This window comes from Oenanthe melanoleuca, chromosome 3 (genome assembly GCF_029582105.1).
Source record: "Oenanthe melanoleuca isolate GR-GAL-2019-014 chromosome 3, OMel1.0, whole genome shotgun sequence".
Taxonomy (NCBI): Eukaryota; Metazoa; Chordata; class Aves; order Passeriformes; family Muscicapidae; genus Oenanthe; species Oenanthe melanoleuca.
In genome coordinates, this window is record NC_079336.1 from 56324984 (window position 1) to 56469162 (window position 144179).

Sequence of the window (144179 nt, forward strand, 5' to 3'; positions counted from 1 at the left end):
TGACTGGAATATATGAAGACAAAACTCTGAATTTTTTTATGCACAGCATGATAGACATAAAATTTCTGTAAACAATCCTGAAGAAAAATACTCCTTTTATTAACTGCATCTCTGTTGGGAGGAGGGAATTAAGTTCCTCCCTCCCCCTCTATTTTGCCTATATAATTAGAAAAATTCACTTAGGATAATTTCAACAAAATGTATTACAACCCTTCCTTTTAGTATTAGCACTAGAATTTAATTACTCTATCCTGCAGCAGGGATTGGTTAATCTCTCACAGTGTTTCAGAGTTTCTTGAGTTTCTTGATGCTAATAAGTTGCTTTCTTCAGGCTGTATATGTAAAAATTCTGATTATTTTGTACAGTCTGAATGACTGAGGTCTGGACATTGAAAATACCAATCATGGTGTATTTTTATTTAGATGTCATGTTTATTAACTCTTAAGCCGGTTCAGACAGCCCAAAATGTCTTTCTGTGAATAACCCACTTGTCATCCCTTTCTATCTCAAACACAAATCTATCAGGTGGCAAGAATTCAGGTGGAGAATGTTCTGGGTGCATCTTGGTGAATGCAACTTCACTGGTGGTTTATTCTTTGCCTTTAATGATTCTAGGGCTTAGAGGGGGCAAGAAGGGTAGAAATGGAAGATATTTTCTTGTTGTTAACTTATTGCCTATGAGAAAAGACTGAAAGTAGTTGTTGGCCAGTCTGACTTTCTCAGGAGTAAAGATAATGAAGAGATATTATTACTCTTCTTTTGAGCATTACTGTATTTTATATTCACATGACTCTGGTGTTTGGTCCTGACCAACTATTCCCTGAGCAGAACCTAAAACAAGTTATAAGTCTTTTACCTCTGAACAAAAGGTGCTTTGAGGCAACCATTTAGAGTCCCAGAACTGGCTGAACTGTTGGCTGGAAAAAGGTACAGCATTCTGTGCATTATTTTCACTCTGAACTAGCTCTGACTGTGTACTCAACAAATTACCCAGTCATATTCTGTTAATATTTTCCAAGAAGCCATTTGGTAGTTCCATTTCTGGGGACTTTCATTCCAGTTTTCAGAAAAAAATCAGTTGTTACCTGTTCTAGGAACTATTTGCTCTACCATGTGCCAACTTCCTAAAATAAAGACTTCTCATCCTAACCATGTGTTTCTTTTGCTTTTCTGTGCTTTGAAAACATTCCAATATCGTTAATCACAACTTAGTGGATCTCAATAAAGATACAACTTCTCTATGATACAGTACCTATCTATAATGAAGGATAAAAATAAATAAAAAAATTATGTCGGTTTTTTATTGTGGCACCAGGAACACCATCTAAAAGACTAAATATTTATTTTTAACGGAAGAAAATAATGGAATAAATCTGGGAGAAATATAGGTAAAATAGAATAGTTTGGAGGTCTGGGAACAGTTTGAGGTGAAGGACAGTTGCAAGGCTAGGCCACCTTCAAGGTGAAAAACAAAATATCTACTGATTTCCATCACTCCAAATTTTGTCCAATGCCTCTCATACTTTCACTATTAGTGTCAAAAAAAATTCTCTGCAATGCTGTCTGTAGCCCAATACAAAGAGGTAAGAAGATCCACTCTTAGGTTTCTCTTAAAAGTGTAAACCTTTGTCTCCTTGTGCAGCACATGGATCCCATCTTGGTGGCTTTCCTTTAGACTTGCTCTAGTATGAGGAAGGCCAAACCAGATACAAGGTTCCAGACTGAGCTGTACAGATACTGGATGGAACAGACTAATATCTTCCCTTGAGCTGCTGCCTAAAATTTCTTTAATATGTCCAATATGAAGCTAATGTTCTTATTGCAAGGCTACACTTCTGACTCATCCTTAGCTTCAGTATCTTAGGTGCTTTTCTGCAGAATTGTTTTCTGTTTGATAAATGCCCAGCCTGTTCTGCTACAGGGGATTTTTCTGTCCCAGGTGCCTTTTCTGAATAGCAGACCTCCCTTATGGCATATCAAACTCTACCTCTAAGTTAGTATTGCTTTCCAAGGATGCATTCCAGCTTGTCTGTGTGTACTTTTGTGCTTTTTTGTGTGTGGGAATGAATATCAGCACCCACACAACAAGACTGATGTAGTCAATCAGTGTCTCAGGTAATAACTGTATTATAGCCACCAATGAATTTTTTTTGGAAGAGTCACTTGGAATGCTTGACCTCATCTTCATGTTCTGTCACCTACTTCAAAACTCCTCAGATTTGTGGATGGTCTCTCTGACTGCTTGCTCCAAGAGCTCCAATTGGCTTGCCTTCTGCAGAAAAAGAAAAAAAAAAAAAAAAAAAAGAAGTAAGATCTCTGAAGAGGCATCAAAAGCAAGGAACGTGACTTCTGGAAAACCAAAAGACTGACAGCAGATAACACCAGATAAAGCTGTTACTTCAGTAAATTGACAGCATCTCCCTACATCTCTGAACTGAGTAATTAGACTTAGAAAATTTTTCTACATATCATGTCTTATGTTGAAGGTTCAGATTTTTTTTTTTTTTTTAACATTTTACAGACCTGTATTAGATGTTATTTTATTGAGTGCTCTGATTGTCTGGGTATAGGCCTTGCTACATAAATGACCTCTTAAGGACTTTGATATTGCACTGTTTTGGTCTGATCTCCCTGAAACCTGATGTCTGGCTGTCAATGCTGTATTTATAGGAGAGACAGGGGCTTGTTGCTGCTCCCTAGTTACTGTCTGCTTTCTGTAACCAGAGAGACTATAATGGAGGAAATATTCCCTGTGCTGCTTCAGTTATTTGCATTCAGGGACACAGACAGTTCAGAGGAAAGTGTATCTGAAGCTGTGCCTCTGTGATTCAAACTGTGTCTGATCACTGTAAAACTATTAAAATTCAATTTCAACAGGTTCAACAGTGTGAAATCACACCATTTCTTAATAGTTTAAATATTTATCAGAGCACTCTGAAATGCACTGCTAAGACTCACTCTGAGAGACACCTCAGGATGCTTGCTGACATCTGATATTGTTGTTCAGGACCCCAGTGTTCACAGTGCCCCACAAAACACCTTAAATGAGAAGGAGCACGTAGCTCATGTGGTTGAGTAAACTTTGCTAAGGATGTGCTCTGAGCAAATGTCACTCCTCTGAGCATGAGGGCCTCTGGGTTAGTCAGGTAATTGAGAGACATTATCACTAGGCAAGATTTCAAAATAAGAGAAGACATCTATTTTATTCTGTCTATGCATTGGAAGCCAACCCAGTAAAACGCTGCCAAATTTATGGTTCTCTTTGTGCCACAGTTTGGTACTATAGGTGGATGTTTGCCTGTCAAAGAGTGCAACTGAAGAGAGCCATGTCTCCTGCTTTCTCAGTTTGGTCTTACATAAAATGAAAATAGAACCTACAAGGGCAGGGTAGGGGGTTTCAACTCTCCTTCTAGTTCATTACACATCTATTTTATCTGTAAACAGTAGCTCCTTTTTTTGGTCCAAATACTTGATTCAGTTGATATAAAACTCTTTTATTTCTTCAGAATTGGGGTTTGTTTTCAATTTAAGAGACTTATCAGCGCTGAACACAAAGTAATGAGATTTCTGGAAACCTAGGAATTGCCTTGCAGTTAGCTGGAGGCTTAAAAAGAATAAAAAGAGGAAGAAAAGTGAAGAAATTTTAGAGGGAATTAGCCCCATGGTTGCTTTTTTACCTTTTGCTCCACTGCATGTGGTCCATTTTGTGTGATGAGCCTGCAGAAAGGGCACAGGTGGCTGGGAATGGGGCTGCAGTTGCAGCGTGGGTGTAATCAGAACTCATCACACTAACAAAGAGCCATGCCAAATGCCTCTCCAATAAGACTTAATGGCTGTGTATCTACATGGCTGACCACCCTGATGAGTGGAACAATCATATAATTGGGCTGTTTTATGAAGTGGAGGGATATATTGTCTCAGTGAATTCCTGAACCATCAAATACCATTTACTAGCCTCTCATCCCCAAGAGCTTCCTTTAGTCACTTCAAAAGTAGTCTCCTACTTTTAAGCTTCCTTTTGGTGCTCTCTACTGTTGTAACAAACCCAGCTGGAACATGAATGCCTGCCCTTCAAGGTCAACCTCCATCCTGTTTATGAGGATGAACACTGTCTTTCTTGTTTTCATTAAACATTGTTCTTTCCCCCATCTTTCAGCACTCGATTTTTCTGTGATTCACAGTTCCCCACTGCAAAGGAGTCGAGAGTGGAAATAAGGACCTGAGAAAAAAACCTTACAGTTACCCTAGAAGTCATGAAAAGTAAAGTGAAAGTATTGTGTTCTTGGATTGTAAGGAATAATCATACTAGCAGGATGAAGAGAAGGATTTGTATGAAATTCCTGCAGATATGTCATTATTAGTGATACAAAGTTACCAGAACAGGAATCATTATTGTAATGAGTCATTTACTCAAATCATTTTACCATTTTCCACTTGGAAAGCTGTGGCTGGTTTAGTTCCAAAAAATGAAAAGTTAGGAACAAGAAACATAAATCAGAGCAATGAAAAAAAAAAAAAAGAGAAGCTAGAAAATAGAGATTCTGGTAAGGATTCTGGGTTCATAAAAGATAAGCCACTTAAGCTTCATATTAAAAAAAAAAAAAAAAAAAAAAAAAGAAAAATTATTCTTTCCTACAAAAACAGTAAAGTTTTGATCAAAAGTATGTGTGACTTCTGTTTGGTGTGCTGATGAGATTAATTCTGCAATGATGCATTCAACATGGTTGCCCACATTTTTAAAAGAACATTGAAAAGAAGAGTGGAAGAAATAACTTTAAAAAATTGTTACATAGAATATAAATGAGTTTTATTTAGATTGTCAAAGAGAAGACTAATGAGATACAATTAGAGTTTGTTTCTTTCTTCACAGGGAGAAATTATAATGTCCTTAAAGGCAGTTCATTCTGGCAAAGAACATATAGTTGGAGTTTGAAGCCAAATGAATTTGAATAGAAATAAAAGTTGTCAGTTCAAAAGATGGATTCTCCATCTTCATGAATAGCTGTCTGTGAAAAAAAGCTTTTCTACAATATGTCCTTTCTATTTTATTATCCATTTCAACCTCTTTTTCCCAGGTAATAGTTAGTAATCCTAGCATAACACTGACTTTTATTTTTTCTTTTAATATATTTGTGTATTTTCAAAGGAGGAATTCTTAGCCTTACCATAGGATTTATGATGCCCAGAATGCAGCAACTGGATGGTTGCTGCATGAAAATATGTATACTGTCAATTATCTTTAAACATTTTGGGAAACACTGGAGGGTGAAATGTTGTATAAGTTTATTGATCCTGTCCATTTGTATTTTCCAAGAGAGCCTGCAACAGGTTTTAAATCATACTTGGAAAATGGTTCTGGAGACCTCAGCCATGACTTTCCCGTTATAGACTTCTCCATTCCAAATTTATTAGCCACTGACTGTCGGGAGCTGGGAGTTAAAAGGATTCACAGGAAAATGGACATGCTCTTGCACAAAAGTATAGACTTCTCCAATTTCACCCAGCAGGAGTTAAACCAATGTAACTAACCCATGGGAGATGGTCTGTTCATTCTATCCAACATCCAAAAGATTTTCTCACATTGCTGGCTCCCTCACAGTTAAGGTGAATTGGTCCCACCACTCTGACATCATCTGTCTGTCCCAGGATTCCTAGCTGGGATAGTCCCAATAACAAGGACTTTAAGAAATCCTTGATTATATTCACTTTCTCAGATGAATATATATCCAGAATGGCTATATTCAGTTCACCAGAGACAGTATCTGACAGCTGCTGCTGCAGCCATGCAATGAAATCTGCAGTTTCTGTATGCTCTACAGTGCCTTTGTTAAGTCAAAAGGGTCTCTGCACATCAGGCTACATTGGTCCCATACAAATGAGCAAGACTTGAAGCAAAGTATATGTGTGTGAACACCTCAAGGAAAGTGGTCTCTGTCAGTGACACACCAGCAAAGAGCTTCCCTGAAGTATTCATACCTCTGCACTCAGGTGCAAATGGTGCAATACCCACAGTAGGTATGAACTGTGGCACAAACCCCTTTTATTTTATAATTAGACAGCAATAAATCAAATTTTCTTTGTGTTTGTGCCTGATCTGGGTGCCATATTCCAGGGGCCTCTTTCAGCCTCTTTCACCTTCTTTTAGCCTACATTCTTTGGAAATGTACAAAGTGTTTCAAAAGACAGCAGTGATGTTCATTCCCTATCCACATTCCTTTACAGCCTTTATATGATGACTCAATTATTCTCAGTGAGGACAAGACAGCAACAAATGCTGGATAGAGTAAACCTGAGCTGAATTTTAGCATGTGATACTCCCCAGCTTCTCTTAGAGACAGCTTCCCTCGTAGCAGTGTGAGATTGAGCCACCCTCAGTTTTAGACCCCATAGAACAATAGAGTAGTTAGGATTGTAAATGGCTTTAAATATCTCCTAGTTCCAACCCCCTGACACAGTCAGACAACCTTCCACTATATCAGATTGCTCAAAGCCCCATCCAGCCTAGCCTTGAATACTTCCAGGGATGGGGCATTCACAAGTTCTCTGTGAATGTTCTCAGGGCAGGCTGTTCCAGTGCTTCACCACCCTCACTGCAAAGAATTTCTTCCCAATTTTTATCTAAATCTACCTCTTTTTTAAGTTTAAAGCCATTGCTCCATGTCATATCACTACATGCCCTTGCAAAAAGTCCTATAAAAAGTGTCTCTCCAGCTCTCTTGTAGCTCTATTTAGGTACTGGAAGGTCTCACTGAAGCTTTCTGTTCTCCAGGCTGAGCAATCCCAGCTCTCTCAGCCTATCTTCCTAGGAAGTGTGCTTCAGCCCTTGGATCTTCTTTGTGGCTCTGTGCTGTACTCACTCCAAGGGACTCAAATGTACAAGCTCACAAGTTAAGTGCTACCACTTAAGTGATCCTGCATTTGGCAACTGAGGTGTCCTTGTCATACTCCAAAAGCACAAGGCTTTCTGGATGAAGCAATATCTTCTGTTGCATGAGGTAAAATGAACTGGGAAAAGAGGTAATCATTTGAGAACTCAAGACTGTAATTTTTGGGATTTGTCTGCTTTTTGTTTTATTGACTTAATAAACTGTAATGGACTGATATCCTTAACTCATCAATAGTGCAATGTTCTGCACTGTAAACTGCCTGTAAACACAGGCCTGAGGTAACTGAACCAAGTTCTTCTATTGTTCTCTGTTATAAGTGAAATTAAAATTGAAGACCATATTCCCCAAACATTTACTTCTAATTTCTTCTGTGAAACTGGAATGAGATATAAAGACTGCTTAGGTGATTTTGTGCTATGACTCGATTCTTTCTTAATCTTGTGAGTAGATAAATAATTTTCTTCATTATTAATTTTTAATTCCAAAATGCTGTGGCAGAAGCAGCTACCTTCAAATGGAAAATGTGTTTTAATTCTTATTTGTTTTAAAGAAGACTTTTATTCTTTAGATACTATTCTGTCATATCAGACATTTGGTTATAGTCTGTGGCTGGGCTAGATTAAGTGTTGTGTCTTAAAAGTATTTGAAATACTGAGAATTATTTATACTTTAAAGTTTAGTCCAATATCAGAATGGTTTTGAATGCTGTACCCATTTCTGAGAAGCTCTGCATTGTTCTGAGAATTTAGTAAAAGTGTCAATGCTGCTTTTATGTGGTAGGAGAGAGAGAAGTTCTAGAGGTTACAAAAATCCACAGCTATTCTGACAAACACATGTACAATAGTCTAGCTTTTAAGAGGCAAATATTTTCTTCCTGCGCTACCTTTTGCAAAATGAATTAATGCCAAATTATTCAATTATATTCATAATAACAACTATATTTGCTATTTTTAAAATAAAATTCTGAAGCAAACAAAAAGATGAGGGATTTTTTTTGTCTTTGACTTCAGTTTAATTTTTTTCTTCCCTTGCCTGAATGCCTGCTGACCATTGTGCCTGGAAGAATACTGGGTAACTGCAAAGACATTGATAGACATCCATGTGCAGTCAATTATGTCCCTTTTTTCTATATATCTTTTCTGTAATGATGCTTTTTTGAGGATTCTGAATGATTAATTCTACCTGTCTGGCATAAAAATGAAATGTTCTCAGAAAACTATGTTTTGAATTACATGTCCATTTTTTAACAGCAATATATTTTATTTTCATCCAAAGAATAGAAACAAATATGTCACCTAATATATGAATTTCTCTGATTAGATTTCATAGATAAAGTTTGAACACATCCAGTAAATTCCTGATGTATTCTTACAGAAGTAGGATTATGTATTAAACTTAAGACCTAATAATAAATGAAGATAATTGAATAAATTACAATTTTCTGAGGACTCAGCTGATTTCTGTGTCTATGGACTGGTTTGGAATCTCAAATATTTAATACTTCTCTTTGAAATGTATAAAATTATGATATTATTGAGGAGATGGCTTTTATCTCTGCCTCACAGTAAGAGAATGTATATTCCACTTTTCTTGAATGGGTTCTTAGAAAAATAATTGCCATCATTAATTGATCTTTCAATTTTTTTTTTAGCAGTGTCCTAGTTTTTAAGTAGGGTTTTATGTTCCTTTTTATCTTTTGATCCTGCCTTTGACAGAAATGGTCCAAATATTCATAGTAAAATGCTTATTTGCATAAAATAAAAGCTTACTAGTAGTTTCAGTGCTGTCAGAGAAAGAGAAAATTAAAATAACAGTTTTTTAGCAATTGAGTGAGGAAAGGATTCATTAACCAAGAGAAGAGTCAGATGTAAAAGAGACAGAAACAGCCCACTGATTTATTTTCAATTAAAAATTCTTGCTCTTTCCAGCATATCTGACTTTATGCGTAACCATACAAAACCAGGAAATTATACAGAAATTGCAAGTGAAATTTAGTATCAAGATCACAACTATTTCAAATTTTTTACCTCTAGAGAGTTCTTACATCTAGAATAATGTATGTCAATTGCACCTAATATCTTCTGGAAAATGCTGTCTAGCAAGGAGAGAGTCTTAAATGCAGCTTGATTTTCCAGAAGTTTCATGGATTGTCAAACTGAATCATGAATAATTCTGCTTTCCTGAATGGGCTGTTCTGCTCAAAGGAACTGCATACATGTCTTTGTTTCTTAGTTCTTCACTCTGGTTTTCCTACAACCCAGCTGTAGTCACTTAAGTAAAGCATTTGAGAGAGACAAATAGCTCATGAAAAGTCTGGGTTGCCCACCCTGCTGCCTCTTCTCAAGTATTTCTCTGTTGTTTTACAGAACTTGTGTTAGGGCCTAAATTCAGAAGATGAGAATTCAAACTTTGCTATTTTTTTTATTCCTTAGTTGTTTGGGGTGTTTTTGCCAATAAATTATTTTCAATCATAAAATAATGTTGTAAGATCAGGAGTGTAAACTATAATCTTTATGTAGTTAACACTTTGAAGACTCACAGTAGTAGTATTGGTCTGTAAAGCATTATTTATATACATGTTAAACTGAGTGTATTTTCAGTAATATATCATATTTAGTGGCACCAATGAAAATAGTGTATTGATCGTGTATATTGTCAAGAAAATATGATGTTTGTCCCCAAGATTTTTCTTTAAATTAGGTTTTAAATGAGTTTATTTTTGTTGAAAGGTAGTTTGGAGAATAAATTTTCATTTTAATTATAACACTAAAGGCAAATTCTCTTTCTTTTAAGGGCAAAAATCTATAATACTGTAGTTTAAATAGAGAGTTATATTTTTAGGCCTCCAGGACTTTAAAAAGATACATTTACATTCTTTTCATAATATTTCCAAATGCCATTTTTAAAACTACTGCATCTTGAAATTTAAACAGGATTCATTTATTACCATTTATGATAAGGAAGGTTATCTACTGAAAAAAAATGAGAGTGATCATGTACTTAGCAAAATGTATTTCATACTGATAAAAAGAGAATTGAATCTTAGTATTTCAAGGAAGTATTAAGCAATATTTATATTCCATTCCATTTTACTACACTTCAGTTTCACTAGCTGCATTAACATAATGCCTAATACATTGCATCAACTACATCAAAACTGATAATGTGCATGTCCAATGTAATTTTAAACACTAAAATTTCTCACTTATTTTTTAGATGGCTCTAGACATCAGTTTGGGCAGCTGATTTGTTATTCAAATATCATCTTTCATAGATGGACATGTTTTGATGACATGTGATAATGTCAGAGAAGCTGAAGTATTGATATTTGAATCCTCACACACACAGTTTTCAAATATCCTTTAGCAAGATAGTTGTCTGAATCCCAAACTAGGATTTGAAGACAGACACTTTAGTTTAGAATATGTACATTAAAGCTTATATTTTTGTAATTTCAGGTCCAAAAAAAGAGTAGATAAATCTGAATTTTCTGCTATAGGCACCTTTAGATGGTTACTTATTAAAAGTACAGTGACTTATTATCATTGTAAAAAAATGCCAGGTCCTTGTTGATTATTTCAAATAATTTTGGGACTGAATACTCTTGTCTAAGGACCTCTAAAACTTAGTGTGATGAACAAGTTTTGGGGATTTCTGTACACAAAATATTGTGTTAGTCAGAGTTAGCATTACTTTTCTGTTTGAACTACACAGGACAAGAAAGTTACCATCAGCTTACTTCTTTACAGTTTCTTTATGAAAGAGTTGAATCTCAGACTGAAAGCTCTTTTTATGCAGGTAGTTTACCTGAGCTTTAAATTCTGAGCTTTGAGTTTGAAGAAGAGCACAGGTTTCTTTTAAAATCAGTCTCTGTTGGTCTTGTATCACCCTCTTAACTGCAGCCTTCCACTGCCTTTCTGTATCACATTAAATGAAGTAATCAGTACCCATCTCATCACAAGTACTTTACTGTAATGGAAAGGATTTTTTCTTCTCTACATTTACTTAAAAAGTTCCTGACTCTTCCCAGCTCCCAGCAATTTCAGATGGAACATGTTTAACTCAGCTGAGCCTTAAATAATATTTATGGATAATATATCAAAATGTTGCTGGAATATAGTCATTTCCAAGGGCCTGAACATTTGTTGGAAAATTTTCATTCTATTAATCAAAACCTTCAGTTTTTTTGCAACTTGATGCTATGTATAAAATGTTGCCTAAATCAGTCCAAGCAACTAGTTGCATTGTTTACTTCGCAGATTTCTACAGCTACTTAAACAGCAGTGCTACTTGATTGTGTTTCACTTACCCTAATCAAAAGGGTTCAAAGGGGTTAAAAAACATTCAGCTGATTGCTTAAGCTGGATTCTATAGAGTAAGGTTCAAAATAATTTTGTAATGCTCACCTCATTTGCATTGCAGATAATGTAATTCTGATTATGGAAGGAAAGAAGTTTTGCCATCATTTTGGGTATAAAATATACTGTGACTCCACCTCTTTTTGTAGTGGTAGCCATGTTAACATGTGTCATTCACATTATCCTGGTTTAAACATATGTTCCAGTTAAGGCAGCTATCATTTATAGATTTCAACAAATTCTTTAGAATAAATCTTTCTAAGAGTTTTGGATAGCTCACTGTCCAATCTAGGTAATAATTTCCTGCAGTTGACATGATGTAGTTGACTGTTTCATTGCTATTCTTTAATTCTTTGGTAACTGGCAGAATATAGCATAGCAGAGAATATAATGATTATGCTGTTGCATTTTGCAATAGCATCAAACAGAACATTATGGTACTTATCCAGTATTGACAAATTAAACTGAACATATGATATTGCTGAAAAATGCTGTCACAGCTTCTCTTTTAGCAAGTTACTCAGCAAGCAGATTTGTTTTTCTGAAACAAATTTTTCCTTAAGAAACAAAAGCAAATGTGAAATGAATACATAAATGTTTTGTTTACATAAAACAAAATATAAATGTTTTGTCTCGCTAAATGTTTTTTATTTCTTATAGAGAATTTAGTCAAAGTGGCTGGGACCTTTACAGAGAAAGGATGATATTTGCAGATATATTTATCTCAGGAGAGCAGAATAGCAGCCCTGAGTTTTACATGGGACAGGCATCCTTGTTGGGGCTTGAAAGTAGAGGGGATAGAATAACAATGACACCACTCTCCCAAACACAAAATGAGTTGCAACCCTTCCCTCACATCTGCACACATTGATGTCTGAGTTTCTCACACATCAGCCTTTCATACCCTGCTTTCTTTGTGGTACATGACTAGAACACTTTTTGTTGCATGTGGGCTGCTCCTACAACGTGGATAAAGTAAATATATCACTCAAAGATCAGCCTCCAGATCTCCACTGATGAGTTTCTCCCAGACTTATTGAAAAGTCACCTCCCCTGCTCTCTCAGGTTCTTTTCACTGCTTTAAGTGACCTTAACTAGGCAGGTGGCTGTTCCATGCCACACTAGTTCCCATTCCATCAGCAACCTCTGTTTCTGACATGTCATTATGCTTCAGATTGATGATAAACAGCATAGAAAAAGCTGATCTACAGGAACTGTGAAAAATTAATTGCTTTTACCTTGCTGTTTTTGCTGCCACTGTAGCTCCCAGTTGAATCACAAGTATTCACGCACACAGGTCTGAAAATGATCTTGTTCATATCCTGCAAGATTGCTCATTACTCAGAGCACATTTTACCTTACCTTGGCTACTCAAACCCTTTTTGAGTGTGCTGTTAGTGGCAAAATCTGCCACTTGAGATAATGAGCCCCTCAGGGAAAAACATCTGATAGTGTTTACTGTCAAAGAACTCAAATAGATTGAGCCTATTTCTTACCTCAAAGCACAAAGGTGAAGTGATGACATTTTACTCAGGAAATGCTTCTCTCCATCAACTTGCTGCAGCTATAATCAAACACTTAAAAATCCTGTCAACAAAGTGCAAATCCAACATTCAGAGTAACATAAGGACATGTAGATAAACTTCTATTTTAGCACAAAGCAATACAGATCTGTAACTATTACAAAGCAAGGGAGGAGATCATTTTATTGCTAACCACAGTCCCACCCACAAATCATTCTAATACTGATTGACATTGCAGACAATTTCTTTGACAATATTCTAATATTACACATGCTCTTTTTTGTTATAAAAGTAAGTGCTGCTTCATATTCCCTTTGTCTCAAGCTACATGCTCATATGAATTATTGCCTCAAAATCTGACTACAAAATTTATCAAAATATTGGAATCCTTCAGGCCAGAAGGAATCTCTGGGAAAAATCCAATCTCCAAAGACAGGGCAAGGCCATGTTAAAAATTAGAAATATTTCCAAATTACTGTTGGAAACTGGACATGATGTTTGCCTTTTCTCAGTCTTAATAACTCTTCTCTGGTTTAAATGACCTTTTGAAGAAAAAATTGCAAACAACAAGCTTCCAGTGACATTGATCAAATTCAACACAGATGCTGTTTGTTCCACACCTTTTCTTCAATGTTCTCTAACTGATCCTTATTTATTGTTGGTAGTGAATACTCACCATGGCTAGTTTGGTATTTAAAGATCTCTACACATAATCTTCTTTGCCCAGACATGAGCATCCACATGCTTCTGCAGAGATTTCTTTGTGTCAGATATCAAAGCAGTGCTTCAAGACAGAGAAATGTGCATAAAAATTGACCTTTTCTCACCATATGTGGGGTCTTCTAATAATCTTCAAAAATCATTTGTCATATGTAACATAATTCATGGACTCTTACTTTGTGGCCAATATACTGTATTTTGAAAATAAGGGAACCAAGTGCAGAATTGTAACACTTTCTCATTTGTAGATTAAAATTGCTAAATGAGACAATTTGCAATGTTTCACACAATTTTTAGTGGTTCCCAGAGATACTGTCTTTAGCTTAATACTTTTCAGATTTAAGAATATGTTATTTAAATGATGTTTTGTTTCCTCTATTGGGTTATTTGCAACTGAAGAAAGGTAATAGAGTCAAGAAAGTGGCATAGTATAAGCTGAATGGAAACCACAAAAATTTTCTCTGTGAAAATAGAAGAAACTAGAAGTGTTTGAAAGCTCTGATTACAATTTTCAACTGAAATTTTTGACAGTGTTGGGCTGAACTCTATAGCCACTTCTATTGGCATAGAAGAGATAGCTCACAGCAACAAACAACATGTTGAGATGTTACACAAACATAAATAAATATAGTACTGCTATTAACTTTCCAGTGTTTTAGGGGTTTTTCCTATACTGCCATATGTTTAATCAGAATTAATTTCATTTATTATATGTAAAGCTACAGTATTCATTATATGTAGGATTATATTTAGAATCTGTAATAAGTTTCAGTTCAGTTGCAATAAGTTTCTCAATTCTTTCTTCAAACAGAACAAACTGACTTTTGTAATCCATGAAACAAATATTTGAGCTGGAAATATTAAAAAAAAAAATTCCCCTAGAGGAAAACCAAACTTATTGTTTCCTTCTAAATGAATTTAATTTCACAATAGAAAGAGATGGTTCATAGTTATTTCACATTTTGGATATAGAACAGTAAAGTTTTATGAAAGTTTTATTTTATTTTTTAAATTCCTTAAAGGACAGAGAAGCTTCCAAGAAAACAGTTCTGAATATTTGTACTTTTGTCCATTGCTACTTTATAAAAATCTCAAAGGTGACATCAAGAGAGTAGACAAATCCCTTTAGGTTTTAGTTGTGTATGGATTTCCTATTTCATCTTAACATGAAAGATTACTGTCATTTTACCTTCTGAGTTATTTCTGTTGTAGAACAAAACAAACTTGGTAAACATCATACATAAGATGTTTTCTTAAATATGCTATGGTTTACACAGGATATTTCTTGTCTTTTTGGTTTTTTTTTTTTGTTTTGTTTTTTTGGGTTTTTTTTGGGGGAGTGGGGGTTTGTTTTGTTTTGTTTTATTTTGTTTTGTTTTGTTTTGTTTTGTTTTGTTTTGTTTTTCTTTTGTGTAAGACAATGAAATAAATACTTCCCAAAGTCCATACAGAAAGTTTGTATTGTTACTAAAACGACAAATCATAGGTACTTTTCTACACTGAGAAATACGCTGGAGAAAAAAATTTGTTTCTCTGGCACGGAAAAATTTCTGAATAAGTGACTTCTGAAACAGAAAAACTAAGGTGAGACAAAGAATCCATATGGAAAATTATAACTACATAGTTGTATCATTTTATCCCTTCAACCTGCAAGCCAATTTCTCTATGCAATGAATGCAGTAATTTTTGAACAACCTATTAAAAATGTGCTTCAAAGATAAATGTGTCTGCAGAGTAGAACAGGACACTTCTTTCTTACAGCTACCCTGGGGGTTGTTACACTGTACAAAATAGTGTGCACTGCAATTTGGTGGTGGGTTTGGAAAATAAAGGGATTGGAGAAGTTGTATTTTAAATGTAATGTAGGTCACTTCAAACTCAGGTTAGCAAATACACATTTTTCAATCAACATTTTTTCCACATAATTGCACTTAATTATTGTTTGCAAGACCAAATAGGATAGAATGAAGAGACTTATCACTCCCTGGCTCTAAAATGCACAGCTTGCCAATTACAGGTTGAATCAAAGTTTTAGGCTGCAAAATTCGAATCTGGAGTTTAAAGAGAAGCTTCACTGATGTAGCTTGACCACCTACATTTGAAAGTTTCTGTTGAAATATTTCTTGCTCTTTTTACCAAGAGCAGAGAAAAACATAGTACATGGAGAAAAAAAAAGTCATATAGGATGTATGATATATGACCAAAAATGTTACCCAGAACTGTTGGTGTGTGGAGATTACAACCTTGGGTTCATTAAATTTCATAATTCACAAATGCTTGGAAGCTTTTATTGTCTAAATTTCTCTATTTTGTTGCAAATTATCACAGAAATCATCACTGGAAATTAAACTTTAGATGAATAAAGCAAATATATCTAAATATATCAGGCTATTGCAAATTACTATCAGCAATTAATGATTAATCAGTATAAATCAATAGTAGAGCAGTGGTTAATAACAGCAACAACCAGCTTTAGATTAACAACCAATAGAATTACAGAAATCAAGTGGATGTATTAGAGGTTAATAAACTTATTAGAGAAGCAACTTATCATAACAAGACTACAAAAAACAATGCTGGCATTTTATAATAACAATATAAAGGAGATATGCTTATAATATATTACTCATATGGATATATAAACATAAATATGCATATTAGGAGCATCAAGTTAATTAGTTGATCCACCCATCCCAGAGGTGTGAGGACAGATCAAATTGACACCAAAGTGGGACCAGAGGGGACACAATGAGATAACAGACAGAGTGTTTCTTTAAAGAGGGTCTATGTCACAGAGTCCAGAGTCATCTGGGCACACTCAGTGAGAGTCTGAGATCTAACAGAAAATTCATGTAAAATTCAATAGGCATATGTTTGTGTGTGGCATAGAAAACCTGAGAAAACTCAGAGAAAAAACCCTCTATTTTGGCTTAAAATTCAGTTCTTTTTATAGCCTAGAGGCATAAGACAGTGTAGGGCAACACCACTTCAAGCAGCCAACACACATTGCTAATTTCAATTTTTCATTTGTAATAACAGCCAATAATTAAATGATTAAATTATGCTTACAGTTCTTCCAGACTAATTTTATTTTCCCAGGCTGTTTCTACTTTTTCAGATGAAAAATTGCCTTTAGAGTTTCTTGGGTTTATGCTTATTCATGGTACCTCAGGATGTCTCTGGATTCTTGATACTTCATCTCTACTTTAAAGTTATCAGATGCACTTTTTAAGGAAATTTCTTGTTCCCAGCCATCCAGCCCCTACTTTGGCAGGCAATTTCTCTGACAATATTTTCCAGGAGCCATTTTCTTCTGTTCAGTAATTTTCCCTTTTTAACCAGGCCATCTTTATGGATACTCATTAAAACTGTAGTGAAAAATATTTACTGTCATATAAGATGCTGGGAAAAAATAATCATAAACACTCTTCACAGTGCTACTTAGCCATGTTGACATAAAACAATTTAAATGAAAACTGGTGCAGAGATTTACTAAGGTGGTCAGGGGATGAAAAGACAAATAATGTCTGACAAAAAGGACACTAAGAGTGACTCTGGCTGAGCAAGCACCAAAAGAGGAAGACAAGAATTGAGAGATAACACTGACCCAAAAATCCAGTAGGTCCTGAAACAAACTGGCAAGAATATTTGTGATGATTGAAAAAGGAGGTTTCAGAAAAGCCTCACACTAACTGAAGTGGAAGTTCAATGGAAGCAATCATGCAGCCTTTAGGACCATGTCTGAGAGCTTGGAAAAGGAAAGGTTTGTCAGGGGTCTTCACCGAACCATGGATTTGCCCACTGAATTATAAGAAAAATTATGGATACTGTTGTATGGAACTAATATTTATGTGATTAACTAACTGGTAACTTATTTCTGAAACTTTACACTGGTGGAAATGAGGCAGAACAGTTCTGTTAGACACAGATCAAGCTGTATGCAGAGGACAAAGTACTTCTTGCCTTCAGAAGAATGCTGTTAACTCAGCAGAGAACATTTCTCTCAGGAACCCGTATTGGCATGGAAATGATGTGTGTGTTAAAAAGAAGCACCTCAGAAAAAAATAAGAAAAAATACTTGAAGTGTTATTATGCTGCATTTGAAATATTTGATATTATCTGTGTTGTCCTTGTGCCCCTCTGTCTGATTTAGTAAAAGGCTGGGTAAGAATAGTTAATCATTTTGTAATTGTTAATCATTTGTTGCTAAGCTGATTCAGAGTCTACCAAGGTAATTACAAGCTATTTGTTGTTCAAATGCCCATGATTAAATAGGAAAATTTTCACCTGAATTGTTTTGTTTTCTTTAAGTACTTTACAAAGTATGATTTAAATTGATGTAGGCTGAAGGTACTGATTAAAAGTTTCCAGTTTGATTTTATTTTCAGGAGGGAGTAAACTTTCTGATTGTATAATAGTCCCAACACAATCTAGAAGAAGAATGTCTCTCTCTATTACAGAAGAGATGCAGTATTGCACTGATTTTCCATCTCTTGCTTCCCTGCTTTTCATGAGTCCTTTAACTAAATTTGTAATTTCTCCTTTTCCACATTGTGCTCAGTTTGCGTTCTCCTCTCTTCCCAATTTCAGTCCCAAGTCCTGTCAAGCTGCAACTGCAAATAGGCTCAAGCCCAGTACAACGAGCCAAAGGAAATACTAGCATGGGTAAGGATGCCTCAGAATTCTCCTTTGTACCTACATGTTCTCTAATTCCACACTGACTATTACTGTTTGAGTAATTTGGAGTTTGAGGAATATAAATAGCCTGTTATGGAGAATTAGACCACATAAGCTTGAGTTAATAAAATCACCGAGATTTCTTTTTTTTTTTTTTTTCAGCCCGCCACACAGATAAATAAATGGGACAGAATGGAGGAGACTCAGGGGAGATGCTATCACTCTGTACAAAGCCCTGAAAGGAGGCTGTAGCCCAGTGGGGATTGGTCTCTTCTCCCAGGCAACCAGCGACAGGACAAGAGGACACAGTCGTAAGCTGTGCTAGGAGAGCTCCAGATTAGACCTTATAAACAAATTCTTCACAGAAGGAGTGATTAGACATCAGAATGGGCTGCCCAGGGAGGTGGTGGAGGCACCATCCCTGGAGAAGTTTAAGGTGAGGCTGGATGTGGCCTTAGTCAGATGGTTTAGTTGACAAGGTGGTGTGTGGTCAAATGTTTAACTCGGTCTCAGAGATCTCTTCCAAAATACATAGATCTGTGGTTTTGTGTGCAGGTAACATTTTTGTTCATCTGTACTATTAGGATGATGGAAATACCTGATTGGAAAGAGCAGAGTAAAGCATGTGGCCACAGGAGATCAAGGTTTAATTTCAAATAAAAGACTAATTTTTCAGTAGCACAATGTTCTCATCTCAGCAGGTAAAAATTATGGGCTTTCTCTGTATCTTCTTCTTCTTCATTTCCTGGCTTTATGCTTTATAACACATTTCTCTTTTGCTCTGCAGTAGCTATAATTATCCTGATATTTAGAGGCATCCTTCAGATCTGGCTATCCCCATGATTTCTTATCTCTGCCATTCGACTATGACTTAGCCAGAATTCAGAGTGGTATTTGTTCTATACAAAGCCTGAAAAAAAGAGATAAGAAGGAAAAAATCCCAAGAACATGGGAAACAAAGGTTGTTTACTTTTGCTCCACTCAGGCCATCAATTTTGTCTCCTCTGTCTCAGTAGCCTTCTCTGTGGATTTCTTTCATTAAGCCTGTCTAAATGACAAAACCTGTTTCCCAGGAAAAAGAAAAAACAAAAGAGCTAATGGCATGTAGTATGAAACAGTAAAAAAGATAAAGAATTAATCTAAATCATACTTTTTGGGGATTATTTAAATCCTTTTTTGTCTAACTTTTCATCCTTTGTATAGGTACAACTTGTTGTGTGTTGGGAAACATCAACTCCTCTTTTTCTCCTGAAATTTCTCATTAAAACAGACTACCAGCATATTAGATTGCTGATACAAGATAGCCTATAGCTGAAAAAACGAGGTCTTTTTCTTTCTTTTAAAGTTTTTAAAGGAACTAAAGTCCATACTGAAGGGGACAATTAAAATTATTAAGGTGGCTCTGAAGTGGCCTTATTATAAACATAGCACACAGTAGACCAATAATATTACTGCTGACTATATAATCTTATACTCAAGCAAGGAAAATATTATCTCCAGAAGAAGAAACACATATAAAATTAATTAATTTGGAAAGGGCAAAAATATAATGGGGTACAAGAGAAGATTAGTATTTGTAGGACTGTTAGACTCTGTGACCAGGGAAACAGCAGACAGAGCATAGTGGTTACCATGGTACTTCAGTGCTAATTTAGTGCCTATAAATTTTTGGTAGCACAGTTGGTATATTGGTCACAGACAGAAATGACACCAGTAAATGAAGGGCAACTATGGCACATTGTGCAATTTGCTTCGTGAAGATCTGCTGTTTAAACATTCAGATATGGATTTCTGCTATTATTATAGGTTTATGCTAAAATATTTCCTCTGTAGATTTACCAAGATTAGTCTGAGAGAGAGGAATGTAGATTAGGAGAGCAGCCACATTAGTCTGTCCCTCACTCGACCCAAAAGGTGAATATCATGTCACTGAACCTTCAATGTTTCAAGTTATCTGTTAACTATTTCCACAATTCCTGCATTTCCAGTCTGAAATACATATTTTTCTCTCTCCGTCAGTTCAAATATGTGGTTGAAGTGAAAGAATAGATTAGAATGGTTCAATTTTTTGTCTATCCTATATGTTCAAGGACAAGTGATAAGTCTGTAATCTGGCTTAGTTGGGCATTTTTAGTTACACGACCAAGATCTGCAGGATCTTTTACTTCATTCTACTGCTTATATTTTTTTTTTATGTAAAAATAAATCTTGTTCAAGCAACACTGGTTGTTCATTATACATTGATTATGTGACCTTTTGGACAAAATTCAGGTTCAGAATGATGAGGTATAACTGCAGAGAATGCCTTTATTCAGATCTTAAACTGGTGTTGCATTCTAGTGTACAGAATTTATACAAGTTAGGACAAGCAATGGAATCAGAAGAAAGAAGTCACACACTGAAAGGACTGACTATGAAACTAGGAAAAAAAAATACTGAAAAACTAGCACATTTTTGTCTTCTTGATTGCAGTGGGTTTATTTTCTAAATTATCAAACCTTCATGTTCCACAACTGTAAAATGGCATGTGGGTAGTCACAGATACCATGGAGCCAATGAGATCCAAACTAATGTGGGCATGTGATTGCACTGGTGTATATTAAAGCACACAAATCAAAATTCTTGATGGTTTTATATGGCAGTAGGAAGACATATGAAACCTGATCTGATGAAGATTCATTGTTGTGGACAGATGTTACTTGACATTTCAGAAAAGCTTGATCATGAGAACTGATCTTCTGGCCCTTGAGTGACTTTGAACCAGCACCAGCTGTTGTGACTGCAAAACATTTGATGTGGCAGAAGGAGTCCCAAAATCTGCTTTATTGTACTGCCAAACCATGTCATTTGTACTGAATGTCAAGTGGGCAAATGTTGTACATTTTTACCTCTTAGAACTACTTATGGCCACATCTTGCTCCAGCCCAATACATAGACTGTATCTATTTTTTCACATTAATTCTGAATCATTCTATTTTATTTAACATTTTAGTTAACTCATAGTTTTAATTTGGCTAGTTAACCACTCTTCCTCCTGAAAACCCATATAATATGTATCCAATTATATTGCTGGTCACATATTTGGGAGAGAGAAGGGAGACTAAACAAAACCTCCTAGAAGTAAGTGATATGAGTCTGTGCAATTTGGTTTTCTAATAATGAAACTCTACAGGTTGTGTTGTTTGGTTTGTTGTTGTTTTTTGTTTTTTTTTTAATTGAGCTGGTATGGTATTTGATGAATTAGTATCAAGATATTGCAAAGATGTCCATTTTTTTCAATACTACTCACTATGTCATATAATTTGATGGTTTAAAAAAATCCTTGGACAGTAATATAGTTAGAACCATATAAATACAAAGGGAACTATATTAAAAGAACTGAATTGCCTATTAATCTGAGATCTCCATTGAAGTAAATCCTAGAAACTCTGAAATAATAGAAATCCTAAATTCAATGACAAGATAATGATATTTGATATTTGTATACTTAACAGTATAAACAGTTCCTCAAAGTCCTAAACCCATATTTTCCATTCTTTGAGTTTAATGGTACTATGTAATATATAAAAACTCTATTATTTTCCTAAAACACCTTTGGACTATTTTATCAGTCTTTTATTTTCCCCAAAAAGCATTTTGATTATACATGTGGACAGCTGCCATTGTAGCTTCCTCTTTTCAAGTAAGGCTAATTATACTTTTGGCACTGGCTGCTCAGAGCAAATAGTCTGGAAAGTAACGAAGGAGAGAAAGTGTATTTCCACATCACAGCTTTGTCTTTCCTAGACAATAGTATGTAACATAAGACTAGAAAGACATGGAACCTGCTAACTTTTTTGTTTTGATCTTCTTGAGAATCTTCCTTATCTAATTTTTATACTGAGTGGTTCACCTGGAGACAGGAATATCATGAAAGTTATTGGTTTTGGAGGTAAATCCATTTAATAAATATGTTGGAAACCTGGCATAACTGCTCTAAAAGGCTTTAATTAAAATTGACTTGAGGTTGCCTTCCCCAGCTTGCTTTACCCCAATCTGCATTTTCTCTCTACTGGTTTTACTAATCCATTTCTTCAGATTAGATCCAGTTGAAAGCAAAAAAATACTTTTTGCCTGGCCAACTGCTTCTGCACAAGATGAGAAACAGCCCTGTGGCAAGATAAATGTGATCTTGGTAGTTTCAACCTTCCTTTTTGTAGAAAGAACAAATTCTACAGTGCTTCAAGCAGAAAATATCCCCTGAGCTATTCCAAATCCTTTGACAGATGCTTAATTCTGGGCTTGAGAACCAAAGGTTGAAGGAAATTATATCTTCTGTTCCATTTCTGATTTACTAGAGCCTTCTGTCTCTAATGAAGGTAGTTCCTATAGCATTACACCAGGATGAGCAGTCAATGTTTATATAACAAACCTCTTAATCATGCTCAAGTCATGAGAAAGCTCTAATTCAGCTTATAATTGCCCCTGACCTGGATCATGGTGATTGAAGAATAAGTGCACATACTCAATATACTACAAAATCCACAAGCTATATAGTCATGTGAAATGACTACAGAAAACCATTTAGTTCAGCAGACATCCTCTGAATGTCTAGAGAGGATTAAGGATTACTGTCTGGTCAAAGTCTGATGATCATGAAGATGATTTGATGATGTTTATTCTGTGGGAATACTATAACAGTAAATTGTTCTGAGGCACTTTCAAGTTTTAAGAAAGGAAGACTGGCTCAGCTGGACTTACCAATGAATGATTCTTTTACCCCTAAAATGAGACTAATGAATTTCTAGTAAATCGAAAATATGGATTAGAACAGATAACAAAGATGAACAGTGCATAAGTTAATTACTGATAAGGTAGTAGCAATTGTATTGACTTTCAGAGAGCAATAATGCAGTATGTGGAGCAAAAACTATTTGGGCTGAATTTATTTTTTAGTCTTACCTAGAGCTTATCTGTATAGCACAGCTTACAGCATAGTCACAGGACACATTAGCCCTAGGACCCATTAGCCCTCTACAAGTGGTATTTTATTCTTTTTAAATAGTGTATAAACCCCAAACAATTCAGCTGCATTGCCAAAACCAAACCATCCTAACATTTGCAATGTTCCAGGTTATTTGAAGATAGTTGATGAATTCCCAGTGAGATTCTGTGTATGTTGGCATTTTGTCAGTAGGAAATATTTATGAAAGTCTCTTACAGTTTTCATTTAAAAAATTCAGTGTTGCTTGGAAAATAAAGAGAAACAGAGGAAGCAAATGCAGGAAGATTTTAAGAAATTAATGCAAAACCAAACCAGGAAAGTAGTAACACTACTTTTAAATAAAAAAGGAAGTCTATTCAAAGAGTACCAACTGTTATTAATTTTTAAAATTATTTTTATTAAAATTATTAAAGTAATTAATTTTTGGAGGTTATGAAATTTTAAGTAAACTGTTGTGCTTCTTTAAAGTCCTTGCAGTATCAAAGAATGCAAAATCCAACACATCTCTAGTTTACACAACATATGAGTATGTCACCCAAAACATTAGTTTTAGGTGGCAGGACTATTTACTTACATAATATAAAATTTTAGAATTGGTGAAGTTGAAGTATTGTTAACACAATAATTCAACAGTTTTCCACACGAGTTAAATGAGACAATACATTAAAAAATTAATGCTTCATCATGTCAGTACTATTATTGGTTTTTTCCCCATTAGCATTACTATGGAGTTTTCCTTTTCTTTTTTTTTCTATTGTTTCTTGACTGATTTTCTTAAGAATCAAATTCAATCATAGAGAAGACTAATTATCCACCTATGGTAATATCAAATTAACTTGGAACTGAAGTTCTAAAACCCCAAAAGATATGCATGAAACACAGCTTGACATTTGCTATTGATATAAAGTATAATTCTGATTTTTGTATTCTCTGATCTTAAGGTCCTTTACACTGTTAAGTAGAATAATTCATTCTGAGTTTCATGCCTCTGATGAAGTAGAATAAATGCTAATGTTACTAGAACATTCTATGCACTGTGTACTGGAAAGATTCTAATTGGCCTTGATATGAATTGTGTCTTTCACAATTTATATCTTAATCAAAGATCAAATATTGCTCTGAACTGATCCAGATAGCATTAACTAAATGTTCATGGTGTGCAAAAGCCTTCCAGTGTCAGCAACCTGAACAGAAATGCTTAACAGGCTTAACTGAGATGTTCAGTGATTGCCTACAGGTAATTTTTTAGCTCTTTTTATTAGCATTAATCACTGTCAGTTTGTTTTATAATATCCTGCAAAAACGGTGTGAAATACCCTATGGAGAACACCACGTGCTCCATGTAACAGCATCTGCTTAAAACAAAAGCAATTCTGCTCATGGTAAATTCGGTTTTCAATGGCATCTATTAAGGGTAACTGAATTGCTGTTTCTGTCTGTTGAGAATAGTGCTGCAAGAACACAATAGTAATTTTCATCAGGAAAAGGAAGTGTCCTTGAATACAGGATGTGAATGTATGTGTGGCTTGGAAAAAGACAGAATAAATGAGTTTAGTCAATAATGGGAAAAAATATTCAGTACTCTAATAGGGCATGGGCAGTAAGACTGTGAATGATTTTATGCTATATCCAGGAATAACATGTCATGTGTTGAAAACTGGGAGAAAGCTGTTGGCAGTGTTATCAAAGGCCATAAATCCACTCTGACTGTGGGTGCTTAGGGTTCCCTAGGTAGGTCACTGTAGTTTAGACTATTAGCACTTTATTTTTCCTTCTTAATAGACTCTGGTGCAATAGATGAGTATCTCATTAACTACCACAGATCAGGCAAGATCAAGTCTCACTCCTGGTCACAGAGTCCTTATTAAGAAACTCATAAAAATATGGCTATAACTTTGCAACAATTTCCTGTGAGGTAGCTTTTGGAATCTGCAGTATTATCTCCTGCACACTTGCACTGTATCTACTCTTCCATTACTAGCTTTGGTTTTGGATTCTTCCAAACTCTCTCAGGCCATCTCTGGATGCTGAGGAGTGAGTGCTGAGCCCCCATCACCTCTGCAAGCCCCCAGCAAGGCAGGCACAGAGCACACCTGGGAGCCTGTGCTGCCTGCCCAGAGCCAGGGCTCAGTGGGGCTGCAGTGGGGCCACTGAAGCAGCAGGTTCTTCTGTCTCTGACCTGCCTCTCTGGAAAGTGTTGGTGCAGTGCAGTGACTGGACTTTGACCATAATGACCTCAACCTCAGGAAAATTTTTCGGAGGAAAACAGTCATCTGTGGCTCTGGAGATGTGTCTGCATTTGTGTTTGCATGTAGTCAGCTTGTGTGATACTCTACAAAGCCAATGTTGGCATATTTTGTACCAGTTACAAAAGGTTGATTAAGAAATGTCCTGTGTTTTTAGACTCCCTAATCAAAATATGAACATGCCTTTCTCTGTAGTCAGTTCTTTTATATTCTTCAAATGACAAATCCTCTTCAGGGTGGGAAATATAAAGGAAAAAGAACCATACAGCCCTCTGTTTCAATACTGGCTAAATTGTATGCAGCAATTCAGTATTTACAATATTTCTGTCAAAGCATGAGCATCCTTGCATGGAATTGTTTTTCTCTCTTTCAATATGGTCATTTAATAGTCTGCATCTATCAATGACAAGTTTTTCCATTGTCTGTTTTTCCTGCATATACCAAAATATGACTCCCACTTTCACAGAAAGTGTTATAACCAGGTATACTCATTTTGCAGTGATCAGAAGCTAAAGAAAACAAATTAATTTATCTTAGTTTTCCAAGTTCTTTCCTCTGCTCTTATAGCTGGCCTTAACATTCTTCTTAAGATACAATTCTCTAACTTCTGTCTGGCTCCAGTGATGGCAAATGTTGCCACTTTGCACTCATTTTGGAAGTACTCTTTTCCTTTGGGTCATGTTTATTCTCTTTGTTTCACGCTCAGAATGTTGGAACTAATTGGATTTAAACAAACAGTAGTGCTCAGGTTATGGTATTATAGTAGTCATTCCATAATACACTATAATAATTGATAATTGTTATAAAGATTGCCAATGATAAAGGATCACCTTGAGGGGAATTTGGGCTGGCTCTGATGTGACAGGAAGCCTTGCTTCTGTGAGAGCATCACTGGCTAAAAGGCTCTTGCAGCTCCTCATGTTCTACACAGAGTAGGTTCTGGGTAATTCAGTTAAATTCTGCCCTTTCACGAGTTTCCTGATAAAATAAATACATTTTAGACATTATTACAAGGGAAATAATTTTTGGTATCACACTTTGACACGGAGAAGGAACTCTGAATATTTGCTGACTGGTGCCCTTGGGATGTGCAAACCAGTTAATCTTTTCATCACCACTTGGCTTCTCGATCTGGGTCATTTTTACATCTATAATCAATCACCCTTTGAAGAAGCTGAAGAGTATCTAGTCTAGATATAAATATGAAACTTTATTCTCCATGGTTGTTAGTCTGATACTTCTTAATAACATGTAAGTTACTTGAGAACCACAAGAATGAAAATCTTTGAATATGAGGGAATAGAATTCAGGAAGAAAATTTCTTTCAAAGGTGGACTCTGTAATGGCAGTCAGTGGAAAAAGTCTGTTTACTATGTTGTCAGGAAAATGAAAATAACCCTTCTGCTTCTTCTCCCACACTTTGAATATCTACTCAAAATGTTGGACAGCAACTGAATATTATAAAATTTTGTGTTTATTTTATTATTTCTCTTTTAGCAAAATGTATCTACTCTAATCCTATTAGCCATGTGTTAACTATGAAGGATATTTGACACTTATAATTCTAGACTAGAAGCCAGACACCGGCTATTGAAGCACCAGCTCTATCCTCACCTCACCCTGTGGCCTTAGGAAGCCTCTTCACCTTTTCAGTTTCTCCATCTGAAAAACAGAGATAATATTTTCCTATCTAGGTTCCAGGAGTTCTTTGAATTAATTTATGTCTTATCAATGTTAGGCAAAAGCAAAGCACTTTATAGGAGTCAGTCATTTCTGCAAGAATGATTTTGCAAACTAGGTTTTAGTTCTGGAGAGATCAGTTTCAGACCATCAGGATTTCGGATTTTCAAGTCATAGTCAGTTTAACACACTTTGAAGAAATTTTCACTAGTGGTGCATGAATAAAACCAACAGTTTATTTACTGAGATCAAGAGCTTTTCAACTAGCAGAAAATCTGGTAGGCTAAATATAACACCAAAAAAAAAAAAAAAAAAAAAAAAAAAAGGCACATAAATATGATGTTAAGCACATGTAATAGTGCTTAAAACAAAACAGTGCAGTAAACCCTCTTTCAAACTGAGTACCTGGAATTACAGAGTAATATTAGCCTCCTCTGTAGGAACAAAACTTAGAGCGTATTACATCAGAGACAAAAGCCAAGGTGACTTCACAAAAGCGAAGGCTTTGAAGGGAGAGGGATGATGAAAATGAAAATGAGTTTGTTCCAGAAAAATTTTCTGACCGGAAATTTCTTCCACTTTCCCCTCTCCCTCTCCCTCTCCCTCTCCCTCTCCCTCTCCCTCTCCCTCTCCCTCTCCCTCTCCCTCTCCCTCTCCCTCTCCCTCTCCCTCTCCCTCTCCCTCTCCTCTCCTCCCCAGTAGTGTCTAACTTTGATCTAATAATTACAGCTCAGGTCTTAAAGCCATCAACAGTTTTCAGAAATCAACAAGTCAATGTGCATCAGAATCTGAAAGAAATCCTTGACAATGCTGCCCATCATCAGGTAGGGTACTGAAAATCAGGTGGAAAATCCATTTTTCCTGCTACATAAAATTTTCTTGCTTCATCTTCTTAGTGCCATATTCAGTTCTAGTCTATCTCAGGAAACATATTTAAGAGCTAGGGATGCTGCAGGGATGCACAATTACATGGATGAAGGAAATAGAGCATGAGAATGCCCTTTATGAGTTTACAGAGGAAAACCCTGAAGAGATGTATGGTAAGAGATTTACAGACCCATGAATGTACTGTATAAGGTGACCATGAAACTGTGGAACTGTTATAATTTCTTTCAGTTCTGGAACTTGGGGACAATTGTTAAAACTGTAGTCATTCTGTAACAAAAATGTGATTTTACAGAGCAGGTCATGAACATCTGAGGCATGCTGCCACAGGAGTTCATGAAAAGAGGAAATATTTATGGACAGCAAAGAGTCTGGTAGTTCAGTTGTTTGCTCTCTGATCTTCTTTGCTTTTTTGTTTTTAGGAAGATGTGAACTGACACTTATGCTGATATTTTCGTTTAAAAAAAATGAAAGCAAAATGTTTGAGAAGACCTTGAGTTCAAAGTTCAAAAACTCTTGCCATGAGGAAATCCTGCTCTCTAACTCATTACTGACTTAGAAAAGTTTCTTCATGCTTCACACTTTCTTGGAAAATTCACCGGCAAAAATGTTTATAAAGTTATGTTGTAGGCTTTTGATACATTCTTGCCCTAACATTTTTTATAAATTTGGACTTAATACATATTTGTTTCAATAAAATAGCTCAACCAACCTAAATCAAGTAAGTTTTAATTTATTTTCTCTGTTAACAATATTTAATTTAAAGGATTTTAAATTTTCAGCAACTCCCAGTGCTTAGAGCTAAAACTCCTAAGTTCAAAATGAGAAATTTATTTCCCTTGGCTCTGAAAGAAGAATGCTTCAATAAAGAAGAAAGGACTGTGAATCTCTAAAAAACACTAAAATTCCCTTTTATATTAGATAAACCTGAAGTAAAATGTAGAGAATAAAATGTCAAAACACCTTCATATCTACAATCAAAATATGAAGTCGTTGAGCTTATATTTATACAAAGAAGGCTTATGCAGTGAAAAAACTATGAAATTATTATTAGACAGTTGAAAATATTTATTTATATTCTGTAATTTGTGAGTGACTAAAGAGGCTGGAGGTTTTATGATGTGTTCATCTATTATTTGAGAAATGTCACTTTTTGTAGTAAAATGAAGGCCGAGATTCTATTCATACTACTTATTTACATTACTGTAAAATTACTTGAGGATTCATGACAGATCTTTTTTCTTTTCTATATAGAAATTTTTTCAAAATAAAATTAAATGCTTCCTCATCTCTATCAGTACCTTAGACCCAAGTAGAATTTCATTTGTTAGTACATTAATTGTAAAATATTTCCCTCTAAGGCTCTTCTATGTGATCCCCATAGTTTTCAGATCATCCAAGTTCTTATGACCTTGTAATGATCTTTGATTTCTTTCACTAACTAATCATGAAGGAGTTTCAATGCTGTCAAAGGAAAAAAAAAAAAAAAAAACCAACAAAACCCCTACTTGTTTTCAATCTTTTTATTTTTCAGAGAAGGTAAATGTCAAGCTGTGTTCCTTGAATACAGCTACTCCCTTATTACAGCTGAGTTGTGCAGATACATAACTGTCTACAGATGCCTTTAGAAAAAGCAGTGTTAATCACAGCATTTTTCCATGCACAGATTTTCTTGTGCTATTATGAATATCAAAGTGACCTTCTCACAAGTGAGATATTCTGCATTTTTATTAACTACTGACAGGAGAATATCTTGTCAGGAGAATACTTCCCCATGTGCTTACTGACAGACTTTTTTTCAACTTTCTTTTAGCACTACATTGGAAATATTGATCCTTCTCTATCTCTGGCCTACTTAAATCCATTCCATTTCCAGTCTGTCTTCTGCTCTCTGTTTTCTTCTCCACTTTCTACCCTATAATTCTAAATCTGTCTTGTCTATTCTCCTTCTCTATCCCCTATTTTTTATTTTATTTTATTTTTTTTAATGAACCCAGCTTGCCACATCTGACAAGGTATGGACTCACTTGCCATATAGACCATCTGTACACCAAATAGAAATGACTGCACAAATTTCCATATAAGAAAATTGTTTATTCCAAAAATGCAATTTCTAAAAGTATATTGATTTTTTGGTAGATCACAGATGGAAAGAAAGAGACATTCCTCAGGATTATTATAACTAACAAAGCAAAGTGTATTTTGTTTCAACTTTTCATCTGGACCTTTTTCTTGTTCAGTACCTGATGCAGAGCTTGAAGACTAATAGTGACTAATTTTAGTTGTTAAGAAAGCTCCTATTGCATACAGAAGTACATTTTACATACACAACCCTTAAATCAAAGCAAAGCTGATAGACTCAGGAGTGCTGCACTATGTGATATCCAGAGGTTTATTCAAAAATTATCAAGATCCTAAAAATGTTTAAAGCTTTGAATGCTCCAACTAAATAAACTTGTACTTTAAACTGATTAAGTCCATTTATTATTTTAACTGCAAGGTCTGAAACACCTTTGGAATAAGGTTGCATACGGACAAAAGACTCTCCTTGATGTCCAAGAGAAGCTTTCTTTAACCTTTACTATACTTTTTTTGGTTACAAATCATAGAATACTTAGAAGTCTCTGGTGGTAAACTTGGAATTGAAAAAAAGCCTGTAGTGGGAAGAGGCCTCTGAAGGTTACCTAATCCAATCTCCTGCACAAACCAGGTTCATCACCTACAGCAGAATGCTCACAGTGTGTCCCCTTGGATTTTGAATATAACCAATTGTAAACTGAACTTTTCTCACCCAGGTCTCTTATCAGTTCCTCACTGTGAAGAAAAAATTTCCTGAGCCACCATTTTACCCAGAAGAGAGCTTTACTCACAAAGTTACCCAAGCATGTTGAACATCTCTAAATTCAGGTCTGTGGTTCAACAAACAGTCTGAAAGCAGCTGGAACAGTCTATCTGCACTGTACCACAGGCTTACTGTACCACACTGGGGCAAACTGTGAGATGTAGATGTAGTCCCATTACTGCACCACATTGGGGCAAACTGTGAGGTGTAGATGTAGTTCCATTACTGCACTAATTTGGGGCAAACTGTGAGGTGTAGATGTAGTCCCATTACTGTACCACATTGAGGCAAACTGTGAGATGTAGATGCAGTTCCATTACTGCACCAATTTGGGGCAAACTGTGAGATGTAGATGTAGTTCCATTACTGCACCACATTGGGGCAAACTGTGAGATGTAGATGGAGATGTAGATTCAGTTCCATTACTGCACCACATTGGGGCAAACTGTGAGATGTAGATAAATGTAGTCCCATTACTGTACCACATTGAGGCAAACTGTGAGATATAGATAGATGTAGTTCCATTACTGCACCAATTTGGGGCAAACTGTGAGATGTAGATGGAGTTCCATTACTGCACCAATTTGGGGCAAACTGTGAGGTGTAGATGTAGCTCCATTACTGCACCACATTGAGGCAAACTGTGAGATGTAGATAAATGTAGTCCCATTACTGCACCACATTGAGGCAGACTGTGAGATGTAGATATAGTCCCATTACTGCACCACACTGGGGCAAACTGTGAGGTGTAGATGTAGCTCCATTACTGCACTAATTTGGGGCAAACTGTGAGATGTAGATGTAGCTCCATTACTGCACCACATTGGGGCAAACTGTGAGATGTAGATGGAGTTCCATTACTGCACCAATTTGGGGCAAACTGTGAGATGTAGATGTAGTTCCATTACTGCACCACATTGAAGCAAACTGTGAGATGTAGATGGAGTTCCATTACTGCACCACATTGGGGCAAACTGTGAGATGTAGATGGAGTTCCATTTGAGTTATGGCATAGCAAACAGATAAAAGGGAAGAGAAAACAATGCCATGGATTGATGCAAATTTACTCAAACCATATGAAATGTTTCTATTGAATTTAGTGGCCATCAAAAAGGCTTTGAACTGCTACTATGTCTTTTTCTGTCTTTTTTCATTATCTTGAATATTATAAGAACAATACTTTTTCATTATTTACAGCTATTTCATCTTTAGGGTTTTAAGAGAATTAAAGAAGTTGCAGATTTCTGGAAATTATTTTATATGGCTGTTGACTGTCTATAAAACTTTTTCCAAGTGTTTATCGTATTTAACTGTATAGAATTGCTTAATTACTTGAATAAAAAATAATGAAATTAGTTTCCCATTTACCACAGTTTTATTTGCAGAATGAATCATACAGCTACTTGCATGACTGGAAAATATCCTTTCAGTGATTTGCACTTAGCTTGTTACTTAAGTACTAAAAATCAATTAAAAGTTTTAAAGAGCAATTTGTTTGTCAAGGTCTCTTTTCAAATATAGATTGCAACATTAATTGCTTGTAGCACATGTCACTTTCAGTAGAGATGCCAGCAATGGCTGGAAAACTCTTTATAAGCTCTATGAAAGTAAATTTAATTTGATAATAGAACTCAACATGAAAATCCCCTTTCTCAATAGCAAGAATTTTTAAAGCTACACATTTTGTGGACTGTTTAATCTTCATTTCAACAGCTGCACAAAGTGGTTTCGTTCCATACTGGAGCTTTTTCTCATCATCAGATAAAATATCTTTTACAATGAAATTGTGTACTGCCATTTCAGCTTTGGGGTTAATAAATAAAACTGAACTCATTGCACTGAAGTCTTGGCAGTTCAAATAGGTCCAAATGCAAATTTGGTTTGCAAATTAGGTACCAGGTACTTAGTTGATCAGGTTTCCAGTAAGTATACTTTTGTTTCATAAGAATGAAATTATCAATGTTCCCCATCACCATTAGACTTCCAAAAGCTCAGCTAAATATACTGACAAAATCTTTTTTTATTATCTGTCGAAAGAGATAGGTTTTTTTTCAATCAGCTATTTTGATTCTACTTTAAAATTTTAAGACTTTTCTTTTAGCTAGCCTGATTTCCCTTTCTCAATCTGCAATAATATGATTTTTACATTGCTTCAACGATTTATTTTCATTTCCACACAACAATACTAAGTATTTCTTTATCATGGAAATTAAATTGGCCAGAGTTACTCATGTGATCTTACCCTTTTAATTCCAGATGTTTTGTACTTCCTCTATGGGTGCAGGACAGTTGCATCAGACATCAGACTAATTAGTTTTGCATCTTTACAAGATTTCTCAAAAGCAATTTGATAAAATCTGCTGAAAGGAGTTCTAATGGATATATCAGATGGAAAAAAAATCACTCTTCCTCCATTTTTCTAAATTAAAAATAAGCAGAAAATAATTCACATTTAGGTTTCACAGTCTAATTTATTTGAATTATTCTATTCTAAGATAATAATTTAATCATTTAAAACTAAACATTTAATAAAAATACAAGATTAACATGAACTTCCCACTGATTAATTTTTTTTCTTAATAAGATTCAGTACATTCTCTCGGTGCATATATATATTTATTTTTCTTCGGTCTTATTGCTTTTTTAAATTGACTTAGATGGTTGACAGACTTATCTTTCAGATTACGAAATTTGATGTTAACTGAAGAAAAAAAAGAAAATTACCCACAAAATAAAGTTTTCAAGCCACTAGAGGTTCTTTTTGTTTAATAGGCAAACCCTTCATATATTTCACTAGTTGAGGCTAGATTAGGTAAACATAAATTGAAAGGGAAATGCAGAGAGCCAAATTGCTGTACTGAGTCTTCAACTTCTTGGCAGAGTTTTAGTTAGCTTATGTATCTGTAAAGTTTATATGTATTAACCTTTACTGACTGTGCTGCACTGCAGAGCAGAGTAACTGCAGACTTAAATTTCAATATTAAAGAACCTGGGACCAGATCTGAAACAAAGCTATATTTTTTTATTTTTTTTTTTAGAATCTGTATGATGTTGTGAATTGGCACAGTGCTCCCTTTTCTCCTTCCATATAGATGCCAAAATTCATTTTTGGCTTTAATTTTTAATAAACTCCTGTCTTGCATTTGTATTCTATTTATTTACAAGAATCTTTTGTAAATGATAAACAACATATTAATGACAGTGCATACCCTCCTCATAAGATGAGTTAATTTCAAGTTGGGGGGTCCATCCATAAATGTTTTCCTGAATGGGAGGTACATATATGCTCTTGAGTATCTTGTAGATTAAAAGCCTACACTTCTAATGGTTGCCTTTCTGTTTTGTTTGAAGTTATAAGAGACACATTTAAAGATAGAGTATCAAGGACTGAATGTAATTTTTAAATTGGTTTTGCACATATGTGGACCTAATAAAAGAAAGTATGATTAATTGCTTTATGCAGCACATGCTATTTCAGCACAACTTGGCTAGAAGAAACTGAAAACACCTTATTTTATCAGATGCAGCAGTTATTCTGAAGTGAAAAAGACATTTCAACAACAATCTCAACCCATTGTCAAGAAAGTGCAACAGTTTTTCGAGGAAGTACAGCAGCATTTTTGATGTTTGTAGAGTTTCTAACTGTAGTCACCTGAATAGTAGTAGGAAAATCATAGGGGAATGTAGTTTTGCCTCACCAATTTCTTGACATATTAAACTGTAGAAGGTGCTCAACATTAAATGCCTTATTTGACTAGATGGTGATAAATGGTGTGCTGGTTGCTGCCACAGTTATATTTTGCTAAATGATTCTTTTCCTACTCTCAGGCACTCTGTTATCACTTAGACATCAATTATTTGTCACAGGAGAACATCTGCTGTCTACATTAAAATATTAAAAAAATCACCAAACAAACAAAACAAAACAAACAAACAAAAACAAAACAACTGACAAAAAAAAAAAGGAAACACACAAAAATCCCAGAACTTTTTAGGGCTCTTCCCATTCCAAGAAAACCAGATCTGTGGGCTTCACATACAAGACTGGTGCAAAAGGAGTTTAATGGGCAGTGAGATGTCCACATGTACCAACATGTAAAACCTACAGCTGTACAAAGAGAAGTAACTGAATTAATTTCTTAGCACCATGGAAAAACATTACCATCTCTGAGTAATGGATATTATGCTTCTGGTATGTTAATTCATAATCTGAATATCAGCAGTGATAACTCTGAGTGTCTGATACATGAGGCTATACTGTCAGTATACTTTCTAGGATGAAAAAGATTTACTAGGAGATCACCTCTTAAGTCTTCAAGAGATGATGCTGGTGACTATCATTTTACTGGCAGTAACTTATGTAGACAATTAAAAAGGAACTGTGATTGTGTGGTTAGATTTAATTAAATTCTGTATTTCAGATCTGGAGACTAAATTCTTGTAACTTTGTAATACAATTTTTGCAGCTGTCACATTTTGTAATGTGACTAACAGGACAGCCACACTTGGAGGGAAGTGTTCAGACAAATTTTGAACCCTCATGATTGCCAGCTCTCCTGGAAATACAGAAACATATTCAATGGAAGAAGGGTTATCTCCTGTTCTAGATATTTTCTTTAAAGGATTTTTCTTAAAAAGTATTTTCCTCATCTTTTTCTCAAGTTAAGAATCCAAGAACTGTTTTGCACCAAACTAACAGATTTTACTGATGGGTTGAACGTGCTCTGACACATGAAAAAATACTCAAAAAGTAATAAGAAATCAATATTTAAATGAATAATAATTTGGGGCTTTTTTCTTCTTCTTCTCTTTAAAAATTAGATGGAAGAATAGTGCATTTCTATGCTTCCAAGATATTAGAAGGCAAGTTTGAAATGGTTCCATATATTTTTTAAACTTAGTTGATCATATCTTAGAAAACTGACACTTTTCACTTTCTCATAATATTGACTCTAAAGCAGCAACATCTGAAATGGTTATATTTAATAAAATGAATTATCAGAATTATAAATTAGGCTCCACCATGCTCAAGTTTACATATTCAGGACTTCAGGCTATGAGTGACAAAACTCCCTTTCATTGTTCTGCTTTATCCTGTCATCAGCTTGTGTTCTTATGCCTTATTTACTACAGCAATTCAACTCTTCTCTTGCTCTTATTGTCTTTCCCTCTCCATTGTTATTTTTCAAACTATGCACAATTCCACTATGAACATCTAAGCATAAAATAGCAAATTCTGAGAGGATCACAGAAATGGACTTATGAAGAATTACTAAAACCTGTTGTGGTTCCAAAATCTGCAAATGTGCAATAGCTCTAGAGCTATACAGCCTATACAGCCTGGGATGAATTGAAGTATTTCATCCTATGTCATTTCCTAGAAAAATGGTTTCATTTTCTAAATAATTCTCTGCTATCATTAGGTGAGGATATCACAAGTAACAGCTTTCCCCCAGATGAGGCAGGTCATCTGCAGGTGTGCTCTGCCACTTGCCTGTGGGAAGTCAGCTTATCACCTTGTTGATACTGAGCTGCTTATCTGAGATGTGCAGAAAGGCTTAAACTCAACATTTTACAGACATTTGACATCTTGCATTTCGCAGTCTTAATACTTTTTCAATGTTAATATTTTATGCAATATTTTAATGTCACACAGCATATCTGATACAGTACTCAGCTAGTGAAAAAGTCAGCTTAATGATATCATATTTTCTGCAAAGTTAGTGAAACAAAGCACCATTCTTTTTATTGAGTCCCCAAATATGATTTATGCTCAAATATGGCAGATACTGGTAAAATCACCTGAATCTATTTTATTACTGGATGTACTTTGTTCTTACTTCTTCCAAGTAGAAACAATATCTATTAAATAAATGTTACAATGCAGCAAATCTCTGCATTTGAAGATTTGAAAACTAAATCAGGAAATAATAACTCACATACTTTGTACTTCACAGTTCTGAAAGGAAACACTTCTCAACAAGTGTGCTGCACTGATAGTGATCTTATACTTTATAAATTATTTGGCTGAAGAATTTTTTTATGCTCCAGACAACTTTCAGTTTTAAAAGCACAGCACAAAAGAAAAAGACTTTCTCCATTTTTACCCAGCCAAGAATCTTATTTGATAACTTGTCTATGAGGTGTCTGTCAAAAAAGATTTCTTGACAGAAGCATCATGAGCACACAGCACTCTCTACTAACCTTCATGGTCCAGTTTCTTAAGAAAACATTTCTAAAATTAATGTACCAGAGCAACTGCACTTCCTCAAGCAGCACACCAGAGATAGACCACAACATGAGTATGCATAAAAGTTTTAAAAGCTTGAGATAGCAAACCACTTTTTTTCTAACAGTAGAGGGACTAAGAAATGGACTTACAAAAATCTTCAGACAGAGGAGCAGACACAGATAAAAAGAGCAGCAGAACCTACTCTGCACCTTCCCTGAGGCAGCAGAGACAGGGCAAAGCTGCAGTCAGATCCACATCTGCAACATCATGGTGAAACTTTCAAAACGAAAAATTTCAATAAAAATCCAGTGGTTTAGTGAAAATGAATGCACAGCTTTTTATGTCCACTTCTCAGTTAGATTTCCTTGGCAGTGGGAGAGGGACACAAATGGGAAACATCTTCTCTCTGTCAGTGTTCACCAGTTCTTATGGCAACCCATTATTGGCATTTTCTAGGGCATTTGTAGAAGACCACAGATCTATTGCCTGATGTCCCTGAGCACAGCAGTAAAAGAAACTGTCTGAGTAGGATTATTTGTCCAAGGTGAGTTACTGATTGCTCCTACCCAAATGATGGCTTTCTGTGGGTTAAGCTTTGCTACAGGATATCCAGAACTTCTGCATAAATATCTTTTTAACTCCAAATCAATGGTCCCATTACAGAAGGAAAAGTCAGACTAACTAATAATACCTGCTAGTAATTTGTGCTGTAAAATCTAGATGGATCCTTTGCTTCAATTTGGTTTCAAAAATAAACATAGGAAATAGGACCACTCTGCATGGGTTGTTAGAACCCAAATGATCAAATAAACCCATTGATTTTTCTCAGAACACTTGTTTTAAAATGGGTGTCATGGTTTTGAAAATACACTGTAATCATTGTGTAGACAGATCCTACCTGGGATATGCAGTAAAATTACTTTACTATTTTCGAGAAGTTACAAGTAATAGGAAATTTTTTTTAAGCTAAGCTACTAACAGAGTAGCAGTAAATTCTATGTCTTTATCTCATATTTTTAACCCTCCTTTCGAGGTGTTTTTTTTTAAGGTGTTTTTTGAAACCTAAACAAACAAGTCAGGAATGGTGAAAGGTTCAGGCAGCTTACAGGAACTGATCACTCTTTTAACAACATGCTGGGATATCCAGGCTGCATTAAGACATTTCTTGAAGGAAGACAGTGCTGTTCAGACACAACTTTTGGCCTAATACTACTTGTACATTTACAAATTTGTGACTATCCTCAGTTATCCCTCACCTGAAGACACACAGAGAATGCAAAGGCTATTAGGTTCCTAATGATTCATCTCAGTCCCTAATAGTTTTAATATAAGTTTAGCACTGTAGGTGGCTGATTGACTGCTGTTATGCCTTGATGTGTTTAATAGTACGTTTTCCTGGATAAATAATTTCAAAATATGGATTTCAACTGTTAGTAAAATCCACCTGGCACATTCTGGCAAAATGCTGACAAAAAAAATTATGCCATCAGTGAGATGAATAGCAGGAAGAACATATATATCTCTGGTCAGGGGTTTTCAAAAATTACATAACTTCCATTATTATAAATACTGGCACAAATATTGTTTGAAGTAGAGGGGTAAAAAAAAGAACACCATTTTTTTAAAAAATACATTTAAGGGGGAAAAAAAAGGAAAACACATTCTGTTTAAATCTGTCCTCCATTATGTTCTTCTGAACACTCATTAGTTCCAATGGCAAATAGCCTTGAAACACATGAAAAGTGCTTTCTGCCAGGATACCTAAAAAACTGCTGGCAACAGATAAGCAGCACTCTCTGCACACTGAGCTGCATGAGCAATAACTGCTTCAGTCATTCTTCTGCTGCTGCCTGTTTCTTGTCTTGTGACTGGACTGCAAACTTTCTGGAGCAGGGCTGATTTATATGCTGTGCCTCAATTTAATGCTTACAATTTCTGTTGCTGGTCTAGACCTAATGTCTCTAGTTTGCTGGACTAACATAAATAATAATTGCCTAATTAATAATTACCTCAAAGAAAATCTTCTTTTTTCCTGTGCCAGTGGGAGAGATGCATCTCAATAAAAGTAAAAACAGAGTAAGTCAGAAGCAGAGTCACAGAGAAGTAATAACTCAAATATGCAGTGTTAATGCAACAATAAAAACCAGAATTGAATGGACACACCTGTTTATGTGTTTCAAACTCAAGTACATAAAAATTTTTTAATACACCTCCTCCTTTCACTCTCTGTTACTCTGTCCCCATTCCCAGATAAAGGAGAGTGGTAAAAAGCAAAAGAGATGTTCATTTAATTATCATTAAATCCCCATCTCTTTTTCCATATCCAAAAAAATGCGTATTTTAAAACCAGTACTTTAAATAAAGCAAGCTCACATTTTGTTCAGTTATTCTTTAATCTCACTTTGGGGAGGCATTCTTCTGCCTGCATCCAAAAAGACATGGAGACTGAGTCATTCTGCTTCTTTTTTCATCTCTTAAGCCCAAATAGAGAAGGATAGATTTCATTGCCCTCAGCATGCCCTCATAACACTTCAGATTTACATTAGGACTGTGATTATAATCAGATCTTATTCTTCAGGGCTTCAGCTGATCAGCTTAAGAGTCAGGACCATAATTTGACTTGTAAATTCTCCTCTTCCTCTACACATGCATCTTTTCTTTTGAAGGACTTGCAATTGACTGCAGCTGGCTGTTGAGTGAGGGTATCCATACTTGGGGTGGCACAGTGCTTGAAGGTGCTTGACTGATGTGTCTGATTAGGCACTCAGTCATTTTGATAACACAGTTTAGGATCAGGAAGGAACTATTAAAAAAAAACAACCAAACCAACACAAAACCTCCATGGGGTTATTTACTCAAGGTTGATCAAACAGATTTATTTTGGCAGATTAAAATGTCACTAGATGAACATTTATATAATTAATATGCTGCCACAGCATTTGTAGAATAAATTGATTAGAAGTTTTCTGGTTTAGCTTTCCTTTTTCATGAAATGTTCTGTTAATTTTCTTAAGTAATAAGAAATAGACAGCATCTGAACCTTTTATTATTTGCTTTGTGTTCAAGTTTCCTGAGTACTGTGTGACCAAGTTACCCACTGAATTGTGCTGTGAAATGTGCTGGTACTTATCTTGATGAGGTACTCAGCTGTGCTTCTCTGCTGGTGCTCTGAAATGCAGAAACTGTTCTGGGGCTGGTGTTAAGGTCTCTTTTTAATAGTAGACACAGATGGATTTCTGAGAGAGGGAGACAATGATCACATAAATGAGGTATTTTTTTACTAATCTGATATATGATGCTGAGTGAGCAGTATTTAAATGGGTATTTAACATGGTTTGTCATATGTTTTCAATATTGTGGTCTCAGAAACAATTTCACAGCAGCTCTTCCAAGTTTTCTGAGAATGGAACTGGTGATAACAATTCCTCCACTTTAGCTGCTCTATTTAGCTACACAATAATCATCCCTATGTCCTGCTGGAATTTGCAAAGAGGTGTTTCTACTCTGAAAGCTTCAAACATCATTCCTCTCTATTTGTTTCCAGTAGCACTCTACCAAAGTGCATCAGAAATCCTATAGAACTGATTGCCTTCTTTCAGTGGAGGGAGAAAAAAAGAAGTGGAGGAAAGGGAGTGAGGATTCAAATTTCCTACAATTGTTAGGTATACACAACTGTAGATACTTAAAAAAGAAATGCTCAAAAGATACCAAAATCACAAACATCTGTTGTGAATTTTTGACTGTTTATTTAATTAGATTGCTAATCCAAAATTTACCTATGCAACTGAAAATGAAGGGGAAGAGAAGGCAGCTATCCTTTATGAAGAAACTAGGTTTGAACAAGAAAGAAGTTTCTGGGCTTGCTTGAGGCAAAATGAGAGGTTGTGGAAAGGGCAGTGAGGGGTTTGGATCCTGTTGGTAGCTACAAACTCATAAATACATGCTGCAAGTGGAGCAGCACTTGAAGCTAAAATGAAGTCAGGACATAGGAAAGGGCAGTTCTATTGAAATGCCCAGAGACAAAGCACATTACAAGGTACCATGGAGATTCACAAATAGCTGAATACACAAGAAATGGAGACAGACTGGTCAATGAAGTGCTGGTCTGTCCAAGGTGATCCTGTATATTTTAATCTCAGTAAGGTATCTAGATCTCTTAGCCTTATTTAGCTTATGGATGGTGTGCAAAGCCAGAAGGATTTTCAACTAAAAATAAAAATCCTTCATCAACAGAAGTGGTTACATCCACATCAAATACATTTGGCAGAGCGTGCTTTTCTTATAATCAAATATAAAACTCTTGTGGAATCCATGAAAAGCAACCACATAAAGGATTTCCCAGATAAGAAAACATAGAAACACATAAAATTACTCCAAAAAATTAGGTTGAAAGACCATTGTCAAATAATGAGAATATCAGTAGAAAAAAACCTGTCTTTTCCACCTTAAGAAAATTTGTCTAGTGACAAGAATATTCAGGCAAATTTATAATAATGTTGGCAGTTAATGGAATACAAAAGCACTTGGAATTTTAAGTAGGATAAATATAATGCAATGTGTTTTCTAACAGATCTGGGTTCATTAGGGCTAAACGTATTTATGAGGGCTTGCTTGTGGTTTGATTTTTTTTACTGATGCATACAGTTCTCAAAGCAGTTTTATTGTGTTAGAAATCCTGACAACTATATCTGATTTAAAATTCCTAATTTTAAAATAGCTATTCTATCCTGAATGGTAATTATATGTCTTACAATATGTCTTCTAATCTGTAGTTATGGTCTTTTATAGAAATAATTGCATCTGTTTAGCTATGTAGAAACTGCTATATTAATAATTTTCCATTATTCTTTCTTACCTTTAATATCTTTCTCATAAATTTTCAGTTTAGGTGAACCCCAAGCAGCACAACTTCAAGATATTGCTCACACCTGACAGGCAATTCTCTCAAGACTGTCCACTGAGGGCTCTGCAAGGTCTGCACCAACCAGCTGAGATCTCAAGACACAGGGTGGCTACACTGCATCTGTTCCAATTGTACTGATTTAAGATTGCAGAATGATTCCAAAGCTCTGTAAACTTGTCCTTTATGTTAGTCACATATGTGGGCTACATATTACAATTGGTCTTAGAATTTCCTGTCAACTTCTGTTTCTGCTATTACATGGAAATCAGAGACAATTAAAATTTTCTGCTCTAAAGGTTAAATGAACAAAATATCCCATGTTTGGCACTGGCTTTACCCAGGTGAAATCTGTGAAGAGTGGTATTTAGGAAAGCCTCTTTGGATTCACTGCATGGTGCATGTTTTCATAAATAAATGTGCTGCTGTGAAGAATGTGCATGGATTTTGAGTCATGAACCAGACCTTTATGTGTACACTCCAGAGGACTGCAAACTCTGATCCCCTGCTGCATTTTCCAAGCTCCTGTTTTTATCTTAAAACAGCAGATTTGGTTCTTGTAATCACAAAATCCATTACAGTTTATAGACTGAGATGATTTTCCTTATGGGTTCTCTTATTAATATTGCCAAGACTATATCCAGGTAAATGGAATTTTGGACTTTCCATTTTTCACCCTGTTTACTTCCTATCAGTGCTCAGTAGATGAGTGCATCTGTCTGCTTGAGCTGTGGATATTCTCATCTCAATGCTTCTATCCTTGTTGCAGCTCTTACCTTTTCACAGCTCTTTTACACCCCAGGCTGCTGTGTCAGGCCTGGGTATCACATCTATCCTTGGAGAGGAGGGGAGAAATCTGTAACATATATCTGTAAAAGACTGCTGTATGATGCAGAGCAGCTGAGATATGCCAGGGCATTCAAAAGACACAAGATACATTGCATGGTTAATTGATTCACATGCAAAGTGTTTCTTTATAAAGCCAAAACAATTTCAGAGTGTCTGGGAGAAGTGAAGCAAGTCCTGGACTGTTCTCTTCAAGTATAAAATTCTTCTCTTTCTTTCTTCAATAAAAAACCCCAGAAAACAGCACATTCTCACCAAATACATATATTTCTAATAAATTTCTGTGTAATTTTTAGTGGATTTTACTTTTGAATTTTTATGATTGAGGTGGGGGTTGTTAAATTTATTTTACCTGTAATTTTTTTTCTGCATGTTGTTGCAAACCATGTTTTTGTGTTCCAAATGCAGGCCCTTCCAACCCCAAAAGAAACATAAATTCCCCAAATAATTCCTTGTATTTATTCTTTCAGAAATGTAGTCTTAAAAATCACTAAATAATGCATTACTTTGATTATGTATTTTGCTGCAATGTGAAATACATTTAAGTGATTTATTTCTGTCTTTTAGACATATTTCACAAGCTTTCTGTGGGCTTTTATTCTGACACTGCACATCTTAAAAGAACTAGTCAGGTTTTTTCCAAGTTTATTAACTTAATTCCCACCATTTACTAAATTGCATGTTTATGTCTTCTTTCCTGAATGAGAAAGTCCTGTCAAAACTGATTATCAGAATGATGAGCAGTGTCTATACCACAAGCTACTAACAAAATTCACAAGTCATCTCAAAGACACTTTTTTCCCAGAAGCCAGTTTTATATTTATTCCTTTGAAGAAGTGTGAATAATGCCTGTTGTGTTTAGCATGCAGACCAATGAAATGTCACTTCCTTTGGGCTACTGCCTGAGTAACCATTTGCAGGCACAAATAGTCCCCATCTCATAACACACTTGGGAGCATTGTGGCACTGGAAATCTCTACATTTCCTTTACATGAAGTGAGTATTTTCAGTGTCTTTACGTGTTTACAAAATGCCATTATTGTTAACTAGAAAAAATGTATCTGGTTATGATTTATTAATACAAGGTTGTTTTCCTTATTGCCTTTAAAATCCAGCTAGTGTGAGTGACCTTTATATCATGCCCTGTGCAAAATGCTTTAGAGTAATGACAAGCTGAGTATAACCCAGTTGGGTAAATATAACCCACATGGCATTGCTCACAAATTTGATAGCACTTGAATGTTCCCATTTCTTCAGCACATGTGTTACTGCATTGCCCAACAGTCACAAGCATCAATAAACAGCAGTGAGAAGTGCAAATTTTGCTACTAATCTTGCTAATCTTCAGCTGGAAAATGGCACAATGGAAATTTTCATATATTTTCATATTGGCTGAATGCCTGGTTATGCTAATTCTCTGCTCAATACTTCAGCTACAGCCTAGGAACTATTAGTTTTTTTATTTGTTTTGATGATCAACCGACTCTGCAAAAATATCCTTAAAATGTGTATGAGCTTATCTGTGTGAGCCCAGCTGCAGTGGTCTCCCAAGGAGTGCCAGAGGCACTGTATGATCTGGGGTAAGAGCATGCAACCAGTTCCAGGTTCCCAGTCCTGACACACACTATTCTCATCCTGGCTTTTCTGAAACGCGCCAGTGGCTTTGGCCACCAAAGACACTTAAGCACAGGACACGACCTGTATCAGATCCAAACACTGTTCCTAAAAGCAGCAGAGTCATGCCACTGTACTGGATTAAAATGACTTGAATCAAACCCTCACCAATGTCTCAGGAGCTGTGAGAGCCCCCAAGCCCACGCTCTGCCTACGGTTCTGGCATGCCCACCTCCCGCAGTCAGCAGCCCCAGAAGCTGCCTGTGCCAGCTTGGTCAGCTGCAAACCAGGTGTTCTGCGCCACTGGGAACCCCCCACTCACTTTGCCTGCTCCACAGGACACCTTGGTCTCATCTAAATTCTTTGGACAACCCTTTTTTTTTTGTGGAAAGATCCTTTGGACACCTTTAAGGTGTACAGCACTCACCACACCAGAAACTTGTGCTGCAGGAGACTTCACCAGCCAGACTCAGACATTCTGCTGAACCCTTTCTTTCTGATCCATTGAACTGCCACAACTTCATGGATGTTTTTTTCTGTTGCCCAGGACTAGGATGGCTGCTAAAATAGGACAGCAGAGAGAAACAGGACAACTCATCTTGAAAGATGATCCTTCCTCACAGCTCACAATTATGTAGGAAGTCCTGACTGAACTCAGCCTGTGAGATTTATACGTGTATCATTTTTATAGCTAGCTCCAGACACTCAAGAAATTTGCTGTACAGTAAAAGAAGCCCAGCTCTAATTTTGCATTCACCACTGAGAAGTTTTATGAAATGTGCTTCCTCATAAATAAGTTAGTATTTTGGGGGCAAAAATCATGCCCAGATATTTCATAGATAGCAAGATGTCCACTAGCATGAAAAATAAAAACAATAGCAAGTTTCCCTCATGTATTTCATATGAATTCCTCTTTAAATTATGCTGAAACCCTTACATTATGCAATATTCCTGATAAATGCACCAAACTAGGATTAGGCAGGCTCATCCCCACCATCTACCACTATCTCTTCGGCTCCTTTGTTCTCTGAAATAAGTTTTGATGTTTCAACAGGATCAACCCTGATCCTGTTGAAGCAAATAGGGGTTTTTCCACCAGCCAAAATTACGTAGGGAGGAAAAAAAATGCCACTGAAGGAAAAAGACATGAGGAGTCTTGGCCTTTTGGTCAGCCACTGCTTTAACTAGAAGCTGAGACAAGCACCACTGGGACATGGTTGTGTAAAATGACAGAGGCAAAGGGACTGATCTGAGTGTGCCACAGGGAGAGAAGAGGGAAGTTGATAATTTCATTTTCCTGTGATGCACTGAATAATTCAAATTAGCAAATAACCTCCACTTCTCTGGTCACGAGTTACTGAAAGACTGATCACATTCCACTATAGTACACTGAAAAGTGCAGAAGAGTATTTTATTAAATCCCAGGGCCGTGTCTCTTAAGTTCTTTGTTTTCTTTACGATTGCTCCACTACTGTGACAAAAGACTATTTTCCTAATTTTTTAAAATTATTTTTTGCTCTAGATTGGGCTCTAGAGTTGTCACAAGAGGCCTGGTAGCAAAGCTAGACCAGAGAATCCAAGTGTCAATCTTCATCCCTCATGCCTTCTGATAGCATTTTAATATGTGGAAGTGTAGTAAAGTAGTAAAAAAAATCTGTTAAAGTGTTTATGTTTTGGAAGAAAGTTTTTGTCTCATGTTCTTGATATCCAAATTTCAAATCTTATTTTTTACAGTGAAAATCATGTATTTCTTTATGAATTTCATGGTATTATTAGAACTACTCCTACAAAAAGCCAATTTTCTAAAATTGGACCATTTGTACAGAAATATTCTATTCCAGAAGACTCTCTCTGCATGAATTGGTAATTATCATAAAGTAATGCTGATGACAGTAATTTCAACCAATATTCTTCAGAAGGAAGATGGAAAAAGTGTATCTTCATTTTAAAATTTCGGCTACTTGGGGTATTTTTGTCGATTTTTTTTTTTTTTATTTATTTGTTTTGGGTTTTTTTTGGTTTTTTTTTTTTTGGGGGGGTTTTTGGGGTTGATAGTTTTGGGGTTTTTCTGTGTGTGCGTTTTTTTTTTTTAATTTTGGTTGTTTGCTTGGTTGGTTGGTTTGGATTTTTTGGGGGTTTTTGGGGGTTTTTTTTAGGTTAGTTTTTTGGTTTCTTTATTTGTTTGTTTTTGGTCTAGTTGAAAAGAATACTCTTTGGAGCAAGAATTGAAATCAGGCAGAAAAACCTCTAGAATTATATGGCTTGTGCAGACTTAATGGAAATTCAGCTGCATTTGGCCAAACCTAAGCCCCCTAACAAACTGCAGTTTTGATGAGTAGCTGGGAACTTTCTGTGTTGCAACTATGCATGAAAAAGCAAAGGCATTTCCAAAAGCATTTTTGGTTGGGGTTTTTACCTTCCTTTTGTTAGTGGCTTTATGTTTGTTTGCTTAGGTTTTTTGTTTTGCTTTGTTGGGTTTTTTTATAAAAATAGCCTCACTCCTCCAGGTGCTTTCTTCTTAGATCAAGTAACAATACTTATATGCTACCAGCTGGGGAAATTTATTTGCTTTTCCTGTTCTGTTGCTCTTTACTTGTTTACTTGACATGTGCCTACATTAGAAAAATTTCCTGAAGACTTTAAAATTAATTTATGGACATGCACTGTTTGAAACTCATTGTATATCTAATTTCCATTGCTACTTGCATTCAGAATAATAAGCCAATCTTTTAATTCATTAGAAGTTTGTTCATAATTCCAAGACAAACTTTCCAAAGAAATAAAATTAGTTTAGCCAAAAAATACTGTCTCTCAAATGTGTGCCTTGTCCTTAAATGTGAACATGAGAAAGAAAAAACCTAATTGGCTGAGACTATAGGTGAATATTTCAGAGGTTATTTTGATTTATATTGCCTCTTCTTACAAACATGAACCATTAAATATATGTAAAAGAACTGCACTATAATGCAATTGCCCTCAAAAAATTCAGCATGTCTTTCACATAATAGAGTTAAAAAAACTAACTAGTGTGTTTTTAAAAGGAAAGAACATGTGGGAGGAAATTCAAACTGAGGAAAAATACATCTACCAATGTATTTGTTTTTGATTTACAACATCAGTTGAGAGCTTTCATGGGATTTGTGGGACTATTATTCCAAAAATTGCTGTCACAAATTTATACTTGCTTCATTTTGTAATTTACCAGCTATGGAACTCAAAGTAACTTTAAGACATTAATGAAGCACACATAATATACAAAACTTGGTAGAAACTCTATATTTTGGCTGATGGAATGGAGGTTAGATACACCCAACGAGATGTGTAATTTGCACTGGACACTTGTGCCTCTTTCCTGTTAGCAAATCTTTTTGTGGAAGACAAGCAAAACAGACTGGAGAGGAGACATAGTGGGGCAGTGGAAGGGAGAGGTTGCCTTGTGTGTTTCTTTGGGACACGACCACAATGTTTACCTAGAATCACAGAATCACAGAACGGTTTGGGTTTAAGGTTTGGGACTTAGAGGTGATAGTTCCATCCCTGTTACACTGGACAGGGAACTTCCACTAGACCAGGTTTCTCAGAGCCCCCCAGCTGGAATTCTTGTGGTGATGGAGCATCCCCTGTGTCTCTGGGCAGCCTCTCCCAGAGCCTCACCACTGTCACCGTGAGGAATTTCTTCTGAAAATATAATCTAAACCTGCTCTCTTTCAGCTGGAAACCATTTGTCCTTTTCCTGCACATTCTTTTGCAAAAAGTCCCTTCCCAGCTTTCTTGTAGGCTCCCTTCTGGTACTGGAAGGCTGCTCTAAGGCCTGCCCAGAACCTGTTCTTTTCCAGACTGAACAACTTAAACTGTGTCAGCCTGTCTTCATTGGAGAGGTGCTCCAGTCCTCTGATTGACTTAGTGATCCTCCTCTGGACTCATTCTAACAGCTCCACATCTCTCTTATGCTGGGCAGCCCAGTGTTGGATGAAACACTCCAAATGGGTCTCCTGAGAGCAAAGGGGGAGAATCACCTCCCTCAACCTGCTGGCCACACTGCTTTTGGTGCAGCCCAGGGCACATTTGGCCTTCTTGGATGTGAGTTGTTGATGCACATCATCTCCAAATACCATTAAATCAGTCAGTATTTATATTTCATATGGAAAAAAAAAAAGCTGAAATGAAGAGCTTTTTTTATTAAAAAGGAAAGTGTTGTATATAAATATATTGTATGTGCAGGTAGATGCTAGTCTTAGAATATCCAATGAAAATTTCCAATTTTCTTTCAGAATTGTTTTTGTTCAGTTGAACAGTTTTACATACTTGGATTCTCATATATTCATAGTATTTTGAATTAATGTAAGTGCCTTTATATATGTATAGAGAACAGCTCCAAAACATCGAGTTGATCCAATTCATAAATAGACTTTGAATGATCTTGAGAAATACACAAGCATTTCAAGGAAGTTCTTCCATTACTTTTATAGAGTTAGGACACACTTTTGTAAATTGGAAATTTGGAAGTTACAAATGGCAGACAGAGCTGACAAGGTCAGAAAGACATAACGTAGAGGGAAAAGACCAGAAGTCATGGGAAATTTGATGTCAAAGTTACATGTGAAATTTTCAAGAGATTGTTTCAGAGGAAAAATAATTGTTTTCTGCTTTCATAAAAGTTATCATAAATAAATATTAATTATTGTTCTGTGAAAAATGATGATGCTTATATCATCACTCCCCACATTCTTTGGTAACATAATTCCACTGATTTCACAAAATACTGGCTTAAGTTAAGCATCAATGCCTTGATCATGTTCTTTCACTCAGAGCAAGCAAATGACTCACAGCAGTTAACCTGACAAACAAAATCACGTTTTGCAGTCACTAATAATTAGTGAATAAGCTTTGGTGATGCATTTGTTTATTGTCTTGATCCAAGGTATGGTTTGTGCCTGTAGAGCTTAGTCTGGCATTTGTTCATGCAGTGCCTCTCACACAGATCACTTTTTAAATGTGTACATAGTAATTTGTTATTTATGCTGTGTGGTACTTAATTTATGTTGTGTTATTTCTGCTGTTTCACTACATTTGGAAAAGGTTAAGACTAGAAACACAAATGCCAATGCCAACTGAGGCTTGAACAAACATTTCTGACATTTCCTCTTACAAGAGAGAGTCTCCTGATCAAAAAAATCATGATTCATATTGTGTGAATAAATTTAGTCCTAAAGAATATTAGAAGAAAGATTGTTTTGCAAGAGGAGATGTTTATGAGTAGTTTCTCTCTGTTCTCTCCTAACAGAATTTTAGCTAAAGCCTTACTCTATGGAGGTGAAAATATTTTTGATTTTACAGAACATATCATATGTACTTCAAGACAATTTCAAGAGGTAAATTTAAATTTTCTTCTTTTTAATATTTTTATTAGAGTATGATCTCTCCTGCTTCTTACTCATCACTATTTTAGGGACATACAAATGAAATTTGAATATTTATGTATTGTCACTCGAAATTATCTCTTCTCAGTTATTACTTCACAGTCATAATGAGGTGATAATGTGTCTTTGTATAATTCAAGAGCCAGATGGATGATTCTTGTCCTTCCTGCAGTAGCCTAATGTTAATTCAGCCAATGGTTTTGATGTGAGGAGAGCTGTATTTGATGTTTGTTAATTTATTCTATGTGACTTGCCTATTATGGCAGAGTTTGGATGACTGCTACTTCAAAATGAATGTAGCACATTCTCCTATCATTTGTTCCATGTAAATCACATCTTACTAAATCCTATTTAAGTGATCACAATGATTTCCCTTTCATTAGACAGATATATTCATATATATTACTTACATGCTTTTTCTCTTTCTCTCCAATTTATGAAATTTCAAACTATTAGAGTCAGCAAACAGGAAGGTATACAAACAAGGTTTTTAAAAACTATAATTCTAATTAAAGGAAATAATGAAGTGTACCAGACATAGATGATTTGAAATGCAAAGAGAAAGGATAAAAAAAATGCTTCCTGACATCAGGGTAATTAAGCATATCGTAGCCCAAAGAGATGAAGCCTGGATTTAATAGCATGCCATGGCTGTTCCTTCAGCTTTATGTTTTTTTCTAGCAGCCTCATTTTACCTTCCTAGGAGCCTCATTTTTATCTCATAGTCAGTAAAGTCTTCATATGTTGATTATTATGATGGTGTCTCTGACATGAAGAAACATCAATAGAATGAAAATGGTATCATCAGTTAGTTAGTAATGAGATAACAAAATAAATTCTTCTTTTTCTTGTCTAATATGTGTGCTTGAATTAGGCTGAGAGATGGAATTTCTGAAATCTTTGTTCTATCACCAAGTAGGCTTTCCCCCCTTCCTCATCCTGTGGTCTGAACTAATGCTGTGAAGGAAATAAAAGGACATGTCTAAACTGTGAGGTTTGAAAGACCATTAAATTCCTGCAGCAATTCTTAAATTTTATTCTTAGTGCATTTGCCAGATTTTCTTCATTTAGCTCTTCTATCTTTTCTGTCATCGTCACATTCTTTTTGATTTTGGAAAGGACAATGATTCAAAATTTAGGGGGAAATAATGTTACATCAAAAATATATTTAATTGCTTTTCTAGTGATTTATAATGAAAAATAAAATATTTCAAAAATTTTAATGCCTTTCAGTATTCGGTTATAAAAAATACTTTTTCTTTATTCTTCTATTTCACTGTTTTATTCCTGGATTTGTGGACTCTGCAGTGGTCCCTATCCATGGCTGTCATTTTGTTTGTTCCCTGGTATCCATTTTCCTGAAATCCTCCTGAAAAGCCTCTTAGCTTTCAGATGATATGTGGCAGGTGAATTGGTGGGGCAGGACTGCCAGAAACCCGAGAGTGGAATTCTGAATACAAAGTTTAATAAGTGTGGAAACACAAAGCTGTCAATGCAATATTTTACCATAATTTGTAATGTCTTATTTTAGTGCAGCAAGATTATCAGCTGTGTATCTTTTCCTTACATTCACTCTTCTGTGCAAGATGAGTAAAAAGGTGACATTTTCAAAAGAATCAAAATAATTTTGGCTTTATCTTTTTTACTAAAATAGAGCCAGGAATCAGTCTTTGGCCTTGGAGCCAAGAGGCACAAACTGACCAGCACTGAGCCTCCCATGGGTTCTACATATCACCCACCTAGGCACAATACTCTGTCATTTTTTAGGGCAGTTTTGTCAATTAAGAGCTTCTGAGATAATGTGAATAGCCTGCCATGGTTTCTAACATGAACCTGGTACATGAGTTCCATTGATGTTTGTAATATGGAATCTGGGTATTAATGGGTATAAATTCTGGTGCTGGCAGAGCATGGAAAGAGCCTGTTTGGGTTATGTCTTGGCAGTGGATACCTGTGTAGGGTACTTGCTCTGACTCATGCCTGTGCACCCAGACAAGTGGTACAAACTGTGTAGAGAGCTCGAACAATCAGCACGACAGTGCTTGAGTCTGCTGTCCCTCCCTTCTTATTCAGCAGCTGTGTAGGCTGTGAGACAGTCTAAAAATACTTCCTCTGAAGATCTATGTGAATGTGCTGGGATAAAGGTTTGACCTGTCTGATAGCACAAAACACAGTGCTAAATGTCTTAGTGATCTACTGCACAGTGCCAGGAGGAGGTTCTTCACTTAAAAATCCACTTTCCTGTCTTCTGGGCCTGCTCAGCCTTCATCACTGCTTATGGCTGAACCAAAATCTAAGGATGGCTTTGAGGGAATGCTACATACCTCAGAACTGAGCCCTCCAGTCTTGTTTCATTTGTAGAGACTATTCACTGGGCACTGCCTTCAGATAGAATTAGTATCTTTGCTCATTTGACACTGAACACTCTCTGAATCATTTTAAATTAAGAGCTGTGGACTCATAAATTTGAAATAAACATATTTTCTTGTAGTTTAAATGGCATTAGTAGGATAATTTTAATATATTTTGATAATTTGCTTTAAGATTTTAAACAACTCAGGAAATTTTTACTTGCTTTAAATGTTTTGGGGTTTTTTAGAAGAGGTATTCAATTCTGTCCCAATGTATTTTTTACCTAACAGGTTATGTTTTTTCCCCAAATTACCAACCCAGAGGCATTTTTTTTCATCAAATGGGTTTAATTCTCTTAGCATGACAATTAGGTTGATTAGTTCTAAGTGTAGACAGATCCAGCCATGCTAATAGAATTAATTACTTCTGTTGCATTAAAATGGTTTGGAGGGATTTGCCTAGGCACTCGCTGTGCCATTTGCCACAGCTGTCTGTGGGCTGGGAAGTGTTGGACAGTCTGATCAGAACGATGATTAATGTCTAGAAGAACCCTGTCAGACACAAAAAAGCCTTTGTATCTCCAGACATTTGGAGAAAATTGCACAATCTGGCATATTTGTCTTTTAGAAAACAATTGTCCCCAAGATGTCCTGAAAACACTCAACAGGGGGTGTCCCAATCTGCTTGGCAGAAGCTTCCTGAATACCTTAGAGTGGTCCAAAAAGTATCTAAAGAAAATTTAGGATGTGGTAAATAAGAGATTTAGAGAAGAACTGAAAAGTTCCTTAAAATCAGCAGGGATAAACAAAGGTTGTTCTGTGGACATCTTGATGGCAGCAAGAAAAATAAAGTAATGTAAGACTGAAGGGTAAGAAAGGCTGAGACCCCTGGAAGAGGCTAATGGAAAATTTACTTCTGACTTTTGTTGCTTGAGTTCTTGCTAATGTATGGTTGGAATTTATAGCCATTCTATTCTGGGATAAATCTTTCCAGGAGGTGGCAGCTCCAAATCTGGTGTAATCCATGTGGAACCCAACAGGGAACATTCTCTAGACTACCTTTGGAAAAAAAATGTACAGAAAACCAGAAGAAACCATCTGTAGTGGTTGAAGACACCAACAAAACAAAACTAACTTGAAATAGTTCAGAAAAAAAACCCTCTTTTTTGAGTTAACACCATAGTTATTCATAAGAGAGTTCAGACAAAAAAAAACATTAAAGAAGAGAAGATTTGGGACAAATAATTGATTTAATGGCGAAAAGAAACTGGGAGGGAAATCTCTGAAGATGCCTTAATAATGTGTGTATAGTCTGCAATTTTGAGAATTCACACACAAGGGTGCATGAAGTATAACACAAAGGACATTATTTGAAAACATATCTTGGGTGGTTCATGAAATTTCAAAACATCAGTCTTATATTTTCCTTGCAATGTTTAAATATATTATAGTTGACTCATCCTATTTCTAAGCACTGACATCAAAAGCAAAAAAAAAAGCCCCCAGAAAACCAAGTTAATATGGATGTCAAGAAGAACCACTATAGTCTAGGGGAATGCCACAAATAAGCTGACAATCTAGAAAATAGATGTGTAGAAACATAAGAGGTACAGAAAAAGGGTGATGTTATAACAATATTTAGAATCAGTCAGTGTGCTTTGTCACAAATGTTATTTTCACAAGGGATCATTAAAGTTATCATCCATTCTCCTTCATATTTTAACTGTATCTCCTTGTTTTGTAAAGAATGTCTTTCTGCTTTAAAAAACTGATTCTTTCCAATAATAATTTTCAAAGAACCTAATTTTTTTTCTTTTTTTTCTTTTATCCCAAAGTCATTCATTTTATCAGGAAATCTCAAAAAATGATATAGTTAGTATGAAGACTTGCCTTCTCATGCAGGGCATGACCTGTGCTCTCCCTGAGAGGAATGCCAAGACTGCTGGATTTCTCTAAGGATCATAACTCTCAAAAAGGAAGTGAGAGTGGAAAATTTAGTAGAAATGAACCTGAATTGTGATCTTTATTATTTTTGGGGAAAATAATACAACAACATTCTAAAATATTTTCGTGCAGAAAAGGGCATTGCTGGAGCATGAAGGACTGTCTTTGGGTAGGTGTGCCAGTCCATAGTCCCAAAAACATCTACAAGGTGATGAGTCAGCCATCCAAAGGAAAAAGAGTGGCCTGTAAGGCAATGCATTGCCTGAAGAGGACTGGCAGACGTGTCCCATCCTCTAAATGTCTCAGAGGAAGAATGAGCCCTGCTCTGTTTGCTGCAGTGTGCCCAGGGGCACCATGGCTGTGAGCACACAGATGTTACCTGCTCTGCAAGAGCACCAGAAGCAGAGCGTGAGGCAGAGCTCTTCTGCCATTTACTGCCTGCTGAGGCTCATCCTGGAATGAACCCTGCTTCTTCTCACCTTCAGACATCTCAATCACCACATTGTATGTGTCTCTCTTACATTCTCCATTCTTTCAAAATGCTAATGTGTAATTGTTAAAATTATTGGTGTGAAAATTGCTGCTAAGTGTAGTGTTCAGACTCAAAATTCGGATGACTCAAGCTTGGTGCTTTTTCTTAAAAACCTTATTTTCATTGAGGCAACAGCTTATATTATCAGTCTTTCTCCATTTCTTTTTATGGTGTTTAATATTAAGATTTTCAAAAATATAATGTATTAAAAATAATCTCTTTCCTACATATGAAAATGCCAAGCAGTTTTATTCTCCTTGCTATCACTCTCTTTTATTAATCACACTGAGATTTCTGCTGTACCTGACATGAAAATTAGTGTTATTCTGCATCTACTCTGGATTTTATGCAGTGCAATTATGTATGTATTTCTTGGTGAAATGTTCAAATTTAACATTCCTCTTCTCCCTTAACTGCCACTTTTCTCCTTCTCTGCTTCTGTAAGAGACAGATCCTGTAGTGACTAATTCCCTTTCAATGAAATTTTAACACCCATAAATTGCTTTAAAACCAATGGATGTTAAGCATTCAATCTTGGTTTTTAAAAACTAGAGTATTAGAGTATTTTTTCCCCTAGAGTGTCAACTCTAAGGGCGATGTGACACGTTAAAATAAAAAAAAATTAAAATAACAGGTATCATGTGTCTAAATTCATGAAAATGATGGCATGAAATATTTTATGATTAGGTTAATTCAGCTTCTTTACGTTCATAAAATAGTCTCAATGTTTTTTGTTTTAGAAGAAAAAATTTTAATGTGTCTAATGACAGACAATAATATAATTATTCTTTCACCCTTCTGTGCTGATTGTGGCTAGGATAGAGTTAATTTTCTTTGTAGGAGCTGGTATGAGGCTGTGTTTCGGATTTTTGTGCTCAGAACAGTGTTGATAACACGAGAATATTTTCATTATTGTTGAGCAGTGTTTACAACATGAAGGTCTTTTCTGCTTCTCATCCCACCCCAGCCAGCAAACAGGCTGGGGGGTGCACAGGAAGCTGGGAAAGGACACAGCCAGGGCAGCTGACCTCAGCTGACCAAAGGGATATCCCACACCATATGGCATCAGCACAGAAAGATGGGGGAAGAAGGGAAGACATTCAGAGTGATGCCATTTGTCTTTCCAAGTAACTGCTGTGCTGTGGAAAGCAAGTTGCTTAAAATCTGTAGCAATTTGTTGGTGTCAAGCCTTTTTTTTCCTGGAAATACAAAACTGAGCAAGGATCTAGATTTGTTGAATGAGAGAAGAGTGAAAGGACAAAAAATATTCATTATGCAATAGGTGAAGTGGGTGAACACAGAAGGAAGCATCCCTGCTGTCTAGGGATGTGTCCTGGCTGTGTTTCACTTCATTTCATTCTTACCAAGAAAGTCTTCAGAGATCTGCTCCTGACCTAAGGGTCACCTGTATGACTGTGTTGTTTGTGTAGTTATTGGGCTGTGAGAAGGTCATGTGCCTAGAATGCCTTTTCTAGCACCAACCAGATACAGCTGGGTATCAAAAAGTGATTTTTTGGGGAAACACTGCCCACCAGTCTAGAAATGCTTCACAGGATGAGATGTTAGGGCTTTCTTATTGATATTTATCAGAGAAGAAATTATAACTTTTCCACTCAAGATTAACTGCTAAAAGATACACATCAGCACCAGTGACACACAGCTGAACTTCATGAAGCTGCCACCAGACCTCAGAATTTCTTACCCTCTCCAGCAACAGCAGTACTGTTTGGAGCCCTGTCATATAGGAATGGGAGAGATAGTTATCATAAAGCCAAGAGAATAGATGAAAAGGACTTTTCAGGCTGAGGAATGTCTTTAAAGGCATTGAAGATTCTCCAAAAAAATGAGGCAGACATAAAAAGGCACTTTTGCCATATTCTCATTGGGCTACATTTCCAAAGAGAAGTTGCAGAGACCAGAACTTTAATGTGCTGTGTTTTAATGTTAATTTCTTCATATTACCTGGAGAACTGGGAGGAAAATAGGTTTGGTTTATTGGAAGAAAAGCTGTCCAGCTCAAACCAATCAAAATTCCCCATATCCATTTCCATTTGGAACAAACTAATTGCTGCTATCTTAACGGTTTTCCCTTTAAACACTTTATAATTTCAATAGCTATAAATACAATTATGGCAGCATAATGTAACATCACCTTCTGATTTCTAACAAAATATTTCTTAAATTATATAACCAAATTATTCCCTTTGGTTTTTTGAAAATTCCTTAAATTACTTCTAAGAAAAAATTTTGCAACTCATGAAAAAGTAAAATAATTTAAGGGAAAAATGTCCTTGTTTAAACATGAATAGCTATGTCATCATTTATCTCCTTCAGTCTAGAGCCAGTCCAACCAAATCCAACCAAACCAAAACCAAAACCGAAACAAAATAAAACCCCCAAACAAGCAACAAAAAGTGTTTTTACAAGAATTTTCACAAAAAGTTATCCAGTATTCTATGGTACATTTTCGAAATTAGAATCGTATTGACTACCTCTGTTTCTAAATTCTCTGAAGTACTTCAGTTTTATAGGGTAGAGTAAAAATGAAACGACTGCTACTGTTCATTCTGTTTTTCTGTTAGCACCCAGCTGTTCACCAACAGCAGGGAATGTGACTTAGGGCATCTGATTGTGACCATGTGATATTTTTCAAACTGAAATGCTTTTCATCATAAAAGCAAATAGAAGTGGTAGCTGGACCCACAGAGTGAATATTGGTACATGCTGACATGCTTTATCACCTCATCCTTTTTCTGTCAATTTTCAAAGACTTCCAGCTAGAGTTCATGTTGGTTTTTATTTTTCAGCCTTCAGATCACAGAGACATGGTGGTCATAAAGGAACATTCTGTTCACCTCTAAAGAGAAATTAATGGGGTCTTGAGAAAATTCTTTGGTTTAAGAGTAAGCTCAAAACTTTGTGGCTAAGAGTAAGTTAACACCAGCATAGTTTATCCATCACATGGAATTTGTCAAGACCTGGACCCTCTATTTATGTTATTTACTAGATATTTTGCTCAAAGGTGGTCTGCAAATTGCAGAAAAAGCACAAGTAAAAGTTGCTTCAATAGGAAACTTCCACAGGAGGGAAGTTTTTTATTAAAAGAGGAAGTGTCTCTGGAACACATGAAAACAATCTTTATGCCTTTAACAGGTGTCCTAAGAACTCAAGGGAGATAGGCAAAACTCCATAAATCAGTACCTAAACATGGAGCCCACTCACTCTGCTTTCACAGACCATATTTTCCAGATTGTGATAATTTTCTCTCTCCCACACTGTCTTCAGTCAGTCTATGCTCTTCCTGGAAAGGCTTTCCAGAACTGTTCCAGACTGCATTCTACCCTAGATAAACCCATCCCAATGAAGTGGAGAGGTTATTTCCCTAAATAAAACAAGACTTATTTTTAAGCATTGCAGAATTGTGCTGGTAGTGAAAGAGTATCACCTTTTCAGATTCATCTTGAGCTTCTAATTCGTGTCACCAACACCTCTAATTGTGAAGAAGAGCTGCCCAAGTTTTCTCCAGTTCATGTTGTTGTATGCTTTGTTACCTAAGTGCAGAACTTCACATTTGTCCTTTCTGAATATCCTATGGTTTTTTCAGCCCATTTTTGAATTTGCTAAGGTGACTGAATTCTGCCAGTGTCTTGGTAGTGTCTTTCTCCCAACTTGGTGTTTTGCAAATGTAATGAACATCCATTAGCTCATCATACAGTCAGTAGGGAAAATGCCTTGGTGAAAAAGTCTCTTGATGATAAATATATACAAAACATCAATAAATCAAATTTAACAGAAAGCTATTAATAATTACACTTACAGCACAACTCAGTAACTTCTGTACTCTTTTTTCTCTTTTTTAACAGTTCTTCAGCTTGGACTGAGTTGTTCTCCTTCCCTTACAGGAATGTAATTTGAAGCATAGTACAATTCATCGTGTTCCAGTTTCATCTTCTGTGCAGATATTTATTCACTTCCTGTTGCCTTTATTGTTGACAGGGAGCAGGTATTTTAAATAAATAACTTTTATCAGTTCTGAATAACTTTCTTAAGATGTTGTGGGGTGCTTTCAAGATTTTTTTCCCTCTCTTGACTCTAAGAAGAAGCATTAAACTGAATGTGGACCTCTAAGACTGTGTCTTTGTATAGTTGTATGAATTTTCCCAACAGTCTCATAAGTCTATCACCTGTCTGATTCACAGAGCATCTCACAAATATAACTTTTTGATTCATGTGATTTGATTTACTTAACAATGGAGATCTTCCAAAACCTGTTAAAACAGAATTAGTAGGCTCAAAACCACTTATAAAGTCAAAATTATCTTAAGGGTATTCCTGTAAATATTTAGATAACTAACAGTGTAAACATGTATTCAGAACTCTTACAGATATGTCTTGGTTCTTAAAAATAAATAGATTTTAAATTCTATTTAGCAAGGCATATAGAATTAAAATGAAAAGAATAAACGAATCAAGAAAAATTTTCAAACTTTTTTCAAATTATTAGTTGTATTCATACAAGCAACAGGTAAACCTCATGTGGTCCTGAAAAATATAGCTTTGAAAAATATGCACCATTCAGAAGAGAATGATTCTATAAATCTTTAAAAAATCATTACAGTGAATAGTACATAATGCATAGTATGTAAAAGTGTGGTGATAAATAAGACATTGCACACATATTTTGTGTTAAAATTCACTTAGAGAAATCTATATTCTATTTTTAGAGAGAGAAACGTATTTGAAAAGTGCTATGAATACTTTATGTCCATGAAACAAAACATGACACTAATTATAAATATCTCCTAATACAAGAAATACTGAAAGCTTTCCTTTCTGATTCAACAAATTGTAATGGAATTTTTTAATCAATTCCTTCAGTCACAGGAAATGCTGTGAATTTATTTTCACAAAAATATAGAGAGCTGTTACTAAAAGCAATTAAGCTGCCTATAATTAGGCAGATAGATTTTTTTTTACAGGTTTATGAACATATATTTTCATTGATTTGAATGAGAGTGCTACACAATGAACGTCATTCAGATTGCCTGATTAAGCTAATTTTTTTTTATTTTAGTAGACTTTTTAAATTGGTATGTATTTTTCCTTATCCTACCATTTGTACCTTTTAGAATACGCATAGCAACAAAGAAAAATTAAAAAAACCTACTACATGAAAGACGGCAAAACAATTAAAGAAAAAGATGATAAATCACTGAAAATCAATTCTTTGTATAGTTACACTCTATGGGTAATGACACCTGTATTGGGGTAAAGCATCCCTTCTCTATTCATCACTGAGAATAAAAAAGGCATTTAAAAACAGCTTAGTCTAGATATCCATTAGCTGGTCAAAAACTGGGGGAGATTAATTCCACCATGGCTTTTCTGCTGATAAAGTCCCCTGAAAGAGGAGAAAATGTCATTTTCTACTGCCTCAATATTTGTACAGATGAGAAATGGACAGGTCTCAGCTGAGCATGGAACACTTCTTCTGGAAGCAAAGAGGGACTTCAGATCTTAAGGGAGCTAGGGGTTCTCACTCTGTTTTCCTAAGGTAGTCATTACTAATTATATTAGTAATTACATACTAATGTATCTGCTGGAATTGTCCATTTTTTCCTACTTCTCTGAGCTTCCACTCAGGGAGAAAAGACAGATTCACCTTTCTTATCACTCTTTCCACAAACTCTTCTGGTCTCAAAACCCAGCTATTCAGATTTCAGTACATAATCTGCTGTTTTATGCAAATTAAGTAAGATTTTGTTAAAAAAAAATTCTACAAGATCTTTTTCCCATTTTCTGTCTCTTTCTGGTCTTGCGGATTTGGAGGTTTTTTTGCTTAATTGATTGAGGGGTTGTTTTGTTTTGTTTTGTTTCTTTGGGGTGTGGTTTGTTTTTCTGGGTTTTTTTTTGTTTCTTTGGGTTTTTTTTGTGTTTAGAAACATGGCATAGCAAGTACAGAAATAGTCACATACCCATCTTGTGAAGTAATTTTCAGTGTTTGAGCCTGCAGGAATGCTGCTAGTCCCCAGTGCCTCATGCTCTCCTAGGTGAATGCACACATTGCACATGGGGATCTATTTGGGAGTGCAGCAGATGTTACTGAGAGGAGGATGCTCCAGGTGGAACCATGTAAGATGCATTTTGAAGAGCCATGCCATCTCTGTGTTGTCAGCCTTGACTCCTGCAGCTGTCAAGAGAGTACAAATTTGATAATGAAAGAACAGGGTTCTTGTTTCTGAAAATATGATCTCTTAAATATTTTGCATATTCATTAATTCCAGAATTGCAAATATTTCCTGCACTTTACTCTTCTTTTATTATGTTTTCTTGTATACGAGGCAATTTAATGTTGTTCAAGGCATTCATATATATTCGGGTATCAGTTACCTACAAAACAAAAAGATCATTTCTCTTGAATGCTTTCTCTTTCTTGAATATTTTCTCTTTTCCTCAGCAAGTAACATATTATTACTGCATCTACAACAGACATGGGAGTGATAAGGCACCAAATGACTCCACTGCTTATCTTTTCTGGCTGAAATTGGATTCATACCAAGCAGAACAGAGAATACAACCTGGCTTTGAAGTTCAGTCCAACCATTTACATAGTCAAACAACCACATGGTAAAAACCAATTATCTTCACTAATAATTCATTCCCAGAATCAAAAAAACAGATTCTCACAGCAATCAGGCCAATCTTCAGCACAGACACAATTAATACTTGCACATTAGTGAGAATAACTGAGTGTATTTAGTAAAATGTATGGATTCACTTTTTTTTTTCTGTAGAGAATACATAGCTTTTCTTGTTTTCTGTTTCTCATAGGAAAAATAGACTTCCCTATGAGAAAGAGGACTTGTAAAAGGAAGTTGTTTTAAGCCAGTTATTTCATTAATTTAAACAATTGTTTAGTTAAAAGAGATAAAATATTTCATCAGAGAGTAGATCAGTTATATGAGAAAGGTGAGGTGCCAAGTTATTCCTCCATTAATATTTTAGTTTTGGCTTGAGATTGTGTGCAGAGCTGGTTTTTCTCAAGAGAGCCATGAGCCAAACTGAATACAACAGAGGTGACCAATCTGCTGCAGGCAGCTGTGGCTGGTGCCACTTTGGGTCTGGGCAATCTCCAGGATCCCTCCCACTTAAGCCATTCAATGCTGTCTGTTGTTCCTTCATTTTGGACATTACAATGGTCAGTCATGTAAAATTACTCACAAAGATCTTCCTTTTGGCCATAATACAATACGGTTGAAAGAACTGAAGATGTGAAACGCTACAGTCGTGGAAGAGAATGGCTGTAAAGCTGCTGAGCAGAAGAGGATGCTGGACTGGACCAGCTGTGTGCCCAGGTGGCCAGTAAGGTGAATGTCATCCTGGCCTTTAGAAACAGTGTGGCCAGCAGGACTAGGGCAGTGGTCATTTCCCTCTGCTTGGCACTGGTGAGGCTGCACATTGAATCCTGTGCTCAGTTTTGGGTCCCTCACACAAGGAGGAGATTGAGGTGCTGGAACTTGTCCAGAGAAGGACAAGATGAAGACTTTAGAGAACAAGTCCCACGTGGAGAAGCTGAGGAAGATGGGGTTGTTTAGTCTGGAGAAAGGGAGGCTCAGAGGAAAACGTACAGCTCTCTAAAGCTATTGTAGCCAGGTGGGGTCAGCCTCCTCTTCCTTGTAAGAATTGATAGGACATGAGGAAGCAGCCTCAAGTGGTGCCCAGGGAGATTTAAATTAGGTACTAAGAAAAATGTCTTCACTGAAAGGGAGATCAAGAACTGGAACAGGGTCAGGAAGTGGTATAATCACCATCTCTGGAAGTGTTCAATAAATATGTAAATGTGGCACTTAGAAACATAGTTCAGGTGTGGACTGGCAGTGCTTGGGTCAGTGGTTGGGCTCAATGGCCTTTTAATGATTCTATTATTCTACATTTTGTGAAAACAAAAGCAACAGTAAAAAGCAAATGCTTGGTAATGCTGACTTCTTACCTTTACTTGTTTAGACAGACAGATAGAAGACCATCTCCAGAGTCATAAACTATTCCTTGTGAACAGAATTCTTGGAAGGACCCTTGAGGAAATGTTCTGGACTGTACATCTTGTAATAGCAAACAAAATCTTGAATCTTCATTGCACCTAAAATATGATTGGAATAATGTTCTCAAAATAGGAATATGATCAAAATCTTTACATCTTCAGAACACCCAAAGACATCACTGTGTTTTGCATTTGCACTTCAGACCAAGGACTATCTTAGCATGGCAGCAAAAGACTGGTCTTGGTTTTGTCTAGTAAAAAGCTACAAAATGAATATTAGATCCAGGGAAGAGTGGCAAAACAAACAAACAAAAAAGACTACTTTATAAATAGCTAACTCACATTCTCTTTAAAATTAACATTTATGGATTTTTGATTGTACCTTACAGACTATATTTGGAACACCAGTAAAATTTGAAAGGAAAGGAATTAAGAAAATAATTCTAGGGTCAAGATGTCCTTCAGAATGCCACAAATTTCAGATTATTACGCTCAGAATTAGCCAGCTAATTTTATGAAAACTTATAAAAGCAGAAATTATCCATGTGGCAGAGTCCATGGTGACTTCTCAGTGGCTGACTGCCTTGTGGGAAGAGTAATGCCTGGAATGTCCCACCATAATGAATAATCCAACAAGGACACATTTACACATTTTGTCCAAAGTGAATTAGCAAAATTACCTGGACAATGACAGCAAGTGTTTCTTAATTTCACTATAATATTAGCAGGGAAATGTTGACCTATAACTAGCAGGAGACAACTCCTGACATCCATGGATTCTCTCTTCTATCACCTGTTATGAAACTTGAGCAAGAAGTGTCCAAGATATTTGTATAAATCACATAGCCACCTAGCAGCATCCTAACACTTTAAACAATTAACCAGTCACTAGTTTTCTTAGTATTTCCAAACACTCATTATTTGCCTTTTTCATCACCTAGATTTAGCTTGCAAATTCTTTGTACCAAAGATAATCTTTCTACTTATATTTTTATTTTTTCTTCTCTTTATAAATTGATAATTCCAAATCTTAAAATGCCACAATAATGTAAAACACAGTTAGAGCCATCACAATAGAGACTAAATTATAAAAAAAAATCATTATGTATGATTTGCTAGCAAGCAATTAGAAAGAAAATCAATAACCAGACATGGTTCCATATCCATTTCCTTCTCTAAAAACATTTAATATATGCTTTCTGAATTGATTGGCACTGGGATATTTGTATTGGATTTGCACAGCCATAAAGTCATATGTAGACAGCATGCATTGTATTTCTCCCACTCAAATTCCATCAAAGAAAATTGAATGCATTAATAGTTGTCCTTTCCAGTTCTGACATGCAAAATCTAGAAACATTAAGCAATGTAGCCAGGATCAGAGAATGAGAGAGTCAGAAAGAGAAGCAAGAAAAAGGATATTCTGTTATTCTGCCCTAACCATCAAAACTATCTCTGTCCTTTTGTTTTGAGTTAGTGTAACTGAAGTGTACTACCAGACAGAGTTAGACTGAAATGGTAGGATTTCAGTATAATGAAGATATTTTTGCTGGTTATTTAATTTATTTTTTTAATAATGACAGGGAAAAAAAAAAACCGGAGTCTTCATTTATTTTCTGCATTGAAGACTGGTATAAATTATCTGCCTCAATCTGGATTACTGTAATTTCACCAGAATCTCAAGAGCTGACTGTCAAATGGCTGTACATGATCCCTTTCATGATGACAGTCAGTGAATATAGCAAGCTTGGAATGTGGCTTTAATTCAGTACATTCAATAATTTACCAAATCACTGATTTTGTGCAGGTTATTTTTGGCTTATGAAATTACCAGGAAAGGTAAACACATTCATAACTGAAAGAGAGCTATATCAAGTAAGGGAAAAATAATCAATAATCAAAGTAACACTGCTTTGTCTTGATTGTCAACTTTGAGTTTCCAAAATTAATTACATAATACCAATTCACTTCATTAGTCAAAGTCAACAAGAAAAGTGAGGCCTATGGACACTGAATAACACTAAATTCACTAGCAATAATTTCTAAATAAATTTGCCACAAAATATAAGTTTAAAATTCCTCTGATGGATAACTGCTGCTCTTATGGTTTCACTGTTGTCCTCTTTGCTTTTCAAAAGGCCTGCTGAATGTTTCCTATATCTATTCATATAAGGAAGGTGGTAGAAACAACATTTCATATCATTAGATTTTCTTTTTAGGACTACTTGGTATCAATATTTCAATATTTTAAATGCCATTAGCAAAACCATTTTTCTTTTACAAGATTTATGAGTTTTTACATCAAAGGAGTCATATATTATGTCCTCATGTTGTTTGCTTCAACATGTTGGAGGTGTACAGAATTTAAAGCAAAATCATGCAAACAACTTCAAGAATGTCCCTGGTTATGGTTATAGTAAATCAGAATGCTTCAGAAAATACAGCTGTTCACTACTCAGACTACTTTCTAGTCTATTATTTTAGCCTTAGGAATCAGAATTCCAGGGGTAAAAGTCAATCAGATGATATGTAGTTGTTAAATTTCGTTTCACAAGGTAAAGTATATTTTAGTCAATGCTCTGCAGGAAAAACTCTAACTGATACTTCTATGGACAGGATGGAATAAAAACTGTATTTTTCTTGATTACAAAGCTCAGTGAAATATCAGAAATTATGCTTGATCCTACACAGCCTTTATATTTTTAGCCTTCTGCATTATTCTGATATTTGATTCAGTAGCATATTTCAGTTTAAGTAAGTACAAATAATCCCTCTGGGGTGTTCAAAATCAAGATCCTTTTATGTACAGAGTACTGAAAAGCCATTTGTGAGGAGTCTCTGTGGTGAGCTCAAAATCAGTTCATCCTTCTAATTTCAGAGGAATGACAGTGTATGTTGTTAAATTTAAGTAGGCATGAAAATATAGGCAGAAAATTATCATTATGGAACAATGCACATGCAGACATACACGTTTTGAGAAACCAGAAACCAGCAGCAGTAGCAAAGCAAAAAAAAAAAAAAAAAAAGTTTAAGTTTCTGACTATGCTACTCACTGCTTAAGAAAGTTATTTCACTTTTCTTCTCAGTGTTACTTCAAGCCTCTTTTATTTGCCTCTGGGGAATATTACCAGGAGTAGCCAGAACTTTCTGTTTTACAGAAGTGCTGGTATTTGACAAGCATCCTCAGGAGACAACATGCAGTGTCAACTCTTCTGTGAGATAGGCATAATTTCACTAATTTTAAGAATAGAGATACCTTGCACATCATGACTAACTAGTACATCAATTCCTTTCTGCTTTGACTTGGTCCTGGCTTTCAGACATCAAGTTCAGTTATAAACCACGAGTCAACCAGAAAAGTCTTTAACCTTAGGCCTTTTTGTTCCTAGTTATGTATTCTAATTTTATGGGTATTAATCAGCTACAAATCTAGAAACTAGATATAAATCTATAACTAGTTTTCTCAAGTAATTCATGTGGTCATGTCCCTGTATAAAATTAGATTAATTCTAGATTGGGTTCATGCCCTTTCTTCTTTTGTTCTGTCTCCTACTTCATTGCTTTTTCTCTGCAGCTTATTCCACAGAGTCTGAAATTATTCATTATATTTGGATGGTATGAAAGTTATGTCTTCTTTTCTGTGTTGCAATAAAATCTTGTTGTTTTCTTGGTTTTTTTCCTCCATTCTGAAGTATCAAAAATTAAGTACCTTACAGAATTCCCAGTAAGTGATTCATAACAAAAGAAACTCCACAGAATTCAGTAAAGGAAAGACACTTATAGCCAGGGAAAATTTGATCACTGGTGGTTATAAAAGTAGTCAAGAGCAGTAGGAGTTTTACCAAACCAGCCTCAGTGGGTGTATGGATAACTGTGAGCATATAAGTCTCCGAGTACTTAATGACTCAGCCTGCTCTTCCTGTCACCTACTTCATCTCACTCATTATTTTATCCTCCCCAAAAGCTCAGTGTTTCTGTTCAAAGAGCTTCTTTCACCTTAGTGCTCCTGTTTTCAGGCAGGAACATGAAAAGCATTGACTGTTAAATCGCCTGCAGCCTCCTAGAGCAGACCTGAAAACCTTCCTTATGCCACAGTTCCTCCTTCCCTAACACCATTGGACTGGACATATGAGCCTTTGGGGCACCTCAGCCATGTATCCCTCTCCCCACCACTGCTAATCCCTCTCCAGACATGCTGCAAGCAGAAGCAGCAGAGAGGATGCTACAGATACAGCTCCTACATTTGATGTGGGGATGTCTCTCACCAATTTTTACCTTTCCCAAATTTTGTTCTGGTTTCTCACCAAAATGCAGGATCCTCTTTACCAAGGGCTTTACAGCTTATTTTTTTTTTTTTTAATCAATCATTTTTTTCTTTTTTTCCAAAGCTGTAAAAAATAACTCTTGTAAAATATGTCCTCACATGCAACCCAGCCCCTCAGTCTGAATTCATATGACTTCTCTGGCACTATTTGCAGACCTGTTGCAGACCTATGTTCATATGTTTTTAAGCTGGTTTCAAGGTTTCAAGATTTGATGTCGGTGAAGAAAATATATTCATTGTTTCAAATTCTGCAGTTTCAATATGCCAAAGACCTGAAAAATTGATTATCTCATGTCACTAATGAAATTTTTATCTTCTTCTCCCTTTACTGTAGCTGCTTCAATTCTTTTGCAGACATATAAATATCTCACAGTTAAAAAGCTGTTTTCTCTACCTATGCTTTTTCTATATTTTCTTTCCTTTCTGACTTTATATTTGCCTCTTTTTTCTCATTTCATTCCTATCTGACTTTCTGGTTAATTCCTTTTTGAGGTTAAATTCTACCTATTCTCTGACACATAATGTGCAAAGTCTTCTCCCTTTTTAATTGTTTGATTGAAAACCTTGACTAAGTGCAAGAAAACAGGCTGTACTTTTTTCAAGAAATAGAGAACCATTAACCTGAAACAAGAGTACAGGCAAAAGGAAGAAACAAGACCACTTCAAAATAGCATTAATATCATTGCCCTGAAGAATGGATACATGACCTTTGAAAGAGATTTCTTTCTAGTCAGTTCTATCAGCATTTCATCTTGTTTTCTCCTTATAACTACATAATTCCTGTTCTTTAAAGTGCATTGTATACTCATGCTCTGCTACAGTTGCAGCACAATTTTCAGTTTTTAAATTTTTGTTAAAAGAAGGTTTCATTTTTTCTAAATGTTCCTTTTTGGTGAAAACTTGTTCATGTTTATTGAACATCAGAGCAGATTCGGTTAAAAAGAAAAATGAAGAAAAAACTTTAACACTTATACATATGCTATAAACTCATGCTAAAATTACCTCTCTTATACTGAATTCTCTATTATGGGCTTTTCTCTCTTTTTATTTATTCAGAATTTCAGAGCCCTGGAAAAGAGTTGTCTTGCTTTCTCAGTGGGTAGCTGATTTGAGGAGTGAGGTATATTGGTGTTTTCATTTGTTTGTGGCTCTCACATCACTGAATGTTGTTTGGAAGGAGATGTTTGATTAATGATAATCGTATAACTGTGGGTTGGCCTGGAGAGTTCCTTGAAAAGTAACATCACAAGGGGATTTCATCAGTGCTTCTAACATATTTTGAACAAAACACTGTTGGAAATGTCAGCTTTGCTGAAGGAAGAGACAGGTGAGAACATCATATCACCTAGTCTGACCTTCTACATACCACAGGTCAACAAGTTTCACACAAATATTTCATAATATCTGAAGATTTATTTAAGCTGGATATCTCAGTTCTCAAATTGCTGTAGATAGAGGTAATGGCACACCTAAGCACAACAAATGCCTTAGGCTTCTTCATGGTGAGATGATTCCAGTAGGCAAATCATGTCTGATATAGCAATGTTTCTTCCTTCTCTCCTCCTTCACACAATGTCTACCAAACCTGAGAGAAAATGCTCATTTATGCACAACCAACAATACCCAGAGTTAGTCTGGGTCCACGAACTATGCATCACTGAGATTCTCTGCTACAGAATTGACTCACACTATTCATTATCCACCTTGATAGATACATAAAGTATAAATAGATAATAAATGGAATTTAGATTATAAATTCTAGATGTTCTTAAACAATAAATAGAAAATAGAATTTTCTGATAAATTGAAAATCAGCAATTGCTTATTTTTGTCCACTACTTTACAGGTCAATTTAAAAAAACACTGACTGTGCTGGAAGCACTGTGACTGGAGATAAGGATTGCTCTGGATGATGCTCACAAGGAGAGGGTGCCACAAAGTGTGATGGGCAGATCCATCAGCACCTGTGTGGTGGCTCAGGCTTAGAGACTCTGCAAAGACTTCAGAGTCTCTGGAAAGATAAAGCCCATGTTGATGTTTGCCATACCATTCTTTGGCATGGCATTCAGCTGGCATGAAGCAGCCCTTGATAGGGCACACTAGGAGACCCTCTGACCCTCTGATGTGTGGTGAGTGGGTCCAGTGCATCTTTTGGGAATGGTTTTCTGTTGTGCTGGCTCTGGAAGTACACCCAGGGTTTTTAAGGGTTGGCCTTGTTTGACAAAAAGCACAGGCAGTGACTGATCTGAAAGTTCAGCTGTGCAAATCAGGAATATTTCCAAGAGTTGTTTGATGAATCTACATAAGCTCAATCTCAGGGACTGGAAAGGAAGACAGTGTGAAAGAAATTCCCTAGGTAGCAGTTTGCTGTGATGTGGGAGCTTCTGTGTAACTCCCTGGAGGCAAGGACATGCACTGTGTTCTGGGATGGAGATGTCTAACAGTATTTTCTATGGCATGAAGTTTAATAACTTTAATTTCTATTTTACCTTCCTTACTTTCAGCTTTTCTTATATGAAAAATGTTCTGTTGCTCGTGTAATACAATTTGACTTTTTGTAGTTTAAGGCCTTTAGACTTTCTCTAAAAACAATGGTTGGAGAGATTCACAACAAAGTCCTGGCCAGCTAGTCTCACTTTATCAGTTGAGAAAGACATGGAGCAAAAATCACTAGAAGTGCCACAGACCACATATATACAGGAGAAAATAAGATTCTTCCTTATTTTAGATAGAACCTAGTTGCATCCCAAAGGGTAAGATTTAAAAGTCTTTGCCTAAAAATGCAGCTTCCTGTTCCTTTCCAGCAACATAATTTCATTTTAGAAACAAAGGGCTGCAGGATGATATGGAACATTTTTGCACAGGTGGGGGTAATCTGGGATTTAACTTCTACAGCCTTTCTCTTTTGGAAAAAAAACCTGTGGCATATGAAGTAATCCCAATCCCATGTTCCATTCCTTGCACTAAAAGTAGATCTTTACAAATGGCTAAATCATTTCCATTTGAGGCACAGCACTCTGGAGCTTTTTTGTTTAAAAAAATGGGCTGTGCACTCACAAGTGAGCCACAGCTTTAAGTGACTCTGAAGGGAGAAACCCATTATTTAAAAATTATTTGGCATATCACTGTTTTGAGTCCTAAAGCCTCGCTGGAAAACATAGCGAATCAATTGAACTACTTTTCCTGGCAGGACAGGCTTTGATTAGGCTGATTTTTAGCCAATTTGAAATGTTTGGGAAAATAAGTCTTAAAATGCTCTAAAACACTTTTTCTTGCATTTCAGGGAGATTTTTTTTTTCCTAATGTAAGTGGCTAGGAATGAGAAATGTCTTCTGAAGATAGAGTAAAATTTGAGAGACCAGAGCTTAAGAGCATGTCAAATTCAGAGATGTGAATAAAAGTGTACCAGTTAACCTCATCTCAGGTTCACATCTCTCCTAAGCAATGGAGGCTGGAATGCAGAGGCATCTCAACAATCCCTCTGCTCTCAGAGCAAATGGTCAAATTCCTGCAACAAAATGCAAAAGGATCAAATTAAATTTTCTTACTTTAATTTTTTGAGTACTCAAAAGTCAGTGCTTTAATTAGTTTATAAGAAATGCTGAGAAAGAAGCTTATCTTAACAGGTTTTGGTTTCATACCATTGCTGACAGGACAGCTAGTTCCCTTTGTCTCTTTCAAAAATTTATATCACCATTCTTCCACAAAATGAAGAATGATCTTGCTTCTGGCCAATGTGATTTGTTTTTCTGCCAGAAGTAGGCCCTGTGAATTTAAACCCAGACTGTGCTGCTGTGTGTAACAGTTCAGAGATTGAATGTTGGCTGTGCTGGGCATTTTTGTGTCTTCAGTGTCCCAGGGCTCCCTACTTCCATCATCCTTGCCACTTGGTCCCATCTGTCATTGCAGAGATCACTTCAAGAGGGGAAAAAAAAAAAGATACTCAAGTTGTTTGAAAGTACCTCAAACCTCTCCTTGGTAAGGTTCAAAATTCTTCTCTGGCAGAGCTACAGCAGCCAAGGAGCCTCGGGTATCTCTGCAGTTCAAAGATTTCTAGGAAACATCCGAGAGATGCAAAGTGTACAAGGTGGGCACACAGTTCACATGTGATTGCTCAGAACCCATATTATCTAATGACTCCCTCCACTGAACTTTCTGGAATGGAATGATTCCATTCTCCCAGGAGGAGGGTCCCTTCCTTCTGCCCTTGTCAATGGCTTGAGGTAGTACAGAACAAGCTCCAGAACCTGGCCAAGACCATCCTGGCTGCTGCAAAAATTAACCCTGCCCTGACTGGAACCAGGACACCCAGAAAATAACACCAGTTATTTTCTACTCCAAACAGGGCAAGTTTTAAACTCCAGGGCTTCCTTCCTTCACATAATTCTTCTAGTAGAAACCAATGTAAAGATGGTGCAATCTTATGTATTGGTGTAGCTCTGCTTGGATGTATTTGTATTTCAGCGATAATAATTCCATAAGCTACTTTCATCATTCATGTCAGTCTTAGTCAGGCAGCAGGAGTGGGGTTTGTATTTCTACTCACCTCACTAAACTTTCATCCAGCATGGAACAGGAATTTACTAGGAAATAAGTCAGAATAGAATAAAGATCATCTCAATGCCAATGAAGTGATGAAAGACAGTCAAAGATTAATTTGCTTTACATCTGAAGGAGTTAGAAGAGAACAGGAACACCCAGCTGGACTGATTTTGTTTACTGAAACATATTTTAATTATAATTTACAATTGCATAGGAATTCTGATCCATTGGAAAAGGAATGGCTATTCAAGAGGAAAGTATGAAATTTTTAAAAAAATTACTTGAAAATTTACTATGATAGAAATGAATTTTCAGCTTATTTAAAAAGGAATAGAAATAATCAGGAAATAATATAGAGTATTTGTACATAAGGTTTCTTTGCGACTTAAACTTTTAGGGCATCTCTTGAGTCATGTTACTTTCTTAGAATTAGCTGAACAATAAAGGCATAAAGCAGGTGGTGGTATGGTTCTTTATTATTTCTTTATTTTTTATTAAAATAAAAATATTTCTTCCTAATTCTATGCCAGTATCTTAGGATCTTGTGGCCTTATAAGCCACATTTCAGTCAGGTTTTTATTTTCAAGATTTAAAAATGTTCCCTGGCTTGTTCTAAACACCACTCACTACTAAAAATCCTAAAAGATATACTTATTCTGTGATTCACTTTTACAATTGTAGAAAAATAGTAACTGTTCATAATTTTTCTTTGTTCTAGTGAAAAATGTAAATATTTTAAATATTGCTGCCAATTCTCTACAATTGTCAATGTGGAAACTGTCCCACTTCACCTGAAGCTAATAAAAGTCTTCCTGTTAATTTGATAAAAAAATGGTCTGAGCACTGAGAATTTGGCTGATATCAGACTGAGGCTGATTCCTCCTTCTTTGTACTGGATGTGCTAATGTAGTGATAACCAGTGCTAACTCCATGGTGCTGCAGATTTAGGAGAAATGCTTTACCATCAGGGCTTGCCACTGCAGAGATTAGGCTCTCTCACTGGTCATATGCAAGTGATAGCATTGAAAGAGACTTGTCCATTCCTTTCTCCCCTCTGCACTAATGCTGCACAAAGTCTGCTACCTGTTTAATTCTGCAGAGCTGTTACAGTTCCCAAAGAGAAATTCAATCTGTATGCAAAACCTCTTTTCTATGCAGTAGTTTCTATAGCTAATTAAACCATGACATAAAAACCATATCAAATGCCAGTGCCCACTGAAGTTGCACACAAACAAATCTCACTCTGCTTAGACCATGATTTCTGCAAAGTGGGTTGTAACTCAGCCCTGTGAAACCATGCAGCCTGTAATAGGATACTGCCATTGCCAGTAACAGGTCACAAGTTTTGTAAGGAATTTCCAAGGACTCAGGACTGAGGCTTGAGAGCCATGCTCAATTCAAACTTTTCTTCACCTGTTGCAGCTTTGTCATGTTTGTTTTAGCTATGACAATAATTTCTGTAATTGACAAGATGTTTAGGTCTAATTTATTTTGGTTTTATCATCTTTGTGTATCTCAACCACAGTTTTACATAGGTAGCAGCAAGCAGCAATGTTTGTAAGTAGAATGAGATATTTATGACCCTGACATAATGATGTAATGTAGAGAAATATGTCTGACACAACAGCAGGGTTATTGAGTAGAGAATACCTGTGCCACAGGATGTGGCACAGACGTGGGGAGACGTGCCTGGTAATGGAAATCCCATAGCTATAAATATATCACTGATACCCTGTTAAATAAAAAAAAAAGTAGAATTGTACAAAACTAGTTTCAAATGTCACAGAGAGAAGAAAGATTAAAGAAAAGTAAAAGTAAAATACCAGAAATTAGCATTACATTCCTCCCAGAAAATGCCTCCAGTTGCTGGCAACTTGAGTGCGTATAAAAATTCTACCTATGTTATTATTGGTTTTTTTCTGTACTATTCAGAGTCTGGACTCATATTTACTAGATTCTAAGGATTTCCACTGCAGTATTGTTATTATAGTAGCAGTACATTATAGACTTTGTATACACATGTGTATTTCTACTTTGCACATAAACAATATTTTGAGTGCAATGCATTCTTACATGAACAACAAAAGGCAGTGATTTCAGTGGAGTTTAGCACTTACCACCATAGATCAATTTCACTCTACCTCAGCCTTTAAATCCTGTTAAGTTGTGGGTCAATGCCTGTCAGCCCAAACTTTCTTTCAATGTTGTCTAAAACCTGGAAGGCCTTCTTTTCCTGTGGCAGTATGCCTGCAGCAGCTTTTAGTGGCTTCTGCCCCCTAGGCCAGTCCCTGCTCTCTTGGGAACCAGTGTCACTTCCCTGCCAGCATGGCACACCTTAAAGCACAATGAGCTCAAGCCCTGACAATTTGGAACAAGTCCTGTGTGCTTCTGGAATGGCACACACACTCCCAGGCATGCAGCAGAAAAGTACAGCCTGATGCCTCATGCACATATAAAACTGAATCTTTATTGGTATTAGGCATGGACAGCGAGTTTCATAGGATGTTAGGAACCGCTTTTCAAAAATAGTTTTTCTGCATGATAAGTATCAGGTCTTACTTCTCTAATTTATTTTATTTCTACTTCATTACTTTCCATAATATAATGTATTTCTGGTTTATAGTGAGGTTTCAGAGTGTGACAAATTTAACATTGTTGTTAGCCTTAATTTTTCAAGAAGATGGCAGAAGTCTAGTCTTTGAGCTACATTTCAAATCTGATTGTTTATAAACCATCTGTTTTATTAAAATTGGAAGCCCAGAGAATGACATCACAAAATCTAATATTTCCTTTCTTTTTTATTTCCCCAGTGAAAGGAATATCTTTTTCCACTTCAATTAGTTTCCAGTCTCCCGTCTGCAATACAATCAAGATGTTTCATGCTGACCAAATTATTAGTGACAACTGACTGGCATATGGAGACTTGTATCTAAAATGTGATTTAACAAACTGATTGAGTTCTAAACGCAGAGCAGTCTGACTTTTAATGTACCAGTCCAAACTTGTTTCTGGTACTATGGGAAATTCCAGTATTTTTTCAACTACTGTTGACAGAAGTATATTTTTTCTGGCTACTGAATACTTTCCATAGATAACTGTTCCATTTCCTATTATGATACTTGCTCTACCAAGTCAGTATAAGTTTCAGTTCTTGTCAGCCAACCCTGAGCAGTTTCCAAGACAGTGAGCCCAAATCTTTGGGTCATATTGCAGTACAGATTTTTATTGTATTACAAACAATCTGGGTAGATATTCTGGCAGTTCTTGCAAAAATTTGTACTGAGTATTCATCACTGAAGACAAGCAGTGCTAAGGACTGTGCAGGCCAGATGATGGAATTTAAATACCAAAACATTTCTTAAATTTTGTGCTAGTTAATGGAGAATAAGCTTTAAATTTCTGAGACTTTTTAGCTAGCAAAATTTACTGGCTAGGATATATTTCATAATAATACAGAATCACAGAATCGTTTCGTTTGGAAAAGAATTCTGAGATCATCCTTTGAGTCCAACCTCTGACATGATCTAATAGACCAGGGCACTAAGTGCTACAACCAGCTGTTTCTTGAACATCTCCAGGGATGGTGACTTCATCATCATCCTGGGCAATCTTAAACCAATGCCTGAAAATCCTTTTAGGGAAGAAATTCCGTCTGATGCTCAGCCTGAACCTCCCCCAGGCTGAGGTTATTTTCTCTTGTCCTGTCACTTGTTGCCTGGGAGAAGAGGCTGATCCCCACCTGGCTACAGACTCCTTTCAGGTGGTTGTAGAGAGTGATAAGGTCTCCTCTGAGCTTCCTTTTCTCCAGGCCAAGCAACTCCAACTCCCTTGGCTGCTTCCCATAAGATTCACTCTCTAGAATCTTCCCCAGCTCTGTTGCCCTTCTCTGGACTCTGGACTGAGACAAAGAAGGCATTGAGCACTTCTGCCTTTTCCTTATACACAGTTACTAAGACTCCTCCCACATCCAGTAAAGAACAAAGGCTGGTCTTACTCTTCCTTTTGCCATTAATATATTTGTAAAAACATTTTTTGTTATCCTTTACAAAAGTTGCCAAATTAAGTTCGAACTGAGCATTGGCTTCTCTATTTTTTTCCTACATGCCCTAACAAACCCTATAAACACAACCTGGGAGACCTGACCCTCCTTCCAAAGATGATACATCCTCTTTTTATTCCTAAGTTCCTCCAAAACCTCCTTGCCCATCCAGTCTAGAGTTTGCCTCGTTGACTTGCCTTTTGGCACACAGGGACAGTTCATTCCTGTGCTCTCAAGATCTCTCTTTTGAAGCACACCCACCTTTCCTGACTCCTTTATTTTAAAGGGCTGCTTTCCAAGGAACTCTGTGAATAAGTCTCCTGAACAGGTCAAAGTCTGCCCTGTGGAAGTCCAGTGTAAAAGTCTTATTGATGTTCCTCCTCATTTCACCAAATATCAAGACGTCTATAATTTCATGATCACTGTGCCCCAAGCAGCCTCCAACCACCACATCTCCCACAACAGATCTAACATAGTCCCTGCCCTGGTGGGCTCACCCACCAGCTGTGACAAAAAGTTGTCCTCCACACTCTCTAGAACTTCCTGGACTCTTCAAACTGGTAAGAGACCATACATCTCAGGATAGAAGCAACAGGAGCCTTTAAAGCAAGAAGATACTGAGGAGGTAATGGGAATCTTTCTGCACTGTTCATCAAAATGCAAAAAATGAGGAGTACCACAGCAGGTTTACAGGGAATGGTAGCAAATACTATTACATATAGCCTATAACTCTTGCTTCAGGATTTTTTTAATAGATCAATGTATAAAGAGATCCATAAAAACTGAGGTTATTTCATGGAGCATAATATGTCTGTATTCCAACAGTCTGGATACACTTTCCACAGCAGAAAGTTTTGCTTCCAACTGGTCTTCAATCTTATACTTTCTACAGGCATCCTCTTTGCTGTTGACAATAATGAGATACAGCCTATGACTGACTTCTTGTTTGGGGCAAGGGTTTTTCTACTTCTGCATGCTGTCATTGAGGGCAAAAATTCAAATCAGGAAAGTGGGCTGGCAGAACAGGACCTGAGGGTGCTGTGACAGCAGCTGAACATGAGCCAGCTGTGCCCAGATGGCCAAGCAGGCCAATGGCATCCTGGCCTGGATCAGCAATGGTGTGGCCAGCAGGAGCAGGGCAGGGATTGCCCCCTGTACAGCACTGGTGAGGTCACACCTCAGGTGGTGTGTTCAGTTTTGGGCCCCTCACTACAGGAAGGACATTGAGGTGCTTCCAGAGAAGGGCAACAGAGTTTTTACAAATATATTAATGGCAAAAGGAAGAGTAAGACCAGCCTTTGTTCTTTACTGGATGCGGGAGGAATCTTAGTAACTGCGGATAAGGAGAAGGCAGAAGTGCTTCATGCCTTCTTTGCCTCAGTCTTTAGTGGGAAGATGCTTGTTCTCAGGACAGCTGTCCTCCTGGGATGGCAGATGGTGTCAGGGAGCAGAATGGTCCCCCTGTTATCCAGGAGGAGGCAGTCAGAGAGCTGCTGAGCTGCTTGGATGTTCATAAATCCATGTGACCGGATGGGATCCACCCCAGGGTGATGAGGGAGCTGGCAGATGAGCTTGTGAAGCCACTCTCCATCATTTACCAACAGTCTTGGGACTGTTCCAGATGACTAGAAGCTGGCCAATGTGACACCCATTCACAAAAAGAGTGGGAAGGAGGATCCAGTAACCATAGGCCAGTTAGCCTGACCTGAGTACCTGGTAAGGTTATGGAACAGTTTATACTGAGTGTCATCACACAGCCCTTACAGGATGGCCAGGGCATCAGACCCAGCCAGCAGGGGTTTAGGAGGGGAAGGTCATGTTTTACCAACCTGGTCTCGTTTTATGACCAGGTGAGAGGCTGAGGATGTTGTGTACCTGGATTTCAGCAATGCCTTTGACACTATCTCCTGGTAAAGCTTGAAAGGAGCACTCTTTGCTGGGTTAGGAACTGGCTGGATGGCCAGGCCCAGAGAGTGGTGGTGAACTGTTCCTTGGCAGAACAGTTATTTTAGTTTTATTAGTGCCTAATATTTAGTTAGGACTGATTTTTCTCATTTACATTATTTTCTAGTGAAATGATGGCTTCTATCATTTCATTGTCAGCTTAGCATGGTCATCTCTCCTTCAAAGGCAGATTTATTTGTAATATTCTTAAACTAAGGTTTTTTTATTTCTCTATCTACATCCTTTTAATCAGTTACATATGCATTGAAAAGCAGAGATCTATTTAAAGTTCATCTAATAACATTTTTTTAATTGATAAGCTTGACCCTTGACCTTTTGATGTTCCCTCCCATCATTTCATAAATTATGACTCTACCAAAATTATGTTCTCCTACAGCATCTTGATTTGTTCAATAATCTCTGATGACAGAAGCTGCCAAGAACATTTAGAACTTTAAATACTATTTATCTGCTGCTTTACAAGAAAGGTGACATCCCTCATATGCTGTTTTCCTTCATCAGGTAAGTATCTGCTTGGCTACATATCAATACTGACAATATTCTTGCTTTAATAATTATTCATCTAGCAATCAGCTAGAAATTGCTTCAGGAAAGGCTTTCAGTCTGTATTATAAAGCCAGATAAAATGCAAAAATCACAGTGAGTGCTTCTCCAGTGACAGCTTTTGAATTAAGAGAAGTGATATGTGTGATGAAGTCAGGAGTTACTCTGTATTTATGACACAGGTCATTTATACACCCAGAGTGAATCCAAAGTGATCATGAAGCTCAATTTAACAATTCCCATGAATGTGGTGATATTTCTAAGAATTCAGACAAAAGTTGAGCCTCTCATTTTTTTAATTTACTATATATGAATGGAAAAGAGAAGGGTTTTTTTCAGTTGTGCTCATTTCAAGTGATAACATTGTATAATTCAGACATTTTTCCATCTCTTTTATTTTTGAACAATCAGTGAAACACAAAAAAATTAATTTACTGTGATAAAACTAGATTCCTCTTCAATACAAATTTTCTGCCTGCTTTATTCTCTATAATGCACTGTAAGTGGCAGAAGCATTTGCTGCATGAAAATCTAATTTTTTTTTCACAGAACAATTCATTTAGCCCAATATGTTACTGACAGGAAAGTAACTCAAGGACACAGTAAATGGGAGAGAAAAAAATGACTGGGATAAAAGCAGCCAGAACAAGAATTTTAATTCAGTGCAGGTCAGTTGAGATGGAAGGATATGCATTATACTAATATTATTATTTTCTATTTTTTTTCTGAGGAATGGAACTAAAATGCTAAAAGTTTTTATTTTCCTTCTGTACAACAAATAGCAGATTGCATGTGATCCAGAGCAGGACCAGGAGCTTAAAATTTTCAAGGTGCAATTCTATGGATATCTGTGCCAGAGAGTACTCATGCAATCCATTGCTGCAAGTTATTTCCCCACAAAATATAGAAGGAATATCAGATATGAGAGTGAGATTCAGGTTATGGATATATTATAGATACAAATGTAATATTAGAAACAAACCGTAGTGTACACCTGTAAGCTTTTTGCATAATTCCCCTAGTAACTTACCATATAGAAATTAGGAGAATGTTTCCAAGTCTCATTCTGCAATCTGTTTCAGAAAACTTACTTTCCTGAAAAGCTGATGTACGCAATTATTATTCTTAGAAATGTTCTGCAGTGTCTGATTTTCTAATGGTCTTGGGTTGAAGAAAAGTATGTGAGCAGGTTTCAAAGGTGCCTGTTCTCTGTGTGCACACATGGAAACACACACATCCATGGTACCATGGAATATCTCTTGTTTTGTTTGCCCAACTGCAAACTGAAGGACTTCCTCTCCAAACCCTTCTTAAGTAATTTGCTTCAAGGTTTCCTTTGAACAGGATGCTGTAAGAATAGGATTGAGTCACAGAATTGGTGGTCAAAGAGGGTGCTGGTGAATATTCAGTTTTGTTCAAGATAAAGAGGAGTTGATTTCTAAGACATATGTCCTTCTAGGCACTTATATGAGGCCTTTTCTAAAGGCAAATACCTGCAATAGTTCTCTTCTGCTACCTCTTACATTGAGTAAATAAGAAAGAGTATATAACATTATACTAACCCTTTTGCAAGCCCTTTGAGAAATAAATTTCAGTAATGTCACACTCTATTCATATCTTTCACATTCACCTCACAAAGATATTAGAGAGAATTTTAGAGAGAGTTTTATTTTCCATAAGGTTTTTAACAGATTTATTTGGAAAGGAATCCTCAGTTCCACAGAACCATGCAACTGCTCTTTAATCATCACTGCCCAGAACCTTGCTTCAGAGGGAAATTAAATCAGAGATGCTAAGGAGTAAGTAGATTACTGAGTTGCCTTTATGATGTCTACTGAAGATTATTAAAATTGTCTAAGGCATACTCTGATTTTCCTCAATTTTGTCTTGACCCAGTAAATCATTTTATGTGCAGTTGCCTTGGATTCCCAGCAAAAAGAAAATACATTTAAACACACATTTTTATTTTATACTTCACATAGGCATCTTCATTTGACAATAGGAAATGAATGTCACAAAGATACACTTTTACTAACAGAGAAGAAAGCAGTGAGTATTTCACTCTGATTCCTGATGTAACCATCCATTTTAATATAGCAGAACATTCATTATTATTTGGAGAGTGTTCTCCCAATGCTTGTGATAATTCATTGGATACAACTTTTATCTTTTATCTATTCATAATAAAAATCCTTCTAGGTCAAAACCAAATGAAAGAGAAATTATGTCAAAAGAAAAATTTTCAGGCAATTTTAAACCATTATTTTGATTTTTGCTTTTAAAGATTTCCACTAAAATTAAATATGAATAAAACATAATTAGTTTACATTTAAATAAAATACTTTGAGTTGAAATACAAGACAGATGGGTTAGAAAGATGAAGCCCTGTCAAAATATTGATGCCAAAAGTATGCAAGGTTTTTTTTCTCTGTACAAGTACTTTTTTCATAAAGTGATATTTTCTGATGAAATTAATGTTTTCTCCTGAAAAGAGGATCCTGCTAGGTCTAATTTCTTCTGAAATTACTTCTGCTGTATAAATCTGTGGTCCAACTTCAATTAAATTATCTTTTTATTGTCTCTCAAAAACCAGAGGACAGATGGTATTATTATCATCTCTGTAGAGACAAGTTTCAAACATTGCAACATCTTTATTAAAAAATAGTAATTAATTTCTCTATAAAATTTTACAAGATCCAGTTAAAGAACTATTACTCTGAGCTATAAAATTAAAAAATATATGCAGAATGTGATTTAAATATAAAAAAATATTTACTTCTGTAAGTTCCCTAATAAGTTTGTAGAGAAAGTTGATATAATGCTATTTTGTAAGATATAATCAAGTACCATAAAAATGATAAAATGTCAGTGAGCAAGCATAGAAGTCGTTCATGGGATATAGCACCAGGAAAATGAAAGGTCAGAAATGTTCAAATTGACATCTTATATTTATGTCAAGCAGCAAAAGCTTGTAAATATAAGTTAATAAAGACTTTAATTTAATCTTTTTACAAATACCAAACAAGCAGGACATGTTTACAATATTGTAAACTTGAGTGAATGTTGGAAACACAGCTGCCATTTTTGTTGTATGTATTCTCTTCTGCCTGAATGCACTTTTGGATTTGGACTTCCCTATTGACATCCTGGGAAGAATTTGTTGCAATATGGAAGCAGCAGTTGCTCTCTGTGCTTTCCTGCAGAGCAGCTACCACTAGACAGACCCCTCATTTCTGAAGAGCAATCATCTCTCCTTCTCATGGCCAGTGCTAGCCAGGCTGGTTGATGGCTTAATGTGGGCTATTATGATTGCCATGTACATCTTTCCTGCTAAATATTGACTCCAGATGTGCTTAAAAAGCAGCTACAAACAGCTTTCAGCTATGCACAAACTCCCCAGCTCTTTTACCAGCAGGTATTATTCTTATGCAGCAGTGGTCTATTCCCTATCAAAACTTCATTTGAAGATTGATGTTGCTCGTCTCTCTAGTCCTGGTTTAATAACTGTGTTGGGGCCATATAATCTCCACTTTCATTTCAGATTTAACTGAATGGGAAAAAAATTCTGTCAAGAGCAGGTTTACTCTATTATCATGTGGATGACAAAGGCTGCAAGAAGAAAACGCAGAAGGTACAAAAGTAGAAACATGTCTGACAGCTAAATTCAGTGTGCTCAGTGTCACACGGAGGTTCTGAGAGGGGTTAGCAGGTGTGTGTGTCAGCAAAAATGTGGGGCTTGACGAAGAAAAATCTCTGGTTTTCTTTGCTGTAGCAAAATGTCCTGCTCTTTTCCTCGAGCAACCAGCCATGGGAGACAGGACACACATTCACATCAGAGTCTGATTCTTTTCCCCAGTATCCTGACTGTTTTCCCAGTTTTATGAAAGGTCCACACTACTTTGGGGACTGCAGCCCCAGGAGTCAAATGACAATGATGGAAAATTAATTTTAATTCTCTAATAAACTTGTGAAAGTAGGGAGTAACTGGACACATCTTTGGGACTGCAGTAATTTAGATCATGTTTGATTAATGCATAACAGTAGCATGATAGTCAGTTCATGTTGTCTTTGGCTTTTTCATACCACAGCTGTGACTCTGTGTCTTTATTGAGCATAACACTGAGGAAATGCTAATATTTATTCTTTCAGGCCTTCTCCAGTGTATTCTAGCTTTCCCTGCTACTTAAGAGATATTGTCTTATTTCAAACTGAGCTGTATGCTGCTCCAAACACAGAGGTGCTGCACTGGAAGGACTTTACTAAAACTTGATCATAAATATTGTCTTCATGGCATTTAAATATAAGAGAACATGTAATCTGATAAACCAGCTCACATGATGTGAATGGGGATACAAATTTGACTGTCTGTGCTGACTCTCTGGAGAGAGGTAGATTAAGGCCGTAATCTAATTAACTTTGCCTTCTGCATACTCCTTCCTTTAGCTACAGATAAAACAGCTGGTTTGAAACTGATATAAGAAATGCTGCAGAAGCTGTGTTCTCAAGAGGCAGCTGACAATCTGGGTAAGGAGGCAGCAGGGGTTTCTGCACAGATGTGGGGGAGTGGACACAAGCAGTGACAGCATGTCAGCCACCAAGGGCTCCTTGTCGTGGGGCTATTCCACTACACTAATGAAAGGTGCCTGTCAGCAGCTCCAGAAAACCAGCACCATGGAGCTGTGAGAAGGGTCTTGCTCTGCACTCAGATGTTGAGGGTCTTGCTTATCTAGACCCAAGCTATTACTACACTCTGAAAGATGCCCTCATATCTTACTAGTGTCCTGGGAGTGAGTGGTGGTAAACCAATAATAACATAACAATTTGTTATGGAGCTACTATCTGGGCAGAAATTATAGCTGAGAATGAATGAATGAGCTTCCAGGTACTCCATGCTCTGTCTTTCTAGTTCATGCCTTTAGACCCCTTCTACCTGGAACTGCCTGTAAATATTTACTTTAGTAATTTTACTTTAGTATTTATGTTGATGATGACCTGCAGACCTTGATATAGCTTCACAAGAATTAGCACAGGTAACTGCCTGGCTGATTGCTCAGTAAACCTGCTATCTGAATGTCTGGACAGAAAGGCCTTTGTTTTGTTTGGGTAGTATGGATAGCCATAAGATTTCAGTGTTTGCTACTGTTTTAAGGTATTGTAATTCACTTTCCTACATTGGCTAATGGGTCTGAACCTATTGGATCATCTAATAGAAGAAACTTTAATTACATATGGAACAGCTGTAAAACTGTGCCAATCACACATTGAATCAGATGAAAATAGCATTGTATAGAAGCTGCTGAAATGTGTCCCTTATTAAGACATTAAAATGAGGAAAAACTTCTGCTGAAGTGGAGTGTACAAGTGAGTGACTGCTTCCAGGCTCAAGGTAGAAAACTGGAAAGAGTACTGGTGATCCTTAGAGCTTAGCCTAAAGAGACTTTGTGGCTTTTCTGAATTTTTGTCAAGTAAGTAGGGTACCAGGAACAGAATCTGAAAATTACGCGCAGGTTTTGAAATGGAAAAGACAAAGAGGTAACTGTTAATGAAAGATGCAGTCAAAATACATTGACTAATCTCTTCCAATGGGGAGAAGATGTGGTGGCTTTTAGAGCACAAAGTATCTGTCTGCAGGAATCTGGAGGTTTGAAGGTAATTGCATGTCATGGTGGTGGGGTTGTTTATGGGGTTTGTTCCAGGTTTGGTTTCTTTTTTCCCATCAGCCTTTAGATAAAGAGACCAGATCAAAACAGAAACTTGCATAGGACCATGAAAGACTTAGAGAAATGGAGTTTTTTCAGGAAATGCTTTTATAGCAGGAATTCGACAAGATGCCATTGTTCATCATTCAGTTGTTCTAGAAAGATCCAAGACTCAAAAGAAGTTTGAAGTCTTATTTTCTTTATTTAGAAAGGCCATCAAGAATGTCAGTGGATTCAGTTTTTATTTCACCTCCTGTCAGCTCTTTACCACACCATAATATCATGGGATGATAGGTAATATAGATAGGCTGAGGAGAGCCTGAATTCTGTGAATAAGGTTTTCACAGATTCAATTCAACAATTAAGGAAGGTTTAGGAAGTCATGTGGAACTTTTGATTTAATTCTGATTACAAGAGGTGAAGAATGTCACTTCAAATAGGGAATTTTCCTCATATGGTTTTTCCATACTATGGCTATGAGAAGGCAAGTGTGGCTCACTTCTTTTCAAGTTGTAGCAAGTGTCTCATTCTTCCACTATAAGCTAACACTATTTTTCTGCTGACAAGAGTCCTTCACATCCTTTCTTCTGAAGAACACAGAAATCAAAATTCTCTAGAGAGAACAACATTGCTTAAAAGTTTAGTTTTTAAAATTTGCTTCTACATTAGTCAAACAATCATAAAAAGTTGGAAAATAAGATGTCAATTGTCAAGTCACAGACCTAGTGTTAGAGAAGTAATGTATAAAATCTATTCCTTTTGAATATGTTGCACTTACTTGGTAAATTGAACACCTCTGAAATTTGCCAGAGAGCTTTAAAAAAAAGAAAATAAAAAAGGAGATGTTACTCTGTGGCATGATGTTTGAGGAAATGCAAATTGGTCACAGCAATTCCGAGTCTTCATCTGAAACTAAAATTCCAGTGTGAGAAGAAAAATCTGTTGACCACGTTGACCTTCAAGCATGCGCTGAGCAGGGAAAATAACATATTAGCGAGTAATATTTGCCTTCTTGTTCAAAATAGCAATTTCTTATGTATCATCTAGTTTAAACCCCACTGTATTGGGCAGGAACAGCTTTCACTAGACCAGGGGTCTCAAAGCCCCATCCAACCTGGCCAGGAACACTTCAAGGGAGGGGGTATCTCCTACTTCCCCAGATAACCCATTTCTTACCACCCTCACAGTAATAAATTTCCACGTAATTCCTAATATAAACCTACCCCCTTTCAGTTTAAAACCATCTCTCCTTGTCTTATCACTACATGTTTTGTAAAAAGGACCTCTTTGGGTTTCTTGTATCCTCCAGATAGGGAAGGTGTGTGTCACCTGCACCACACAGCTTGGTGTTGTCAGCAAATGTGCTGAGGGTGCACTGTCCATGCCACCAACAAAGATGGTGAAGAGTGGTGGTCCTAGAAACTCCACTCCTCACCAACCTTCATCAAGCCATTGACTGCAACTCTTTTGAGTGTGACCACCCAGTCAGTTCCTTTTCCACTGAGGTCCACTCTTCAAATCCCTCTCTCTACAGAGAAGGATGCCGTGTGGGACAGTGCCACTGAAAGTGGCCTTTTTACTATGAGTGGAGTCAAGTGGAGTCAAATAGGAGATTTAGGGAAATTTTGAATTTTATGATGAAATATAAATAAGTCAAAAAGCTAATTTTCATTTTTTATAAAGTTCAGTATCACAGTATGTGTTACAAATGCACTTCCAGATGAAGGTTCAGCCAATTAACATTGCAGTTCATTAAAAAGATTAATTATTATTGGAGTGGGAGAAGACTGCTAAGTACCAGTTTCAAGCTACCTTTAATAGCCTCATGTCTGTAACAGATGCTAGTTGTCAATTCTCCTGGGAAATACACAAAAAATATTCAACACAACAAATGTCCCTTTACAAAGTGTACTATCTAACTTCTGGAAATCAATACTGTGGAAAGTTTTTAACTGAGAATTTTCTTTTGTTTTGTCAATTAGAGCTGATGCTTATGCCTCACTTAAAAAAAAAATAGTGCTTGCATGAAAAATTTAGATATGGCAAAAAAAAATTCTTTTTTCTGGTTGCTATAACATTCAGCTCTAAAACTTGGGAAATGCAGAGAAGGACAGAGCAGAGAAGAGATTATTTAGAAAAAGCACATTACACTGGAAGACTATAATTTATGTTATTATTCTACAATGAATCCCAGAAGACCCAATAGTGAACCAGTGGGTGTGGAATGATACAAGGCATTTACAACTTATTCTTCTCATGATGTGGGATTTATAAAATATACTAGCAGTCACAGAAATTAAATAGATGATCAGATGTTCTGCTCAAGTTGCTTAGGAAGAACAAATGAAAGAATAAAAGAAAAGCATCAATTTGGAGATCTCTGAAGGACACATTTTGCTCATTATTATGAGTACAATTATTATTATTTCTTGTTATTTTCCCAGAAGACCAAATGCACAAAAGGGAGGAGGGTTAAAAACAGAGTCCTCAAACACTAGCTATTAGTCAAAATATCCTGAATAAATGAAAGCAGGGGGATGTGGAGATGACTGACAAAACAGCAAGGTGCAACACTAAAGAGGAAGAAGGAAAAAAAACAACAATGGAAGGATGAGGCTTTAAAGCATCAGCAGCAGTGAGAGAGCCCAGTGTGCAAGAGGAGCAGCTCTCCAGGCTGGTTATGCAGCTCCAAGTGGGAACTGCAGTGCTGCTGAACAACTCCTGCCAATGTAGTGATGGACAGACCTAATGGAGAGCCTGGAAAAAACATTAATTTCAGCCCACATCATCTGTCTGACTTTAAAGTGTTAATTTTGAGATGCAGTTTTCACTTCTGAGGTTGAATGATTGTCTCCTGCGTTATAAAGCCCCTGGATTTCCAGGCTCTCTGGTGCTACTGTGGCTTGGATTCAGACACACCCTGGTTTCAGCTGCTGCAGGGGTCCCTGCAAGGCTCTCCTGGGAACCTGGGGCTAATATTACCCTTACTAAAGCTGTCTGAGGGCAACAGGCTGCATGCTCTGGCAAAGATTAGGCAGTCCCCAGCATTCACTGCCCTTCCTGGCTCTGTAAATGGCTCCTTCAGTGTTACCCATCAAATCAATTCAAATACTAACACAAATGAGAACTTAAGCTTTTCCACTTTTACTTCTTTTCATTTTTATTTGACTGAAACTAATTACTGATTTTTTTAAAGTATGAAAACATTTAACCTTTAGAAGTGCTTAATGTCCAAGAGGTTTTTTTGTTCTCCAATTCTACTGCAATTTCCATGCAGATGTGAACCCCCAAAATCTTGCCTCACAAAAGTCAGAATTATTTTTAGGTCTCTGAAAGCCAGCAAAGCATAAAACCCATGGCTCAGCTTTCTTAATCGTTAGACTAAGCACTTTGACATTTTAAAATATTTTATTTGTAATATTGTTTACAAATTGTTTTATTTATAACTTTTCCAAAGTTATTTTCCTTACATTGGATCTTACATTGCAACTTATTTCCTTCAGTCTTTTACTTAATATTCCATGTTATTCAGTGTATTGTTTAAAAGAGAAAGAAATATTTTTACATTTATAAATGTTTATAAAATATAATTTATACATTGATGAAAATGTATTTTTGGTATTATTTCATTATATTACTTGTCTCTTCTTCCTTGTTTCTATTATTCCCCTTCTTGTCTCTTCGTACTATTATTTCTTACCTCTGTTTCACCTCCAGTACTCCTTTCTTCTTCCCTGCCTTATTTATTTCCAATCCTTCATGCTTTTTTCTGCTTAACAGCATAAAACTCAAACTATTTCATTAATGAAGAAAATGGTTGGACTGTTTTGAAGTTCATTATGGACAAGCAGATTTGAAAATAATCAAATAATCATACTTTGCTTTTATGAGTTTATGAAGTTTAGATCTAATACAGTTAAAGATCAGATATCTGCTGCAATATTTCTGGAGACATAGACTGGGAGATATCCTGTTCTCTGAAAAAGATTGTGTCATTTTCCAGAACATGTTCACATATTAACAGTGGGCTGCTTGCATAGCAAGTTAAATTATGTTTCTGCACACCAGAGCCATAAGCTCTCACTCCTGAAGATGAAGTGCAGTGAAATCCACTCAGCCACACCCTTTGCTGGGACACAGGAAATCTTCATCCAGATTCTATAGTTTTACATTTCTCTGCTTACCTCCCAGCATGTTCCTGCTCAAAAAGAGATTGTGATGGGATCAGGATGAACTGTAGTGCACCCAGCAGAAGCTGAGACCAGTTGACCACAAGAAGTCATTTCACCAGGCTATATATAATTTGTGAAATGCATTAGTGTTGATCACCACCCTTCACCAGTTCTTCAGTTCTGTGTCTGGAAAGATAATGCTGAAGTGACTCATTTTAAAACAATTAGCTGATAAGTGTTTTGTGCTGATTAATCATGAAAAATAGTCCTGGCAAATGCAAACAAAGCTAATGATTTGTTACAGCAATTTTGCTATTTCAGTCTGGTATTTTTTGAGCAGCCAATACAGTGGAATAAGAGGCAAGGCTTGTAGTCAGTCATGCTTACAGTTATGGCTATTATAGTCCCTTTTTGGCCTTTTGCCATTCTTGCCTAAAAAGCTAAATGAAAAAACAGCCAAATTATAAATATTTGAGTGGAAAAGTCCTTTTAACAGTGAGTCAATGGAGGGACAGTAAGCCTGGACAAAGAATATGTATTAAACAAGAAGGATTTTCTTCCAGCCTCTAGCTCTCCATCGTTGTACCTGAGGTTGGGAAATGTGAATACACATATGTAAGGGTGCATAAAATAATTATTTGCTTGACTATTCTATACCTTTCATTGAAAAGGGGGTATCAGATGAAACTTTATTCAGGTTCAAAATCAACAACAGTTTAACACTGTATTCTCAAAATCTATCTATGGATAGAAAAGTATGAAGGGTAACATGATTTTTTTTTTTCCTTTGCTTTGTTTCCTAGATGAGCAAGAAATAAATAATTAGAGACTTTTTTAGAGGGTGGTGACTTCTTCAGAAGGTCTGAAGAAAATTCCTATTTCAGTCCTTTACAAAAAGCTTCTTTGGACCTGACATCTCCAAATGATTTGTTCAATAAAACCACAAAACAGAAGCTCATAGGAGACTTCCAGAGACTCCATTCTCTAGCTGACAAATAAAATAAGACCAACTTCTAAGATCTCCTGTAGAAACTATATAGTTATAAACCCCATAAAAACACAACACATACCTCACTCTACTACTGCAAAATACAGATACAACTCCAAACAAATTATTTTTATTACTGAACAGTATACTTATGAAAATCTCTGAACTGTAGTTAACCAGACATTGTTCCTTAAATTCAACTTCATTCTTAAAACAGCTAACTCATGCTTCAGTTATACAAAAAAAAAAAAAAACCACCCCAAACAAAAACACCAAAACCTGTCAGCAAGCTTTTGTTGTGATAAACTTATGTGTACAGAGAACTTTAAAATATGGAGGTACATAGAAATTTAAAATTAAAAGGTAACTGGAATGTTTACCAAATATTTTAATAAGATTTGATTCAAGTGAATATTAAACAAAACCCAGTCACTCAGCATTGGATCTGTGAAGTTTAGAAAATTTGGAGTTTGGGGAATCAATATTGATAAATTTGAACATTTTAAACATGAGAATCTGTTTGAAGGTGAAAATCATGACTGGAGTTTCTAATAAAACAGGAAATTGCCTCATCTATGAAAGGATGGGTTTTGCCCTTTGGACCTTACAAGACAATCACTGCAAGGCTGTTGATTTTATAATTCCAGGGAAGATAAGCAAACCCTCATAAAATGATATAAAATACTATAAATTATATTAATTATTACATTTCCTATGAGTTCAACCACAGCAGTACTGATTTAAGAATGCCAGTTATTTACTCTGAGTTATAAAAATAAGTCAAGCATGTGAGAAGCCTTGGCTTGAAAAATAAGATAAGGAGGCAACTGCCTAAGGCAGTGGGCTGGGAACAAGGACCTGCACACCAGCCTTAAAGAGAGGACACTGGCTCTTCCAGACTGAACTATCACACTCAGTTTCTGCCACCACTGCTCATTGCTGAGGCTGTTGCAGTTGTGGGAAGGATTAATCTGTGCAGGACCTACTCTGTGGAGGAGAAAGAAGTGACTCCTCTCTGCAGAAGTCAATGGGTCCACTTGCATTACCATTTTTTGGTAAATCATTTCATGAAGGGAGTCACAGAGTGCATGAACTGGATTTCTTTTGGGCAAGATTAAATGGTAAGCTTTGTTCCAAGACCACAACTAATGCTTTCCAACTGCTAATGCACAGTTAGTCCATAATGTATGAATAGATTTAAAATAGGCAATGGAAGCCCAAATATAGAAGAAAAGAAAGAATCCAACAGAAAATCAGAGTTCTGACTCAGTCCTCACCACTGTTTGCTCCACACTCTCCCTTACACTTGGTAAACATAGCCATAGATCAAAAAATGTTGGACTTGAAGTCGACTCAGATCTCTGAAGTTGCTCTTTGGTTTCTCCACTCAGAAAGCCATTCTTTTAGGTGATTAATAAGGAGCTTTCTCCTCACAGCCAATACTTTCTGCTAGGAGAATTTGGGATGCCATTGGTTGTTTAATTTGATTCCTATACCAAAGATGTCTATTTTGTAAGCTGAAAGAAACAGCTTTCTGCACATTATACTGAAAACAGAAAGTTCTTGCTTGGGATAAAGACAGAAGGACCAGTAACATGCTTTTGATCCTTCCTTAGCTATGTCAAAGGTGTAATCTCTTAACCGTAGCACTTCCTCTTGTTCTGATATGTCAATGAAAAAAATATGTTTCAGATGATGAAAGGGTTGGTTTCAAGGGTTTTGTTTTTTTTGTTGTTGTTGTCCATGCAGTAAATCTTTAAAAGCAAAGAACAGATGATTCATCCTACCTGGGATACAAAGAATACTGTAACTCTAGTATTTTATTTTACCTCCACAAGCAGTCAACTTTGTTGGCTTTTTCTAATGTTGATGTGCTGCACATCTCCAGGCTTCTTGTACATACAAGAAAGTGCTTGTTTAAAGTGTAAAAACAGCAAAATCTTGAAAAATCAATGCTATGATTGTCTCTTTTTTGAGGCACCTTCTTGTGGAAGTTTTGATTTGATTGAACAACTTTGTAAACCATCATCTTTAACTATGGCTTTATAAAAAAAACTCTTTCATGATCTCCATCTTTCTGAAGGAGATCTGGTCCCTGGACTAAAAACACATGGCAAATAAGAGTGGACACTAAGTTTTAACTGAAGTTAAATGAATAACTTTTGCTCCACTCCTTGATGCTCTTTCCTTTGTTGTCTTAAGGCCCAATGATACAGAGCATCCACCTGCCAGCAAAGATCCTGTCAAAAGATGGGCAGGGCCATTCACTCCAGGAGTCTGTTTATGTACATAATGAAGGAAAATTGTACCTCTGCTGAAGCTCTCAGAACTAAGGCACCCACCATGAGATGCTTGATTGAACTTAGCCACCAGCATCATCTCATACATTTCCTACTTGGGGGCCAGCAGTCTGGATGCTACAAAAACAGATTAATTACTGCAGTCAAGAAAACATCTCAACAGTCAAGCACCTTTCAGCCCTTAAAAATCAGGATAGGAGAGGCAGGAAAATTATACCAAATCACAATAGTGTAATCAAGGCCTTCAATATTTCACCAACCAGTTGTTTTGCTGAGTCTCAGGCAACATGAAAAAGCAAAGATTAATCCAAACACAGATATTTCCACCACTATCTCCTGCACAAAAAAGTAATTTTTTTTAAGCAAGTTGCAGTCTCAAAAATGTAAATCTTCAAGCTGACATGAAGCAAACAACTCTTCATAGTGACTTTTATTTGTAAACCACCTTCCTGCTCAATACACACCAACAGCTCTACTACTTAGAGTTTTTACTTTTTATCTGTTTTCACCACTTCTGCAATCACCTTCATAGCAAATAAAATCTTGCTTTCACCCTGTTTAACACAGCTTGAGCCTTTCCATTACTGTAGCAACTGGCAGGTTCCCTCAGCCTCTGAAAGGTCTCTATTTTAAACCAACATTATACACAGCTCAGGTTTTACAGCATAGCCTCACGGTGGCAAAGAATTCCAACTGTGACAACTGAAATTCTCATTTGCCTCACTTTTGGTGTCTCTAGCTTGGCCTTGCACAAGCTTTCCTTACTTTGTCCAGTGTTCAGAATAGAGATGTTTTTAAAAAGTTATTTTCACTGATCACCCAGGGTTCTTTCCATTGCCTGCTTAGATCTCTTGGTTTGTTGTTTTCTCCAGCTTTTAAGAAAAAAAATCTTTTAAAAAGCCAAAAATGAAGTTACTTGAACTGATTTTCACTAGAAGCCTCTGAGTTTATGCTGCAGTGATTTCCTCAGTGCAACAAAGTGTCTACTGAAATTAGTAGGACAACCATAATACATCTTGGCTGAGGGTGCTTTTCCATTCTTTCATGCATATTTCATACGGGAAGTACAAAACATGTGGGAAAGTTTACCTCAAAAGTACTGCATTTTCAGATTTCAAAATGATTGAGAATCTCTAATGTTTCACAGAAACCATGATTTTTTTCCTCTTGATAATTTTTGTTTATTCTTTTGCCCAAGAGCAGGATAAGACTTCACATATTTAGAATACCAAAATAACATCTTACTTTAGAACAGCTAAAATTAAATGAATGTCACAACTTGAAAAATAAAAGTGTTTAAGATAGCCTGCAATTAGTGTGACTTTCCACTTTCAACCTAATACTGAAACCAAGTGCATTTTGGAGCATTTGATATTTTATTTTTCTACCTATTTCTTTTGAAAGTAATAAATTTTTAAAACTAAATTAAAAATACTGAAAGTAATTCTATGTTCATAAACAGGTTTTGTTAGAAAAGTATAGCTGATCATTTTAAAGGAAAAAGGAGTAACTGGGGAAATCTATATACCATACAGCACAACATAGTAAAACTGGTTCAGCAAAATGAAACAGACATTGCCTGAATAAAATCAACATAATGAATCTCCTAAATTATTTTTGCACGTGATGAATATTTAAAAGCTAGTATTGTGATGATCCCAACTGGGACATTATCACACATGGAAGAGTTAGTGATCAGGAAAAAGTTTATTGAGGACACCCAGTCCTGCACTGTGCTGCACATCCAGCATGGTCTTCAAGCCTGTGTTGGGCTGCACAAAACCCCTGGCTGAAGGATCACACCAGCTGGTTTATTGCCACAGGCTGCCACTGCTGGGTACCAGCAATTTCAACACCTCCTGTTCCTAATTTTATCCTGAAGTGCAGCAAAACATTACGTGAGCACCCTTTCTGTTTGACAGCAGAAATCATGAACACAGTTATTCTCACTCAAGAAATTCCCATAGTAAAGGAAGTCACTCTTCCTCTGGGCAGGGTCTGGATAGTGTGTACACAACATGCACCAGAGGTCTATTGAAAGCTGCACAACTAAGGATTTTTAGCATTTAAAAAGATGTATTTTTCTTTCTTTCTTTCAGGTGTTACCTCTAATCCATAGTATTTTAAAGGATACTTCAATAGCTTCAATGACTTTTTTTCTAGGATCATAACAGACCTATATGTCCTTGTGCAAAACAACTACTTAAAATTACTATTTGAAAACAGCAGGACTATGTAGACTGCAAATGGAAACCTGAGTTTCTCATAACAGCCTTATATCTATTTTTCTTTTCTGTATTTATTGAAAGTACAAGTGCAACTATTTGAGTAAAGAGTTGATGCCCAGCATGTGTACAGCTACTGCTGGACTTCTGATTGGCTCTGAAATACAATTTTCTTGCTCTCTCCCCAAGAGCACTTTCAAGAAGCTTTGAGAAAATTGTCTTAGACAACCTGCTCATTCCTGCTCTAAGAACCATTTTTGATGCAGTCAAATACATGCAAATGACATACAAAAATATCCTTTGTGAATCTTAAACATTCCAGACATTTAGTCCAAAATGCCTCTGTAGCAATTACATAAAACCATTATAGGATGTAATACTGTCCTTAGGGCCCCCCAGTGTTAGCCCCAAAGCTCAAATTGACAATATCAGTAGTAAAATTCTTCAAGTACTTTATTAAATGACTGTAAGATAAGAGTTAGAACTTGTATTCATCTTTTTCTTCTTTTGGCTGTTGCCTATATGCACACCCATTATGAGAACCCTTCAAATAATCAAGTTTGCTACAGAGAAAATATATCCTGCCTATTACTGCTTCTGTAATACCCTACAAATTAGTACACCAATTTATTTATTTTGCATCTACCTTCCAATTTTATATCACTTGCAAATTTGAGTATTCTCTGTCCCCTCACCAGGACATTAACAAAGATCCTAACCAGTATTGGTTCCAGAGTCAAGCCTTGTGGCACACCAAGAGTTCCTTGTCTCCAGCTGGACTTTGAGTTATTTATCATCTGAATGCACTTTGTAGTCCACCACATTCTCCACTTAGTCAATGTTTTGTTAGTTTGTCTATGAGGATGTTAGGGGAGACAAAGAGGCTTGCTACTTCAATAGAAGGAGTACTCCCTCTTCTCCTCACATCCATCAAGATAGTCATCTTATCATAGAAGGTTTTCAGGTTGGTTATGTTACTTTTCATCAATCTATGTTGACTATGCCCATTTACTTTCCTAATTTTCATGTATTTGCAAATGTTTTCTAGGCTTATTTGCTTCATAACCTTCCTGACCGTCAAGGTGAAACTGACTGCTTTGTAACTTCCCAGATCCTCCGTGTCCTTTGTGAAGACAAAAGCAATATTTGCTTTTTTTCCAGTCCTCAGCTATCTCCCCTGGTTACCATGATCTTTCAAACATAAGAACAGATAAACAAAAAATCAAGAACTTCCCACCTTTTGTTACAATAAAGCATTGGAAGTCCCATTGGTTGAGACTGCACATCTTGAGCAGCTGAAATTCTTTAAGCATCAGTAAAGAGCAATGATGTAATGAGGTCAAACATCAGCAGAACAGATTTTATCAGCAAACCTGAAAAACTGAATGAAAGCAACTGAACATGAGAAAATGGTTATGGCTTTCAAGTATGTAATTGCAGCGGTTTTGATGAAGAAGAAAAGCTCTGCAATGACAGCCAAATATAAATTGGAGCACTGAAGAGCATTGCTGGGTATCACTGATGCAACAACAAGGTCAAAAACAGTTGTAATAGTCAAGTCTGAGTTTGCTTCAGAAAAATTTGTACAATAACTGCCTCTTCAATGATGTACTTGAGGCAGGCCTGTGTCCCTCCACAGCTGTATTTGGTTTATTTGGCAAGGTTTTTTTCAGGAGGTATAGAGGTGGCTTCTGTAAGAAGTTGCTAGAAGCTTCCCCTATGTGCAGTGGAGCCAATATCAGCTGGCTCCAGCACAGACAACCATCAAGAACTGAGTGTGGCAAGCTAAAGCACACAGCTGAGAGAGCAAGTAGAACTGCTGGCTTCCAGGCCTTGGACAAATTTTATAGATTACAAATTTTATCCAAAGCATATCTATGCCAGCTATCAGAGAGATGACCTTAACCTGGAAAGTCACACTCATTTTGTTATTGTTCTTTTCTCTTACTCAGTGATCATCAGAATTCTTCTTCCCCACATGAGAACCATTTCAACAGGAAAGACAGCTTGTTTTATTGCTTTTTTTTGTTTTAGTTTCTTTTGTTTCTGAAAAAGATGCCTCAATTTTCATCTGAACACCCACAATTTTTAGTTTATTTCTATAGGAGAAATTTAAATAGAGACAGTTAGCAAAGAGGCTCTCCACGCACATTGTCCTTGAGAGCTCCTAAGAAAGTTCTTAGCCTACAAAAAGACATTCATTATGTCAATGGTGGTGTGATTTACAAACCTAAGGGAAAAAGTGGAGGATGACAACTTGATTAATGTCCCTTCTCTCCAGTCATGCTGCTTGAAACCTGAAGAGATAATAAATAAGGATATATCCTATATGGATGACACTATTCACTTTCAGCCTAAGGGACAGGATTTGCAATTTTTCCTGTACTAATGTCCTCTAAGTTTTGGAGGAAAGCCTTCATGGAAAGGGAAGAAATTAAGAACTGCACAAGGGGACAGAAAATTGTTATTAACAGAATCAGCTATTTATACTGTCTGGGTTTATAATATCTGTAAATCCTTGTTTCCAGAAGCCTCAAATGCAATGATCCTGTTGGGATGATGTGGGATAAAGTTATTTATGTTGACTACTACTGCTGTCATTTCCATAACAGTCACAGTCAGAGAGGCATCATTATCTCTATGAAGATATTCATTGTCCTGAAAAACCAGAGTTCGAAGGGAGAGATTCAATTGCTCAAACACAGGCATTTATTTTTATTTCAGATGACCTGGGTATCAAAAGACAGCTGTGAGGGCAATTGTAAACAGAAGCTACATAAAACACTTAGGGAAAGGCTGCTGGAGGCTAGATAGGATATGGTTGAATTTCTAAAATAATATCTGATTCTTATGTTTAGGTAGATGATCAACCCATTTTCACTATTTACTATGTTTCTTTAAAGCTGATACCTCTGGAAAATGTGCTTCCTATCTTGACTTAGATTGCATTTTTTTCCAGTTATCAAAAGCGATGAGGTTCATGAAATAGTACTTTTCTCGTGGTTTTATATGCAAACATAATTCTCTGTCTATCCACATTTTCCATTTAACACCTTTTGGAAAATTCCAGCTGATTTGACAGATGAACAGTGGCTTCAAAGCCATAAATAACCTACAAACATCATGAAAATAAGCTGGATGAATGACCCTATTAGTGCCCTGGAAGGAAAAAGAGAATGGTATGAATTTTATTATAGACATTGAAGAGTCATATAAGAGAGAGCTCGCATGAGCACTCCAGCAGCATGAAAACTTCGTGTGGCATTAGCAGCTCCATAAATAGGAATAATTCCAACCATAGGAAGCCAGGCTTCATCAGTTCCACTGCTCACAGAATAATCATACTTATTATCACAATTCCACAACCATCCACATTAGCATGCGACACTCAAGAAGTTAAACATTGTATAAGAAGCAAGAAATAGAAGTAAGAAGTAAGAGAGAGCTAAACCAAATGCAAAAACGAAGGTCACTAGGAGCAGAGAAAGAGTCAAGATTTTAATCTTAAATATTCAGGGCAGAAAACTGAAATAACAATAAAGATAAATAATGTGAGAAATGAGTACCAACATATTTGTATCTGAAATGAAAGAAACTTTCATAAATTCTAATAAATAGCTGATGAATACACTATTAAGTAAGTTAGTAATTGTCACTTCCAAATCTTGTGGAAACAATTCTGCCATGTCTAACTGGTTGGTCCATACTTGTCTTTATGGCTATTGCAAATCTCATCAGTGCCCAACAAGTAAGCACTTGGCACTATAACTTGTTTTTACAAGTAAATTCCATGCAAATGAGAATTAATTGATCCTTTAATGTTTCTGCTGGGTTTTTAAATTTTTGTTTGCTTTTTTGTGTTATACCAATATAAGCCATCCGTGTCCTTGTCTATTTTAGGAAGTACTTGCATATTGTCATTGCTCTGCACAGGAAACAGACAGCTGCTTGCAGTTCTAGGGAATAAACAGACAAACATTTGTTTAGAGATTAGTTGCTAACAGAATCACAGAAGCTTAGGAGATGGCAAAATTAGACTGTCTGTGAAGCTTCCTTCTTCTCTGTGCATTATGGTGCCATTTTTAATGGAATGCTTTAGCTTTTCATTTTATTCCAGTGGAAACCATCATGCCCAGTAACTATAGCATTGACTTTGTTTCAGATATATTCACCATGACTAGTTTCTTTTGCATCAGCACAGGGATTCTACCACAACTACTTAGACTGAATAACAATTTAATGGGATTTAGTTGACCCTAAATGAAAGGACAGACTGCTCTACTGCCTAGAAGGCTGTCAGATTTATGTAAGCCTTCTTACTAAATGTATTGCCTTGAGTATCACAGCAACCATTTCCAGATTTTTGAGCTAAAATGGATACAGACTTCTGCTTATGCTGGAATTTAAGAAGGTGATAGAAGGCTTTAATTGGATTATTCCACCAGGATGGTGTAAAGTTTGTATAGTAGTAACTTACAGTATCCAATACAAAGATTTCCTTAGGCCTGAAGACTTGAAAGTGTCCTACATGTAACAGTTCCACTCTAGCTGCAGTGATGTAGGGTCAGACATAATTAAGGGAATACACTGATTTAGTATGGATCAAGGACTTATATAGCAATGTACATCCTAACTGAGAACAAGCTTTTGCAAAGTGCAGCAATAGGGTGACACATGGAGGGGAAAGGAATGCAGTGAGCAGAAGCAATGATGTGATCTGAAGCACATGTAAAGATTTTTATTACAAAATATTGCTCAGGTTTTTTTTTTTTTGTTTTTTTTTTTTTGTTTTGTTTTGTTTTGTTTTGTTTTGTTTTGTTTTGTTTTGTTTTGTTTTGTTTTTTGCTGTATCTCTGTATACTGGAACATTATACTTGATCTTTACCCCATTTTGCCACTCTATTAGAGGCATAGAAGAGAAGACATGCTGAAAAACTCATTTCTTTCTGATGTATTGCCTGATTAGTCATCCATGTACCAGTCTTACAAGTAGACACCCCTCAAAGTAATTCAAAATAAATTTTAAATTATTCAAAAGCTATAGGGCACCCAAAGGTATCCCGAATGGATTTACTCACTGTTGGAATGAAGGGGGCAATGAACTTAAGTCCCCTGTTGCCCAGAAAAATACCAGAAAAATACAGTTCCGTTTGTATTCATTTATTATTTCAAGCTGATAGAAATTTAATCTGAATGCTTATCCATGTATAAATAAATGGTCTACAGTTAAAAAAATTACAGCAAAAGTAATTTAGAAAAAATACCATTAAATTACCTGTACATTAGAACCAAAGGACATCATTCTTCATCATCCTGCTGTCAACACAGAGCATAGTACATGTAAAAATAGAGGATAAAATACTGATATCTTAGAGAGCTCTTATCAAAGCTTTCAGATAGATGTGAAATATTTTAAAGAGTGCTAGGCAGTAAAGAATGAAGCCTGATTCCTCCTAACCCTTAGCAACATGACATAAGAGCCCATTGAATTCTCATTAAACTGTCCAGGAGTTGAAAGCTGGACAAAAAGTATCCTTGGGTGATCTGGTGAAAATGTCAGCTAAAGATTCAGAAGTAAACAGTCATGCTGAGCTTTCTTCAGGAAAGGATGAGCCCTCCGGACATTTCATTTTCAGGGTCTTTGCATATCACTGCTGAACTGATCAGGCAGAACAAAGAAATTTTTGTCTTTAACTGAAGTATCAGGAATTATCTGAATTATCTGTTTCTGAAAGCATGATCAGAGGCCTAATTGTTCTACCTGTCACAGTAAACCCTGCAGTGAGGTCTTGTAATTAGTCTGACTGACACTGTAGGCATAGCTTGCCTACTCTCTTAGTCATCTCTTGAAAAGAAATGGTTATATCTCCTGTGGTTACCTTGGCAATCCTGAATTTAGGATATTTTTTAATGCAAGTTTAACTCAAAGGTGCATGCTGTACATTGCAATCCAATGGTTCCCATAGTCTGGTAGCATAAATTACACTGTCAGTCAGGCAGAGTAGGCAATAGAGATGCAAAACACTATGGAAATGTTCTTACCATTCAGCAAAATCATATGGAGAAGTTATATGAATATGCACGCATTTCTCTCATGGATTTAGATTCCTGCTGTCCCTGCCCGTGTTCTCATTTGCTACAACAACCAGTCTCATCAAATCTCACATAATTAAACTGAACAGAATGGCAAGAGTAATTGTTGATATGTTGCCCCTGTGCAATGAGTCACCATAAACTGAAGGATGTGTTAATAAGTTTGCACAGCTGGCATTTCGGGCTGGATTCTGCCTAAATAAGGACAGCTTAGCAAAACATTCCAAGCTTTATGATTTTTCAAGCCACAAAATATCCTCAATTAGGAAGGAGATTTTTCCACTGCAATGTTTATCTTCCCTTGAATTTTCAGACCAGTAGCTGAGAATCTAAACACTAAGAAGTGTACACTACTGCTGGAATGTGAAACAGGCTCTTCTTCACAAACTTTTGATAAAAACATATCTTTATCTAGTATTTCTCACGAGGAAACTGGATATTCCCCCAATACTGGCTGGGCTCTTCTGAAACTTAACACTTTCCATGCACAATCCTATTGGTAGATGGATTTGGTCAGGATTATTGACTAAGAGAAAATTTAATCACTGCTTTGCTATAGCTGCTGCAGTTACTTAAACAGTATTTTTAATTTTATATAGTAAGCTAACAAAAATGTAGCAGGAATGATAAAAAAATAAAACGTTTTGTAGTATTGAGATCTTTGATTGTGAAGATCAGGGTTGCAAACACCTTGTGTATTGAAAAAAGGCTATTTGGAAGAAAGAGGGAAAATAAACACAGTAAAATATAGAATATTTGGGAGGATATATTCTGAGGTTTAGAATAAATACACTGATAACCTTAATTTCCTACTTGAAAACATACATCTTGATCAATAACACGGGCATCAGAGGGCACAAAGCTACAGACAGGACTGAAGAAACTGTACTTTTCAGGAAGACAGATTCTCCTTAATAAGTGACATGAAGCACTTTCCCAGATAAGTGTCGTGGTTGATAGAATTCAGCTGGAAGTGTACTGCTGGGATTTATTAGACAGTAATTGTTGGGAATTCAGGATATCTACTGCCTTCCAGAAAAAGCCCATCTGATTAAAGGCTACTTTACAAAAGGATTTCAGCAAGTGTTTCAGTCATGACCTGTTTGACATTAATGAAATATCAGCACCCATAATGTGCAACTCAGCAACTGTCATTCAACAAAAGGCTGAGCTAGCAGCTCCTGAGTCTGCAGTCACTAAGGAAAAATTTGTGGCAGTGTGCATAAGTGCAAATGCTGTGGAAAAAATAGTCAGAAAAAGTATGGCAAGGCAAATCTTTTGCCATTACAATGTTAGAGAGAAGAATGGGAAACGATGGATATAAAAGGCAGCTAGCTGTCTGCAGTGGCATTGCCACTCAGCTGGGAGGCTGTTACTGTAAGAGTCTTAATCCAGTAGGAAGAATGAGGCTAAGCTTCAACTTAATTCAGAAAAGGAGCAGAAATAAAAAGGAAATGGATAGTGAATACCCAGGTTCTGAAATGGAAGACACTGCAGGTAATAAAAGGCTCACATATAGCTGCAGGAAGAACCAAGCATGACACAGAAGCATGAAGGTAAAAAAGACTAGACTGATGGGGAATGGGATGTTTCCATATTCTGAATGCTAGTGATCAGTCATGCTGAAGAAAAATATATCCAGCCATGTAATGCTGCAAGTAAACAGTTTGAAACATTCTTGGGGAAATATTTTAGGCAGCTAATCATATTTGTGATTAGCATCACGGGCTTCTTCCTCTAATATCTGTTGGTTTACCATGTCCTTATGAAATACCAGTTTGTGCTAAGTGTTCTGTAACACTCATCTCTTGTGAGTATGAAAGTTTTATACAGTAAGATTAATTGCCTGGGATAGTGAGTTGAAATGATGTGGAAGCAGTATAAGGCAGCCAGCTGTCACCTGTGTTTTAAAAAGATGAAGTCTGATATTTTTGCTCCTTATTGACAGCTATCTTCAGTATTTTTTTTTTACAGTGGGTATAATTTGAAGCAGGAGCATCAGAATTATTTTTTTGTCAGCTGATCTGAGAGAGGATGTCATAACTATCTGGAGCACAGCTATTTCAAGCCATAGCTGCCATTCAGCTGTAGTGGTCATGGCCACCTGACTAGACCTACAAGCCTCTCTGAGAGCCAACATTCCAGTGGCTCCAGGACATGTGGGATCTATCTTCTGATTCCATGAATGTATATTGGTATATAACTCTGGGAAAGTTACATGTTTTAACATTTAAGAGCTAGAACAATTCACAGTCCCCTCTCTGCATAATCTTAGGCATGAGGCCTGTGAGTCAGAGATTTGAGGCAGGTCATGATGAAAACATGAGAGGGAATAAAGAGCATCAGTACATATCCAGTGCTTGCTAAACCTTCCATCACCATAAACCCAGCACACACTGCCCAGCTGATTCAGTCAGACCTCATGTCTTGGCTCTTGACATCATACTGCTGGTATCTCCTCAGCTGTCTCAATGTATATCAAGGCCCCCTGGTCTCTACAGTCCATACAAAACCCAGCAGAACATACACTTATGCACGTTTTGGAGTTTGAAACTTACTCTACCAGCCAAACTTCATTGCAGGAAACGGGGCCAGGTTGATAGCACTCAATGCTAATACAGCCCTAAGGAAATCCTCAACACTATTTACTGATATGTCACTATTCTTCTTCTCTGTCTCCACTATATCTGCTTTTTAAGGCATGACCCCACACTCAGATTTTAGGAAATGTGGAACCATTTACTGTTTCTTGGTATATTTTCAACACATTTTCTCCCTCCTTGTATTTCAGCAGGCATGTTGGCCTGCCTGCCCCCCAGAAGAATTCATAGGATTGTTCTTTGGATATATTTCTCCTCCTTCCTGATGTTCTCTGTCATTGAGAGCCAATTTTCTGCTGGTCTGGAACAGCAGGAAGAAGGAAGGAAGACAAAATGAAAATATCCCTCATGGAAATGACCAGAGAGTTTTTGCACCATATAGCAAATATTTTATGACCTGGTGTTTGGGAGACACAAGCAAATAGTCTGAGGAACAGAGTGGGAATCAGATGACAACATTGATAAAGCTGTCATAAAAAATGTCAAAAATCTTATTTAATTTCTTTTCAGCCCAGGATCTATCAGCTTAAATGGCTAGAGAATAATTTTTTTTTTCTTTTCAGAATATGGTTTTGAAGAACAACATTGTAGATGGGGCGCTGTGTCATACTGTAAGAACAGGCCTTATGGATTTCCACACATTTCTACAGCTCTAAGTCCCTTTCTGTTGAGTCTATAAGCCACATCAACTGCTCACTTGAAGAGGAACATATGCTTTTATTTTCAACACTTGATGCAAATAAAAGACACAGAGAACCAGATGGACTGGGCATATTACATGTTATATTTATTATATACATGTATGTTTGTATCTATTCTATGTGTTTATCTTGTTATTTGTGCCTATAACACCATTTCTTATAATATACAGATAAATATATGAACAATTCTTATAATTCATACATCTATTTTTTCTCATAATAATTTATTTTTTTAATGATTTTTTTTCTCATCATAATTTAGAGGATGTATTTTTTACCTCATGTTGTACAAGAAAGACATGGATAGAAAAATATTTGTGGACAACATCATAGTTTTGTGGCACATTGAAGTAAATAATTCCTCTTGCATCCTCCAGTCTACACAGAATTTACAGAACAAATACTTACACAAATACTGAAATGTAGAACACATGGGTTTATACAACACACATAGAATTGTTAAGTGATGGAAGTGTTTACAGGGAGCTCAGCTCATTATTGAATTATTCTTCCTTCTCCAGCAAGCTCATAATCTTTTCTGTCCTAGAAGTTTGAATTCTACCTAGGTTAGCTGAGTTCTGCCTCTGGTCAAACCCAAAGAATTACTGCATTTCATCATCAATGAACTCTTTCTCTGTTCACTTCATTATCATCATGCATTTCATCATCATCAACTCTTTCTGTTTACTTGGTGCAGATCTTTGACTAATGCCATAGAAATGCCCACTGGCTGTGGGTTCTTGTAACAGAACTGCATACTTGCATTCATCCATTGCCTTTAGGACATTTAAAATATCTGAAAATTCATTTGCATGGCCAGTCTTGTGCAATGCTCGTCATGAATCTCACCAACATCCTTCATTCTTTCTCTTAGATGTTGTGCTGCAGCTTTTAGGGCCATAGTAATCACAGTACTCTGATAAGCAAGATTATAAACTGTGCACTGTTTTGTGTGTTTCTTTAATTATAACATCATCTGCATTTCTTCTGGGCAGGACATCTCCTTACATAGGTAATTTTCTCATGTGAATTCAGCAGGGAGACAATGATCACTTATTTTCTCTGCAACAATTATGGCAGGTTATGGCAACCATTTTTTTAACTTTCTAACTTCAGCTTTTCTGCATTCTACATTGCATACACATGGCCCAGTTCTTTTACATACTTCTGTCCCCTCAGCTGCCTAGAATTCAGATTTGTAAAACTGCACTGTAATGTCAATGAAATCAATTATAATTTCAGACTATGTAGTTTGTGAAACAGGAAATCAGAGGTCAAGATGATCTCTTTTTCTTTAAAGACACTATGTCCCATCTAAAATAGAGGCTCCTTTTTTTCAGCTGGATACTTTATTTGAATTTATTTCAGCATTTCTCCTGAAAGAACCAGGCACTCACTTGTGATAGTTGGAAGCTTTCCAGGAGAATGGAATCAATCACCATCATTTGAGCCAAAAAGGCACTAACATACTAAAATGGCTCTTATCTTTTAACATAAAATGTCACCTCTTGAGTTGTACATCAATCATTGTATTCAAGATTATCAGAGGTATTTCTGGCCATGGTCTAACAGTGATTCTCCACAGAGATTTGCAGTGAGATCTTTTGTTTCCTGGCACCTAATTGGATAGCAACCATTCATTTGAAAATCTGCATCTGTGATTATCTTAAATTAAAACTCCATTCAGTCCTGTATTTGATTTTTTTAAATATTAATAATTTTCTGAGTTACTGGGATTGAATAAAAATGAGCTTACAGTTTTTTGCTCCCTCAGACAAGGCACCATAGGTACCACAAATCTGTAACAGTGGTGCTCTGACTTATCCAGTTAATTTTCCATTGCCTATTTCCTACATTTTAAGAGATGCTTCATCAGTAAGTATTATGGACAGTAAAAAAGTAAAACATGGAACTACAGCAAGAGATTATTCTCATTCTTGCAGACAAAATACTTCTATGAATAAATGAAGTACTTTGAAAAGCTGCTATCTACTTATCCTTCTCCCCATATCTCTATGTACTTTTTCTCTTTCCCTCTCATGATTCCTCTTTGAGTGTTACTGAAGTTTTAAAGCAACAGCACAACACAGCACACAGTACATTTAGATTAATGAAGAAGGTTCCCATAGAACAAGGTGCAAGAGACTGAGAACAAATAGAAGACTGGGACCAACAAATGCTAAATTTTGGTAGAATATTAGGGGGAAAATGGTACTGTTGAAAACAAATTATTGAAGTGACATAAATGATATTATAAAAATGTTCTTGCTTTATTAACACCCAATTAGATAGAAAATGAGAAGGTATTCTATACTGACAGACAGGAGGATTAATCAGCAAAATATAATTTAATGACATCCAATGGCAAATTGTCAAGTTCCAGTCTATCACGCTCTGGAGACCCTGTCTGACAGAAACAGGAGAGATTTCATCCTAAATACAAATCACTCAAATGCATTTGCTTGTTGGCAGAGTAAACTTTATCCTGTGCTGTAAAACAAAAGCAGTAAGAAACTGTATGTTAGGAGCAGCAGGGATACATTCCACTGGGAATTATGTCAGAGCTGCACCACTGAGTTCCAGATACTCAGCTTTCCACCTGGTACCTTTAGACATTGTGGAGAGCAGACAGCACTGGTGTGGCTGCAACAGCTAGATATGGCTCAGAGCAATGGGAGTAACCATTTAAATTACATTAAAAACACATTATGGCATGATGTACATAACACAGACCTTACCCACTTTAAGAAGCATGTTCAGTAGTTTCCTTGAGAGACTGTAATCCAAAGTAGATAGCAGAGCTGTAGGCAATCAGTTGAAACTGAACTTCAGTTTTAGTTTATTCAGGTTCTGCTAAATGCAAACAAGCAATTTTGGTTGGCCTGAATTGAGACAGTATCCAGACTCAGTGACTTCAATAGATTTGCCTTCAAGAGAAAGCAGCAGAAAGGAGAAAGCCACAGGATCTTTGTTGATTTTCATCTAAATAAAATATTTCCACTGGTTCAAATATCATAGAACGATAGAAGAAATTAAGAAAAAATTTCTGTAACATTCAGAGTCCTGAAAGTTTACAGAAAGAATGAATATAAAGAGATTTATAACATTTTGTCAGTACAGGTTAGCAGTAAATTAGATGGCATCAGTTTTACTCTGTAAGACCAAGAAAAATGAAGTCCGGCCTTTTTTGCCAAAATAAATAATACTTGCCTTACCACAAAAATCAAAACAGTTTATTTTTTTAAGTTTTAATGATTAAAAGTTAGAATCAGTCTCTGAAAAGATTGGATTATTTGGAAAGCTATTACCGACTTAAAAATTGGAAATGTTTGATATTTTTCCTAATAGCCACAATACTAGAACAGAATACTGATCACATAATTTGTGAAATTGGGGTTCCATGCTTTGGATGTAATGTGTGTGTATATTCATGGACAGATAGATAAGGTACTATAGGATGTGTTCCATCATCTCTGTATTTTTCATCATTGCCTGCTATTTTATCAGGCAATGATTTAGAAACTCATGCCTCTCTTCATTATCTGCTTCAGATGGACTATCTGAAAAAATGCTATATTACCTACAAATGAGGTCATGCCAACCTTCTTTTGCTTTTCAAGACAATTTGAAAGTATATTTATAAATTTAATATCAATTTTAGTGGCTCGAGCTGGTAATCTCTTGCCACAGTGAAAACTGCCTTTAATGAGGAGGATGGAAGATATTCTGATGTTCACTTCAATTTGTGCCTTAGTTCCCAGGGCTATAAAGACACTTTTGTACCATTATAAATGATCCAGGATGTGTCATGAGCATGAGTACGCTCACCAAGGCAGCCTTCACTAAGTGAAGGTGCCCCCTGAGGGCCCCTTGTGCCATCCTTTTGTTGGCCTAGATGGTACAGAGGATGTGCAACACAAGGACAGCAGGGTTCACTGCTACCACAGGTACATGCCCTATGAAAGTTTCTGAAACTGAAATAACAAAAGCTGCAAGCCAAAGAGGTTACAGACAAGTGTGGCAGCACATCCTGCACTTTTAACACATTTTGAAAAGACAGGAAAAGTTATTAACAAGAGAGAGGAAAGTAAAGAGAACATTTAACAATATTTGTTCAGAGACTGTAAGGGAAAAGTGCTTGAGTGTTTGACAAAATGATTGATGGAAAATAGATGACTTCGTAGAGCTGCTGAACTTTATCATGACACACACTTGACCCCAGAAACATTTAAATGAAACCTCTGTTAAGCCTACATGAGATTTTATCCTTGCAGGCAAATAAGTCAAATGTTTCAATACAGTAATAAAACAGCTAATGATGGACATTTGTGACTATTGTCACACTGCATTCTATTGGTCTGTCCAACATAACACTTGCCCCAACTACTTAGTAATATACTGTCATTGTGGCTAATCTGAAGAAAGGTAGGATTAGGGGACCTAAATTCATAATAAAGATTTATAATATTTAAATTTATAATACTTAGCACATCGAGTGATGAAAAAAGACAACCATCCTTTTCCACAAAAAGCATGTGAAAGGTTAAGCAGATGCTGCCTCTGGAACTTTCCACACTCTTAAAAAGATAGATCTGGATGTGATTCACACCAGTTAGAAGCTTCACCTGATTGAAAAAAAAAGTCAAATTATTTAAAAATTCAACTGAGAAAATATCATAACACATTTTCAAAACAAATGTAGCTAGTTGCTCTGGCTACATACATGAACTCCAGAGAAGCCTTTCCATAGTAAACTTTGTTACTCTTGAACTGCAGTGCTGTTTATGGCAGAAACTTCCCTCTGTCTTTGCCTTCTTAACAATAGGGCTGCAGAGCAGCTATTTAAAGGACACTGATTAACCCCCATGTTTGAAGTGTAAAGTAAAATTCCAAAGTAAACCTTTGAAAATGAACTTTTTCTTTCATAGCTATCATTCTCCATTTCTTCTTTTTTGCTTATCTGTCAAAAGAGGAGACAAGTCCTGATTCCATGTCCAGATGTCCTAAACTAAGTGACCCTTATGCACACGATGATCAATGTGATTCCAGTGCATGTATCTTCTCTAACAAAGGCAAATGCACTGAATTAGGAAGCTTCATTAATTCTATGCAAAGCTGTCAAAAAAAGGTTTTGATAAGCTCCTGTGCATGAAGTTATCTTCTGCTTATGTACAGAATGTAATTCACTGCCCCCCTTCATATCCTTCCTCACCCGAAAGAATTTTTTCTAGAACATGCTCTAATCTCCTCCCTGAACCAAAGTTCTTTCTGATTAACCATGACACTCTTAAAAAAGAGCATGTAGACTCTGCAATTCCATCTCCACTTCTTTATTTGTTGCCTTTGTTTTCTTTTTAAATTATATATATTTTCTTTCAGTCAGAAATGAGTTTTCATCACCAACTCATCTCTCATAAATAGAAAACTTGCTATATGTAGAAAAGACTTAATCACTAAAAGCTCCAACAGAGAGCTCAATATACAGAAAAATAGCATTATTTTAGTTCCTGTCTCATTTAATTGCAAATAAAATTAGTATGCATTGCCTCTTGAAACATTTGATTTACTTGAGCATGCACAGATTCAATAACCAAAATTTAACATAATTTTTATATACTTTTGCTGTCTTTACTCATTAATTTTTGTATTACAGTTGGCACAGCTTGTCCTGAAAGAACATGAGCTTTATCTGGCAGCCACTTATCAAGCACTGGCACTGTTATTACCCAGGAGGCTCAGGCACAGTAGCAGATAGAATTTGGATGATTAGTCACTGTCGTAAAGACAAGAGTAAAATTAAGAAACAATAAGTGCAACATTAACATTTCTAGGCTTAGAGAGAAAGAAAAAAAATACTACCAAAGCGCTTGGGAAAAAATGACATTGTTCTTAATCAAACTGGAAGTTATAAAATGAATTAGTTTTGATTCACAATGAGCACAGGTTTTTTGTGTTCAAGGACTTTTTAAAAGAGGCTTCTTCTGTGTGTATTACGAGGAAATAAATTCTGACCTTTTTTTTACTTAATATTTCTAAGAAGGAAAGATAACTGGTGCTTGTTATCCTGCTCATTTACTTATTGACATTTCAGGCTGATGCTATATTTAAATGGCTAAAACCCAAGCCTGAGCCACAAGAAGACAATCAACTAAGGAGAGTTCACCCTGAGTCAAGTCCACTTTCAAACAAGTGTGTTTCATACAGTTATGCAATGAATTTCATATCAGAATATCACAGATTTGATTATACTGACCAGGCTAATAAGCCTAAATTCTGTACCAGCATGCTATATTTCACAGAGATACTATTATCATGTTGATCCAGTACAGATTATTAAAAGTAGAGGTACAATCTTAGATTATTGTAAGTTTCCTGGCAGAATCAAATGGATAGTGTGTCAATCTGAGAAAGATCTCATAAATTTGTAGACATATAAAAATAAATAGAAGGTGAATGAGAGAGAAAAACTAGAAAATATCAGATTCTGAAAATTTTATCTGATTGGCATAGCAGGATCTTCATGGGATTATTCACACAGTGTAACACAAGATCATCAAATCTCCACAGGAGATAGAGGAGTCAAAAAGGGAGGAAAAGACATGACATGGAAAGGTCTCCACTCAATTACAAAGCCTAGGAATTGCAAGAGTGATGAGAATGCATGAGAAAGGCATGTTTTGCCACAACTACAAGGATCTGTTTTGCACAACAGAAGGATCCCCCTACAAAGAGGACATACTAAGGAGAGACAACTATTAGTTTTACTTGTAGAGATCTCCGTCCATGATTTCAGCCTCAAGGAAGAATACAGAAAATTTAAAATAGAGCAGACTATATAAAACTTACAGAAAAATTCTGTGTACATGCAGAAAAAAATCAAACAGGGCAAGGGACAAAGTGATGCTAATCTCACAGGTGGTATTTAGGATATGAAGAGATGCATACTAAGGAAAAGGTTACCTAACACAGAAGAAAATCTATAAAATGTGTCACGGAAAATGGAATATTTAAAATAAACTTAGTTCCTTAATGACAATTTTTGCCTTAGGGTAAATAAACATAGGTTGGAGATTTCAGATGGAAATGAAATGTTTCAGGTTTGCTAGGTGCAATATCAGGAAAATTAAAGGAGAAGTGAACAAATCTCACAGCTGTTCAAAGTAACCATCAACAAAACAGAAGAAAGGTGAGGTAACAAGCAGATAACAAAGGGGGCTTTGCAATTGCAAAAAAAAAAAAAAAAAGTTAGGACAAAAGAAGATAAAAGCTACAAATCAGTCAATTTACTTAAACTCAGAGAAAGATACAAAAAATGAAAGAGAATGACTGTCATTAACCAAAATAAAACTAGAGGACTAAAAATCTAGAGAGATGCCAGAAAGAAATAGAAAATAAATATCTTCAATATTTTCATTAACATCCTAAAGAATAAATATTATGCTTACTGATTTAGGATATGACATAATTTTTGAAAACATGAGAGGTATATTAGAGGGTAATTTGCTCATAAGAAAGAGAAAAAGTAACCTAAATACTATGCTATTTGCTAGGTACAAGTAAAGTACCTTCTCAGGTACAGTCAGCAACACAAATAAAAGAAAAGTAAATAAGGAAAATTGCAAACACTGCAAAGGATCTTGGTAATTCCAGACCACAAGTTAAACACATCAATAAAGACCTAGCAATAAAGGTAAATATCATTTCAGAGTGCAAAGAGAAATGTAATTTACAATTTCATGAAGCAATAGCCTGCCACTTCATTTAATATGGGTAAGGTCTTATCTTGAGAACCATGTTCTGCACCTTAAAAGGCATTCACCATTTGGAGAGTGCCTAGAAGGGAGCAACAAGAATGATCTGGAGCTTCCAAACAGGACCTAGAGACAATGACTGAAGCAAGGAGCAGGGAAATCTAAGCAAGAGGAGACTCCTTATGTGAACTCAAAATACCAGTAAAAATAAATACCTGCTGCAAACAGGAAGAAAATTATCTGTTTCCACTGTGCAGTGTGAATGCACCTGAAGTAGCAAAGAAAAACACAAGAGAAACCTTTCTAATTGTGCCAGTGATAGAATATTTGAGTAAAGAAGCAATGGGTCATGTGGAATAATAAGCTCTGCAAATCTATAAAAGCAGGTTAGGCAAACAACTATCAGAAACAAAGGGTAATGTTAATGCCTTGCAACTAGAGAAAATGAGTAATTGAAACTCCCAAGTTCCTTTTCTATCAAATGTTTTATGATGTCATGAATACATATAATACAGAGTGCTTAAAAAGAGGAGGATGAACTCTGTCATTGATTTGAATGATGTATTACTCATTTCACACACTGAGATAACTTTTGCTAGACATTTGTAATTTCTCTTGACCCATTCAATATATCAAAAAGCTGTGAGTTTACACTAAATGAACAGGCTTACATTTTTTTCTTTTGGTTATCAAGTGGGACATAACATAGCTTAACAACTATGATGTTCTCTCAGTCTTAAACATGTATTTAACCTTCAAGACAAAAAAGGTTTCACATTTTTTTGCTTCCATGTATTATACATATAGCAGTAAATTTCTTTCTGTGCTCACCCAGACGTGTAAGATTCGTGACAGAGTATGTGTCAGTAACATTATTCAGCAAAAACAAACTATTACTGTGATTAAGTGGAACATTCTGATACCTGAGCTAAATTGCTGATGAAAAATGGACTTGTAGTGTCCAGGGTATCACAAGATGTTAAAAGGATCTAAGAGGATTGAGTGGAAGTTTCATTCAGGCTGTAAAAGCAATGCTAAGAGTAGTTTGTACAGACATAAGTATCTCACTCATTTGCTGAGGTCCTAGAGTCACAAGTCAAGGTTTTATGCCATTTATGTGCACTTTGAAGACAAAACAGGTTTTGTGATTCTGACAACTCTATGAGGGGGAATAATAGCTTTCTGAAAATAATGCAAATATTTGCAAATCCACTAGGAGTTCAAAACTTGACCAGTGAGTTTGTCGCCATTTTTAATTTCCAATTTGTAAGCACTTTTAGACAGTGGAAATAATTATTTACAAAAGTACATAAAGGTATATAACCTAAAATTTGTGGCTTATGACACTACTGCTGAAAATATGGACTTCCATTGGATCCCATGAAGAGGACAGGTATAAAAACCTGGCTGCTAAGAAAAATGTTTTCTTCAAACCAATAGGAAGTGTTTGGATGTCATTCTCATCAGTCTGAACAGCAATTATACCTATGATACACAGGGCAGAGAAGAGACTTAATACCAGCAATATTTTTGTTCAGTGCACACAGTACCAATTTATCTTACACTGGTCATTACCTCTTTTGATGTTGGAAGTTCTATTAAAAATAAAGGCAATGCATTGTGTATTCAGCAATTTGATGTGGTATATTAAATAGTGACCCAGACTTTCTCAGGGATATGACATGAATGGAATTAATGATCCTTGTGGGTCCCTTCCATCTCAGCATATTTTGTGATATTCAGTTACCTGGGATATTCTGTGAAAGTTACTGGAGGAAAATTAATAATCTGAGACCACATCTTAATTTCTCAGCCATCATTTTCCAAGGAAGATGATCAGTTAAACTGGTAAATTGATATATAGATGAAGAAGCTTACTTTTATTAAAACATTCAATCTTATTTCAAGGATTTAAATTCAACCTAGAAAATAATAAATATGTTGTTTGAGTTTCTTCAGCATTTCAAATGTAGTAAAATTCAGTGAATGAGTTTAACCATTGTGTATGGAAAGACAGCATCCTCTGAAGTGCTTCCAAAGACAAGCCAGCTCTTTGTTTCCTCCTGTCATTTCCTCTTGTCACTTTGTGCAGTTGTGCTGAGGAAATGTTAGGATGAAGAAGCCATCCAGTCCTGGATGAGCATCAAGTTCTTATCAATTCTCCAGCCAGCACCTGTTCATGTTGACCAAATAACATGTCATTGAGGACAAAGTGAGGAAGAATGTATACCCTAATGCATTTGCAATGCACTTTCAGCTATCTGTGGGTATCTGAAAGAACAGAATTGTAAATTCTTAATAAAAATAATTCAAAACCATGGACAGACAGTGCATATTGCATTTTTCACAGTTAGAAAACCTCCACATGTTTGGATACTACTGAATTTAAATTTTGTATTATATAGTACAGTATCAGTCTCTCTGGAGCAAAACTAGAAACAAAGTGAAACATCAAAAACATCCCCATGTGTTAGGGATCATTTTCATTGGATCCTTTACTTGCACTGAAACAGTACTGAATGCCTAACTGTGCCTCAAGCTGTACAATAAACAACCTGGCTGAAGCTTTGTGGCTTTTTACATAAACAACAATTCATTCCATTGCAGCATCTTTTCCTGACATTGAACTTAACAAATAGCATTGCAAAACTGTAATTTTGAATACAGTGTTTCATTTTGTGTAATTGCCGTCCCATGGAGATAAAAGTTTACAAAATCACATAACTATGTTAATTTCCAGCTCTGGTTAAAATTCTTGACTTGGGGGATTCAATGAATCTGGAGGTTAATAAAAATATCTCTTAATGCACACTGCCCTCATGTTGCTATGGCAATTAATTTCTATTGGAGAATAACTTTGGAATAAGCACACTTTTAGTTTTGCTGTTGTTTCCAAATAGGTAATTTAAAAATCAGGGTATATGGGTATGATTACAGAAAGCAGTAACCAGAGAGAGAAAGCAGTAAGGCAGAGTAAGTACTTGCTATTGAGCCAAGCACTGCTGTGCTTCACAAGAATGTCCTGTGTGTCACTTCTGGTCACTGTAGGTGAGTCAGCTATGGCCTGGCAAGGGAATCAGAAATCTTGTGCAGCTTTAGTAAAAACAGATCACCTTGTGCAGGCTATGAAACAGGCAGTTCATCTCACAGAAAGAGTCAACGGAGAAATTTGGAGAAACAAAACAAATAATTTCAACAAGACAGGTTTCTGAATAGCACATGACTGAAACAAGGCTGCAAACCCTCTTTATTCAGTCAGATGTCTCTCTGATTAGTTCTAAGCACATGCTTGACTCCTTCTGAAGTATACAGGACAGGAGCACAAGCCAAAGTATGTTAATGAAGAGGAACTGAGTGGTGAACTGAACCAGATCAAACACCTTGAGTACAGGAGGCACTTATGGAGGAGAGATGGGACATCTCTGTGCAGCTCACAGATAAGTAGATAATTATATGTGGGGAAAGGCATGGAAGAACTCCCAAGATTCTTGATTCCAGCAAATCACCATGTTACTTCATCACCCTGGGCTACCTTTCCAAGACAACAAAGAGAAGCCAATCTATTGACATTTCTCTACAGAAAAAGCCTAATGGCAACAGCAAATCCTTTATGAAGACACACAGCCTGCAATGCTGCAATTCCCCCATGCTAAGTATGATAATATCTTATGTAATAATGGCATCTGGTGGATTGGATTGGATTGGATTGGGGCAATATGTCACTCAAGAGCACTAATTTATTTGCCAAACATCTTAGCTGTCTGTGTAGCATTTCAAGGAGTATGGGGAATAAACAAGCAGAGGAAAACTCTGATTTAATTGGTGTAACAGATGATGGCATATGTAGCTGTTTTTGGAATAGTAATAGATTGTCCAAGAAGGGCTGCCTAGGGAATGAATAAGAGAGATGGGATACTCTCATATATTAAAGAAGCAAACACTTTATATGAAGGATGAAAGCGCAGAGCTAAACCTGCTTACATGGTGAAAAATGGAGAAAGAACACTATTCAGATGAAGCTATATATAGATCAGATTCCCAAAAGCATCATTTGAATGCACTTTTCTTTTTGTTAGCTGGGGGTTTTTTTTCCTGAATATCTCGAGGAATCATCTAAAGCACAGGATTGGACATTTAAAAAAACATTAAAAATGGCAAATGACAGACCAAAATGTCTGCCTAATTTTTGGGATGCACTCAAAATACTTTGATAGAAAAATGCAGAAAGCAGCTACAAGGGCTGTTCTTGTGGCTTTGAATCTTGCCAGTAGGGAAAACAGGGCAGAATGGAGCCTCAGTAAGGGTAACTGTGAACAGAAAAAAGTGTCTGGTTGAGAGAAAGGACATAAAGAACACAAAACATACACAATTTTTTTAAAAGCATGAATTCCAAAAACTTTTTTTAGAAGATCTCATGGGAGAAGTCCTAGAGAAGTCTTAGAAGAAAAAAATCTTAGACAAGAGGTAATATTTCCTTAAGGAAATAAATGACACAGGTACAAGCAGGTACAGGCTGTCCCAGTGCAGAAAAAAAGCATGGAGACTCTGGCTGTACTGTGACTTTAGCAACAGAAAGGGAATGTTATAAAAGTGGAGATTAGGGTAGAGTAGACTTGTACAAAAAAGTAGACTTTATAGACAATAGGTCAGAAACACTAAAATATGACCAGAAAGGAAGAATAAAGAACATGAGAAGTAGAATGTGTTAAGATACAAAAAGAAGTGAATCATTTAGGGATATTAGTACAGCAGGGATGGAGAACTAACTACAGATGATGATAGACCAAAGTATTAAGGACATTTTTCCATTTTCCTTAATGGGTAATTTATAATTCAGCAGAGAATACAATTTAGTATCAGTATTAAAGGCACAAAGTCTCATAGTACATAGTGAAAGAGCATGTCAGGGTGAATTTGAAATAAATATATATTTTATTAAATTGTTCAGTCTTCATTAGTTTCTTTCTAAGTAGCTTAAAAATGATTCAAATTACTCTTACAACCATTACAGATGTGTGAATTCATAAAGGAAATAGAGTTACCAGAGGACAGAAAGGGACAAGGTGATGTCTGTATTTTAAATGAAGAAAAATGAGTATATGGAAGAAGAGAAAACAATGACAATTAGTATGCATCTCTGAAAAACATTTTCTTCAAAATAGTTTGCTTCTATGGAACAGCATGACTTGTGCTTAGAGAAGAAACTGTAACTGTCACACGCTTTTAATGCAGTGGGAGATGACATCTTCACCAGAGGTTTAGTGAAACACAATATAGATGAAAGGTGAGTGACCAAGCAGATGAATAATCATACCAAAACAAATATTAATCAATGTCTCTCTTTCAAGCAGAAGGCTGCTGAATGGGGCTCTGCAGAGTCAGAGTCTGCATTTTGTTCAGTACTTTCATTTAAATGAAGACGTTGGAGTAGAACACACACACACAAACAAATATGCATCTATGGATATTCATACATATATACATATGTATAATTTGTGGATTACATGGTGCTGAAGAGTACAATAGGCTTCCTGGGAAAAGTAATTAAAATTCATATAGGAAAAAAATACAGGGAAATTTTTTTATTCAGTAGGCTGCAGGAGAAAGTTAGGGTAGAAGATTTTATTTACAAATTGAGTAGGAAGAATAAACTATGAAAATACAGGATGGGTTGATGGATAGTATGGAGTAAAACATTTTAAAAAATCTGATAACTGAGGTGAATTTTAAACTGTACAGAAGTTAAAAAGGTCATTGAACCATTTGAGGAAGTTAAGAGAGATGTTGAAACAAGACAAATGAAATCATTCTCCCAGAGCACTTAGAAGTCTCACCTACAATTTTGCAGCTGTGTTACTGGATTCTTTAGGAAAATACAGCAAAACATGATAGTGAAGAGAAAAGTAGTAAGAACATGGATACACATCAGGAGTGTTTGGATCAGCATAAGCAATTTAGGCTAAAGAGGAAATTTTTATGGGGATAATATGGCACAGTACTGATACTGATTATGAAGCATCAGAATAGATCATGTGAATGGCTGTGAAGGCTCCATCACTGCATGCCTCTAAGACTAGAGATATCACTGAGTTCTCATCCTTGATTAGCTACCTCTATGTCTTCAATTTAAAGTTATTTGAAAAGCTGCTGCCCAGGAGCAGCAATGTGCAGCTCAGTGGTTGTAGGAAATGGGAGAGTTCAAATCCTGGAGAAAACAATCAAGGTATTTAGAGAATCACAGATACTTGTACAACTCCGCCAGACAGTGCAATAAATGTCCCCATGGAGCATCCAGACATCCTTGTTAACAGATCTGTCCATCTGATATCCTCTCAGTCATCCATCAGTCCCTGGGGATACACATGCTCAAAACAGCTACATCATGATTATCTCACCAGGGAGCTCCTAATACCTTTCACATGTCTCAAACCCTCACTGGCAGCCTAACTGCTTGGGATATGTCTAACAAACTCAGTTAATTTCCTTGTCCTTCTTTTATAGTGTCCTTTGACATTTTCTTATATTCCTTATTATCCTTTAATTCCTTTACCTTCTCCACTTCTTTCATCTACTCCTTTTCCACTTAGTATATGTAATACAAAAAAGCTATTTCTTTCTTCTGCCCACTTTCAACATTTCCCATGATTCTTACAACACCCAGATGTTGAGTGAATGATTAGTGACAATCAAATATGAGACACAGCTAAAAATTGACATTTAACTTTTATCTGCACCTCATGCTACTGGTTCACAGCTGGCTGAAGAAAGTATGAGTTTTGATGAAGCTACATCCCACTGGATAGCACATATAGATTTAAGTAAACTCATTTTAAAAATCTGGTAAAGGATAATATTTCTGCAGATATTACATTGATATTTTAGATATTATTTATTATATAGATATTTCATCTATTTTTACAAACATAAAAATAACACAGGTGATAAAAGCTTTGTAACAGTACTTCAGTTTCTATTCTAGCATTTTTAAATGAAAGATTTGACCTTAATTTTGAAAGAACTTCGCTTTCCAACATCCATATTTTAGTTCTACTAACTACAACACGTTCCCAATTTCAGTTTTTGTCTCTGGAAATCTCTCTAGACTGAATTAAATCAGGTCTCCAGAGCCAAATATCTTTTTTTACACATGCAGCTCTGTGTTCTCTGAAGGGAGGAAAAGTATCACCCTAGCTGTTGCTTCAGCCCATGCACTGAAACCCAAGGTGAAACACTCATGTGCTTTGGGACATAGCTACGAGTTGGGCTCCCTCTGGTTTACAAGTCAGACTACTTTACAAGAGAGAGAAGCTCTGTTGAATCCCCACATTAAGTGAGTTCATGAGCAACCACCATAATACAGTATGAACAACTTTTTGTTGGCTGCAAATGTTCTGAAATTCAGAGCATGCAGGATAATATCTAGCCAAAAATGAATGGTCTGGGACTAGTTATGAGTAATCAAAGCAAAAATTCCTGAGTGGGGAAGCATGAAAATTGCACCTACAGGTGTTATTGGCATTTCTTTTTTTTAAGAGAACTTCTGAATTTATTGTGAATTTCCAACACCATGGCATTTTTCCCTTCGGAAATGGGAGAAGTATTAACAGCCTGAACTGTGGAGTCTTCAAGGAGAGAAAGTTCCTACTGTAGGAGAAATTTATAAGTTTAAGAAATGGTTGCCCTTCTGAGCACACAGCTCTTCATTTTGCACCCTGTGCTGCCTAATGTTTCATATCAGGCACGGTGCTGGTGGGGGGACCAGGTCTCTCAAGACACTTTCTCTCTTTTAGCCCAGGAAATCCTCCATCAAGAAGCAATTTTCACATATTCTGGAGTAAAAAGTGAAGTTGAAAACATAGCAAAAGGGGAACACAGGACTGCCACAACATGGCTCCCTCCACACCTTTCTGCTTCCCTCTGGCATGAACCCCATATGGATATACCTACTCTTCCTAGGATTAGGGTTATGGCTAGGTTTAGGGTTTAGATAAGCAAAAAGCTCACAACTCAAGGGAATCTGCAGCTCAAAAAGGCATGCTAATGAGAACACAGACATTTTATAACAATGGCTCCCTCCACATGATTCTGCATAGCACCAATGTCACACCTTTGCACATTTTACAGGTTCACCTGGGAGGAGCAGGGAAACCTGGAGCTCTTGGCTTTGTGTTTACCTGAACCCTAATCCTAGGCAGAACCCTAGCCATAGCCTGAGCAGTTAAACCTTTTTATTGGGATCCAGGCCTCTTACCTGAAATCTCTTTAGAGGGGAACAGATAGAACCTGATGCCCATGGTCTTTATATAAAATCTGATTTATATTTTTTTAATATTTATATTAAATTAATTCTATTAATTTATAAACAACCCAGATGAAGCAGCTTTGAAAAGTATTTATAGGAAATGAATCCATATTGCATTGTTCATCAGATTGGAACCTCGTACTGTTTGCAACTGCATTCATGTCCTCCTTCATCATTTCACTTAGAGACAACCTGCTAAAAATAAGCATGTGTGTGCCAGTCCTCACACCTGCCAAAGTGCCTTACTTACAGAAATCAATATCATGCACATATGGTTTTTTTCCCTCCTTTATAAATAGTTAAGAGGCACCAGAAATTCTCTTTTCAAATGCTATTTATTAATAAATACTACTTATTAAGAGGAGAAAATTTTAAAGGAATATGTTTCTCAGTGAATGAAAACACCATCCTTTCTTCCTCTCTGAAAAGAACTGTGCTGTTTAAGATACCCCCTGGAGCTCTCCCTTCAGTATTGATGTGCACCATTGCCAGAAGCTCTTTTCTGACTTGACTCAGAAGCCAAATTCTAAACACCCTTCATCTCTCTCTTTGGTACTGCAGAACATCTGCTTGCTTGCTTTATGCCCCTTGATTTTTTCATTGTTCTTAGTGTAGAATCACACATTACAAGTATCCATCTCCCTCAGAAACTTGGAGATCTCTGTGAAAATGCTCTTTTTATTTATCTTCAGTTTTTCATTTCTTTGATTTGTCTTGTTTACAGAAGCAGATTTTCTTTTGGGTGACACAGCAGCCCCCTATACTTAGACATTTTCAGACCAACATGATGAAGTGTTATAAATTGCTTGCTTGTTCATGCAAGATAAAAGTGCAAAAGAGCATTTTTCTTTCTCTCCAAATATGTGAGATTTTCCTGGAATTGATTTTCAAACAGTTATTTATAGCTGCGATTACAGCTGCAACTCAAGACACGTTTAGACTGCTCTTTCTCTAAGGCTCAAAAAACCTTCTCAGTATGAGTGGATCTTGGAAACAAACCTGCTTCACACCAAACTTACTTCTGCCTTTTTTCCCCTGTGAGCTTTTTCTAGTGACACAGTAAGAGCAGCTCCGTTTGATTTTTTTTTTTTTGTTTACCATTTCTCCTTCCCCCAAAACTGTGTTCCATGTGCAGTTGGTATGTTCATCCAGGCAAAGTGAGATGGTGTGAATGACAGCAAAGATTCTGGGCTGCTGAGGGTAAGAGAGCACAAGGACTAAGCTGCTGTTGTTTAGGTTCCACTTCTCACAGGGACAGAGAGGGATGACAGCAAGTCACCAAGCACAAGCTTAACAGTGAGCAGAGAAGCTTAAGTATATATTATTTTCTTGGAAGAAAAGCCAAACTGAATTTATTTTTACATCCACAGAGAAAACAAGGCTTTTCAGTAATTTGGAAATATGCACAGCTCCTTTTAACAGGGAAAGCAGGCCTTATGGAACATTGTTATATTGAATCTGGAAATATTTGTCCTCTGCCTGCCCAGATGTGTGCTTATTCACAGCACAGTCTGTAAAAGGGAAATGCACAGAGAGTGCAGCATCCCAGGCATACTGGTTTGAACTCCTCTGAGAAATTATAGACAGGGACAGTGGGTCAGGGCAGACCAGAACAAGGTGTGTCTCTCCAAACAACTGTCATTAGAAAATGAGTTGAGTAAAAAAAAAAAAAGTGTTGAAATTTGCATTTTATTAAGAATTATTGGGGTTTTTTTAACTGAATGCAGCACATCACAGCTATAGCCCTCTATTACATCTTCCATTTATCACTCTGTTTGGTACACCCAGCTTCAGGGGCCTGGATGCATCCCTGACTCCTCCTCATCCCACAGCTGGGCAAAATCCCACTGCATAATAGTTCTTCCACTTGTAGCTTCATTTCCACAAAAAGTGGGACAGGAAAAAATTGCCCCTGGTCCCACAGGTCTGCAGTCTGCATAGGGAGACTGTGGGAGAGGGTATCCCACAAAGCACATGCAAGCCTCAGGCTCACTGTTGCTCAAAACTGCCTTCTGCCTTTGTTGTGCACAAGCTGAATGCTGCAGGTCTCCTGTCTAGTCTGCCTGCTACATTATGGAAAGCACTGTGTCAAAAGCACTCACCAACAGGATTCAAGTAATTGCAATTTCTCCCTCTGGGTGCTGTGGATAATAGAGTGGATTGAATACTCCATAACAGTAAAAAGCAAAGCATAAACAAAAGCCAACATTTCTAATCCTCAAAAGTTAAGGAAAGGGAATTTCTCTTCTCAAACAATGGATAAATAGATAGATATTTTAATCAGAGCAGGGACTAACACCTGCAATTCTCCTCTCCCAGAGGAGTGTGTGATGCAGACAATCTTCCTTCACCTTGTTTCCCCTGTCCCACACTCTGTCACGGTCCCAGAAGACTTAGAAAGGGAAGGTGGATTCTGTTCTCATCTGTGCCAACAGAATGCAAAAGAAATGGAGTTCAAATTTTCCAGAGGAAGGTACTTTACCTCGGCTTCTGCTTCCTAGGAGATATTTCAACTTTTACAGCTCTCTGAAGGAAACGGGCACCGTTTCTTTTTTTTTGAAAGGACAGCTGCCTTTGGAGTTTGCACAGACTCTGGAGCCCATGCACATGGAGACACGTGAAGACACCACAGACTCCAAATGCACATGGCAAGAGAACATTTCCACACAGAGCAAGCAGACCTGCTGTCTATGAGCACACAGCTGCTCTGTAGCCCTGCAACAAGCTTGAAGAATATGCTAGTGCACACCTTTGCTATGCAGAGGCAGAAAAAGGACTCAGAACATGGGCCTGTGCTGTGGAGTGCTGCCCTGCTCTAGTCCTGAATCAGCCAAGTGCAGCTGGAACAGTTTCAAACAAGCCCTGAGAAGTTTAATGTTTCCTGGTTCCACTGGAAATGAGCAAAATGGAGCAAATGAGGTTTTAACTGTTTCATTCCAAGACTTATCACTGAAATAATCAGCTGAAGGTAAAATAAATAAAGGAAGAAATTCTGAAGAAACAGCACCAAAAAATAAAAAACTCAAACCAATCATAACAAACAAAAGGAAATGGACTTAAGAGATAAATGAACAATGCAGAGCAAGAAATGTCTCCAAGTCAGTGATGGCATAATGGGGTAATTCAGGATAAGACAGAAGGAGCTTTGGCAGAGGGATAATAAAGTTTATTTTTGAATAATGCCTTTGATGACCAAAGATAAATACCTGCTAACACAAATTTGTCAGGAAAGACTGAAACAGTTAAGTGAACATAAAACAAGTATTTCATAAAAATAAGGAGATCAGGTCTTCTGATTGCACAGAAACCATTTCTGTCATTTAATCAAATTGTCCCTTTCTTTATGGCCATCTTCTATTGTGATATATACATGCCTCACTCTTCAAAATCCTTTAGAAAAAAACAGTTTTCAGGTTAAAAGCTAAGAAATGTATACTAATCCCAGAAAATATTATGAACAGATTCTTCATAGCTATAGCTTACCTGATTAATAACAGCAAAGTGGAAAATTTATCTTATAACGTTGCACATATTTTTACTTTATATGTTATTACAGTGCATATATTGCACCAATATCAGACATAAATTGTAGCTTTAAGGCTTCAGACACTAGGACAGCCCTCCTGAGTACACTCTGACCTTACTGTACTGTGAATCCATCATTTATCCTCTTTTACCCAAAGTATTTTTTCATTTCTTAATACATTTGGAGGTTTTCTATTCTCCAGGCAAGCAGATAATTTTGCAATTGACGGAATAGAGACATTTTCTGCACTGTCACATGCAGTCTTTGAAGGAGCTGATCATCACCCTTGAGTTACCAGAACTAAAAGCTATTTATCCTTAAGGTGCTTGAGGGTTCCAAAAGGAGCAGCTTAATAGTTTTGATTTAGCTGAGCTGGGAACAGACTTAATCTTTTGAAACAAAAAAGATTAAGTAAAACCTGAGCAGTGCTTGAATGTAACACCAGGGTGTTTATAGTAATTTGTGCATAGAAATTGAGATGTTGAATACCACAGCCATGCTTCAATGAGAACCACCCCTCATTTTTACCAATCAGCTCTGGGTTCTGTTGGCAGAGATTTACAGACTCATGCAAAAACATTTTGGGTTAAGGGACTGTTGTCTGACCAAGAAAAAAAATAAAAAATAAAAAATAAAAATAAATAAATAAAAAAAAAAAATCAAAATCATGGATTGTCTTTTGTGTTTTTATCAGAGAGTTCAAAAAAGAAGAAAATTGGAGACGTGCACAAGCCTGAACCCACAGGAATTGCTAATAGGAGATGTGCTGATCCTTCTGATCCTTTAGCACCTATGGTAAAGTACTTTCCTGGTCATTTTTTGGGGGCCACTGAACACATATGCATGTCTTCAGCATCACACAGCCTGTACTTTCCATGTAACAACTGATATTTACAGGGCACACAGAAAAGCATAAGTGGAAATTCTGACCAAATAAATGAAAAAGAAAACACTGTAGCTGGTCAACCTGCCCTCCCCTTTCAAGCATGAGACAAGATGGTTCTTCAAGAGAAATAAAGACAGAGCAGGAACAATGGACAAAGTAATAAACACTATGGACTAATAGCTAAGAAAACAGTTACTTTGGATAGATAAAGAATGCTTTTGAAATAGCTGTTCAAAAAGAAGTTATATGCAAGAAGCAGTTGTGATCAGTAAGGAGAAGGAACAAAATGACCAGTGACTGAAAAAAATCCCTCTGAGTAGAAAAGCAAAGGAAAATTAATGCAAAGTATATTGGTACTAGCAGGACTGTATTTCAATCCTGAGATCATGCACATTTTCTCCAAGCCTCTGCTCAAAAATTTAACTTATTTTTCCTTGTGGGGCAGTCAAGAAGGTAATTGCATAATAAAGTTAGTAAAGATGCTGACCCTAGAACACATAACATGATCTGAATTCAAAACAGTGACTGCTTAAGCAAATGACACAAACATGGAAGTAACCCAGGATATGTATAATGGTCAGCTCCTGCAAACTTGCCACATTTTCAAAATGTAGAATTTCAACTAATTACTTTTCAGGAATGCTGCACTCTGGGGACAAGGGGTCTCATTTTTAAGCACACGTTTCAAAGTTTACCCAACTCCCCCATCTAATTCTGAATGAACTGGGAAATGGTTTTTCCTGTACAAAATATCTGATCTGTGTGGTTTTGAATAAGTACATGCTGATCAATGGGGCAGCTGCTGCTGTATTTCTACTTGCAGCAGAATGTTTTATTCAGGGATAGTCACAAGGGCTATTTTCATAGTAATATAAATGAAACTTTAATATTGCTCTCAGTGATGTTAATAGCAAGTCAAATCTGGGCTAAAACAATTCAGTTTCCACAAAGGAATTTAAACTACTTCAATCACCCTCATTTCATTTCAGGGAAACACATCCTGGTTTCCAGCTGAAAGAGGCTTATATTTATAGCCAGCTGACTGTGAGAAAGGGAACCAAAACCAAGTTATCTTTTAAATTAAAAAGTAAATGTATTTTCACAGTGAAGTCAAATAAGCCAAAATCCCAATGATCCTTTTTGAACCTCCTTAGCTAATGATACAGAAGACAGCAGTGGAAGTCAGACCATAGACAATGAGCAGCTGAAATGTCTATATTTTTTATTTAGAGGAGTCAGACCTCGTAAGCACCTGGAAGTGTCTGAGCTTGCATAGGTGAGGTGCTCTTCCTGCTTGATCTCCAAAGGTTCAGGGGCCATAAGAGTCCAACCCTGATACTTGGGAATCCATAGCTTGAATCTCAGGGGAGTGTAAGTTCATAGGTTATCTCTTCAGAGACAGGAGGTAAAGCACATCACACAAATGTGTTTTGTGTACAATTTACAAAAAGCTATTCTTTCCTTAAGAGAGACAGTAAAAAATAAATAGTGAAACAGAAGCTAAACACACCTCTGACTGTTCAGCCATTCTCTTTTCCACCCACTCTGAAGACACTTCAGGTAAGAGTTAATTGCAGTCTCTGCACCAGGTCTGCTATTCTCCTCCTGCTGTTCCAGATGATGGGTTTACTAAAGAAGGGGCTCTTTTATAACCTTGTCAATGATTGCCTAATCAGCTTCATCTGGTCACCAAGGCCTTCTCATCAAGTGATAGATTGCTGAACTTCTGGCAGTCAGACCTCAACTGACTGCCTTGGTCTGGCCAACAGCTATCATCATTTGAGGGTGTTCTGCTTATTTATCAAAGCTGGATGACCTATGGTGTCATCCTGTCTATTCTGTCAGCATTTTGATGTCCATGTCCTTGGAGTGCTGTACACTTAGAAGTTATTTGCTGCATATCTATCCAAGGGTGAAACTTGCTTACTGTATTCTACTGATCTCACTTTTTAGGCAAACCTGCCAAGAAAAAATTAACACCAGTGCTTCTGGTTCTGGGAGACCTGAGACCCCAACTTGTGTAGGTGAAAATTTCAGCACAGACATGAAGGCCTGGTCAGTCCATCTCAGTCTGCCACTGAGAAGTTGTTGTGGAATTTGAGGGGGAGATAAAGCCTATCTCATATTTCCTGCAGAGCGGACCTTTAATTGTACCTACAATTACATTTTGTACTTGCCTGTGAGATTCACTAGTGGGAATATTACTCTGTAGATAGCAATATCAAGTAATAGGAACCTTGCATTTATAATCTACCTCTTGATTTGTGGGTTGGTCTTGTGGGATTTTTTTTTATGAAAGCCACAAATAAAATAAATAGAAAATTAATAGAAGCACCAGTAAGTTTTCCCTTTAAAACAATAGGTAAGGACATTAGCAGGCACACTGATTAGCATGGCACTCTGATGCCAATGTTGGAAAGAGAAGAAAACCTCAGAGTTCCTCATGCATTTCATTCTGTATATCTCACAGCAGAAGTTAAGAATTGCCTCAGGTTTGCCTTTCTTATGCCAGCAAGAGCATGCCCCTATCCTGCTGAGTGCAAATGAGCACTTCGTGCTCCAAGTGACTTGCCTTCAATTCCTCTTGTAGCCAAAAGCAACACACAAAGCAACTTCTCCCTCCTGCAGATGAGGAGCAAGCTGGCAGCAGAGTGCAGCTTGTCCCCCTTGCCCCTGCCCTTCCCATGCTGGCTTTGAAACACACATTTCACTGGGTCTGGGACCACAGGGTTTTTAAGGGTGGGTAGACAGAATAACTTCTGTAATCACCCAGGTACAACACACACACCTAAGTCCATTTTCATCAAGCCCAAGAACCTTTGTTAACCTCCCAGGACATATTTATACACTTCCATCAACAAGGTTTCTATGCAAAAGTTCCCTATTCCTTCTTCTTATTCTGTCCTGAAATTAGCCCCATGATTTCACTGTGCAAAAGGATGCTTAGTCCACAGTTTTTTTCATGGGCATTGGGGTTTTGCTTTTTAGCTCACAAATCTGAACAATTTTCCATCCTTAATTTTCTACAAAATGCAGCTGAAACATCACCTCTGGAAACTCTGTAAAGGGAATGCATGACAAGGGAGTTATAAAAATAATCTTGCTATCAAATACAATGCACATCTTTGCAGCAAAATCATATTTAGGTGAAGAATTTATTTTGGCATGAAGAAAGAGGATGGTGGCTAACAGGACGTGAACATATGCAGAATTTAAAAGGCAACAGTTTGCTTAATCTACTTAACTGGGAATTAAAATCAGAACTATTGAAACCTTGCAGCTGTAGTGAATCACACAAAAAAAAGCTGAAAAGACAAAATCTCAGGCAAATGAAGCTAAAGAAAACAAAAGACATTTATATTTGAGTGAATGAGATTCAGTTGATGTTGATGGCTACACAAATAGAAATCTTGAAACTGGCATTTAAATGAAAGGCAGAAATATTTGACACAAATACTAGAAGACAAAGACAGTAATTTAATAATAACTCAGTAGGATACAAAAACAATGATGACTAAGACAGGGTATGAGGCACCATATAAGGAGCTTTGAAGTGGCAGTCAGTGACATTTCTGAGCCAGGATTCCAAGCCTTCTGGATAACCCAGACCACTGGAGGTATTTGACAATTGTGGCACCCTTTTTAGAAGCTAGCTAGGCTAAGGTGGCTCAATTTTATTTCTTTCAGATAAATAGGAGACAATTCTGACCAAAAAAACAAAATCATGGAATGGCTGAAACCAGACCAGCTAAATATATCCAAGAAAAGTTAAAAATTTGCAACAGCTTATGGGGGTAAAAAAGAGAGTTATGTTCAAACTAATTTGACTAATAATTCTGAAGTCCAAAGTTTGTTGAAAAAGAGAATAGTGTTTATGCCATACTGTGCTGTTTGTTACTCATCAGCCTGACACCCACAAAAAGGAACACTCAAGTGAAAAGGCATCTAATTCAAGGATAAAGTTCCAATGCCATACTGCCAGGACAAGCATTGCTGCTTCAAAATTATTATCCAGGTAAAGGATTGGGAAGGCAGCATTGCATACAGGTGCACATGGAAATGAACATGAACTGCCTCTCTCAATTTGCTGATCAATAGCCACACTTGCCTCAAGCTTTTAACCCAAATCCTACAGACCCAGTGCTGTCTTCAGCAACATTTGGTCTACACCTTAAACCCTTTCCCAAAAGCTTGATGCTGCCTTTAGGTGCACAAGCTGGGAGTTGCTCTGCAGACATCCCAAGAAATTGTCATCTCTGCCTGCTACCAGACTACTGAATCCATTTGAAGAAGGATATTTAAAAATAGGCAGGATAAAAGTGGAGACAAGAAGGGAGTCAAGGAATAGGTCCTAAAACATGCCTTATAACAAGACTCAGAAACCTTGAAACATTTCATTACTCTAGAAATTGCTTCATCTATTCTTAAGTACCTCATAAGGACAGAAATTTGACAGAGGGCTCTTCATTCTGCATGATAGGTCTTTGAGATGAAGTTAGATCACTGGAGGCTGAAAGAGATGTAAAAATAAGTGTAATAAACCTCTGGAAAAAACCTTCCAAGACTTTTATGGGAGCTTCTACTACAACCATTTTAAATTAAGATGTTTTTAGATATCTTTTTTTTTTTTTAAATATCTTTTTCCCCATAAAATTAACTCATTCAGGAAATCAGTTTATATTAAGGGATTATCAAGGTTGCCAGACCAGGCCTTTTGGTTTTAGAAGTCTTTCAGATGAGTTTATGCAAAATCTTACATTTACAGCATTCACATGAAAGTTGCTTTAAATGTGGGTTTTTAGGATTTTCTGTCCATTTACATATATTTTCAGACTTTTCTTAAGACGTTTTCCTGGACTCTGATTCTATTTCACTGGTTCTGCTTGGACCACTTTTTTCTTTTTCTGTTTCCAAGGAATCTGATCTTCACTTTCTTCACCTTTCTTTTCTCCAGTTTTAGTTTTCCCTCTCCACTTCTTAGTTGGTGCTTCTTCCATCCCTCCTTTCCCTGCCTTTCTCATTTTCAACCTTTCTCTTCCATCTCTTTTTTGTCCTCTTTATTTTTCCAATTAAATTATTTAATGTTATTGCATATGGATTAGGTCTTTCAGGGAACATGAGTATTAGATACTAACCACCCTCAAATAATAAAACAAAATGCATCTGTTAGGGTAAGCAGAAGAGGTAAAAAAGTGTGGGCCACAGTATCAACATCAAAGCACACTGACTTGATTTATGAACATGCTGAATTGGAGCATCTTAGCTAATTGCTTCTGATTCTGACTTTGATAGCTTCACTCATGGTGAATTTTATAAAATATAAAGGCAGAAATGTTGCAACCACTTTACAGAGTCAGCAGAATGCATATATACACCTTTACCCATGAAGAGCAAATCACAGCCAGGGGCAATCTTACTGTTCCAGAAATTTTGACAGGTGTATCTGAAAGGCATTATCTTCTTAAGGACTCTCATCATCCCTTCTGAGATAAGTTGATGCATTCAATTACATTCCTGTTGTGCAGCCCCAGAGTCTTGCAATTATTTATTCTCCCACAGATGCAGCAGGGTTTCCAGTCCTTCTGTTCATTCCCTTCGGGATGTTACAATCCAAATTGGTGGAACTACTTTTCTCTAGTCACTGGAACTAATCACTGGACCAAAATGCTGCAATTTAGCTTCCAGGCTATTTTTTAATATCTGACTAAGAATTTTACACAGAAGTCTGACACGCTTTGCTTCATTCATCTGACCCCCACATCTTTCAGTGTATTCACTGAATAATCTCATGTTTCCCTGTGAATATGTGGAATCTGGGTTAAATGGTCAAGCATGAAAAAAGTTCTCCTCACAGGCATATTTGTCCTGAACATATCCAAAACATCTTTTTGCACTTAGGCACAACTCACATTTTTGTCATTTTTATGCCATGCCATCTATTATGCCATCTATTCATGAAAGCTGGTGTGTATGCAGGGTTCAGTTCACCTTTTATTAAAGATAAAATAAATAGATAAATATATATTCTTCTTAGATGTTAACTTCACATTTCAGACACTGTTCTATCAAAGGCAATCTATTAAATTTATTTGTAATCATATCTGCACGTTACTATTCATGGCAAGCCAGAATGTGGCTTTTGAGTAGCTGGGAAGGAGCCCAGCTGTTCAAAAGTTAAATAATAGTATTTAAGTAGGACCTAAGGCATTCTCTCTTTACATTGCAGTATTCAGTTAAAAGCACAACAGTACCTCCAGGATACTAAGGAACTTGTATGAGAATTTGAAACAGATTTTTAAAAAATCATAATAAGCAAATAAATAAAAATGTAATAACTCTACTGTATCAGAAAAATGTTGTAGATACAGAATTTATCCCAGGTGCCTCAGCAGAGGCTTTCTTCTTTCTTTTTCTTAATAAATTTATTCATTTGCTTGAATGCTTAGCAGTAGCAGTTTTCTAAAAAAAAAAAAAAAAAAAAAAAAAAAAGATGAGTGGTAAGACAAAAGAGGCAGAAGATTAAGCAGACAACTATTTGAAAGGCATGATTAGACACCTCAGCAGGGCAGTAAGGAAGTCACAGACCACTGAGTCCCCTGGACAGAGAGTGGCAGGTAAAAGTGGTCTATGAGTGATGAGTGACAGAGGTTAACTTACTAATGTGGTAAGGAATCCATAAAAGCTAACAGTGCTCAAGAGGAAAACTTCATCTGTGTTAGAGGTAGCTGAACCTGATGGACAGCCAGGGGCTGTCCTCCTGTCAGCCCCATGGATGTGGGGCTGCTGCTGTTCCCTCTCCCTGCCTGCAGGCAGAAGGGAGGCTGAGCCCCCACTCCTGACAGCTGCACACTCACACTGCCCACCCATCCAGGCACACAGGTGGGCACAGACAGAGAGCACAGTCTCACACAGCCCTCAGGTGAACAAGAAGAGCACAGGAGCCCAGTCCTGTTCCTTCTCTCCTGCTCATCAGGACTGGAATCTGTCAGCCAGTGCCATATGGCACACACAGTGTATGTGCCACTGCTCCTGACATGCTCCTGGAGTCCCAGAGGTTCAAGGCTCTTTCCTGCTGCTGGGCACAGACTCTCATGGTCACCAGCTTGTGTGGGATAAGGTTTGCCAGAGTTAGCACATACACATTCAGAGCAGAGAGCACAGCCACAAAGATGGCAGTCAGAAATCAGATTTAAGTAAAAGACTGCACCCATCAAGGTGAGGGCTCTGTCAGACAAGCTGCCTGACCTTTACTCAGTTAAACACTCCTTACCCTTTTCCTTCTTTTCTTCCACTTTTGCTCCTCCTCAGTCCATCTTACTCCCTCTCTTTCCCCAGTTTTGTCCTTTCCCACCGACTGATCTCAGTGAGTTTCACTCCAGGGTCAATCCTTCTCCCACCCCTTGGATGGTCTTAGGGAGCAGCAGAGTTGTCCATTTCCACTGGGTGTGTTAGTAAGGTTCTTTTGCCCATCATTGCTCTTCCAGTCTTCCCTGGGTCTTTGAATTCCACATGATTAGTCTGTGACCACTTAAATAAGCAGCCTTCAGCAAAAATTACCATGCCATGAACATCAGAATGACAGAAAGGGTAAATGCCAGCCAAGTTATTTATCTGGGGCCAATGAAAGGCTCATAAAATAAAAATTATCAATCTTAAAGAGGCTATCATGAGAGAATTGTCACAAAATGTTGGGTAAGACAGTAAAAGAAGATATGTAAAATAAGTAAAAGGTGTAAAAAAAAGAAAAAAGCGGGCAGCCAAAACTAGAGGGAGAAATAAGCAGCTTAACATCTCCAGCTACCTCATGAATGAGGCATGACACACACACTCCCAGGTCAGACTGCATCCAGAAGGCTGCACACTCATCAAAGTGCACCCTAACCACCTCTCCCTTCTCTCCACAGGTAAATCAACACTCTGTGTCAGTCTCAAATGGATCTGTGCAGAAACTTGTGTCCTATCTCACAGGGCCCAGTGCAGCTGTTGCTTGAGGCTGGAGGTGAGAGCAGGTCACCATGGGCATTCATCATGCACTGGCCAGGGGGGCTGTATTTAGGATGATGATTTGACCACATGTAGCCTAGAGCCAGTCCTTCATTCCCAGCTGTGCAGAACAGGGCACACACTTCTACTGCAAATGAAAGAAAACAACATCTCTGCCAGCCCTGCCATCTGCAGTCATGCAAGTGCTATTCTCAAGAAGATTTGAAAAGCTCTTGGTTTGGTTTCCACCCAAACACAAAGGCACTACCATTTATCATATGCTCTAGGGCAGATCCCCATGCCCCACACCAAAACCAGCACCTGAGCTCATGCCAGAGAATATTCCAGGGCAATGGAACTGCACTATCCCTGCTGTAAAATTGCTAGGGCCTTATATGCTTTTAGCTACAGCTAAATTTCAGCTTTAGCTAACTAATACTCACCACAGGATTCTGAGACCTCTTGGGCATGAGCACTGGCTGAGGCCAGCTTCCCAAAGGACTCTTTGATGTGATCAACCATTTTGGGAGACAGCACTTTAGAGAACATGGACACAAGCCATTCAGCACCATTTGCCTTCACACTGGGAAGAGCCATTCAATGCACTGCTTTGAACCAACACAGGGCTATTGCTGTGGCCAGAAATCCAGTGTGGGGTACAGGAGCTACACCAAACTCCTATTCTTTAGAATTCAACCTAGTTACCAGAGATTTCACTGTTTCTGCAGGATTCCTGATGAGAATAGGAGCTACCCTGCATAAAGAAATGCTTGGAGAAACTGGGACTAAAGTAGACATTTCACTGAAAGGATGAAAAACCCCACTGTATTTTGCTATCTTCTTTTCTGAGCGTAGAGAGGCCATCAAAAACTGAGATCAAGAGTATTCTTCACTAGAAAAGAAAACTCGTGATTTATATCATATTTCAGCACCTTTTCAAGAGACATGTAGGCTAAAATAATGGGTGTTTAGGGAAGGATTTCCACAACACTGCTTTAGAAACATCTCCATTATCTTTTTGAACTCATAAACACATTCACTAAACTTCAGAATACAGTATATCCAGTAAAAGGTTTCATATTCCCCCATAATTTAATTCTTTGGCATTTTAAACTGCAACTACAGTGATGTTTATGATTATCTCAAGAATGAAACTGGATTTTCACAACACATAATGCCACACTAAATAGCTGCAGAAATCGTTCCATTTCCAGTACAGAGATTAAATACACTATTGAGGAACAAAATGTCTAGTTTTAATCAAAGATCAGAAAGAACAGAACAGATTATTTCTTTTCTTATTTTTTAAGTTCCATTTTTTACTTTAGCATGAACATTTTAATTTAAAAACGAATTATTTAAGAGATAGAGATTCTGATTCTAAGACCATCTCAGAAGAAACATTTCCATCCTTTCAAAAGCTTTCTGTGCACTGCTAGATGACAAATGCACTGAAAAAGAATATCTGATCTCAAAAGGCTAGCATTTCAACTACTCTATGTCTTCCCATAGGGTGGAAATACAGAGGGAAAAACAATCTCAATATATTTTCAATCATAAATCTTTGCAGTGACTTGCCAAGTCTACCAACTTCAGGCAGACTCTGAGAGTTTGGAGCTCCCCTCCCTATAGGAGAGAGTTTACAGACCAGAGGCATGAAGAGAGCTTGCAGAGTAATCCCTGGCCAGTGATTTCAAGTTACTGTGTTTTCAAAATTTTAAAACATTTTTTTAGAAAAGAGAAGCATGAAAACAGAAGGATAGAAGACATTTGTACAGAAGATAGCTAGAAATATGGAGATTTTATTTTTCCTCTTTTTTGTTCCTTTCCTCAAGGCCAATTAAATGAGTTAGAAAATGTTTTCTCAACAGTCAATCACATCTCTCAAATTTTGAAACTTGAAAAACTGAAATTCCATCTTCCTAAATTTTCCTGTAATAGGAATGGCTTCATGCCATGAGTAGCTAATGAGAAAGAAAGCATGATGGATATAAAGGTGAATATTTCCCATTTGCAGCCATGCTGCAGATGCTGTAGTCATGAAAAATGAGCACACTTCCAGAGACAGCAAAACTGCCAACAAAAACGACATGTGAGTTGCAGTGAAACCTGTGGAATTGCTGCTCTGGCAGCAATTACAAATCCTACTTTGTTTTCAGATGTTGCTGTGCATTTTATTGCACATATCAAATCTGCACAGAAGACAGTAATTGTCACTGGCAAAACTGCTTGCTAAAATAAATTTGGAAGTGCTTAAAGTCAGTGTGTCAAGCTGTACCCAGAATCTACTCCAAGGGCAGAAATGTGAAAAATTCCTTTTCAAGATGAACTTTTTTATGTGCTCAGGACTCCTCAGACGATGTCCAGCAGTTTTGAGAACCATCTTAATTTTGGGATTTTTTGGTCATGGTGAGAAGGTGGAGGGGAGTGTTCTGTTACGTTATATTGGACACTGCATGCCTGAAGTGTTGCAGACTTCTTGGTTGCCTTTCAAAAAATGAATCTGTGCCCCAGGTAACTCCTAAATTGAAAGATGGATGGAAAATACAAAGCAATGTTACTTGGCCCTACCAGGCTGGAGCAGTGGAGTGATGCACTAGGACAGCTGGATCACAGGGAGCTACTTCTTGTACCTTCTTGCTGCTGCCAGTACATCCCTAAATGTCCTGAAGAAAAAGGCAAAGAGACTGCTCAGTACTTAAAATCTGAAGCTTGTAGTCTCAGTTCAAACTGTTGTCTCCTATAGAGCCTATTTTGAGATGTCTGCAGCACTAATCAAATGGCCTGATTCTTGGAGTTCTTGGAGCATCCTTTCAGGAAAGAGGGAACTGAAGCTGGGTGTCACTAGTGCCAGTAGAGCAGAGGCACTTGTGAAAGAAAGGTACAGTCTAGAGGAAGCATTTGATCTTTGCAGAGCCTCCTTTCTTCTCTCAGTTCTCTTGTAATTTAGCTCTTTGCTACAGTGGGAAATCAAGAGCAAGAAGGAAGAACATGAGAAAATACCATTTGCAAGTCCTTTTAACAGACTGGCTACTCTGCTCAGACAGAGGTTGGCGGGGTGCCACCTGGGCACAATTTCCAGATCAGACAGCGATGCCGTTTGTCTGCACAACTTTTGTATACAGACCATTTGGAGCAAAATAAAATGATTAAGATGTTCCAGTCTGCCCTCAGAAAAAAGTACACAGGTGTGCACCCATTATACTTGGAATGAATTCAAATGCTTTTCACTGCCTTGTCCCAAAATTAGAGTGATATTTAAACACCATTCAAGAGCTTCCTTGGCTGTTGTAATGCCACATTTACATTTGGCAGAGCTCTTGCTGTCAGCCCTTTCCATTTGCACTGAACCTGACAGCAGTCCCAGAGAAGGGTATCACAGATTTAGACACTAAACTCAGCTCTCCTCCACACCAGGTTTTGCTGTCTGAAACTGAACTCTGAACTGTTGAGGAATTGTGTTAGGATGTAACAGTTCTCATGATAAATGAGCAGCTCAGAGACTTTTGAGTTTTCATGACTATCATGATTCTTCCATTTTATTGTTATACTTTGCACCATTATCCATCAGGAAGAGTTATAGTGAAAATGGGGATTGCATTGAAAGGTGGAAGCAAAACCAGAAGATATTTTGTTGAATTTGCTTTTAACTGCAAGGAAAAAAAATAATAGCATGTAGTCTTGTTAATCTGCCATAAATACTGTCAGTCTCCTGTCCTTCAAAGACAATGAAAAAGAAATCTATATTTTTTAAACAAAAGTTTCTATTTATAAGAAAGCACTGAAGACACATGCCTTGTAGATGAATTAAATTAGGGGAAATTATTAGATAGCATTATTAAAAATTCTCCTTTCTCAAACAAACCCTTTTGCTGAAGCTAAGGCCAAGTTTTATTTTAAATAAAGCCTCAGATCTTAACCAACAAGCATACAGAATTATCACAATGGGCAAACCTCAGCACTAAAATGGTGGCATATAGGAAATACCACTTCTGGTAAGCTAAATGCCACTGTAAAAACAATTTCAGTAAGATTTTAATGTTAATACAAGGCATTTTTATTAACAGAAATAATATGGATGGATTATGCTTAAAGATGAATATTACAAAAGGAATTCTTCTGAGTCATGAACACCATTCCATGTGCTGTTGTTACTGACTGAGAGTGTCAGCACAGCTTTTGCATGCCTATATTTTGGTATTATGTTTCTTAGAACACTAGCATAAGGACCACAGAACACTGAAAAAAACAAAAAAACAAACAAAAAAAACTATAAAGTATTTTGTACACTAATATATATTGCTTAAATCTGTGGACAGAGGAATGGAGGCTGAATATAGAAAACATCTGGCACTCCAGGAGTTACCTGCCTATTGCTATAATTAACACCAACATTTTTTTTTAATGTTTGTAATTATAATGACAAAAGTATAATTTTATGAAACAGGAATAATTTTCATTGCCTGTATTATTAATACAGACTGACACTCAGCACAAGAAAGTAATGAACCTGTTTGAGTGTGTCTGGATGAGTTCCACAAAAATGATCAGGGGGCTGGTCATTCCCCTAATGAAGAAAAGCTGAGAGAAATATTGTTGTTCAGGCTGGAGAAGAGAAGGCTCTGCAGGCACCCAATTGTAACTCCATCATAAAAGGAATTTAGAAGAAAGATGGAGAGACTTTTTACCAGGGTATGTGGTGACAAGACAAGGGACAATGATTTTACACTGCAAGAGGGTAGATTTAAATTAGATCCAAGGAAGGAATTTTTGATAATAAGGGTGGTGAGGCACTAGAACAGGTTTCCCAGAGAAGTTGTGGATTCTCCATCCCTGGAAATGTTCCAGGCCAGGCTGGATGGGGCTTTGAGTTACCTGGTCTAGTGAAAAGTGTCTCTGTCCATGGGCAGGGGAGTTGGAACTAGATGTTTGAGGTACCTTCCAAACCAAACCATTCTATGGTTCCTAATAGGTGGTGGCTGAGGCAGTGGTAGTTATCATGGGCTATCCACCACCTTATGGAAAACCAGTAAAATGCATATCCAATTCTGTTCTCCTTCTGAAAAGGGTTTCTTGGAATTTATAACTACATAAACATATGCTGCAGTTCACCTTGACCCTTCTCAGAATTAAAGTTTCAACATTTTCCTCTCAAACACTGCAAAATGTCAAAAGAATATAGCTAACACAAGATTAGTTCCACTCTCAGATACTGGCTGAAGGAAGTAGCTGGGTAAGAGTGGTTGTGTGTTACTAAAATATAATTGATTTTTCACTTCAGCTCTTCAGTTGGGTCTGGGTAAAAATAATTGCTGAATATTCAAACGTGCTGTCAAAACACTAACTTCAATTAATTAGATTCTTCCAGATATAGTTTCAAATATGACACTATGTTCAGCTAACTTTCACTTTGGGGACAAAAAGCCCTACAAAATCATGCTTAGAGGCATTCTGTCCCTTGCAGTTTGCACAGAATGACTTTGTCGAGAGCTTTCACAGAGAAATTCTTCAATAAGTTTTCTCTGAACATCCTCTTAGAATCAGAGAGTAATCTCCTCAAAATAATCACACTTGCTTGAGATACAGCACTCTTGCCTCCCTGTTATTTTTCTCTAGAACATCACCTAGACAACCTGAAAGTGCATTTGTGAGACACTGACATATGTGTATGTCAAGAGCACCACATTTCAAACCCCTGCCTCATATTCTTGTACTTTCTTCTCAAGCCTGTGAGCTTTTCTTCCAACTTCTTTTGAAGTGCATTTGAAAGGCACTATGCAGTACTTATTTACATAATAATACCATATAGTGGTACTTGCACTGTACTGCATTTGGTCTGCTACTGCTGTGACCCATGTACTTTCATTAAGGTGACGTGCAGGTGGCCATTAGACATTAAATAAAAGAGTCTTGAAAGTATCATGACGAGACACAGTTGATAAATGCTAATTGATCTTCTAATAAAGTAATTGTGTGAGATAGGGAAAAACCTCCTGGAAGACTGAAGACTCTTAAGATACATTTTCCAGGAATAATGAGAGTTCTTGAGCACTTTATCACCTTTAGAAGTAATTGCATAGCTTACTTTATAACAGGTAATTTCAAAGGCAAGGATGAGAAAATTCACAGATGCTTTCTATGTGCTGCATAATAAATAGACACATTGGCAGTGATTAAGTGGCTTCCTTCCATTCCATAAATTGTTGAAATATGGACCCGCGTTCTTTGCTGCAAGCTAAGAAAAGCAACAGCAAAGTTTTATTCTTTATCTTACTGAAAGAAGACCAGTTGCTAATCTGCTTTGTAAGATTTGCAAGACACTTAAACACTGTCTAATCTGTATAGCAATCTGTACTTAGTTGTTTGGGGCTGTTTTTTTCCCTTTTAAAAAGAAAAAAAGCATACAAATAAAAAACAAACAAACAAAACAAAACAACAACAACAAAAAAATCCACCATAAAACAAAACCAGCTCTCTTGTTTGGAATCTAGTGAGTGCATGAAACTCTGTAGAATTCTCTTACCAATTGCTGCAGCTTCTAGGGTCACTGCCACAGACCTGGCCAAATCTCTCAGCACCGGGGCAAAAATGGATCTAAACAGCTTGGTGTAACACTTTACATCCTTCCTGCCAGACAGTTAATCTCACTTAGAAAATTAAACCCACGGTGATCCACACTTGGTCTTCAGCACTAAGACTTCGGAGAATGCTTAGGATAAAACCTGCAGTCAGTGAAGTCAGTGGCAATGGAGAGGAGGGTCAGTGGTGAGGGGGATGCTCTCTCCTACCTACAGCCCTGGGAGCATACGAGCTCTTTCTCTGCACAGCCACCTCAGCCCCAGGTACTTCAGGGTAGTGGCTTCACTTCATGCAGTCCTTACTGGATACACTTGAGGTGTCTGCAGGGCAAAAGTTACTCATGAGAGTGGCTGCATCTTTTCTACTCATGGACACCTGAATGACTTTTAATTTGGTCCAAGTTATTGCTTTTTGTAAAAACTACCAGAGGGGAAAGTAATAACTGATTTATTGTTAACTGCCATACAGCTCTAGCTAAAACTCTGACCTGCAGCAGCTTTTCAGCTACTTAACATCCTTTCATCATTGTTAAATGAGCTTCTATTATTAACAAACTGACTTCTCTTTGAAGGAAACAGAAAAATCAACTTCTCTGGTGAGAACATTTTTTTTCTCTTGAGTTTGTAAAGTTCAGATTGATGCCTCACAGTGCAAAAAGACTTTGTGAGATCTGTATTGCTCATAATAATATTTATGTTGATAAAAAACAAGACTGAACAAATTATAATAAACAATGAATCAGTTTGCAGCAAAGGACAATATTTCAATAAGCAGCCTAGGGTGTGAGAATCTATATTTCAAAGTAAGTATGATCTAGGAATCACACATCCTAAATTTTTTAATCGTAATTTTCCTTTTACTTATTTTAATTATTGTGCTTGAAGTTGATGTCCAGTTGTCCATCAGCTTTCCTCAGAAAATGTAATGGATGTCAACATGTCTTTAGTGCTCCCCTCACTCATTTGCTTTACCAGCTGAACATTATCACAGTCAAAAATGGATTTCTCTTTCTGCTCACTTTCTGTTCTGAGTTTTTCAAGTTGCAGATTCCAACCATGAGCTGCCACAGTGTGCCTTTGAAGGCCATAGTAAGTAGCATTTTAGATACTCATATCTTCTACAGTGAAAATATTTACAAACACCAAAGAAGGAATCACAGCTCACTGCCTTTGGCAGACAGAACTCTCCACTGTCAGAGGCATTTCCCCTGGATCCCAGAAATATATGGCTTTTTTTTGCTACTTTCCCTCTAGGTTTTCCAATCTTTTATCCTTTTTTCCAATCCTTTTATAATGATGATAGAAAGATTATACTCAGTATTCCAGTCCCAGCATAAAAATCACCTCACTGCTTACCTATCTAGACACACAAGGAATGTATTAACATTTTTAGTACAGGCTGCACTGACTGCTTATCTAAAGTTTCTAGTATTTCCAAGGTCTAAGTGGTTTTCAGAGGCAGGGTGTTCTTTGTCTGAGTTATTAAAACCCGATTATGACCTCTTTTCTTTAAGAGATCCCTCTAGATGAAGGTGAGGCACTAAAATGGGAAATTCTGAGTCTTAAAGAGAGCCTTGAATTAAGACTACACTAGGATGCAACATGTATCTCTCATAGCATCTAATCCAATTCTAATCATTAATCTAGAAAGTTTATAGCAACAGTTTTTCTCAGTTCCCCTTAACTTTTTCTGCATCCTATTTGTCCCTACATGTATAATACATATAATTTGACAGTCAGCATGCCCATTTACAATTGACAATTAAAGTACCTGTTCTGTACTGCTATTTAATAAAGGAGCATTTCAATCCTTCTGATTAGTCACATTTTTTTCATTCCTTTCTTGTTTACTCTGAATGGCCTTTCATCTGATTCCATGTTCAAGAATTGCTGAAAGGAAAGTTTTAAAAGCAATTTCAGTGTGCTCCACTGCAGTGATATTGCAGCTAAAGACATAATTAACAGTGGAGTAGGGGGTCTAATGTCTGCCTATTTCTGTAAATTGGATTAATGAATTTTTGTTGAGTTTGCCTGGCTTAAATTGATTTTTTGTTAACTTTACAGATAAACATTTTTTAGCAAAATCAGTGACTTCCCAGTTAAAGACTATGAAGTAAAGATTACAGAATATTAAAGGAAAGCAAGCTCTAAGATGTTTACATGTTAGATTTGTCTTTGAACAAGCCAAGTAATGAAAATAAACTTTATGACTCTAACTAATAATACCAAGTGGCACAGCTTAGATGATGAATATCAAGGATAAAAATGAGTTATTTGGGAATGATATACTGAGAAAAATTTATATTTTTTTACTGTCTGCAGAGGAAGTATTGAATTTGGGTAGTAATACATCTATTATGTAGATATCTTCTCTAACAAGCAAATCCACTTGGCAGGAATAGAGATTCCTGCAATGCTGTCACCCACTTTTGTATATCAGGGAGGAAAGCTCACCACTCCCTTCTGCTGAGCAGTGTTTAATGGTGCTTGCAGAAAGCTTTCACCAGCAGAAGTGCAATGTATGCTTATCATACTCTGAAAATTTCATCTTATGATTTGCATCAAGCTGTCTACCTCAGAACCAAGTAAACCCAAAGAGAAAACTTTGAAATCATAAAAATCAAAAGCTTAATAAAACCAGGACTGCCACACTTTGGAAAGACTTTTTCACTCATCTAATGGGCTCTCTAGGGTGACACTTGCTGTTTGAGACTTATTTTCTTTAAAGAAAATTATTGATTTGCTGAGAGACATTTGAGGGACAGAACTGGAGAAAATCTCAAAGAGAATGTTAGTCTGAGTACTAATGTGCTCTTCTGGAGTAAGATAGTCTATCACCGCTAGGGATTTTTGCTGAATTATTATGCTTTAGGTATGTTCATTTCTAAGACAAGGCAACTTAAAATTCCAGAAACTGAGTCTTATAGAAAGTTCATATCAAAGTAGATAGAGCAATTATAGCCACTTGAGATGCACAGCCCCTCTGCTCCTTCTTTCAGGGGCACTCATGCATAAGTGATGATGTAGAGTTGTTCTTAATAATTATTTCCTAACCCAAGTGATATATTTAGATTTCCATGTTAATTAAATTCATATAACAAACCCTACTGATCCTACTAAAGCTGAAGACTTGAATAAAAAGCATTTCACCAATTATGAGAGTTCATTCGTCTTCCCAGAAATGTAAACTGTGATTAACTCATACATGCAATTTCCTTCTGCCTGCAGCAATCCCTGAATGTGCTGCATAAACACTCCTGGAAACTGGGTTATACATGCAAACTGCATCAGGATGCTCTTTGTATCTGATTCCACTTCTCCTCCATCAGCTCTAAGCACAGACTTACTTTAGGAGAATTTACTAATTTAAATCATTAGGATTTTTGCTTTCACTGTACCAAAGAAATCCATGTCACCCACATGGACAAACCAAAAGCCTAACAAAAAATACATGGTGGTTTAAGAACCTCACATTATTCCCCTCTTTCAGGACATAAGAGATTTTGTAACATTTATCCAAGAGCTTTAACAGAAGCTTGAGGTCTCCCCTTTGCTGTCTTTCACCTCAAATTACTTACTTAATTAATTAATTAATAGAAATAAATACATTTGTTTCTAGAGATGTTTGGCATCCTGCACCTTCCCCAGCTGCACCTTCACCCAGAGGGACAGGAACCCATGCAGCTTGATTCTCACAGGGGAGTGTCATGTGTGAATAAGGTCCAAGCAAGGGGGTCCATGGGATGTATTTGTGCCATGCAAATTCAGGTGGTGCTGCTGGCAGGATGGTAAGGGAAGTACTTTCCTCCCAGGAGACTTTTTATGAGACATTGCTCTTATGTCAGACACCACATCCTCCAGGGGTGGCACCATTGCATGATGCTAAAAAAAATCCCAAACAAACATAACCCAGATAAGAAATGTCTTTTGAGAAATGAAAGTCAACTGGGTATAATTGCAGTGCTAACATACAAGGCTTAAAATTTACCATAGAGGATAGACAGTGTGTATCTTTGCTTATCTTGCCCTCCTTATTCTAAAAATCATATTGGGTCCATCACAAATCCAATCTTTGTTTCTCAAGATTCCAGTCTCAAAAACCTGAGCATGCTAATAAAGAAATGTATTTCTCTAAGACAGAAAAGGAAAGGGTTCAGATTAGTTTTGGATATTCAACCAGGGAAGTGTTAGGTCTGTTATATGGTGCACCAAAGAAAGATAAAACTGATTTCCAAAACATTTTAAATGTTAGAGAAGTGTGACAAAGTTTGTGAAAAGCAATAACATCACTTTTTCTACATGCTGTTATTGCTGAAAATGAAAAAAAAGTTGTTGAAGGCAGAAGCTCTATTTCAGAGAGGAATGAGAAGCAGAGAACTTCAAATATAAATACAAGAACAATGTTCTGTATTTAACATGATAATTTTAAACTATGTATAATCTTGCACAAAGACAGTGATTTATATTTTAAGGGTAGAAGAAGGTGCTGAGAAGGGAGAGGTGATAAAGCCACCATCTCTAATGGAAAATAGAGGAACAGACACTTATCTAGTTCATCAGTAATGAGAGCCTTTGCTTGCATTTCTTGTTTTAATCTCTTCACTTCACAGTTTAACGTAGGAGAGAGTTCAGTGAGTTTCCTGGGAACTGGCTCATGGGCAAAATATAATAGTACATTTTTTCTGTTTTATTTTTTATTTTGCAGCTAATTGGATTTTAATTCCACTCAGAAATTATGTTTTTAAAAATATCTAAATACAGAACATACTTTTCCTTTCAGCCTCTGTGTGGCTAATGCAGTTTTTAAAGCATCATACTGCTTTGCACAACATGTTATTATTTCTCCTCCAGACTGAAACACTGTTTTCAAATTTGTTCAAAAGGTCTGCTTATGCAAAAGCTGTTAAAACAAATCTTACTGATACAAATACTCTTCAAGCCACATGAGGAATTATTACTGTTTTGTTTTAGAGGCAGAATATCCATCCACAGCTATGGAAGCCAATTTTGCTTTGACTTCAGGTTCTGACATTGCATAATAAAGGAGTTTAATAATATTTTTATTGCATGCTACATAAATCTACCTAAATAGGTTTAACCAAACAAAATTTAAAACAGAAGCAGCAATTTAAAGGGAATGTAAATTTAAATTTAATTTAAATGTCTAAACCAGCTTCCATTAAAAAATAAGAATTTCACCTAATTTCTGTGCATATGACACTGAATGAATGAATCTGTTTTCTCTGGAAATGACCAAATGGAATACAGGCCTTAACCAACCCCTTGTAACATGAGTTGGAACTGTACTGGCTTTCACTAGAAAATAAAGGAAAAGCCACACAACTCCCCCAAAACAATTTGCTCTATAGAAATGAGTTCTGAACATTTTCCCCAGTAATGCAAAACTGTGCAGCCTTGTGCATTTGTATTTCATCTGTAGTCAGCATGGCAATATTATTTTATCCCCCCACGTGCCAAAGGCAACATGAATATGGAATAGGCTTTCCCTCAGTCAAAATATTCACAGATAGATAGTGTAGGAAGGAGTTTAATTTCCATTCTATGAACCCTGCCTTATTAATTAGGAAAATGATTTCCAAAGATTCTCACTGGCACAGCTCACTTTCAGTAAAACAAACAGCTTTTTGGAAAAATCTGTGTTAACAGGGTGACTCCTGCAGCTATACAATGGGCTCATACAGGCAAGGGCATGTCAGGGTTCTGTCAGTTCTCCTCAGACCACGTGGAGAAAAAGAAAGACATTGGTCAACCAAGAGTCCTTGCTGGAGCCTTCCAAACAATTTACCTTGCACTGAAACAGGATAGAGGTGGGTGTGTAAGAAAATGCACAGCCAAAATTCACCTTGGGCGTGAAGGAGGGCAGTGGTGCCAGCTGAGCTCAAGATTCTACCTAGGAATCTGGTCCATGTGCTTTCCTACACAAATTTAGTTAAAGGAAAAGGATGTGCTTTCAGATTTTAAAAAAGCAGGCAACTTAGTAAGGCTGATGACAGCTACACAGGAAAGCATCCCTAGTGACAGAGATGATATTCTGCACTGACCAAAGGTCAGAGACACAATCAACAGGACAAGCAGTGGAGAAAACACTCATCAGGGAAAATGTGACAAGTGACATGGCTATCAACAAACAGCTAGAAGGTTTGCCTGCCAGCTCAGTACAAAATGAAGTGAAGTAATGAAATTTTTGAAAAACAGAGACAGGTGACAGAGTCCATTATTACTTTGTCTGTGGTATATTCCAGCTTCTCTTGGACATTGAAA